This window comes from Cryptomeria japonica, chromosome 10 (assembly GCF_030272615.1).
Source record: "Cryptomeria japonica chromosome 10, Sugi_1.0, whole genome shotgun sequence".
NCBI classification, from domain to species: Eukaryota; Viridiplantae; Streptophyta; class Pinopsida; order Cupressales; family Cupressaceae; genus Cryptomeria; species Cryptomeria japonica.
The window spans coordinates 708726078-708870256 of record NC_081414.1 but is presented as its reverse complement, the minus strand read 5'-3'; the positions used below and the strand labels follow the sequence as shown (position 1 = coordinate 708870256).

The 144179-nt window shown below is 35.8% G+C and overlaps 1 protein-coding gene, 1 long non-coding RNA gene and 1 pseudogene across 6 annotated transcripts; 1 reads left to right on the top strand and 2 right to left on the bottom strand.

Moving 5' to 3' along the window:
* Positions 1-68653: 68653 nt before the first annotated feature.
* On the bottom strand, positions 68654-77186 carry LOC131029304 (uncharacterized). The gene is made up of 4 exons (XR_009102748.2): positions 76689-77186; positions 76408-76509; positions 69144-69666; positions 68654-69047 (listed from the first exon to the last, which is right to left on the bottom strand). It is a non-coding gene; the product is annotated as an uncharacterized LOC131029304 (long non-coding RNA).
* On the top strand, positions 71293-71465 carry LOC131029321 (U2 spliceosomal RNA; annotated as a pseudogene).
* A 23130-nt stretch (positions 77187-100316) lies between the features above and the next one.
* On the bottom strand, positions 100317-129615 carry LOC131029302 (ADP-ribosylation factor GTPase-activating protein AGD12). Of its 5 annotated transcripts, XR_009102745.2 has the most exons (11): positions 129374-129615; positions 129263-129282; positions 128996-129108; positions 121341-121425; positions 116232-116307; positions 102544-102707; positions 102222-102465; positions 101920-102036; positions 101670-101765; positions 101105-101436; positions 100317-100972 (listed from the first exon to the last, which is right to left on the bottom strand). XR_009102745.2 is itself a non-coding variant. In XM_057959739.2 (9 exons), the coding sequence occupies exons 2-9, from the start codon at positions 129045-129047 to the stop codon at positions 101155-101157; spliced, it is 1116 nt and encodes a 371-aa protein (XP_057815722.1). In that variant the 5' UTR covers positions 129048-129108; positions 129374-129614; the 3' UTR covers positions 100317-101154. The 5 variants fall into 5 exon arrangements, 1 of the variants encoding a protein (XP_057815722.1); XR_009102744.2 differs by lacking the exon at positions 129263-129282 and having other exon boundaries at positions 129374-129614; XR_009102746.2 differs by lacking the exon at positions 129263-129282 and having other exon boundaries at positions 121341-121419; positions 129374-129614.
* Between the last annotated feature and the right edge of the window lie 14564 nt (positions 129616-144179).

Sequence of the window (144179 nt, the reverse complement as noted above, 5' to 3'; positions counted from 1 at the left end):
ATTATTAATTAATATATATTTTTAAATATATTTTAATTGTTGTTAATTTGTGAATTTACTAATTAAGGTATATATAGTTAGAGATATATATACTAATTAATATCTTAGATTTGTATATTTGTTTAAATATATGCAAGGAAATATTTTGTTAATTTGGGAAATGTTTATTTATTTTTGGTTTCTTTAAATGTATATTTCCTTTATCCGAAAAGTGTAACTTAGTTCTCAAAAAGATAAGTTTAGAGAAATTGTTTTCAAATCAATACAAAATGATGTTTTATTTTGAAAATTGAATATCGTATTTTTAGTTGGTTAATGCTTATTTAATTATATTCATGTGAATTTGGTTTGAAAACTCATGATGACGTGTTTATGTTATTTTATGATGCAAAACGAACTTTAGTGAGTTAGTAAACCATGAGCGACATGTACCTAGACAAGATAGACAAACTGCAATCTAATTTGACCTATTAGAAAACTGGATCAATTGTAGTGTGAAAACAATATGGAAGAAGATTGTCTTTTCCGATTTATGTCTATGCATGTTTAATTTTTTGTATTTGCATTTGCTTAAGAAGTGGCAAGTCCTTGATTGTGATTGTTGGGTATTGTCGTATGTTGATTTGGGTACCTACTTATGTCCTTGATCTCGAGTATTTACTGTCTTCATGTGATGGTTTTGTATCCGGTCATGTCCTTTATGTGAGTTTTGAAATGTTGGTATGTGGTTGACCATAGTTGGTCATGTCCCTAGTCAGGGAACCGTTAGTAAGTGCACCTCATATGAAGACTTATTAGACCGAGTGGGTATTCCTACCGTATTGAACTCTGTAATCTTGTCTTGGTGTAAGCCTTGGTTTAGAAGTTTCGTATGTTTATGGTCTAGTGTCATATGGGAAAGTGGCTTTTGAGTGGGGGTCGCACCCAAAGTGGTTGTTGGGTAACCCATCGAAAGTGTGTCTAAATAAGTGATAACCTAATAGTATATTAGAGAGTTTAGTAATGAAAACACTAAGTAAAATTGTGCCTCATGCATGGGATGAGTGCTAGTATAGGCTCAACATGCAGTTAGAAGGCCTGAAATGGCAAACCAATAATCTTGTCTTCACGAAAGGATGTGTTAGGTCCAGATGAGGCTTGGATGGGCCAAAGGTTCAGGATAGGTTACCAGGGTAACCCAGTAGATGGGGTCGGAACCTATGGAGACCTGCCATGGTAACCATATCAATTTATGCGATGACACTTGTCCCTTATGTTCACTAGTGTGCAGTTGGTGTTGTCTTTGATAGGAGCACTGTTGTGGAGTCATCCTGTTGTTTATGCCCTTGTGAGAACCTGATATTCATGTTAGACCATGGTTTGCTTATGATGGGTTGTGAAGACTTAGTTTCGCAGGTGCTCCAATTGATCTTTGTATTTGATTCTTATTATGTTCAATTGGATCCTTTTCCTATTCAGGGATCATTCATGTATTTATTGGACCGATATGGTCGTATGTATTATTGGTTATGTATGCCTTGATGGCAAGATGTAAATGATGTGAACCTTATGTATTCTTCACCCTATTATTTTATCAAAGGGGTCTTGCAGTTGAGCAGACCCAGGGATGTAGCCCACTAGGGGTGAACTCCGATATCATTTCGGTGTTATGTGGTGTTTATGTTCTTATGTTTCCTCTTTAATTTAGCATGTATGGATGGCATTATGGTTAAAATGTATAATGTGGATTAGATGAAGATAATATTAAATGCATGTATGTAGTCATCTTATTAAATGCAGTAATTTGGATCATGAAGAATGTAAATTTGAATAATGGAATGTATTCAGTTGTTGATCATGCAATTAAAGTATGCATGGAAAGTATTCATAAGTTTATTATGCAATTTAAGTATGTAATTAAATTAGATGCATGACGTATGTTTTAATGAAATATTGAATGTAATGTATGGTTAAATTGTAATGGATGAACTAAATCTCGTTATCTTTATTTTTAACCTTAATGGATGAACTTATCATGTTATCTACAATTTTAATTTTACTGAACAAATTTATCCTTGTTTAAAGTATTATCATGTCATTAAGTTAAATTAACTTAATTGGATTGATTAGCGTGAGTTGAGTTAAGTGTTGAATTAAGTAATCACATTCGGAAACTCTTTAGGTGTTATTTTAATCTTTCAATGTGTTATTTGAGCTTATGATATCTCATTGTATCATTATGATATGTTTAACTTTATAAAAAAAAAAAATTGCACTCTATGCTTGTGTTTTAGTTTTATCCCTTCGGGGTTTCCTGGCAGGGCACTACAGGCTACACCAAGCAACAAAGACAATAGCTAACAAACAAAAACAAGAAGAATATGAGAAACAACAGGAAGAACTTGCAATCAAAAGAGAAGAAGAATCTTGTAAACAAGTTCAAGGAATACAAGCAAGTGTTGAACCTGATCAAGATATTCTAGAAGCAGTGAAACAACAGATGGCCAAAATCAAAGAACTTTTCTCACCATATAACATTCATGTTAGATATAGTGGTGTGATTATAGATAATGGTTCAGAAACAGATTCAAATGAATATGAATAGGGTCCAGATCTATCATCTGGTGTATCAAGTAAAGAAAAGGATGAAGAACAGGTAACTATTACAAATGAAGATCCATCTCTCACAAAACAAAGAATAGAATTGGAAGGAAGACAAGAAGAAATCAGATTTCAAAGGAAAGAGGCATATGCAAAACAACAAAGGAAAGAGGATGAAAAAGAACAAGAAGTAAGACAACAAGAAACACAATCATTTATTGATCAATCATCAGAAGATCAACAAAATATCGGATCTCTATCAAATGTTGAGCAAGAAATACCAAAGTATGGAAGAACCATAGAAGAACTAATAGATAGTCAAGCAGGTTTGACTATTAGTCTAGAAGAAGCTGAGTTTAAGAGAAGACAAAAGATAAAAAAAGAATCCTCTATGTCATGTGCACAAGTATGCCAACTTCAAGATACAAATTAATCTATTGAAAATAATCAAGAAGGAACCTTTAGTATCAAAGATGTATGTGTTTATATAATCCATTCGTTTGAGGGATAAACATCAGATGATGAGTCTCTTGATTGTGAATCACAAAATACCAATCCTGATTTCGTTAGAGCTGATTGGAGAGCACTTGGGAGAGACTATCCTCAAGAGAGTCTAACTATGACATTACCTACTCTACGCCAAACTATGACTATTACGTCATGAACCTTGAAACACCCAACAATGACTATGACTATGACTTACCCCTGCTTCATCTATAACTGATTGATTGGGATAACTTAGAAAACCCTGATTTGGATGTCTTTTCCACTGATCATGATTTAGCCGTATATCTTAATGTTGTCGAACCCATAACACCTAAGATATCATCCATCATGGAATCGAGTAACGCTTCTTGTAGTTAGGAGAATGCTAAACTTTCTAGTCACAAAATTGAAATAAAACAAGGACAAAGACCTAGTGCTGAAAACCATCTCATGACAACACTAGATCAATCAAGAGGAAAAATAAGGACGTATTTGATGGTGAAAACCTCTTTGGGGAGCCAGAAGATGGAAAGTTTGACACCCTCCCTACATATTTTCAGAAGAGATCTGCTATTTTAATAGAGCCAACAAAAGCAATAAATATTGGCACAACAAAGGATCCCAAGGCCCTTCATCCTGTTGCATCATTATCAGATGAAGAGAGGAAAGAATACATAGAATTCTTCAAACAAAGATAGATAAATTTTGCTTGGTCCTATGTAGACATGCCAGGACTTAATCCAGATCTTATCATGCATCATCTCAATGTGGATCCAAAAGCAAAACCAGTTAAATAAAAGCTAAGAAAAATGCATCCACACATCGCTCTTCTTGTAAAAGCTAAGTTAAAGAAGTTATTAGACATGGGTTTCATAAGACCTATTGCCTATCCAAAATGGGTCTCAAGCATTGTGCCAATTTCAAAGCCATATAAAAGCATAAGAGTCTGCACTGACTTCAGGGATTTGAACAAAACATGTCCCAAAGATGATTTCCCACTGCCCAACATTGATATAATTGTAGACTTATCGATAGGACATGAGATGTTTTCATTAATGGATGGATTCTCAGGGTACAATCAAATAAGAATCGCCCCTGAAGATTAAGAAAAGACAACATTCACTTGTGCATGGGGTACTTACTGTTGGAATGTTATGCCATTTGGGCTTAAGAATGCAGGAGCGACTTATTAGAGAGATATAAAAACAATTTTTCATGATATGATTCATACATTTATGGAAGATTATGTAGATGACATACTTGCAAAATCTCATACAAGGAAAGAATATTTGAACATCTTGGGCAAGATCTTTGACTGGCTTGAACAATATCAGTTAAGATTGAATCCAAAGAATGTGCATTTGTAGTAACCTCTGGAAAACTTCTTGGGTACATTATATCAGCTCGAGGAATTGAAGTAGATCCTAAAAAATTAAAAGCTATCATGGAAATGGAGTCACCCAGGACCATAAGTCAATTACATTCTCTACAAGGGAGATTGCAATCAATCAGAAGACTTGTCTCTCAATTAGCAAATAGATGTCATCCATTAACTCATATTTTACACAAGAATGTTCCATTCAAATGAGATCAGAAGTGTGAGGAAGCTTTTCTACAAATCAAAGAATATTTGGTAAACCTCCAGTACTTGTGTCACTAATCAAAGGAAAACCATTGTTACTTTACATCTCAGCAACAAATGTATCACTAGGAGCTCTCTTAGCACATGATGATGAAGAAGGGAAAGAAAGAGCAGTGTACTACATCAACAGAACACTTGTAGAATATGAATTAAAATATACATAAGTTGAGAAGACATGCCTAGCAATTGTGTTTGCAACTCAAAAATTGTGACATTATATGCTGACTCATTCTGTGAAACTGATAGCAAAAATAGATCGACTAAAGTATTTGTTGAGCAAGTCAACTTTGACAGGCAGACTGGCAAAATGGGTTATGGTACTAAGTGAGTTTGATATAGAATATGTTGATCGAAAAGCTATCAAAGGACAAGTCATTGCTGATCAATTGGCTGAAGCACCCTTACAAGACAACACACCATTGCACATCGAATTTTTGGATGCAGACATTCTGACAATAAGCACAAAATTTTGGGAGCTGTATTTTGATGGCTCCTATACACAATATGGATTAGGTGCTAGAATTTTGTTCATCACACCTCAGGGACACATAATTCCAAAATCATATAGACTGGGATTTCCATGCACAAATAATACTACAGAATATGAAGCATTGGTTATTGGGCTCAAAATGGCTATTGAATGGAACATTAAGGAATTGCATGTTTATGGCGATTCACAACTTATAATCAACCAAATAAATAATAATTATCAAACTAAGGATGACAAGCTCATGCCTTACAAATAGTTGGTTGAAGAGTTTAAAGAGCATTTTGAAGAAATATCATTCACTCAAATCCCAAAAAATGAGAACAAAGTAGCAGATGTAATGACTACAATAGCATCTCTTTTGCAGAATCAGGAGAATCAACAACGTTACGAATTCCTGGTGGAAAATATCTTAAATCCTACAATTGAATCCTAGAATACCCACATGATTTTCCATATATCTAGAACCTATCAATCTTTATATAGCCAAACCTATCGATACTTAGAAGAGAATATCCTTCCTCCTGACCTATCCCGCAATCAGAGAATAAATTTTATCCGTCAGTCATCCTGATATACTATTATTGTTGATACCTTATATAGGTGAGGTCTAGATAGCACTCTATTAAGATGTCTCGAACGAGAAGAATCTAAGAAAGTTCTTAATGAAGTCCACGCAGGTATTTGTGCCACGCACTCAAGTGGATTAACGCTGGCTAAGAAACTTATTCGTTTGGGTTACTATTGGCCTACCATAGAGAGAGATTCATTTACATGTGCTAAGAGATGCAAACAATGTCAGATCCATGGGAATCTCATCCACGCATTAGCACAAGAACTGCATCCTATGGTAGGTTCATGGTCATTCTCCCAATGGGGTCTTGATTTGGTAGGTAAGATAAACCATTCATCCTCTAATGAACACAAGTTCATTCTGACTGTTTTTGAGTATTTCACTAAGTGGATTGAAGTAGTGCCTTTGACAAAAGTGACAAGAAAGCAAATATCATCATTCATCCTGAATTATATAATCTATTGCTATGGATTCCTATGACCATTATCACTGATAATGGGAGGCCATTTAAGAATCAAGATGTGAAGGAACTATGTGAGAGATTTCATATTCAACATAGGTTCTCTACTCCATATTATCCATAGGGAAATGGTCAAGTTGAGGCATCAAATAAAACAATCTTGAAAATCTTGAAGAAAACAATCAATGAAGCTGGTAAAGACTGGCATATTCAGCTAAATCCTACTCTTTAGGCATATCGAACCAGCATTCACACACCAACGGGGGCAACTCCATATTGCTTAGTTTATGGATCAAAAGCCATATTACCAGTAGAAGTAGAGATACCTTCTCTACGAATATCGTTGAAAGGTCTTATACCAAAAGAAGAAGAACGAGTCTCTAGACTTCAAGAACTTGAACTGATTCAAGAACGTCGCCAAAATCCTACAAATCATTTGAATTCATATCAACAGAGAATGGTGAGAAGTTATAATCATAGAGTTAATCCATGCATTTTTCAAATTGGAGATCTAGTTCTAAGGGAGAATCCAAGAAATCAACAAGACCGAGAAAAGAAGGGAAAGTTTGAACCAAACTAGTTAGGTCCTTTTGTTATAGTAGTAGCATATGGCTCAAGAGCATACAAGTTATCTACCCCTGAAGGTGATTGGTTTGATGAGCCCATCAATTCCATCCATCTCAAGAAGTTCTATGCTTGAGATATAAAGTCCTGAAAAAAAAATGAGTAAAAAGCATATAAAGTCTCGAAAAAAATCAGCAAAAAGCATATAAAGTCCTAAAAAATATAGTAAAAAACATATAAAGTCCTGAAAAAATCAGTAAAACTCAGAAAAGTAGAAAATCCCTAAAAAGCATAAAACAACAAAAACAGAAAAAAAAAAAAATCAAATATGGAAAAAATGCAACAAATTTATATAGTGAAAACCTGGTAAACAGGCGCTATCTACAAGTGAGTTCTTCCATCTATGAGATCTCTTTGCACATCTATCTATCCAAACACATCTATCCATTTTATTGCATCTATTGCTTCCATCTATCCTAGCCTATCCATTTCATCTTTCGCATTCATTGCTCTAAACCATCTAGCAGGAGATATGTAGCTTAGCAACAATTATCAATCTTTGACATACTTAGCGTAGTCACTGTCTTGGATTTTATCAATCATATCTGCATTATATCCCGCCATGATTTAGATCTTGATCAATTTTTACATCTGAAATAAAGTTTGTTTCTGTTGGAGGCAAAATCCTAACTCCTTTTGCTAAGGTGATTTTTTAAATCTTTGAAAATCCAAAACATTTGGAAAACTTAGAAAAAAAACAAAACACCTAGGGTTTTGAAATAGATAACAAGCAACAAAGCAATGAAGATTAAGGCATTTTGTATCAACTGGATCATGAAACTCAGAAAACAATGATTCAACCAGCAAGTAATAAAGGATTATCAATGATTATTGATGCTCTGCGAAATGGACAAGGTTAGCAAATGACAAACAACACAAGACACAAGAAATCATTAGTGTTAGTTAATCAAAAATTAATCTAAACAGGCATATCAAAAGAGATACTAAAATCATGCTAATATATCTAACAAATGAAACAAAGATAATAAGGCATCTCCAAATGCCTCTTAGCATGTTGTTAGCTCTTTCTCCCTTGTTCCTCTCCTCTCCAAGTTCCAAAATAGTGTAGCTCTCAGCAGCTTTTTGCACTATGGATGCTTATGGAGGATTTAGATTTTAGTATTTAGCTCTAAATGTAAAATGAAAAGCTAAAATACTAGATGCTATAAAATGATTGATTTTAACCAAAATAACAAGATTTTAGTTTGCTATGCTAAATGCTCTCTAAAATGCCTATAGGTTAAATGCATACAAGTTTTCAGGATCTGGATTATGAAGAAATGGGCTCTATTTATAGGAAAAATGGAGCAATGGATGGTTGAGATTGAGTAATCTCAACAAGGGTCACGATTGAATGATTTGAGATCCATGTGAAGGCTTTCAACCCAATTCCATGTTGACAAGTGTCACCATGAGGAGGCTTGAGAGGAGAGATAAGGAGCATTAAATGCTTGAGGGGACATGATGGTTACCCTAGTCAAAGAAATAAATGCTTTGAAGAGACACATAGGTTACATGAGGGTTAACTTAGGGGTCAAAGTCCTTAACCATGGGTGCAAGGTGAGTTAACCATAAATGGTTATGTAAGAGCCTTTAATGGTTTGGAAGACTTTAGAGGTTAACCATTTTAAGACTTAAAGCCTTAAATGTCTTTCAAAGACTTTGAGGGCTTTGAGAAGTGACTCCAAGTTGCTTAGGAATGTGACAATATTTAGGGGATGGATTGGGCTAATTAGGAAGGGGTTAGAAGAATCTAGAAGGGGGTTAGGATTGCAAGTGGGAGGAATTTTGGGATTTTCAATTAAAATAAAATCATTTATTTCAATTAAATGGTGTAATTTGCATTTGGGTAAATATTCAAATAAATATTAATTTATTTAAATGAGAAAAAGGAAGATAAAGCATTAAATGCTTGAAGACTTTGAGGGAAACCATTAAAGGCTTAAGAAGACTCTAGAAGGAAGCCATTAAGTTTGAAGACTTTAAGGGAAACCATTAAAGGCTTAAAAAGACTATAGAAGGAAGCCATTGAGTTTGAAGACTTTAAGGAAAACCATTAAAGGCTTGAGAAGACTCTAGAAAGAAGCCATTGAGTTTGAAGACTTTAAGGAAAACCATTAAAGGCTTGAGAAGACTCTAGAAAGAAGCCATTAAGTTTGAAGACTTTAAAGGAAACCATTAAAGGTTTCAAGTGGGTGAGGATAAATAGGATTTTAAATAAAATAGTTGTGCAACTTGCATTTGTAGGAAAATACAAGTGGGTGGAGGATAAAGGTGATTTAAATAAATGATTTTTTTAAATGTGAGAGGTGAGATTTTGGGGGAATTTAAATAAATATTAATTTATTTAAATGTGAGAGAAGATTTAATTAAATAAATATGCTCTATTTATTTAATTAATAGTCTGAATTTGGTTAAGTGAATTAAATCAAATAAATTGAATAATTTATTTAATTAATAGGAGAAGAGGGTTAAGATGAATTAATTAAATATATTAATTTAATTAATTTATTGATTGATGGTTAAATAATCAAATAAATACTAAATATTCATTTAATTAAGTGGACAGATTTATGTGACTACATTTGCCCCTCTTTGAGACGGTGCGGTTTATCGCGTCGTTTCAAAGAAAGAAAAATAGGTGTGAAGAAATGCCCCATAAAATGTAAATTTAATGGGTGGTATGCCCCCTTGAGAGATGGGCCGAATTTTTTTGAAAAATCGGGCGATCTCTCGAAAAAGAATGAAAAGTGGAGGGGAGGTAGAATAGAAAAAATTAGAACTAATGATGAAAGAATGGGAGAAAATGGAGTGAATATGAAGAAACAACAAGCCAGCGAGTACCTTGAGGTCATGCAAGAGATACATAGCAAATGTAGTGTGGGGTTTGGATTGATGCTATACAATTGATCAAAATTGGTTGGACAATCTGGTGCAATCGGTTTAATTGCCCCGGTCAAGTCAAAGCGTGACAGTTGATGTCAATTGGTCGCTTGGACATGATAAAGTCTGAGTAAGTGAATCAAAGTGACCTGATATGACTTAGACAATTGATGTAATTGCTCGATGAAGTCAACGTATATGAAGCAAAAGACTCGTTGAGACGTAGACAATTGATGTAATTGTCCGTTGGATTGTGTTTGATTGGTTGATCTATTGATAGTGTGTGCGTGTGATGGATGGTTGTGGGGAATCATGGCAACCCCGTTGAGACTAGGTCATTATGATAAATGCCTGATGTAGTCTAGGATTACCATGATCGATTACCTGTTGAGACCCGAAGATACTTGATCAGAATATCTGTTGATAGTCTAGGTGTGTGGGAGTTGATGTATCTGTGTAGACAGAGTAACTGGCTTAATTTTGTGGATGAGTGAGGATGGGAAGTAATGAAGGGATTAGGATGATGTTGATGATCAAGATAGGGAGGGTGAGGGGGGATTCGATGTTAGATAGAAGATGTGGAGGACTAGGACCGAGTCCTATGGAAGAAGATGAGTAAAATAGAGTATGCATTATTATGACTATGTATGCGTGATATGCAGCTATTATGAATGTATGGATGGGTGGAATGCAACAAAATGCAATATATACATATGAGATGAGATGATGATCCATAGTGCTCTATTTTCATCATTGAGCTTTAAAATGTTGTAGGAAAATACAAGCAACTTGACATAAAGATTCAAGATGACCTGTGTATTCCTTACATGAATTTTGATATAGCAAGTTAATACAAGCAACTTGATATAATGGATCAAGTTGACCTGAGTATTGCTTGTGGAATAGACAAGGATTATCTCCTTTCATGCATGACTTGGATCATCCTCCTTGATCTTAGGCTGATCATATCTTGAGACAAGTGCATACCGTAATAAGAGATAAAACCTTTATCCAGTTTGGATGAGGTAGGAGGAACCAAAGAAAGAGCATTGTACCCACAAACAAACAGTATATACATAAAGAATAAAGAATATGGATCCTTGATAATGGTTCATGCTCATATGGTCGAGGTATACGCTATAGTCAGCAAGCCGTAGTGATCTATGACTGTTTTTTTGCCTATGATCACGTAGCTTAGTGAACTTCCCACGTAGACACCATTAGTACACGCCCCATAACTTCATCGAAAATAATGTGCAAACGATACAAAATAATGCTGAAAGATCCCGATACAGATAAATGAATGATTGTACTCACAAATCAACCAAGTATTTGATAGCTTAATCATAATTTTCTTGTCAAAGAAAACGTCACTTTTGTCTTGGTTTTGGTAAGGAAGGATGCATCCTTGTTAAAGACAATTTCTGATTTGTTGATGTTGATTGTGTGGTTTGAGTGATAAATGGTCATCGTGTGAGTATTATGTCAATGTTTGTTTTGTATTTGTGCGGATGAGTATGTACAAGGTGTTGCCATGTTTTTGTTTGATTTTCGATGGTTTTTCGTTGTTTTTGGATTTTGTATTGTTTTTGAATGTTTTTGGTATTTTGTGAGACGTTTTTGAATGTTTTACCTAATGAATCATTAGTAATGTAGAATCCACTTCCATCAACTAGATTGTAAGGGCATTGCCTCCAAGTTGGACATGATTATGAAAAAGCGGGATGCCAGACGCATGAAGTACTTTCTTTGATTACAGATCAAATAACAAGCCATGGTTTAGATGGATGGATGTGTGTATGCATTGAATGTGATCGCAATGAGCTTGAAAGATACTGGAGCCATTGTCTTTACGAGTGGTGCTTATTTGCCAGGTTTTCACCATTGCACTTACCTAAGGTGCCACTGGAGTGGTTGTTCACCGTTTGGATGCATGATTTTTCTATACTCTTTTTTTTTTTATGTTTTTGTATTTTCTTTAGGTCATTTTATCTGGATGTTTTTGGTATTTTCTGGTATGCAGGGGAGCCTGATTCTCTATACAGCTTAGGTATAAAACCGTTTGAGGTGCATGTTGTTGATTGGATCTGTGAGTGGTTCTCCTTCTGATGTAGCCAACTAATATGCCCCAGACCCGAATACAGCAATGACAACATATGGGCCCAGCCAGTTTGATTCAAACTTGCCCTGATGTTCTCTGTTTGGTTGGTTGCGAGGATTCTCTCAGAGAACAAGATCACCCACCTCAAATGTACAAGATCTAACTCGGTGATTGTAGCTTCTACTCATGCGTTGCTGATAGGTTTTGAGGTGATTGTATGCAGCTTGTCGTTTCTCATCAAGTAACTCTAAGTCCTGAAGATGGGATACTCTGTAGGTTTCGTCATCGATGAGATTGTGCAAGGAAACCCGTAATGATGGTATCTCGACCTCAATAGGAAAGATAGCTTCTGCACCATAGACCAATGAATAAGGAGTTGCACTTGTAGGGATTCGAATGCTAGTTCGATATGCCCATAGTGCTGGATTCAGTTGAACATGCCAATCACGGCCGGCATCATTGACTGTCTTCTTTAGGATCCTCAATATGTTTTTATTGGATGCTTCGGCCTGACCATTGCCTTGTGGGTAATAGGGAGTGGAAAAGCGGTGTTGGATGTGAAATTTCTCACAAAGTTCACGGACATCCTGATTTTTGAAAGGAAGACCATTATCTGTGATGATGGACATGGGTACACCATACCGGCAGATAATGTAATTGAGGATGAATGAGGCGATCTGCTTGCCGGTGACTTGGGTAAGTGGAACAACTTCGATCCACTTTGTGAAATATTCGGTGGCGGTAATAATGAATTTATGGCCATTCGATGAAGATGGATGAATCTTACCTACAACGTCAAGGCCCCATTGACAAAAAGGCCATGGTGTTGTGATTGGTTGTAGTTCCTATGCTGGTGCATGTATCAGGTCACCATGAACTTGACATTTCTTGCATTTTCTGACAAAGTAGTAGGAATATTTTTCCATAGATGGCCAATAGTATCCATTGCGCAGGAGTTTCTTGGCTAGTGACGGACCACTTGCATGGGTTCCACAAATTCCTTCATGGACCTCTTCCAAAGCCTTTGTTATCTCACCTTGTTCCAAACATCGAAGGAGAGTACCATCAAGACTGCGTCGGTATAGGGTTTCAACAATAATGGTATATCGAGCAATTTGGCAAATGAAGGTTTTACATTGGTTATTCGATTGGTTGGGAGGAAGGGTGTGATTGCGGAGATAGGTGTAGAATTCACCGTACCATGGGGATTCAGAACCGACAAGGCGACATATCATTTCGGATTTAGGGATATCATAAGTGGGAATCCAAATTTGTTCTACCAAGAACTCATAGCGTGTTGAATTCTATGGAAGATCTAGGAGAGATGCAATAGTAGCCATAGCGTCAGCAGCTCGATTCTGATCTCTTGGTATCTGCTCAAAGGTAATTGTGGTAAATGATGCCTTTAGATTTTCCACCATTTGCTTATATGGCATGAGTTTATCATCCTTGGTCTGATATTCATCTGTTGCTTGTGGAATGACTAGTTGGGAGTCACCATATACTTATAGTTCTTGTAATTTCCATTGTACGGCTAGCCTGAGTCCTGTGATCAAGGCCTCATACTCTTCTATGTTGTTGGTGCATGGAAATGTGAGCCTGTAAGACTTCGGGATGCTATCACCTTGAGGTGTGATAAACAGAATGCCTGCCCCCAAGCCATGCCTAGTGTATGAACCATCAAAGTATAGTTTCCATGGTTGTGTTGTTGTAATCATGAATATCTCTTCATCTGGAAAATTGGATATGAGAGGATGATCGCCTATGAGAGGTGCATCGACCAACTGATCCGCAATAACTTGACCTTTGATAGCTTTACGATCTACATACTCAATGTCAAATTCACTTAGAATCATCACCCATTTGGCCAAGCGACCTGTCAATGTTGCTTTGTTGGGTAAATACTTGAGTGGATCAATCTTTGCAATGAGTTGTACCTTATGTGTTAACAGATAGTGCCTCAGTTTAGTAGCTGCTAAGATTACTACTAGGCAAGCTCGCTCAATAGGTGTGTAATTGAGTTCATAGCCCACCAGTGTGCGAGAGATGTAGTAAATAGCACACTCTTTTCCTTCTGTATTATGTTGTGCCAGTAGTACACCCAATGTTGTACTTGTTGCTGAGATATAGAGTAACAATGGTCTACTTGGATCTGGTGGGATCAGCAATGGTGGATTCATGAGATAGTCTTTAAGTGTTTGAAATGCTTGCTGGCATCGGGCATCCCACTGAAAGCGGATATTCTTGTGTAGTAGGTGTGTGAATGGGTGACACTTATCAGCCAATTGTGCAATGAATCTTCGGATGGATTGAAGCCGCCCTTGTAATGTCCTTAGCTGACTAATATTCTTTGGTGGTGGCATGTCCATGATTGCTTTTACCTTTGCTGGGTCAACCTCAATACCTTTGCTTGAGATAATGTATCCTAGAAGCTTCCCGGAGGTTACTCCAAAGACAGATTTCTTTGGGTTGTGTCGAACATGGTATTGTTCCAGTCTATCAAAGATTTTATCTAAGATGTGGAGATGCCCTTCTCTGGTGAGTGATTTTGCTAGTAAGTCATCCACATAATCTTCCATCATAGTATGCATCATGTCATGGAAGATGGTGGTCATTTCTCTTTGATAGGTTGCTCCTGCATTCTTTAGACCGAAGGGCATTACATTCCAGCAATATGTGCCCCATGGACAGGTGAAGGCTATCTTATGTTGATCTTCTGGTGCGATCTTTATCTTATTGTATCCTAAAAAGCCATCAATGAGTGAAAGCATGGCATGTCCTGCTGTCAGATCCACTATGATGTCGATATTTGGTAGGGGGAAGTCATCCTTAGGACATGCCTTATTCAGATCTCTAAAGTCAATACAAATGTGGATGCCCCCTTTTGGTTTGCCGACAGGCACAATGTTGGAGATCCATTCTGCGTAATCAATTGGCCTAATGAAACCAACATCTAGGAGTTTCTTGAGTTCTGTTTTGACTAGTACTGCAATTTGAGGATGCATCTTACGAAGCTTCTGCTTGATAGGTTTGGCTCCTTTTGCTATGGTGAGGTGATGCATGACTAAATCAGGATCAAGCCCAGGCATGTCTGCATATGACCATGCAAAGTTGATATGACGCTTCTGGAAGAACTCAATAAATTCAGGTTGTTCCTCTGGAGTGAGAAGAGATGCCAGATATATGAGATGAGGATTTTTAGGAGTCCCCACATTGTATTCTTTGGTTTCCTCGATGAGAATCGTTGATCGTTCCTGTTGTGTGCTAGCGGGGAGGATGTCAAACCCTTCATCCTCAGGCGCCTCAGAGAGGTTTTCACCATTGGATACGCTCTTTCTTTTTACTTTTGTTGGATCAAACAGTGCCACAATGTAGTTTTCATTGGAAGATCCATGTTTTATTGTTATATTTTTGCAGCTGAAAGGTTTGGCATCCGCCCCGAAGTATGATACACTATTAAGTTCAATGGCAAATCCAGCTTTGTGATCCCTGCTTGGTAGGTTATCCCTTAATTCCAAAAAGTCAATGATGGCCTCATCATTTTGAAAGAAGTCAAGACATGGGGGATTTGGTTAGTTCCATTCGATGAGTTCAGGGTGGATAATGGGCATTACTTCATCGATTAGGTTAAGTGCGCTAGATGTATCAGTGAGGGTTAAGACGTTATGGTGAAGGTCGTTGATGGTACTCTCCCTATCAGAATCAAGCGTAGGATGAGACGTAGGGTCTGTGGAAGATGTTTCCAGTTCGGGAACCCGAGTGGTCTTTATCTGTGCTTCTCCATAAACAAGGATGTCTTTGCGTGGTGGAGGTAGTGATGTGTCTTCCTCATCTGAAGTGTTAAGCTATACATAATCAAATTCCCACTCATGTGAGTCGGTCTCTGAGTCACTTTCGAGCATCTGATTACTATACGATACTGGGATGTCTTTTGAGTTAAATACTGCAGGTATGATTGGTTGATGTACCTTTGCAGTGATCGGTGTTGCAGGAAGGTCGATGGGGATTAAAGAATCTGGTGCAAGGAGTATTGGTAGTATTGACTCAGTGGCTTCTGCTAGAACTGCTGGTGCCATAGATGCTGCTGCGGGTTCTGATACAGTTGTTGCTGCTAATGGTGCTACTGAAGGGATTACTGGTTTGTTTGGTGGGATGAGTGGCATTGGTGATGGTTGTGTTGGGATTCTGAGCCTCGGTGGGGCAGTTGTGATGGTGCTCGATGTTGCTTTGATAATGAAAGGTGTCTTTTTTGTTGTAGGCTGACATAATGGTATTTTGGGTTTTCCTTTGAATTTTAGTTTAGGAAAGATCTCTTTTTCAAAGCCTAGGCCTGTATTTCCTTTGGGCTTTAATTCCAGCAGCAGAGGTTCATGTCGTCCTTGTTTGCAATATCCCAAAGCACTCTGACCATCATACCCTATTCTTTTCATAATGAGGAGACCTTTGCCATACTGATCCGTAGGAAGTTTAACTTGCGGTATATCAGTGGTGATGGGATCTTTATAGATCCAGTCTGCTAAGTCCTCATCTTGGGTTTCTTCTTCTTAACTCGTTCCAAGGATGAAAGGTGTCAAAGCACATGCGGGCGTGATTAGTGGTTGCTAGAGTAACTGCTGTGGTTTACCATGTGTTCTAGGAGAAGTGGGCATTTACCCCACACAAAAGAGTTGACTCAAGTTGTATTCCCCAGGACCTTCCTCTACTATTTTCATTTTAAGCTTTTCTTGCTTTGGTATAGTGGTGTTCGAACTGGCAAGAGAGGCGAGACTTATATATGATGTGGAGGAAATGGCTTCTCTATTATTAGGAACAATAATCTCTAGTTGATGGTTGATATTATGGCAATACGCAAAGGGATTTGCATCGCCCAAGATTGTGATCTCTACACCGTTATGTGGGAACTTGATACATTGATGGTAGGTAGATGGAACGGCTTGCATGGCATGTATCCAAGGTCTTCCTAACAATAGATTATATGGCAGAGGAAGGTCCAGAACCTGACAGATAATGTGCTTTACCACGGGGCCTACTCGGATTGGTAGTACCACAGCTCCTTTGGATGAACGCTCTGCATTGTCATAGGCTTTGATTGTGATCTTCTTGCGAGGATCCACTGATTCTATGGCATATCCCAATGCTATGACCAACTCTAGTGTACAAATATTCAGGCCTACTCCATTATCGATCAAGACTCGCTTGATCCTATGCTGGTTGATAAAGCCTTCAATGTGTAGTGAAGCGTTATGAGGTTGTTGGAAGGAAGAGTTGTCACTTTCGGAAAAAGTGAGACAAGGTGATGACTTTAGACTTCCAACCATGGCTTGAAATTGGTTTGTATTCAGGTTTGCAAGGACTGACGCCTCTTGGAGTGCTTGATCCAAGATAGTTTTATGAGATGGCGATAGGCGCAATAGTTCTAAAATGGATATAAGTATAGGCGTTTTGTCTAATTGTTCCACAAGATTGTACTGCTTTGGGATGGAGGTGGTGCCTTGTGGAGCTGCCTTTATGGTGACGTTACCGCGACGCGTAACAACATTGCAATTTGAGTTGGGATTTTTGAAGGTTATAGTTGCAACTTGTTCACTGGCATCATACAAATGATTTATAGTGTAATTATACGCAGCTTGTGTATAATCGGTGGTATCAGTGCCTCGCCTAGAAGTGGAAGGACCCCTTTGATCTTGTGATGGAAGTGGATTTTTGAACATCAGATGATCATTATTTGTTGTTTTTGGGTCATGTCCTTCTATTTCAATTTCTCCTCAGTCAATAAGATCCTGAATAAGATCTTTCAATCAATGACAATTACTTATCTTGTGTCCTCTCCCTTGGTGGAAATCGCAGTGTTCAGTATCTCGCCACCATGCGGATTTGACCCGAGGTTCATAGTTTGATGTTTTAGGGAGAGTGACCAAATTTTGAGAAATGAGTTGTCGCAATACTGTTTCAATGGGTTCCCCTAAGGGAGTGTATGTGCGTTTTTGTTTTTGCTGACGAGGTCTTGGTTCATCGTGAGATGTGATGCGACCTTGATTGGTAGGAACATTTGTGTTATTCTGAGGTGGAGGATTCTATCCTACAAACCGAACCATAGGTTGTGCACTTTGTATAGTCCTGGCATCCACAACCCCATCGTTGACGATACTCTTGTTTTTGTTCCAGAAGCTTGGTTTATCACTATTGAAGTGTGGGCGAGGACTATCCTTTGGTTCATTATAGATTTTGATAAGTCCTTTCTTGATGAGTGCCCATTCACATTTCAAACCCTTGGTGATCATATCATTAAAAGAGTCTGTGTCTTTGACATCCAGGTGAAATTCCATTTCTTCGTTTAAGTTGGAAATGAATATTTCCACTAGTTCTCATTCAGGTAACTGAAGAGAATGTCTGGTAGACATTTGGCACCATCGTTGCAGGAATACTGAGAATAGTTCACCTGGTTTTTGTTTGGTGTTGCACAGATCAGCCATGGTGATGTCGCGTTCAATGTTATGAGAGTAATGAGCGAGGAATTTTTGGATAAGTTCCTAAAATGTTCTAATGCCACCTGATAGTCGGGAAAACCATGATGTGGTTTTTCCTCCCAAGCTTTGGGGAAAAAGGCGCATTAGGTATGTGTCTTCATATGCCACTTCGAGACAAGCGGAATGGAATTCTCTGACATGATCACGAGGATCTCCCTTTCCTCTATATTTTTCAAATTTGGGTGTTTCGAATCCTCATGGAAATGGTGGCATATAAAGAGTCCTATCAAAAGGATAGGGACATATGTCATTGAGTGAGAATTGGTTAGTCTTGACACCACTATGAAGCTGTTGGGTGAGATTCTCGACTTGTTGCCGCAACATCTTCATTTCATTTGGAGGAGGAGGTGGTGGGTTACCTCAAGGAATGTTATATCTGATGGGATCTCTACCTCTTTCCTCTTCATGGTGACTTTGTCTTTCTAATGCCTATCTTAATTGGGCAAGATCAAAGTCAGAGGGGAGTTTTGCTCCTTCTTGAGTGAGCTTTAAAAAGTGAGCATCCACATTACTCCTGAGTATTTCGTCAAACAGTCTGTTAAAGAGAGGGTTATGTTGAGCCCTTTCTATTGTTGCAGGAGTAGGAGTACTTGGGTTTTCATCATTCTCATTTCCTCCAAGTGCTTCTTGAAATTCATTGAGATTTTTCTCTTCTTCTTCTTCCATTTCTATTTCTTGTTGCCTTGACTATGATCGGGTTTGGGCCATTTTGCTTGCAAGCTTTTGTTGAAATTGTGTGAAAATGATGATGAGTTGTTGATGAAATGAGAGATTTGATGATTGGTGAGTTGTGTTGCATGTAGATCTCTAGCACTTTTAAGGAAGATGTAACCGAAATTCCTTCTTTGAATTGCTTGCTTGTTTGATAAGTTTTGATGTGATAAGGTGTAGAGAAATCTGAGATGTGTTACAGATTGAACTACCTAGTAATGAGAGGATTCACTCATGAACTAGTTTTAACCTACGTAGATGTGTCTCTTAGGATGAGCTTATCCTAGATGTAGAAACAATCTAAAAAGTGATGTGATGTGTTTGATTCAAGCAATATCTAAAAGAGAACTTGGGACAAGAACCTCTTAATGTTTTGAGAGTTGGAACGGATTGATGATGAAGTGATGATGTATGAGTGAGATAATGGATGAAATGTTTTAACTTCAATAAAAGCTTTGTGTCACGAATGGAACAAATTCTACCTCTTCCCTTTCGGCTGTTGGTGGTATTTCTCGAGCTACATTGTATGTGATACAGACATTTGGAAAAAAGTTGGGATTAATCTTACCTCCTTGATTTTTGTGATAACTCAAAGCTCTATATTGCATAAAAGCTCTGCGGTTCAATGATTCTGAATCAAATTCATTTGTTTTGCCTTGAAGGTAGAGACGCATGTGACGCAGAAAAACTCTATGGGAGACAAAGATTTGTCTATTTAGATAAAAGAATTTTCTCCTTTTGATCAAAGTCTTTGAGCTTTATGGTCTTTTTTTCAAGTTGATATTCTGATGACGCTTCTTTTTTCGCAAGATGTGAAGAATGGTCATAAATTTGACTCTTTGTTGTTTGCACTTTGTTTTTGATGTGTTTGGTTGTTTTGAGAAATGTTTGGTTGGATGAATACTTTGTTTTTGGAAGTGATTTTTTTTATTTTTCTTTGACAAGAAAACAAAGCAAGCTCACAAACACAAGAATGTTGCCTAAAAAAGGCACAAATGAGTATGGGTCTAGATCAACCCAATCCTTGGACTTGTATATGACCCTTCCTTTAGATGTATTTTAAGGTGTATTTCCAAAGCCTGAAGTCGGCTTAATTTGCACTTGGTCTTCACTAAAACGAACACACTTCAAACACTTTTTATCCCTAAGGTCAAATGGCCAGTTGTGATAAATTTAGCCCACATCTTGATATTTCTTCAACTTTGGTACTACATACCTTATGAATCCCGCCTTGGCAGGTAAGGATGTGATATACTAAGTCTTGCACGAGCATAACAAATAGATGATCCCTATGATGGGGGAGTCACCACTTTTATCAAGCCACAAGTGACTTTTCAAAAAGCTATGTTTCTACTCAAGGAAATATGTATGGTGAGTATCTTGGGAGCAAAACCATCTATGCACTTGCACTAAATTATATCGCAAATATCCTCAATCAATAGAATGGGTGGGCTACTATTTAAAGGTGTTTAGTCATGTTCGATGTTTTTGGACATAAGTTTATTCTGCAGTGACTCACTTAAGAGCCTTGTAACTAGTGGTGGGGCCCATTTGTCCTTTCGACCAGTTACACTGTAGGAATAGCTATACCCAAGGCTACAGCTTTCGCTCTCACCTGATTTCTATAGCGGCTCAAAGGATTTACCGTGCGAGGTCGTTCCCAAGAGTGATGTGTCTCTTGGCAGGCCTCTCTTAAAAAGATAAAATTTTTGAGTGTTACTAACACTTTTCTCTTGCACCTAGGACCATGAAAGCCAAGGGAGAGGATAGTGTGTGTTAGAAGTGGGACCACTCGACCGACTTTTTGCACAAGTGTGCCAAGCACGAAAAACACTTGTTCTTTTTAATCTACCATTGCAATGTAATCTAACTATTTTGGAGATGTTGCTCCAACAATCATGGTGTTCTTTTTATCCTTCAATGGTAAAATGTGTTGTAATCTAGAATTTGGAAATCCTGGTCAACTGAACTTGAAGCACGTATGCATGAAAAAAAATCATTTTTGCAAAAAGTTTTAAACAAGTTGATTGTGTATTTTATGTGCACCAAAATAGAAGTGTGGATTGTAAATTCTTTTGATGCAAGAAAAATAGAAGTGTTGATTTTAAGCCCCAAATGAAGTGTGTTTCCTAACTTGCAAGAAAACAAATGTTTGTTTTGTTCAGTTTTAATGCACCAAAGAAACAAATGACCGTAACTAGAAAGCAAGGAAAGTTTGTTTGTTCAAGTTTTAAAACACCAAAATAAAGTTTGTGATTTTAAAGGATGAGTTTTTAAACCTGCACAAACAACAACTAGTTAGTAAAATCCATGTTTAAGGGAGGCTTCCACAAGCCTAAAAACTTTCACTTTTTCGGTTACAAGGTCCTTTTTACAACGTTCTGTTACAATAGCGCTAGTTTGTGTTTGAACAGAAGCGCTATTTAACACAAATGAGCTAAAAGAAAAAGAAAGACAGAGAAGGCAAACGCGCTGAAACAGGGTTAATAGCACCAAAACAATGTCAAAAGCACCAAAACAGTGTCAAAAGCGCTAAACTTGATACAATAGCGCTATTGTAAGAACAATAGCGCTAGAACAACAAGTATCAATAGCGCTAAAACACGGTCAATAGCGCTAAAGCGCAACCTATGTGACAATTTCAACATTCAAACATGTTATTAGTTAAAAAAATGATTTTTTTGGTGTTTGGATTCACGTCGGGTTGACCAAATGATGCTCTGCGAAATGGACAAGGTTAGCAAATGACACACAACACAAGACACAAGAAATCATTAGTGTTAGTTAATCAAAAACTAATCTAAACAGGCATTTCAAAAGAGATACTAAAATCATGCTAATATATCTAACAAATGAAACAAAGATAATAAGATATCTCCAAATGCCTCTTAACATGCTCTTAGCTCCTTTTCCCTTGTTCCTCTCCTCTCCAAGTTCCAAAATAGTGTAGCTATCAGCAGCTTTTTGCACTATGGATGCTTATGGAGGATTGAGATTTTAGTATTTTGCTCTAAATGTAAAATGAAAAGCTAAATTACTAGATGCTATAAAATGATTGATTTAAACCAAAATAACAAGATTTTAATTTGCTATGCTAAATGCTCTCTAAAATGCCTATAGGTTAAATGCATACAAGTTTTCAGGATCTGGATTATGAAGAAATGGGCTCTATTTATAGGAAAAATGGAGCAATGGATGGTTGAGATTGAGTAATCTCAACAAGGGTCAGGATTGAATGATTTGAGATCCATGTGAAGGCTTTCAACCCAATCCCATGCTGACAAGTGTCACCATGAGGAGGCTTGAGAGGAGAGATAAGGAGCATTAAATGTTTGAGGGGACATGATGGTTACCCTAGTCAAAGAAATAAATGCTTTGAAGAGACACATGGGTTACATGAGGGTTAACTTAGGGGTCAAAGTCCTTAACCATGGGTGCAAGGTGAGTTAACCATAAATGGTTATGTAAGAGCCTTTAATGGTTTGGAAGACTTTAGAGGTTAACCATTTGAAGACTTAAAGCCTTAAATGCCTTTCAAAGACTTTGAGGGCTTTGAGAAGTGACTCCAAGTTGCTTAGGAATGTGACAATATTTAGGGGATGGATTAGGATAATTAGGAAGGGGTTAGAAGAATCTAGAAGGGGGTTAGGATTGCAAGTGGGAGGAATTTTGGGATTTTCAATTAAAATAAAATCATTTATTTCAATTAAATGGTGTAATTTGCATTTGGGTAAATATTCAAATAAATATTAATTTATTTAAATGAGAAAAAGGAAGATAAAGCATTAAATGCTTGAAGACTTTGAGGGAAACCATTAAAGGCTTAAGAAGACTCTAGAAGGAAGCCATTAAGTTTGAAGACTTTAAGGGAAACCATTAAAGGCTTAAGAAGACTATAGAAGGAAGCCATTGAGTTTGAAAACTTTAAGGAAAACCATTAAAGGCTTGAGAAGACTCTAGAAAGAAGCCATTGAGTTTGAAGACTTTAAAGAAAACCATTAAAGGCTTGAGAAGACTCTAGAAAGAAGCCATTAAGTTTGAAGACTTTAAGGGAAACCATTAAAGGTTTCAAGTGGGTGAGGATAAATAGGATTTTAAATAAATAATTTATTTAAAATAGTTGTGCAACTTGCATTTGTAGGAAAATACAAGTTGGTGGAGGATAAAGGTGATTTAAATAAATGATTTATTGAAATGTGAGAGGTGATATTTTGGGGGAATTTAAATAAATATTAATTTATTTAAATGTGAGAGAAGATTTAATTAAATAAATATGCTTTATTTATTTAATTAATGGTTTGAATTTGGTTAAGTGAATTAAATCAAATAAATTGAATAATTTATTTAATTAATAGGAGAAGAGGGTTAAGATGAATTAATTAAATATATTAATTTAATTAATTTATTGATTTAATTAATTTATTGATTGATGGTTAAATAATCAAATAAATACTAAATATTCATTTAATTAAGTGGACAGATTTATGCGACTACAATTATTGATCAAGATGATTATATCAGTTAATGATCATGAGAACATGTGAATGGCATACAAGATTCATTGTTTATATCTTGATTTATTGCTAATCATGTACTCTATGCAACTCAAGGATTTCCATGACTAGAGAAGCTATGATGGGGCATGATTATTTTCTTTGTTTGTTGTCTATGGTTTATCTCTTATTAAGGTATGAACTTTTCTAAGGATATGATCGAAAAAAGATCAAGGAGGACGTTCCGAGTCATGCTTGAAAGGAGATAATCCTTGTTTGTTCTGCAATAGAAACTCAAGTCATCTTGATTCATCATATCAAGTTGCTTGTATAAACTTGCTATATCAAAATCCATGTAAAAAATACTCAGGTCAGCTTGAATCAATATGTCAAGTTGCTTTTATTTTTTTACAATATTTTAAAAGCTCAATGATGAAATCAAGCATTGTTGGAAGATAGCATATGAAGAATGGAAGTATTATTTTAGTTAGATCATTTTTAGATTAGCTCATTATTCATCTGCATTATAAGCATTCATTGTCAGTTGCATTATAAGCATTTCATTTCATTCAGAGATCAACAGTCAAAATAAGGATTGAGTATACTTGGACAAAACAAAAACAATTTTCATTTGATAATATTAGGGTCATTTATCTTTAGGATCATTAGGTTTGCATATTAGTTATTATCATTTATTTCATTAGTTGTATTCAATCATAATCATTTGCATTACATTAGTTTGCATTAAATGTATTTCATTAATCGTTTGTATTATATCATTAATAGTTGCATTAGGTTCATTAACATTTTGCATTTAATTGCTCCATTTCATTCATTAAGGTAATTTTAATTGCATCTTTTGCACTTAGATTTATTTATCATATCATTATAGGCATCTCATTATGGTCATCTCATCACATATATAAACATCACAATGTCATCTCATTAATATAAGCATATTCATCATCATATAGGTACTCATCACATGAGTTTAATTAAGCACATCGGTTACTATCATTTTCATTTACATCAATAACCATCAGAGTGCATTCGAAATAAAAAAATTCAAATACATTTCATGTACATCATTTCATAGAATCATTTCATCATATGCATACACATCAAGAGTAAATAAATCAACATTCATACGTCATCATTAGAAGCATTTTCGTATAGATCATTGTATTTGCATCATTTAAGTAAAGCATTATAGAATCATTTTCATTTGCATCCATGATCATCAAAATTAAAAATCAAATGCATAATTTTCATTTCATAATCATCACATCATATAGATATGTATCATCAAGGCATATAGAACATCATCATCATGAAAATAAAGGAAAGAGAAGACCATCAAATATGCATCCATCTAATCACTGCATATATGAATCATGAAGTATATAGATCATCATCATCAAAGTAGCATGCATAATAAATCATGAATCATCATCATCATATAAAGTCCATGTCTGCATATAGATCATCATAAAATGATAAAAAATCCAAGTATACAATGATATCAATTCAATAATAAAATACAGTGCCTCATCAATATAAATCATGTTTATAAGTCAAGGTTGTCCTTTGCCACTACCACCTAACTCTGTCCGTCTTTGTGGCTATGAGTGAGAGGATCCTCTAGACGGTTGTCCCCCCCAATATCCACTCCTCTAAGGAGGTCCCATGACCCCACCACTACCGATAGCCATCCACACGGTAGTCTGATAGCTCCCTGATCTTTGACTCTCTAAGACTAAATCCTCATATAGTCGTTGCCAGTGTGATGTCTCCTTCCTAGCCTGAAATAATGCTCTAATGATATTAGCTGAGAGAGTGCCAGATCCAACCTGCTAAATGTGATCAAGTAGGGCCTGGGTATCCTGATGTCTCCTAACAACCCTGTCTCTCTTTGTCATAAGTGTATGCACCTGTGCCCTAAGCTGATCTATCTGTGCTTTGAGATCATCCAGGGTATCCTGATCTAGCACATCCTATTGCGGTGCATCATGCATCCCCTCATCTCTACCTCCCTCTCCACCTGTTGGAGTCTCAACTTGGGTAGTTCTCAAGATCCATCGCCAAATGAGAGTAACATGATCCTCTGATTCCTCCTCCCCCTCATCCCCTCTGCCGTGGGCTACAATAACCCCAAGATCTGGATGAATTTGACCAAAATCAATGCCTCTCCCTCAGCCCCTGTCCAATCCAGTACACATGCTTCCTCCTGGAGAGGGTGATCCTCTCACTACTCTCATCCCTGCTCTTCTTGTATCCCTCCCAATCCATCCTGCATCTCTCCCTCTCATGGGAAGTAGTCTCCCAGCCTTGCCAATCAGTCCAAAAGGTCCTCCGAAGACTCTCAATCGACCTCCTCTATGCCCAGGTCTCCTATCGCCTCCATCTCCTCCCTCATCCCCCTCATCCCCTTCGGCCTCTCAAGCAGCTCTAAGCTCTTGCCTCTGTCTCCGTCTCCTAATGATGGGATCATCAGAATCATCCTCCTCATCTCCTGAGCTGGGAGGAGGGTCTGTTGGATCAGTGATACGAGGAAATGGGTGTGCAAGCATGTACTGAGCATAATCTGTGGTGACCCGAGGATCCAAAATGTGTAATCTCAAATCATAAGCAACCATAGGAGCAACCAAAAACTTTGTGCGTGCTATCTCGAAAGACAAAGAAGGTCCCCAATCTCACCTATCCTTGTATCGTCATGCATACATGGCGACACCAGTAGGCATGTGCTGAATAATCCCAAATTGTCTCAAAACGCAACCAATCAATTGTCACTCAACAATGTATGGAGTGTGATCAATCAAATATCTACTCTACAAAATATATGGTAATGTTCGTGCATCATCCATCCATGGCTCACAGTCGATATAGGGTCTCCAAATGATGATATCCAATGAATCCAAAACCCAACGCCAATACTCCATCTTACCTAGCTTAGGCTGAGTAAGGATACCTATGTATAAATAGACATATGGCTGCCTATCACCACGAACTCTATGATGAATAGGTCGGGTAACAACAATGTGCTCCCAACACCAGATATGTAAAAGTGTGCACCTTGTAGACAGACTAGCACTGTCATCATAGACAACCTAATGAAGATCGTGATATAAATGAGCAAGCATACAAACACCCCAAGCATATCTAGTGCGATGCTGCGTCATGCTCTATAAGATCCCACCCCAACCAACAGCGAAACCTCGAGATCTCCTATCTGGACAGATGAATCCGCCAATCAATCCTGCAAAAATAACTGGGGAAGTCTCATAGTACATAATCATATCCTCCCATCGGATCTCTCCTCTGAAAATTCTCTCATCACCGAACATGGCTATGCAAGCCTCTGTCCCTCCCAAATCCTGAAAATCATACTGGACTAACTCGCCAGTCACGGGGATGTGTAGAATCCTGTAGACATCCTCGAGCGTAATATTGATCTCACCAGTTGGCAGGTGGAAAGTGTTATGCTCGCTATGCCATCTCTCTGCTAAGGCAGTAAACAAACCCCTATTATGGGTAATATTAGACATGTATAACAAATGGCATAATTTGCAAGCATATATGTGTCTAATCTCATCCTGTGTAATCTCTGGCACTAAATACCGCATGACTGAGAATTTGTCTCGACACTGGAGAACATCAAGTTTATCTTGTTTAACAAGAGAATTTGATCTCTATCAATCATCTATCTATCAAATCTAAGATCACTAATCTATCAATCTATCAAACAAACGATCAATCACATCAACAATCAGTAAATCTTTTCTACAAAGCAAATCAGGCTATCAAATCAACTTTTAAATCATCAATTATGGCTTTCTATCAATCACTAAGTTCACTTAACTCTATTAAGTTCTTTATCAGAGACCGACTCGATCTCTTAGAGCTAATCTATCAATCTATCAATCCACCGATCAAATCATCAATCAATCGTTTATCCTATCAATCAATTTTTTCAAAATCTCTATCAATCAGATATTAATTGAATACTTATCAATCAAATTCACACATCAAAATGTCTAAATCAAATCATCTGACTGAAATTTAACATAGTCAAAATCAAACAAATTCATCTTAACCAAAAGCACTATCCTAGTTAACAAATGCACTATTCTATTAAGCAAATGCGAGAAATCAAACAAAACGCTAACCTTTTTTATGAAAGCGCTAACAAACAAAACAAACGTGAGAAATTAAACAAAAGCGACAACCCTTTCAACAAAAGTGTGAACACACCAAACAAAAGCGATAAACTATTGTAAGCATTAACATTTGCAATGAAAGCATGAACATACAAGGTAAAAACGCTAAACTAGTATAAGCACTAACATACGATGCATATGCACAAAACTACGAGGCAAAAGTGCTCAAATGCAATGACGAAAATCATAAAAAAATCTAAAATAGCCTAACACGTGCTGAAAAATATGGAAATTTGTATGGAAAACTACAACCAAGCTTGGGATAAGGTACATACCGGTGGGCCATACTCAAGAGGTCATTGATATCGTCGTACACGCTCAAATCGATGGCTTAATTTAATTGAAACATTTTATTATTTAATTCGTTACATCATTTTCTTCTAATCAATTAATTAAATATCTAATATTTAATTATTGCCCTATCTACTATCCTATAGTCTCATTAATTAAACCATTTTTTAATTATTTAATCCATTTTCCAAATAACCTTTCATTCTCCACATCAGTTCTTATTTGCTAAACTCATCCATCATGTGGCTAAATTAATTCAACAAAATAAAATAAAATAAAACCATTTATTAGCCACTTATCTCCAACTTCCAAAATAAATGAAATATTGTGTACGTACACATATTTCCTAATTTTCATCTATATTTTCTCCAACATCCCTATATCTTAGGAGGACTTGAGTCTACTTGTCCTCTCATTCCTACATCTTCTCCAAATATCCTATATCCTCTCAAGTCTTCAACTTAGTCAAGGTGAGATGAGTGACACTTGTCTTCTCCTTCCCCCTTTCTCCCAACCTTCAACTTCTTGCTCATAGCTATCCAATTTGCAAGATTCGATCATGATTGTTGATCTCTGCCACCTAAGCTCATGCACTCAAAAAACTGTTAAAAGAGGTCTCCTAAGCCATTTTTAAACTAATAGTCTAATAGGTAATCATATATTCATTCTAGGATTCTTTATCTTGCATCTGTGAGTTTAAGTTTGAAGCAATTAGCAATTTTAGAATTCTTATCATTAGCTTAATATCATGTTAGCTTAAATCATTTACATATGCATATCATAGTATCAGTCAACTATCAGTCCATTCTTCATATGCCATCTTGGAAGCTACCAGTGCTTCTTTGAGAGAAAATCATCCGCAACCAGGAACAGTGGAGTTAGGACATAATGAGGTGTAAATCATGAAAGGTATAATCTTGTTTATTTCATTTACTTCATGTTACTTCATCGGTTGAAGTTAAGTTTACTGTAGCTTTCATTTTTATATTGTATGATGGACTAATAGGTTTCGGGACATTTCTTTGGAGTTCAACTTTAACCTCAACACTATGTCTTAGCTGACATTGTTTTCGTCTGCATGTAATATTGTAGCATGTGTGGTTATATCTTTGTAATATGTGATGTGTGTTGAGATGACCTTCAAAGATAGGTTGATCATATGTATAATAAATGTAATAATCATGTGAGAGGAGTGTCTATGTGTGCGAATAATGTTATGATCTTTTGGAAGTAGTGAAGTAGTGAGAAGAAGTGTGAATAAGTACAAAGGAGAAGATTATTTGTTTTGTGCTTAACCGGACCTATAACCAGGCATGAGGAGATACTATTCTATCAGTTCATGATCTTTTGAATGTAATCTAAATGTTTTTGTAAGACAGTGAGTCTTCCCTAGGTTGTAGCCCTTTATTGTTTTTGAGCAGTGAGCTCTAGGCAATGTGCATGAATGCATGTGCATTCTCCATTGTAATATTCATATACTTTTAACAGTGTATCATCATATTGTGGGTAGGTTCCCACTACGGTTTTTCCCTTGACCGAGTTTTCCATGTCAAAAATCTTGGTGTTGTGTGTGTTATTGATGTCATGTTGATTTATGCTTTCAATGTTTATTATCAGATCCGAATTATGCTTGACTTAAGTAAAGATTTTGAGAAAACCGATTCACTCCCCCCTCTCAGTTTTTTGCCTTGTTGCCAACAATTGGTATCAGAGCTAGTTCCTTCGAAGAAGCTTGATCACTTGAGGTGATCCGAGATGGCAACTTATAAGAAGGATAGTTTGAGATTTGATGGTTCAAACTATACTCTTTGAAAAGTCGGATGGAGTGTCACTTGAGATGCCTTGGTGAAGATTAGTGGAAGATTACTAAAAGTGTGTATCACATTCCTTCAAATGGTCGTACAACTATGGATGAGATTAAGAAAGCTAAATACAATATTAGAGCTAAGGAAGCATTTTTGAGTGCCTTGACTGATTCTAAAATGACAAATGTAATGGATTTGCAAATTGCTCATGAGATCTGGAAAAAGTTGGAAACTTTGTATGAAGGTGATAGTCATGTGAAGATTTCCAAGTTGTAGAGCTTGAAGGGAAAGTATGAGTTGTTGAAGATGGGTGAAGATGAGAACATTACTTCTTTTATGCAAAAAGTGAATGAGCTTGTGTGCAATATCAGATGTGCTGGTGGAGTATTGGAAGAATCAAAGATTGTTGCTAAAGTGTTGAGATACTTGCCTCCTACTTACAAGCATAAAGCTACTGCTATTGAGGACATCTGGGTCATGACTAATGTGACCAGATACATGCTAATTGGCAAGCTTGTTGCCTTTGAATTGAGTGAGTTTGTTGACTCTCTTCCTAAGACTGAATCTACATTCAAAGCTACTTTTATCGGGAAGTAGAGATATGATTCAAAAGAAATTTCTTCAAGATGGGTATCAAAATATGAGAAGGAGATGGAAGAAGAAGAGAGAGAGAGAGCTTGGGGAGCTTGAAGCCCTTATTGCCAGAAGATTGCTTAAAGGAGCTGGTAAGTATGAAGGAAAATTGCCTCTTAAATGCTTTCCATGTAATAAGATAGGACATTTTGCTTCAAGGTGTCCGAAAAGTGTCCCTAAGAAACCATATAAGCCTAAATATAAGAGTAAATGTTATTATGTTGCTGATGAAGGTGTGACAGATGATGAATCTAAGAAAGGAAATTCATGTAATGATGAATGAGTATTTATTGCTATCAAGGAAGATGATCTAGTGCTTACTGATTTTGCTAGCTACATTAATGAGGAGAAAGTTTTGGCTTCTAAAATTGAAGAGAAAGATGACTGGGTTATTGACAATGGTTGCTCTCATCATATGATAGGTGATAAGAGTAAGTTTGTGAATATCGAAAAGTATGATGGTGGTGTAGTAAGATTTGGAGATGACAAAGTTGGTATAATCCATGACAAAAGTTTCATTTCTTTTGATGGTAAGTGTAGACGTATAAATATGACCACCTTCTTAAATAAATATTTAATATTTATTTAAAACTCATCCCCCTATTAATTAAATCTTATTTAATTAATTTCTTCATTTTCATCTATTTGATTAAATGAATTACTCAATTTATTTAATTAAATTCATCTAAATCTTTTCTATCCTTTAATTAAATAAATCACTTTATTTAATTAATTCTCCTTTCTTCCTTTTAATTAAATTTACATTTAATTAAATTGACCCTTGCATATAAATAAATCTAATTTATTTATAAAAATCCCCCCACTTGTATTTATGCAAGTTGCATTTATTTTACTTGAAATAAAACATTTTATTTTAATTAAAATTCTTTTTCTCCCACTTGCCCTCTCCTACATTTATCAGTTGTCTACTAATCATTCTTCTAGAACCCATCTAATTCTAATCAATTATCTTTAATCCCTCTAATCATACCATTTCCCTAAATTTGAGGAGGTCACTTCTCAAATTTGGAAGAAAGTCTTCTAAATGCATTAAAGGCTTTATTTCTTCAACAAGCTAACTTGTTGAGTTCCCCCAAATTTGGAAGGACTCTTACAAATTTGTCCCCAAAGTCTTCCAAACCATTAATGGTTATTTCAAGATCCCTTCATGGTTAGAGACTTTCTCTCTAACTTAACCCTCATCTAACTCAAGGGTCTCATCAAACACTCATGGCTTTGACCCTAGTTGTCCTATCTAACCCTTGCACAAGAGTTTACCCCTTGGCTAAAATCTTTATCCAATGGATGACCCTAACATAACCATAATCTTACCTCCTTAGGTAACCTTCATGTCTCCTTAGGCATTTAATACCTCTTACATCTCCTCTCAAGCCACCTCTTGTTGACAATTGTCACCATTTCATTGGTGAAAATTGTAAACATGGATTGAGTAACTTTCAATCCTAACCATTGTTAAGATTATTCAATCTTAACTATCCATTGCCCTATTTTCCCTATAAATAGAGCTCACATTCCTCATTCTCCATATCCAAGTTTCATACATATACATTATAGTCTAATTTACTAAGCATTTTAGCCTCTCTTTGTTAAAATATCATCATAACATTTAGAAGCATTCCATTTCATATCATAGAATATTCATGCTAGTGTATCATGTTAGGATAATTTGTTAATCTCTTTATCATATCACTATCTCAATCTTAGCTTAAGCATCATAGTTTTTAACATATCATATAGATATTAGAATGCATTCATGCATATAGATCACAATATCACTCATTCTTGTAGTTGTCATTCCTAAGTCATTTGCTCAATAATCTGAGAGAAAAACATTAGCTTTAGGGATCCTATGAGATAGAGAACAATGGGACACACCTTGGGAATTGAAACTAGTTTAAATTAGTTTATACATGCACTAAGTCTCATTGGTATGTAGGTCATTTGATCTCAATTTGTTTGTTTTGATCACCACATTTTCCTGCATACAGTAAGCATAATACTCATAATGTCTTGTATGTTGAAGGTCTAAAGCATAATCTTTTGAGTGTTGGATAAATGGTTGACAAGGGATACGACTTAAAATTCAAGAATGGAAAATGTAGAATCTTAAGTAGTTTCGAAATTTAGATTGCATCTGGAACAAAGACTAAAGGTAATATCTTTCACTTGAATGTTGGTGGTAAAAGTTGTTTGATTGTTCAGATTGATGAAAGTTGGTTATGGCATAGAAGGATGTGGCCTGTGAATTTTGATTGCATGGTTAAGATAAGTTCTACTCAAGTTGTGAGAGATCTTCCTAAGTTGGTAAAGCCTACTAATTTGGTATGCAAGGAATGTCAGTTAGGGAAGCAGACAAGAGTTACTTTTAAAAGCAAACAATATTGTTCTAATGGATTATTTGATCTTGTTCATACTGATTTGTATGGTCCTTCTAGAGTTAGAAGCTTTCAAGGAGACATGTATTTCATTTTGTTGATTGATGATTATTCAAGGATGATGTGGGTAACTTTCTTAAGGGAGAAATCTGAGCCTTGGAGAAATTCAGGAATTTCAAAGCTATGGTTGAGACTGAGATGGGATTAAAGATGAAGTGTCTGAGATCTAACAAAGGTGGCGAATTCACTTCCGGTGAATTCAATGCATTTTGTGAAGAGCATGGAGTAAAGAGACAATTATTTGCACCTAGAATCCCTCTGCATAATGGTGTTGTGGAGAGGAAGAATAGAACAATTCAGGAAGCTGCTAGAACCATGATGTTAGAAAAAAATGTTCTACATATCTATTGGAGAGAAGTTGTGAGTATTGTTGTATACACTCTTAACCGGGTGCATATCAAAGGTGATACTGGTAAGACTCCTTATGAGTTATGGTTTGGTCATGTTCCTACAATTAGATATTTCAGAATTTTTGGAAGTAAATGCTATATCAAAAGAGATGAAGATCTAGGGAAGTTTGATGCTAGATGTGATTGTAGCGTCGTAAATTGTACACCATTGCTAGGGTGGTACAATTCTACGCTTAGTTTAGCACCTGCCTTAGTGTGTTTGCATCTTGCATTGTAATTTACCTTTAAGTATATAATTAATTAATTTAATTAAATCTAAAGTCATATTTCATCACTCCCCACATCATAAAATTGGACCCTTTACCCTAAGTGTGCCCTTTTTTATGCTTAGTTTAGCACCCGCCTTAGTGTGTTTGCATCTTGCATCTTGCATCTTGCATTATAAAGTTGGGCCCTTTATCCTAAGTGTGCCCCTTTTATTTTATTCCTCCAATAAATCATTATCATAAATCCTAATTATGTCTTATTTCAACCTTTAAGGCCCGAATTCGCATATCAAAACATCTCAAAATCAGTTGTAACTTTGGGATTCACTCTAATATCATCATATCTAACGACCCTAAAAATTTGGTGAAAAGTTCGTCGGACCAGGTGCAAAGTGCACCTGGTCCCTGACATTTTTCCTAAAATTTCAAGAGCATAATTATATGATATTATAATGCTTAACCCCAAGAAATTGGTGGGAAATTCAAATCCTAGGTCGGCCTAAAGACGAAATTAAGATCTAGGGTTTCATACATAAGAGCTCTCTTTCTTCATTTAAAGGCATCTACAAAAAGGAAGTTTTTGGCTAAGCAATCACAAGGAGCCTTCTATGTAGTGAAAGAGAAGCTTATGTGGAGTCTTCAACAACATTCATCATCAATTAGGAGCCTTGAAGACATTGAAGGATAATAGGAGATCAAGTGGCTTATATCTCTCCCTCGGGGATTGGTATGGTTTCATGTTATTTTCATGTCTTTGTATGAGCTTCTTTACACTCATTTTTGAATTTACATTCAATCTTTAGATCATTTAACACATTTGGTTTAGAGCATTCTCATTTACATTTACATGCATTTAGGGTTTACTCTCGAAAGCGTAGGGTAGCTCTAATTTCCCATCTAGCGTAGGGTAGCTCTAATTTCCCATCTTTCTCATTTTAGGATCTTGCACACATACAAGATTCCTGCACACACTATTTTACTATACAAATCGGCTATTTGTTGAGGTGGAAATCACCAAAACAGGGGTTTGACTAAGGCAAAACCCTATATAGCCACCCAAACCCTCTCTTTTCATTTGTAGATGCAAGTACAGGTACCCAATAAATTTTCAAGATCAGTAGAAGACACATGGACAATAGCAATCCTTAGATATGCCCTATAACCATTACGGAAAGGGGTGTGGTGCCCTGGTCCTACCCGGGACAAGTGCATGGCGTCGTGGTCCCTCACCTTTCAGGTGATTTTTAGCAGGGTGGTGTCTCAAAACCTTCAGATTGCAGCCTTTCAATTGTAGCTCTTTGTCAGACAGAATAGGACCAAAGCGTAGCACTCCTGTCTAGGTCATTTTGGCTCATTTTTCAAAATTGGGTACACATTTGAATTCCTCCCCCTTCTCTTCTTTCAGTATCTTAGTTTCAAATCTACAAGTTTCTACAATTTCAGTTCATATATGCTTCATTGTTCATCTCCTAGTCTAGTTGATCAATCATGCCCCATTTTTCACATCTTCCCTTCTTATACAACAAGAGGAATAGAAACCCTAAGAGATAATCCTTGTCTCTCTCTTTCTCACAAGAAGTAGCCAAAGTGAGCTATCTCCCAAGGCTCTTTCGTATTCCCAATGTGTTGCCAAAAGTGGGATTAGGTCCTGGTCACCCAGTCTCGCTTTTCCTCCTCCACATTTTGGTGAACCCGACGTGAATCCAGGCTTCTTTAATTTTGATTTATGTTCTCAGATTTATGTGGATTTTCTATTTCAAATTCAAATTTACATTTACAAGTTTCAATTCCTTGCAAATTTCAGAAAAATTTAGGGGTCAATTTTGTTAAAACCCTAATTTTTCAATTCAAAATTGAACGTGTGGATAGCTTAATTTGGATCATTAATTTCATATATGATTTAGGAACACATTTCACTCATAAATTTAATTTTCTAAATCAACATTTAGAGTGCTTTCATTGGTTAAAATTGAACATTTCCTTCTATTTTGCATATGTTATCATTCGAAAGAGTAAAATTGTTGTCATGATGCATTCATTTCATAAATGTGATAATGGGTTAGCTTCCATTGCTTCAATTTTTCCATCTCTTAAAGAACCTCCTCCTATCTATAACATTTAAGCTCCTAAAAGAGTTGTTACCAACCCTTTCAAAACTCTCCCATGCTCTGAGGATGAATATTTGAAGAGTGATCTTGACAATTCTCCTAAAATGTGCCCTTCCCATCTAGCAATCTTAGAGGAAGAGGATGATATCATAAACACTTTTCTTAGTGTTACTTTACCTTCTCTACATGATTCCTCTAAAAGTGAAAAGGTATTGATGGGCATTGACTTATCTTCTCCTAGATTTGGTCTTACCAATGGGGGCATGTTAGTGCAACAAGAGGTTATGAGCACTTCTTTCAAAGATCTCCTTCCTAAGCATGAATCTTTGGAGAAAGATGTTCATCTCTCTCCTAAAGAATACTCCCCTCATGAGGATCATTTTGTGCAAGAAGATGGTATTATCCCTACTTTTCCTAGTGATGGCATTTCCTTTTTTGACTTCAACAAAATTCCCACTAGAGATGATGCATTAATGACAAATGCTTCTCCTTGCCCCAAAGCTTGTATTACCCATAACGATGCCTTAAAAAAAGAAGATGAAATCATAATCAATTTCCTTAATTCTCTCTCCCATAAGGATCCTATTGAACACATTTTGAGGCAAGAGGATGATTTAAACACATGTAGTGATGCTCTCCCTCCTAAGGATGAAGAATTAATGAACAATGTTATCCCTTCTCCCAAAATTGGCAATAACAATAAGGACATATTTGTGCAAGACATTTCTAGCACTTTTCTAAAAGACCTCACTATTTGGGATGAACAATTAGAAGAAGGTGTTGATTATTCTCTACCCCATGAGAGAACCCTATACAAAGAGGATGAAACCATGATTGATAACTCTCTTGATAGCATCTCACCTTACATGAATCTCAATCATTCTCCCTATAAAAATAAAGCATCACCCTCTCCTCAACTTGGTTCTACTTGATAGTTCTGATACTTAATGTAAATTACAGATGCCAATAGCTAACAAGATGAGAGGGGGGGGTGAATCATACAAACTTAAAGTTCCATAAAATCAACAGATTCAACCCCGGTAACTTATACTTCAGCAACTTAACCAAAAACTGCTAAACATGCAAACCCATAAACACATAATCATCATAACACTCATAACACCAGATTTAACATGGAAACCCAAATAGGGAAAAATCACTGTGGGATTTCAAACCCACTAAGAAATATACTCTTCTAGAGTATGCTCGGTTAAAAGAAAATCCTGTTAAAGATTACAAACACATTGCTAGATGTGACCCGGTTAAGGGATTTCCCTCAGATCTATTAGGATCTTTACTTTGTTAGAAGTGACCTTGTCAAAGGATTTCAAACACTCATTTAGAATGTTACCTTGCTAGAGGGTTTACAAATAAGACTATTAAGTCCACTCGGTTAAGAGATTTTCTGTCACTTACAAAATAACAGTAATAAAAATTTGTCTGCAACTTCACATCTAAAATGCTAAAGCATATTCTTATTTGCTCAAAACAATCTAGTCATAGGACTTATCTTGTCCCTCTGCTGGGCTCTCTACTTTGTTATTCAAATAGGTCTTCAAGCTTCTATGCTTGGTAATCACTATGTAGCATCCATGTGCATACACTTGCCTGCATTCATTGTTTATTAACAATTGCTAACCGCTAAATCTCCTTGATCACATTTTCCATGATCAATCTTAGCCATCAAATCTTCAAACTTGACCAGGTTCAATGTATCCTTCCGATCTGAAAATGTTTTACCTTACCTAGGGACTTGCATTCCCTTCTTGGAACTTGCATAAGGTTATTGCGGTTCAATCTGCGTTGTAGATCTTCCTGCCGATTTTCCTTTTCCATAGATCCTTAACAAACTTCATGCATGACATACCAATCATTTATACATCTCTAGCTAATCATTGTCCTTCATTAAATAATGCTTTTATCCATCCAATGCGCACTATCATAACTCGGTTGCAACTCGGTAAATACTAAACTTTACTCGGTAGACATTTCACCTTCATTAACTGATATCGATAACCTTAGAGTTTACCAACTAGGTTCCTTAGGGTTTACCGACTAGGTTCTTTACTCGGTGACATAGTATAGTATTAACCTTATAATCAACAAAATATGTAGGATATCAAAACAATCTAAACATCATGATCTCATCATTGTCTAACTCGGTAATAGTTGTCCATTGAATAACTTATTCCTCCCCTTATTCATCACATTCTTTCTGTGTCTTTTACCGACATCTTAATTCTCTTCTAATCAATCTTCTCAAGATATGGCAACATCATACTGAATCAGATAATCAATCTTTTGACATCAATGACAAAATAATGTTATAAAGATAGTTATCATCCTTCTTCAGTTATATCAATAATCTTCAACAACCTTCTCAATATCCTTATTGAATATCAACAATCTTTTGATATTGAAATGCCAAAAATATTTCTTACTGTAATGCCAACACTACTCATAAGGATACCCTAGTTCAAGGTAAGATTGTTGACATCTCTTTCAAAGGTCTCCCTCTCAAAGGTGAGACTTTAGAGAGTAATGTTGATCCTTCTCCTAGAGAGTCTATTCCCCATGTATATCCTTTGATGAAAGAGGATGATATGACCTTTCCTACTAATAATCTTCCTTCTAAAACATCAATGCCTACTCCTAGTCTACCTCCTAAAATTGATCTTATCCATGATAACATTTTAGTGCAAGAAGAGACTATCAACAATTCTTCCAACAATCTTGTCCATTCTTCTTCTAAAATTCATAAGGACACCTTTGATATTCCTAAACCATCTTCAACCAATTTGATACATGTGAACAAAACACCTAATAAACCCCTCTTCACAGTTCAAGGTGCTTGTCCTTCTCAAATTTCTCAACGTAAACCTATCTTAGTGGTTCAAGGTGGTTATGCTAATGATTCTTTCTGCACTCCTAAGAAATCTGTTATTACTGTGAAAGGAGGTTATCCTACTAAGAACCCTTATGAGTATGCTAAGAAAATCACTAAAGAGAGTTCTCATGTGGTTTCTCATACCTACAATACAAGAAACAATAGGCAACCTAATCCTCTTCTAGTTACCCCAACTTCACTTCCTCCCTCTCAACCTACTCTTCCACAAGTACCTCATATATCACAGACTCTTAGTAAGGAGTATGATCTCATTGAACAACTTAAAGCTACTCCTGCCAAGATTTATATTTGGTATTTGGTTCAAACTTCACCTGCTTATCATGGGATGTTACAAGATGCTTTGAAAAACTTAGATGTCCCACCTGCAGTGACACCTAATAACATGGATTCTTTGATTGATCTGACAAACAAACCCAAAGCTCAAATTGTATTCACACAAGATGAGTTACCTTCTCATGAAATCCAACATCAATATGATCCTCTTATGATTGTGGTTATTATCAACAATAATGCTATAATACAAACCCTTGTGGACAATGGATCCGACCTTAATGTTTGCAGTGTGGACTTATTGGATAAGATTAATGTGGATCGTTCTCTCATCGAACCCGCTTCTATTTCTATTCAAGGATTTGATAATGTTGATAAACAATCTTTAGGTATCATAACCTTTCCTATTAAGGTAGGTCTTGTTACTTTATCTACACCTATTCATGTCATGCCTAGTAATTTGACATATAACCTTCTATTAGGGAGACCGTGGATTCATAGCATGCAAGTTGTCCCCTCAACTTTGCATAGGCAAGTCAAAATCTTTTACAAAAATAAGACATACACCTTGTTAGTTGATACCAATCTTCAATCTCCATTAAAATCTAGATCTTCTTGTTCAACTACTTCCCATTCTTCTCCCAATCCTCCTACTTCTTCAAATACATTTATTTCCTTTAATGATCATGTTCCTTCTAGTACTCCTGATTCTTCTACTCAATCAGAATCTCCTCCCAAAGATAATTTTTATCCCAAAGGAGTACTCTCAAATGATGATTGGGGATCCCTAGACTTTAACCCTACTTTTATAGGAGAGTATAGAGTATCTTGGAAAAAATCTAAGACTAAGAAGGAGAAATCTAAGGAGGAACCTAAAGAGCAACCCACTTTGTCTAAACAACTAAGTAACCACTTTGTGGCTGCTTCTAATTCAAATAATTCTTCAAATCCTTCCTCTAATTCATATAGCACTAAGACCTATTAGGCACATCCATCTCTTTTTTATTTGACATCCCTTTATGGTCCCAGTTTTTACATTTTAGCTAAGAGTGGCTATAATGGCAATGGTTGTGGCGCAAATGAACAAGGAATTAAAGTTTCTTTAGAACATAACACACATGAAGCTTCATTTCGACTTGGATATAATCCTTCTAAGCCCACCAAAGCATCTAAAAGACCATCTCTCAATGTGAATGTTGTATTTAGTCACATCAATTAAATCATCTCCTACTTATTTCAACACTCATCCCCCTCATAACAAAATGTTGGTGATGATCAAATCTCTTTATGAATCTCCTCAAGAGATTTATAATCCCACTTATGAGACTTTATCTTCTACTCATTCTAAAATCCCTTCGTCTAGGAATAAGGCAATGAATTACACTTATCCAGGCTCTCCTAAGATTTCTTTTGTGCAAGAGAAGTATGACTTAGTGGCCTATACTTCTCCTATAAACTTATCTCTTTCTAAAGACTTTCTAGCATTAATTATCTTATACATATTTTTAATCTCACTTATAGTAGAGCATTTAACATGTCATATTCAAATACCTCATTCAATCTATCATGTCTTTAAATAACATTAATGGGTATTATGTTGCTCATCATTATGTGACATTGGTAGCTCACTTACTGGGGGCTCATTGTCATTCATTATGGTACAATTTCACGTGCAATCATACGTTTGAAAGAAACATAATAGCCTATTTTTATCTCATATCTTCTCCCTATATATGGGCGGGCAAGAGTGATTTCAAACATCTCTCCTTCTTAAGATCAAAATTTCCCCTTTATGAAGTAGTGCCTTCTATAAGGATTTCTTATTGATTGTAGAGGTGTATTCATATTTGAATTCCTTCTCTCATATTGGAAAAAGAATCCCTAATGGGGATCTTAAGTACATATCCTTAATTGGGACCTCCTCCTTGGTGTTGGAAGTCTTTGATCATTCATCAATTTCTTTTCTTCCTTGAGTAGTATCTGTAGACACCCAAAATTGTCATGTCTAATTAAATAAATATTTTATTTATTTAATTATCTAAGCTTAATTATTCTATTAATTAAATAAATCTTTATTTATTTAATTAATTCATTTATCCTCTTCTAGCCTTATTTCTCATTTAAATAAATACATTTATTTATTTAAATTATCCTTTTCCTAAATTAAATAAATATCTTATTTATTTAATTGATCTCACTCCTTCTATTAATTAAATAAATCTTTATTTATTTAATTAATTTATTAACCTTTTCTACCCATGACACATGTCATTCATCTCTTAATTCCTACACTACCTACCCCTTTCATTATTTTATTATTTCTTTTACCTACCCTCTAATCATAGCCGACCTCCTTTTACACCTCTCAATCTTATCCCTCCATTTCATATAGTGTCTTCTATATAAGGAGATGCTTCCTCATCAACCAAACCTGAGTATGACCTTGTAGAACAGTTAGGGAAGACACCCATGCTCATCTCCATCCTTGAGCTCTTACGCATATCCCCCGCACATAAAGCCATTCTTGACAAATTCTTGAGAGAAACTGTCGTTCCTACTGATCTGAACGTGGACCAGTTTCAAGCCATGGTGGGATACCTTTCCATTCCACACTCTCTTACATTCACATTGAAGCCTTCATACACAAACATTGAATAAAATGAGTCCTGATAGATGGAGGAGCAGGTCTAAACATTTGTACATTGAGCACTATTAAACAATTGGGATATTCGGATAAAGTTGTGAATGCTGCAAACAAAATTACCATCAAAGCATATGATGATGAAAAGCGTTCATCCAAGGGCACAGTCATTTTACCTCTCAGAGTTGGGCCAGTTACAAAAGATGTGGCTTGTCAAGTCCTAGACCTGGATCTCACATACAACATATTGCTAGGGCATCCTTGGATTCATGAAATGAGGGCAGTCCCATCTACATATCACCAATGCATTAAGTTTCCTCACAATGGAGTGGAGGTAACAGTTAATGGTGATCTTAATCCGTTCATATACTGCAATAACCTAAGATCAAAAACTGAGACCATCATTCCCAGTAATCGCAAAGCTGTTCCTTCTTCGGGATACATTGATCCTCAGTCATTAAAACCTTCGACATCAAAACAAGGTGAGCTTAAAGGCAAATTTCAGGACAAGGGCATGGGGGAATACACTTTAAATCAGACCATGTACTTATGACAAGTCATGAGCTCACCAAAAGAATATGGAAGACCACATCCTAACAAGCAAGTATCCATCATGGTACTCAAATGGGACCCTACGACCTTTCAAAGATGGGGCGAACTAGAAGAGGAAGACTTATACAAAATGCTTAACAAAGACATTGAAGATGATACACAAGATCACATCAGTCTACCATGTGAGAAATATGGTAAAGGTTTCAAGATCCTACAAAAATTCGGGTATGATGGAAAAATCCCTCTTGGGTTACGAAAGGAAGGCATCATTGAACCTTTACAACCTGAATTGACTTTCAAAAAGGAATGCTCGAAAGGACTTGGTTTCTTGACTTCCAAGATCCACACTCAAAAGACAGAAGAAGCCTTACAAATCAAAGCTGCCACAATTCAACAAGAAGGTCGCTATTCCACAGACTCCAACGAATGGGAATGGGGTTCAGACAAGTCTTCCAGTGACTACGAGCTCACTGAGACATTCAGAGAGCCAGATGAACCCACAGAAGAGGCGGAATTTTATAAAAGGTTCAAAGTTGGTCAAGAAACAACCCATGAGGATTCCACACATTCCTTGTCTTAAGGTTCTGGGTTGAAATCACATAGGATGAGAACACCTGTCCTAGAATGTGCTAATAGTGATGATAATTTGGATTCGTTCACGATCGAGACTGATGAGGAGAGTGTCATCGATGACCTCGATAATTACCTTGACATACTCGAATATAACTGCATCTTCACTCTTAGTCCCGCTAACTTTGAAGACATTAAAAGCCTTCCCCTTGTTCACCACTAACTCATTGACTAGGATCATGAAGGACCTGCATAGTTTGACACATTCCAAAATGATGAAGCTTTTATTGACTATCTTGGCATACGAGATGATCTTCCTCCTAGGGACCATAAAGCGGGATACACTATAGAACTCAATAGTGTGGCATATTTTGGTGAGGGTGTCAGACCTTCCAGTCGCAAAAATGTGAAGATAAGAACAAACCAAGGGTCTTATGGCGAAAACCACACTGTGGCGCTGTCTGACCCCAAAAAAGTAAAAAGAAAGGACGTATCTGAGGGCGAAAACCTCTCTGAGGCACCCGAAGATGAAAGGCTCGACATTCTCCCAGCATCATATGAGGAAAAGTCATCCATGTTGGTAGAGGAGACTATCAAAACAAACATTGGTACAGAAGAGGTTCCACAAAACATATTCCTGGCTCAATCGTTGACGGAGTCAGAAAGGTCAAAATTCATAAGTTTCTTCACAGAACGACAAATCAACTTTTCCTAGTCATACGCTGATATGTCTGGATTAGATCCGGATTTGGCAATGCATCATTTGACAATTAAACCGGGGGCAAAACCAGTGAAACAGAAATTAAGAAAGATGCATCCACAAGTGGCATTACTAGTCAAAGCAGAACTTGAGAAATTATTGGATGTCGGATTCATACGCCCAATTGATTATCCTGAATGGATCTCCAACTTAGTGCCTGTCAGTAAATTAGATCGCAACATCAAAATATGTACAGATTTCAGAGACATCAACAAAGCTTGTCCAAAGGATGACTTCCCATTACCAAATATTGACTTGATTGTTGATCTCACAGTAGGTCATGAAATGTTATCGTTGATGGATGGATTCTCTGGTTATAATCAAATAAAGATCGCACCTGAGGATCAACACAAAACATCATTCACTTGTCCTTGGGGAATTTTCTGTTGGAATGTCATGCCCTTCGGGCTAAAAAATGCAGGTGCTACATATCAAAGAGTCATGACTACTATCTTTCATGATCTCATGCATGTAACTGTGGAAGATTATGTCGACGACCTCTTGGAAAAATCAATAGACAGAAATACACATTTGGACATACTTTCAGTCATCTTTGATCGGTTGGAAAAATACAAAGTAAGATTAAACCCCAAGAAATGTGTTTTTGGAGTAACCTCCAGAAAGCTCCTAGGATTCATTGTATCCAAAAGAGGAATCGAAGCTGATCCAGCAAAAGTCAAGGCCATCCTGGAGATGCAACCACCAAGAAATATCAGTCAACTTCGGTCTTTACAAGGGAGACTCCAATCCATACGAAGATTCATAGCGCAACTTGCAGATAAGTGTAATCCTTTTCAGCACCTGCTACATAAAAACATCAAATTCAAATGGGATGATAACTGTCAACAGGCTTTCCAGACACTCAAAGATTACCTTCTGAATCTGCCAGTTCTAATGCCACCAGTTCCAGATCAGCCTCTGTTACTATACATATCAGCTACTCCAACAGCACTGGGGGCACTCTTAGCACAACAAATTGCTAAGGGCAAGGAAAAAGCAGTATACTATATCAGTCGCACATTGGTGGGATATGAGCTAAACTACACACCAATTCAACGTGCATGTCTCGTTGTGGTCTTTGCTTCGCAGACATTACGACATTACATGCTCACTCATAAGACTAAGTTGGTTGCAAGAATCGATCCATTGAAATACCTTCTCAATAAAGCAACACTTACTGGGCGACTAGCCAAATGAGTCATGATCCTAAGTGAATTCGACGTCGAGTATGTGGATAGAAAAGCAATAAAAGGACAAGTCATCACAGATCAATTAGCAGATGCCCCCATGATAGATGATGTTCCTCTAAGTTCAGAATTTCCAGATGAATCCATTTTAACAATGTCACATGCAACGCCATGGCAACTATACTTCGATGGCTCATACACACAGCATGGGGCAGGAGCTGGCATCCTCTTTATAACTCCTCAAGGGGATTCTATACCAAAGTCATACCGCTTATCATTTCCTTGCACTAGCAATATAGCGGAATATGAGGCATTAACAATTGGATTACGGATTGCAGTTCAGTGGAAGATCTAGGAACTTCGTGTTTTTGGGGACTCTCAACTTGTAATCCGTCAAGCAACTGATGATTACCAAACAAAAGATGAAAAATTAATGCCTTACAAACTAATGGTGGATGACCTAAAACAACACTTCACAAAGATAGATTTTGAGCAGATACCAAGAGAGCAGAATCAAGCCGCAGATGCCATGGCTACAATTGCTTCACTGATCGATCTACCTCCAAATGAGACCCGCTATGAGTTCTTGGTGGATAACCTTTTGGTTCCTTCATATGAAATCGTTCCTACTGAGATGATATGTGTCGTTGGTCCTGAGTCCCAGTTATATGGTTCCATTTTCACATACCTTCGTGACAATACCCTACCTCCTGATTTATCCAATAACCAACATCGCACTTTCATTCACCAATCCTCTCGATATGTCATTTTAGCTGATATCCTATACCGGTGAGGTCTAAATGGAACTCTTCTTAGATGTTTAGAAAGTGACGAAGCTCAGATTGCGTTACGTGAAGTACATGAAGGGATATGTGGTCCACATGCTAGTGGTCCTACCTTAGCCAAGAAACTCATCAGGACTGGATATTACTGGCCCAAAATGGAAAAGGACTCATATCAGTTTGTCAAGAAATGTAAGAAATTTCAAATTCATGGAGACCTCATACATGCGCCAGCGCAAGAACTTCAACCAATTGCGTCTCCTTGGCCCTTTTGTCAGTGGGGACTCAATCTCATAGGCAAGATTCACCCTCCTTCTTCCAATGGTCATAAATTCATTATCACTGCCACAGAATATTTCACAAAATGGATTGAATTCGTGCCTCTCACACAAGTCACTGGAAAACAGATTGCTACGTTCATCCTCAACCATATCATTTGCCGATACGGTATTCTTGTTTCCATTATCACTGATAACGGGCGCCCCTTCAAAAATCAGGATGTTCATGAACTTTGTGACCGCTTCCATATTTCTCATCATTTCTCCACGCCATATTACCCCCAAGGTAACAGTCAAGCTGAGGCGTCTAATAAGACAATCCTTAAAATCCTAAAAAAGACAGTCGACGACGCTAGCCGTAATTGGCATATCCAACTTAATCCTACACTTTGGGCCTACTGCACAAGTGTTCGCACACCCACAGGAGCCACACCCTATTCACTTGTCTACGGCGCTGAAGCCATCTTGCCTATTGAGGTCAAGCTACCCTCTTTATGAGTCTCTTTGCAAAACATTATCAGTGATGAAGACTATAGGGTCCCCCGCTTACAAGAACTTGAACTACTGGATGAACGAAGACAAACTGCTTTTAATCATCTTAAGGCTTATCAACAACGAATGAGTCGCAGTTACAATCACAAGGTCAAGCCTCGCACATTTGAGGTAGGTGATTTGGTTCTCAGAGAAAATCCCAAAAATCAGCAAGATAGAGAGAAGAAGGGCAAGTTCGAACCAAATTGGCTTGGTCCTTACATCATTACAGCAGCATATAGATTTGGGGCATATCAGCTCTCAACTACAGAATGTGAACCTTTGGAGGATCCTATCAACAACATGCACCTTCGCAAGTTTTACACATAGCTCTTCAGAGTATCCTAATTCAAAAATACAAAAAAAAATAAAAAAATTCAAAAATACAAAAAGTCAAAACATTCAAAAATACAAAAAAATTATAAAACAAAAAAAATCGTTACTTGGTGAAAACCTGGCAAACAGGCACCTTGTGACACAAAAAAAACATTGAAAAATTGAAAAAAGTAAAGAGAAATAATTTCATCCAACGGTGAAAACCACTTCGGTGGCGCCCTGGGCAAGTACCATGGTGAAAACTGGGTCACCAGCGCCATGCGTAGAGACATTGCTCCTCCCTCCTTCAGGATTCAATTTCACCCTTCACTTTGCACACACTCACAACCTATCCATCCATAATAAACTTACCCATTCTCATCATGGCTTGTTATTGATCTACCCAAGATTGGTTAGCCATTCATAATAAACCTCCCTTTTCACCTCCCTTTCCATCCATAATAAATCAGATCCTATATGTGGCTAAGGCAAATCCTATGTCTAGTGATGGGTGTGGAACTGAGAGCATCACATGTTTCGAGGAGTACAGTTTCTTCCAGCTTCCTTCAGTCTATCTGTGCACAATCCACAATAAAGCAACATTTGCATCACAAATCCGCAATAAAGTTTCATCTTCTCCGCAATAAAGTATCAGTTTCATGGATTCAGTCAGTTTCAGATGAGACAGCAGCAACAATGGGCTTCAACAAATCAAATCTTTCAATAGACTCAGACAACATATGGTTCAGTGCTATCTATCCTTTTTGTGAAAGTAAACATTGTGACCACAATCAAATAAGACTTATACAAGTGACAAGAGACACTAAACTTGAGGACTACAGTGGATGTTGGTGTCGAGTCTTGGTTTTCTTTTGATTTTATCTTTTGGTGACATGTCTTTTATCTTTTTCAGGATGTCTCTAACTAGAGATTTTATCTCCAGGATGTCTTTGACTAGAAAGGCGAGGATGGGGTATCGTCACCTATTTGTATTTGTTGTCTATGGATTGTCTCTTAGTAATGCTATGACTTGTCCAAGGATATGAGGACATTGTGAGTCTAGTATGAACTGGGGAATTCCTTGTTTGTGACTGTCTTATCTCCATGCAAACAGGTACAATGACTTTTTGGGTCAAACATATGCCTCGATTGTCATAACCTACTTGCCATAATAAAGCTCAATGATGATAACGCACAAGAAGCTCTTTCACTTTCATATCTTCTATCTTTCATCCCCCTTTCTTGATTGACTTCCATCATCCTTCTCGAGTCCGCGTAGCCTGCTATCACATGACTGAGTATGATGACACACTAAAAACATTTGCATTTCATGTAGTTGCACCTGCATTACCACATATTAAGCATTTCATACATACATATAGATATCACAATTGCATCACATCCTGCACACAACACATGTTAGCACATTTTATATTCTCATCATGTAAATAATTATTTGCATTATCATATTCATTGGCATTTCATACATTCACATTTGCATTTGCATAACATATTAAAAACATAAAAGAATAAAAATATATTGCATTGCATCATATACATATTTGCATCCATATCATAAGCATCACATAAGAACATCTCATCACATAGGTACACATGCATATAGCTGTCGCAAAGATGAATCATCTCATATATATATATATATATATATATATATATATATATATATATATATATATAAAGTGTCATGATACAATGATGTCAAAATCATATGGCTACAATCACCCACAGGTGTCTACATCATCATACAAAAATGGTACAATACTGATACATAGGGAGCCCTCTACGACTATGATGAATTCCCTCCCTTAGAGCCGGCTAGCCTCGATGGAGTTTGAGCCCTGGAAGGACCCGCCCCAAGATCATCTCTCCTCGCCCCTGTGTCCTCTGCAACCACCCCTCTTGTCGCCCTATCCGGACAGAGGAACCCACTGATAACTCCTGCCAACACTATTAGTAGTGCTAATCTTGTCCATGTCATGGTATCCCATGCCACGTGTCCCACCCTCATCTCCAGTCCCGGATCCTAGAACACTCATCTAAGGGCATCCCTATCTCCATCTCGATCGTACGGAATCAACTCCCCATCAATCAGTATCCGCATAATCCTGTATACATCCTCCAGGGTGACTGTCGTCTCCCCCATCGGCAAATGAAATGTGCATGTCTCAGAGTGCCATCTCTCAGCCAGCATAGTCAGCAATCCCATGTTCGCCCGAAACTCAGGCACATACAGAATATGTCTCAATCACATAGCCTCAATCGCAGCTCGGTCATCGGCTGTCAACTTAGGTCGCAATCTCTGAGTCGATGGGAATCTCTCCCATGACTCCAGCATAGGCAAATACTCCTGCAATCACACAAATCAATCATCTCAGTCCTAGTGACACTCACTGTTCATCACAAAGTGTTGCTTCTATCCTAGTGGTACTCCCTGTTCATCACAAAGTACTACGTGTTTGGTACTCCCTGTTCATCACAAAGTGCTGCTCAAATTTGCACTCACTGTTCATCACAAAGTGCTGCTCATATTTTAGTACTCCTTGTTCATCACAAAGTACTATATCTTGGTACTCACTGTTCATCACAAAGTGCCTTGATCTATACTATCCTAGGGCCTCTACTTGAGTGAATCCTCTTGATTAGTTTCCTAATTGGCAACGTATGTTCTATCACAAAATTGTCAATCCTAGCCCTATTTGTTATCCTAGTCTTCCCTAGAGGACTTGCTTGAGTGTATCCTCTCAGTAGCTTATCCAATCGATAGCGTATGTTCATCACAGAACTGCCAATTTGACCTAGAAGACACAAATTCACATTTTTGGACACAAACGTGCTTTCCTGACATAAACATGCATTTATTACATTACCTAGTATGCATTAATGACAACATTTATTGCGACAAAGTACAGGGAGGTTTTGTGGTACTTACTGGCTCTCCTGCATCTACTGGCTTTGAAATCGGTGAACGCAGTCAAATCTGTGAACCAAAGCCATCGCCACTGACTGTTGCTGCTCTTTTCTCTCTCTGCACTCTAATCTCTTGGAGGTGTAGATGACAATGAGGATGTATTTCCCTCGTGGTCTATCTTATAGACTGCCCTAGCCCTCGTTTCTCGAGTCAGTCTTAATTATCCCGTGACTCTGTCACTTTATCCGGTCAGTCCATTCTATCCCTTCTTTCTTATCGAGAGATTGTCTGCAACCTTTCCAAACATTTTCCTCCAATCTCTCGAGGGGGCATATCATTCCCATCTTGGGGCAACTCTGTATCAGTTCATATTATCTTCTTCGAAACAACGCGACAAGCCGCATTGTCTCAAAGAGGGGCAAAATGTAGACACCCAAAATTGTCATGTCTAATTAAATAAATATTTTATTTATTTAATTATCTAAGCTTAATTATTCTATTAATTAAATAAATCTTTATTTATTTACTTAATTCATTTATCCTCTTCTAGCCTTATTTCTCATTTAAATAAATACATTTATTTATTTAAATTATCATTTTCCTAAATTAAATAAATATCTTATTTATTTAATTGATCTCACTCCTTCTATTAATTAAATAAATCTTTATTTATTTAATTAATTCATTAACCTTTTCTACCCATGACACATGTCATTCATCTCTTAATTCCTACACTACCTACCCCTTTCATTATTTTATTATTTCTTTTACCTACCCTCTAATCATAGCCGACCTCCTTTTACACCTCTCAATCTTATCCCTCCATTTCATATAGTGGCTTCTATATAAGGAGATGCTTCCTTCATTATCAAACCCTAACTAACTACTTGATCAATTGACTACTTGGCATATGCGATCCTACTTGCAACCACATGTCGTTCTTTGTTAAGCTCTTGTGCACATAAAATCTGAGAGCAAATATATCAAACAAGATCAATAGAGATAGGAAGAATAGAGATCCAAACCCTATTGGACATGTGATGGTATAATTTTTGTGATTTCATTTGATTTGTATTGTCTTAGGTAATCTTCATATGTTATGGTGGATCTTTGTTGTTGTTAGGCTAGGGTTTTGTGGTTGAATTCATTTAGCCTTTCAATATCGTTATTATTGTTATCCATTTTCACCATATACAATATCTTTTATGATAAACCCTTCTATTTTGTGAACATGCATGTCTCTAATGCGGATATCTTGCCTTCTTTTAGAAGAGTGTTGTTATAAATAATCTCTCTTTGATGTCATTTCAATCCTCCATTCTTTTCAAATTTTCCTTTATGGAGTTGCATTCTTTGGTGGATTATATCTCTTGATCTTAAACATTCATTTGTTCTAGAAGATGTTATATTTGTCTAAGATAACTCCTTTGGAGTTAGATGTCTTTTCAGCTAAGATCTCTTCTCCTCCAAGGATCACCTTTACACTTATAGCAAGATATCTCTTTTCAACTATCTTATCCTTGCTTGAAGAAGTATTCCCTCTCTTGCTTGGATTTATGACATTTTTGCATGATGTATATCTTCTTGGTGCTGAAGGTAGGTATCCTTGTTCTACTTTCCTTAAGATATCAACATTAAACTACATTGACTTCTTAAGGGGGGGGGCACCCACTGCTCCTTTTGTACTATATTTCTATTGCACATTGTATTTCTTATACAGTGGGTCATTCTCAGAACGAGATGTCACCACTTTCCTCTTATACAGTGGGTCATTCTTCGAATGAGATGTCGCCACTTTTCTCTTATACAGTGGGTCAATCTTGGAACCAGAGGGCAGCCTCTTAGAGCGAGATGTCGCCAATTTATTGAAATTTGTACTATACAGGTTGTAGCATACTTGGGCATAGACACGCACACACACGCACGAGGTTGAGTGGAACTAACGGTGTTCTCACTCTCCTCCCTTACATGGATCACCTAGATAGAATCTAGGGGCTAGTTATCCATGTCCTTTTTTTTCCATGCATCACCTAGTTCTAGGGGTGAGATGTCCATGGTTCCTTTCATTTTCCTTTCTTCTCATGGATCACCAAAGTGTGTATTCATGCTTTTTATCTCTTCTTCATTTTCTTCTGTTTGCATTTGTTTCTATCTAAATCTTTCATCTTGTGTTAGAGAACTCTCAAATCCTCACTCTTTGTTGTGTTGGAATTGAGGTTTAGTCCTCTTTCTTACCAAATGATTTTCCATTAGTTTTTGATCTTGTATCAAATCTTCTTGTGAGCATTTGTCATCAATCTTCTTTCACAATTCGGTGTGGTCAACATGATACCCTGTTTCAACTCACTAAATTAGCAAGCCAAAACAAGGGGGGCATATAGCTACCCTCGAATTTTCATCACCTTCCTTAGAAAGCATTTAGGTGATTTTGTGATTTTATCTAACATGTGGTTTTGTAGGGTGCGGTTCCTAACTATGTACTGCAGATACCGCTGGGGGTTTCGTTCGACATATTGTGGATATATCCTTTTTCACAAATGTTTACTTTTCTTTACTTTAGCTTGCATATGCACATAGTGTCATATGACCGCTAAAGTGGGGGCTAAATGTAGCGTCGTAAATTGTACACCATTTCTAGGGTGGTACAGTTTTAAGCTTAATTTAGCACCCGCCTTAGTGTGTTTACATCTTGCATTGTAATTTCCCTTTAAGAATTTAATTAAATCTAAAGTCATATTTCATCACTCCCCACATCATAAAATTAGGCCATTTACCCTAAGTGTGCCCCTTTTTATGCTTAGTTTAGCACCCGCCTTAGTGTGTTTGCATCTTGCATTATAATTTCCCTTTAAGCATTTAATTAATTAATTTAATTAAATCTAAATTCACATTTCATCACTTCATACATTATAAAGTTGGGTCCTTTACCCTAAGTGTGGCCCTTTTATTTTATTCCTCCAATAAATCATTAAATCATAAACCCTAATTATGTCTTATTTCGACCTTTAAGGGCCAATTTCGCATATCATAACATCTTGAAATCAGCTGTAACTTTGGGATTCACTCTAATATCATCATATCTAACGGCCCTAAAAATTTGGTGAAAAGTTGGTCGGACCAGGAGCAAAGTGCACCTGGTCCCTAACATTTTTCCCAAAATTTCAAGACCATAATTCTATGATATTATAATGCTTAACCCCAAGAAATTGGTGGGAAATTCAAATCCTAGGTCATGCTAAAGACGAAATTAAGATCTAGGGTTTCATACATAAGAGCTCTCTATCTTCATTTGAAGGCATCTACGAAAAGGAAGTTTTTGGCTAAGTGATCACAAGGAGCCTTCTATGTAGTGAAAGAGAGGCTTATGTGGAGCCTTCAACAACATTCATCAAGAATTAATCAAATATTCATCAAGTATTCATCATCAATTAGGAGCCTTGAAAACATTGAAGGATAATAGGATAATAGGAAATCAACTGGCTTATATCTCTCCCTTGGGGATTGGTATGGTTTCATGTTATTTTCATGTCTTTATATGAGCTTCTTTACACTCATTTTCACATTTGCATTCATGCTTTAGATCATTTAACACATTTGGTTTAGAGCATTCACATTTACATTTACATGCATTTAGGGTTTACTCTCCAAAGCGTAGGGTAGCTCTAGTTTCCTATCTTTCTCATTTTAGGATCTTGCACACACACAAGATTCCTGAACACGCTATTTTACTATATAAATTGACTATTTGTTGAGGTGGAAATCACCAAAACAGGGGTTTGACTAAGGCAAAACCCTATATAGCCACCCAAACCCTCTCTTTTCAGTTGCAAGTGTAGGTACAAGTACCCGAGAGACTTTCAGGATCAACACAAGACACGGGGACAATAGCAAGCCTCAGATCTACCCTAAAACCATTAGGGGCAGGGGCATGGCACCTTGGTCCCTCCACTTTCAGGTGATTTTCAGCAGGGTGGTGTCTTAGAACATTCAGATTGCAGCTCTCTATGAGACAAAACAGGACCAGAGCGTAGCACTCCTGTCTAGGTCAGTTTGGCTCATTTTTCAACACCAGGTACACATTTGAATTCCTCCCCCTTCTCTGCTTTCAGTATCTCAGTTCCAGATCTACAACTTTCTACAATTTCAGTTCATATATGCTTCATTGTTCATCTCCTAGTCTAGTTAATCAATCATGCCCTATTTTTCACATCTTCCCTTCATATACAGTAAGAGGAATAGAAACCCTAAGAGATAATCCTTGGCTCTCTCTTTCTCACAAGAAGTAGCCAAAGTGAGTTATCTCCCTAGGCTCTTTCGTATCCCCAATGTGTTGGCAAAAGTGGGATTAGGTCCTAGTCACCCGGTCTCGCTTTTTTCCCTCCATAGTGATGAAGGAATTTTTCTTGGTTATTCTACTAAGAGCAAGGCCTACCAATGTTATAATAAGAGACTGAGAAAGATAGTTGAAAGTGATAATGTGAAAGTTGATGAAGGCAATCTGAGATAGATAAGATCTTGTAGATATGATTCTAATTATCAGAATGATTGCTCTGATAAAGGAAAGCAAGTGCAAACCCAGAATCAAGTTAAGATTGTTATGGAGAAGCTAGAAAATCAGGGAGAGACTAGTGCTAGTGCAGATGAAAGAACTTAAGAATCTGAAAATAAAAAAAATCCGAAGACTCCCAGGTATGCAAGGTTGAATTATTCAAAAAATCATATCATAGGAGATAAGAATAAAGGTGTGATGACTAGAAGAAGAATTGTTGAAGAATATTGCTTGATTTCTAAGATTGAACTTAAAGATGTTAATGAATCATGCAAAGATGAAAATTGGGTTAAAGCAATGGAAGAATAATTGAACTAGATTGAAAAGAATAATACATGGATTCTTGTTCCCAGACCTAAGGATAAATATGTAATTGGAACTAAATGGGTCTTCTGAAACAAATTGGATGAAAAAGGTGAAGTTGTTAGGAATAAAACAAGACTTGTTTGTAAGGGATATTATCAGATGGAAGGAATTGACTTTGAGGAGATTCTTGCTCCGGTGACTAGAATTGAAGCTGTTAGATTATTTCTTGCTTATGTTTCTTACAAATATTTGAAAGTTTATCAGATGGATGTCAAGTTAGCCTTTCTTAATGGTGAATTGGAAGAGGATGTTTATATTAAGCAACCAGATGGATTTTAGTTGACAGATTAGGAAGATATGGTTTTTTAGATTGAAGAAAGCACTGTATGGATTGAAGCAAGCCCCCAGAGCTTGGTATGCTAGATTGGATAGGTAATTGATGAAGCTTGAATTCAATAAAGGTATTGTTGATAGTAATCTGTATTTCAAGATTGATCATGATAACATTTTGATTGTTGAAGTTTTTGTTGATGACATTATTTTTGGAGGGAATGATAGTTTGTGTAAGAAGTTTACTGATGAAATGAAAAATGAGTTTGAGATGTTTATGATTGGTGAGATGAAATTATTTTGGGGATTGCAAGTTACCCAGTTAGATAAAGGCATTTTTATATCTCAATCCAAGCATGTGAAGGAGTTGTTGAAGAAGTTTGGTTTAAATGATTCAAAGCTAGTTGGTACTCCTATGGTGACCGGATGTTAGTTGACAAAGGATGATGAATCGACCCCTAAAGAAAATCAGACTAGATACAGATCTATGATTCGTGGATTGCTATATTTAACTCAGACTAGACTAGATATTATGAATTTTGTATGTCTTGTTGCTAGATTTGAAGCTAGTGCTAAGGAATCTCATGTTGTTGTTGTTAAAAGAATTTTTCAAATATTTAAAGGGAACTGTTGATTTTGGTTTGTGGTATCCTAAAGATGATGATTTTACTTTGAGTGCTTTTACAGATGTTGATTGGGCAGGTGATGTTAATGACCGGAAGAGTACTGGTGGTGGTGCATTTTTCTTGGGAAAGAGATTGGTTTCCTGGATGAGTAAGATGCGGAATGCTATTTCTTTATCTACTGCAGAGGAAAAATATATTGTTGCTGCTAGCAATTGTACTCAGGTGGTCTGGATGAAGCAGATGTTGAAGGATATTAGAGTTGATTATGATGAACAACTACTATATATTGTGATAATTCAAGTGATATCAACATTTCTAAGAATCCAATGTTGCATTCCAAGACTAAGCATATATCAATCAAGTTTCATTTCTTGAGAGAAAAGGTTAATGAGAAGGAAGTCAGATTGGTGTATGTATCCACAAAGGAACAAATTGCAGATATCTTCATGAAGCCTTTGCCTAAGGATACTTTGTAGTATATCAGAGAGAAGTTAGGGGTAATTGCCCCTCCTGATAACAACTAAGATGCATGGATTTGCATCAATCTGGTGGATTTCATAGTCATATCTTATGATCCAGATTGATGAGTGGTGACTGCTACTCAGGGGGAGTAGTCAGTGTTGTGGTTCAGTTGTTCAGATTTGGGAGAGAGATGTTTGGTTTAGTCAATTTTGTGGTTTGCAAATATGTGTCTTTAGCATTGTTGTCAAAGGGGGAGAGAATCATGTGAAAAATTGTCATATCTTATGCTACATCCTAGGGGAAGATTGTTGAGAGTTGTTTCTTTCTTTGTCATTGATTTTTTTTCACATCATATGTTACCATCAATGCCAAAGGGGGAGATTGTTAGGATAATGTGCAAATATGTGTTTGGATTGCCTGAGTGATGTGTTGTCATTGATGTCAACATATGACTCTGTGTGTTCTAGTGTTGCAGTCAGATTGAGTGAGTTGGTTTGGTCAGTATGTTGCAAATAAGTTGTTGTGGATTAAAGGGTTTTGAGATAAGTATCTCTAGTTGATTCAGCTAAAGTTTCAGTCATTTGCATGGTGGTTTGATCGAGTTGTGAGATCCAGTATTGTGGTTGGTTTTTCAATTGTTTGATGTTGATCAGTGTTATGGATTTTTCTCCACGTTGCAATATTGGTTTGCGGATTTGGCAAAGTGTTTGGGACATTCTGGTGTATTCTCAATTCAGATAGTTTGTGATTTGAAGGTCTGCAAGTGTATTTTTCAATTTGACAATTAGTTCAGTTAGTGTTCTTAAAGTTTGGTATAATGATAATGATTCTAGTATGTGGTGTTGTTGCGGTTGTTGATGTGGTAATTCATGATGCTTGTGGATGTTTCTAGATCGTGTTTTATTTATGTTGGTGGTTTGCATTGACCGTTGTGCTCATTGTTGATGATTTTACTTGATCTGGTGGTGTTCTTCATGTTCTTGGCCGACATGATGATTGTAGCGTGTTGCAAATGTTCGAGGCATAATTCTTGGAGGTGTTTCATGTTCAAGGTGTTGATTTGGGTCCATACTATGTCTTAGCCGACATTGTTTTGGTCTACATGTAATATTGTAACGTGTGTGGTTATATCTTTGTAATTTGTGATGTGTGTTGAGCCGACCTTGAAAGATAGGTTGATGATATGCATAAATAAATGTAATAATCATGTGAGAGGAGTTTTTGTGTGTGCGAATAATGTTTTGATCTTTTGGAAGCAGTGAAGTAGTGGAAAGAAGTGCAAAGGAGCAAATTATCTATTTTCTGCTTAATCAGAGCTGTCACCAAGCATGAGGAGATGCTATTCTGTTTGTTCATTATCTTCCAAATGTAATCCAAATGTTTTTGTAAGACAATGAGTCTTCCCTAGGTTGTAGCCCTTTATTGTTTTTGAGTAGTGAGTTCTAGGTAGTGTGTCTAAATGCATGTGCATTCCCCGTTGTAATATTTCATATACTTTTAACAGGGTATCATCATATTTTGGGTAGGTTCCTACCATGGTTTTTTCCTTGACCGAGTTTTCCACGTCAAAAATCTTGGTGTTGTGTATGTTATTGATGTGGTGTTGATTTATACTTTCACTGTTTAATATTAGATCTGAATTGTGTTTGAGTTAAGTAAATATTTTGAGAAAACTGATTCACCCTCCCCTCTCAGTTTTCTGCCTTGTTGCCAACAGGGAGAAGGGTTATGAGAAGGGGAAGACCATTGGGCCCACAAGTTAGTCATAGAAGAGGGGAAGGCCCAACACAAGTTCCAAAGACCAAATATATGATACCAAACTTCCCACACAAAGGATCAACACAAAACGAGATGATAAGAACTTTCTAAGACTTGAAAACAAAGGGAACATCAATTGGCCAAGGAAAAATTGTGTTTACAAAGGTTATCTAGGGTAAGCACTTCATTTTGAACAACCAAAAAAAATATTGAACTTTGGGATCAAATTGGGATTCCACACCAAACCCAAAAACAAGGAGGGGAAATGGATCAAACAAGAAGAGAAAAAGAAAAAGTAGCCAAAAAATTTCTAGAAGAAGAGGGAGACGAAACAACTAAATCAGGGGAAGGAAAAATAGGAATATGTGTTCAATTCGGAACCCGATTCACAAAAGAAAGATCCCTCCATTTACCATTGTTAATATAGTCAACCACACTTCCTCCAAGAGACAAAGATTAGGAAACTTAATAAGGGGGCAATGACCAAGTCAATAGCCATCCCAAAATTGTATTTGCCTACCATTCAAAAGGGACCATTTGAGACCTTAGAGATAACAAATTTGGGTTTAAGCATGAAATTCCACAAAGTTGAGCCAACTAAATGAGATTGGGAATCAAAAAATTGACTGAAGCAAGGAGGGCTCCAAAAATATTTACTAATCAAAATCTTATTCCATTTTTCTATTTTCAAAGAAGAGCCTCCAAATTTGTTTAGATAAAAGAGCCATATTAAACTCCCTTAATCTTCTAATACCAAGGCCACCAAATTTTTTAATCTTACATAAATGATCCAATGCAAGGAGATGTAATCTATTTTTCTCTTCAGTACCAAATTATAAAAAACACTTTTGAATGTTCTCAATTTTCTCCATAAATTTTGAGGGAATTTTATATAAACTCATTGCATAAATTAACAAATTCTCATGAATAGAATTGATGAGTTGAACTAAACCAGTTTGGTTAAGAAGGGCCCCTTTCCACCTTGCAAGTTTCGCCTAAAATTTATCAATCCATCCCAACCTAGAAAGAATTAGGGACCGAGTTACCACAAAGGGGGAGGCCAAGATAAGTAGCAAGAATATACTCAACTTTACAACCTACAATGTTTTAAATTCTTCTTTGTTTGGACTTTGGAGTATTCAGGAAAAAGATAGAACATTTTGGATAGCTAATCCTTTGACCAAAAGCAACTTCATACTTGGAGAGAAACAATTTTAAAGACCTGGCCTCCTTTATTGAAGATTCCCACATAATTAACGTATCATTGACAACTTGTTGATGAGAACATACTAGATTATTCGAAGAGGGGGAGAGGCCCGTCAAAGTACTTTCCTCCACCATTTTTTGAAGAAATTTGCCCAATGCTTCAGTCATCATTATAAAAAAGGAATGACGATATAGGATCCCCTTGCCTAATATCACAAGAACTATTAAAAAATACCAAGGGTAATCCATTGATGATCTAAAATAATTTAGGTGTTGAGATGAACTGCCAAAAAATCTCGAGAGCGTCGAAACCAAAGGACTTAAGCACCGTAAATAGGAACTATCAATGACATGATCATAGTGTAGACACCTAAATTTGATTAATTTAATTAATAGAATTTAGTTATCCTGAATGCCTTTAATTAAATAATTATGCATTATTTAATTATTTAGTGTTCCCTTAGCTAATTAATTTTGTTAATTATGCTATAGTCCCCTTTTAATTAATTATTTAACAATTATAAATCAATTAATTAATTTAATTTAATTTCTTCCTCTATTAAATAAATCAAATACATAATTTGACTATTTAATTCATTTTGTCCTTTCCTTTTTATATCCCTTATTGAATTAATTAATTAAATTAAATTAATTATATTACTCCCACATGTCTCCTAACTCTAACCCTCATCTAACCCTTCCTCTAACTTAACCCATTAATTAACCATAAGTTTTAGTCAACCTTATCCTCTTTCCCTCCCCATATGTGTGCACATTTCAAAATATCATATATATCCTAATTTTTTGGGAAATATCTTGATATTTGGAAATATCTTCATATTTGGAAATGAGTCTAATTTTAATTAATTATTTGACAATCATAAATCATTTAATTAATTAAATTCACCTCCTTCTTCTATTAAATAAATCAAATTCATAATTTGACTGTTTAATTCATCTTTTGTCCCTTTCCTCATTTTTCCCATTTTGGAATTAATTAATTTAATTAATTCTATTTCCTCACATGTCTTCTAACTTTAACCCTCCTCTAACCGTCATCGAACCCTTCCTCTAAACCTAACCCACCTAGCTAGCCATACTTTTTAGTCAACCTTATCCTCTTTCCCTCCCCATATGTGTGCACATTCCCAAATATTTTAAATTTCCTAATATTTGAGAAAATTTCGTAAAATTTGCGGAAATATCTTAAACATCCCAATATTTGGAAATATCTTCATATTTGGAATGGAACCTGCCTATTTGGGTGTCTCTCTCCCAAATAGGCATGTGTCCTCAAGGACACATGTTATTCCATCGGCTCCAAGTTTTGCAAGTCCTCTTTTGTATCTTGTGTCATGAGCAGTTAGCCTTGGTTTGCAAGTCTGGAGTAGTGAGCTCTTTTCTTTATGATCTAATATACATAGTGGATATAATTTTGGGGGCAGGCACTCACTATGGTTTTTCACTGTTTAGGTTTTCCATGTAAAAAATATTGGTGTTCATGTGTTGATGTTTAATTGTTTATGTGTTGCATTAATTTTTGTTTAAATGCAGCACAACGCTTGGGTTTGTGACATGGCTTAACCGCCTCCTGTGGATTCTATAAGTCTATTGGTTATATCGAACATTAAAAGGTCGATCTTTTGGTGCAACGACAATCGTACTTCTAACAAGTGATCTCAAAGCCTGGGTCATAGGTTCAAACTCCCTTGCTTGCGTTGGAGGGGATTGTTGCAAGGTGTGTGTCCTTGGTCTCCTTGTGTTGTGTAGCGCAACGCTCGAGTTTGTGACACGGCTTAACCACCTCCTATGGATTCTATAAGTCTAGTGGTTGTATCGGGCATTAAAAGGTCAATCTTTTGGTGCAACAACCACCGTACTTCTAACATCTAGTGCTAATGTTGTTGGTCAAGATGTCACTTGGCCTGTGGTGGATTAATTTGATGTGTAATTGTTCTCATAATATCTTTTGATGACAAACTTGAATGCTTTCCCTAATAAAGGTAAAGGATTAAGACTTTTGTTGTAGATAAGTTTCTCAAAACTACATGGAAAAAGACGTTAGGGAGAAAGAAGAAAGATTACCTTGAAGAATTTAACCCCACTTTGGACCATCATCAAAAGACCTCTTTAGAGGTCAATATCCCTTGGAGATCAAAGATTCTCACTATCTAGTTAAAAACTAACTTGAATCATCTTTGTTGTGAAATGGGTAGGTGAGAAAGATCAAAAGAGATTTGAGAAGAGAAGATATGTGTCGTTTGCACACTAGAAGCAATGGATATTAAAAAAATCTGATTCTAAGTACATAAATAATTAGCAACAATTTATTGAATAACAACAGATAGTATCTATTGTCGATAGACTATCTTTGACCTCATCAATGTTAAAAATCTTCCGTTTTATTCTATTGTACTGAAATATCCTATGCATATGACAGATGTATATTGCTTTTAACTGTTGCAGTCTCTCCTTCTGCCACAGCGAAGACCATTTTGCTCAGTTTCCTGATGTTTGTACATTACTTTCAAAAGTTTTCTGACCGACAATTAATGGCGGTGGCAATCTACAGCAGACCAACAATATGCAATGAAGTGAATTGAGGATGATTACGTGGTGGGTATTCTTATTCTTTGCCCATGTTTCTACATTTTGGTTGGCCCATCTATTTTTACCTTGTTTCTCAAGTTATCATTGAGAAAAACACTTAATATTGACTTGTGAACAGACAAACTTGTATTCTCCATTGTTTTCTCTGTCGTCAGTGATGATTTTTCTGATTTGATCTCGTGCATTTGCAGTGCTCTCACCGACTTTAAGGTGGTCTTTGTTTTATATGCTTATAATCCAATCCAATTTCAATGTTTCCTTGTCTTCTCTATGACTAAACTTTACATCATAGGAAATGAGCAAGAAAGGTCCAAAAATTTAAAAAGACTTGCCTTTTTTCTTCCTTAATATCTCCGTGATCTATGCTTGTCATGAGATAAAGGGGCAAACAATTCTATAATAGTTAATGATGGCACCCAACTTATTCAAGTATTGGGATAGTTCTTCAAGCAATGTTAGTTTATTGAAATTTATGCTTGCTTGTGCACCTTAGCCCATTCACAAGCAACTAGATAAAATCAAGCTTAAAGTAAAGGAAATGCCAATCTTGCAAATTGGGATAAGGTTACTTTTTCTTAGTCAAATGATGGGATAGAATTAAGATCTCAATTTCAGATTGGGATATCATTCATAGCTAAACTTTTATATCAATGGTTTTGAGATTTTATCTTTTGATTTAGGAGGATATATGACTTTGATTTTCTCATGGTGTGATGACATTATTTGGAGGAATATATTATCTTCATAATTGACCTTCTCATGATACATTCTTTTCATTTATGCTATACAATTTCGATGGTGTAAGCAATGTAGTTTAGAAAATGAAAAAATAGAGGATATAAATCAATTAAAAATGAGTGGTTGTATTTATTATAATTTTTAAGATGTTCTTTTATTTTTATATTTATGTATTAGTTTAATAAGATTATTTTTTTCCAAATTAATTAACATAAGATAGATTAACATCATGTACATGATTTTTGCATAAAACAATTTTCTGATTTATAGTTCTAACACGTGGTTTCTTCTAGTTCTTGAATTTCTTTTATTTGAGAAAACTCTAAAACAAAACTTGTATTCAATCAAATTTGGTATTTTCTTCTATTCATAAAGGGTCTTTGTTTATTTAAGTGTGTTTTCTCTAAACATACAACTTCAAATCACTAGTATTAGAGTAATATTTCTTTCATATAATTTACTAGTGGTACTAAATTTCTCATCTATGTCCACTTCATTTTGCATTCACACTCACGCAAGGTTTGGGTATAATAAGCTTGATTTGAAAACTTGTGACCCTTTGCCATACCTTAACATGATGATAATAAAAGACGATGAAAAAATCTTCACTAGAGATGTCAACTTTAGAAATATTCAAGGGTCTTGGGTGATATTCCACCCCCACCCGAGTGGGTGGAAAGTAAGGAAGTGCATGCCCACCTACCCAATAGGCTTGAACCAACACCGCACACCCAAGTGTTAATATCCCTCTCCCCCCCTTACTTGGCAATAATATGAAAGAAGCCTCACCAACTAACATTTGTGAGGCTAGGTGGGGGGATAAAAGGCCTCCCACCCACATCTGATTATGGAATATTTCAATAGTACACGCTACTTCCCCATTTATCAATCAGGGGACACCTACTACTGAGATCGGTATGCCAACCATGGGTGCGAGAGTGTTGTCACTGATAAGACCAAAAAGGCTCTTGCTTCTCCCCCTCAAATGGAAATAGAGGATATGACTTCATGTAGGATGGCCTTCAAGTTGCTTCATTCATCCATGATCCTTCAATCTAGTGCCTTTTGAATTGGGATGGGCAAGTAGAAGATAGTAATGAATGCTTTGGAATATTATATTTAAGAGGGAAAATAGATAACTATCCTTTTGCTTAACTCTAATCAATCTCCTTCAAACATGTTGACCTCAATAATAAATAGATTGTTTGTATATCTATATTTTTTAAGGCAAATGTAATGCATCCAAATATTAGACAAGTAATATAGAATAATAATTTGATTTTGAGATGTAAATATTAATAGATTACTTATGTTTTTGATTAAGTGAGGTGATCTAACTTAATGATGTGGTATATAATTTTAATAATTAATCTTATGAATTTTATAGAACACTAGCATCAAAAGTAATCACACAATAATTACATGATTGTGATTTATGATTGTTTTTAATAAAAGGGGTAAAAAATAGGTTTTGAAGGTGTCATGAAACCCCTAACAAAAAGAAAGATGTCATCCAACTAACAAATAACTAACAAAAAAATAACATTTGAGAAGCAAGCAAGACAGGAAAATAAAACAATAGACAAAACAACATATTATATAATTTTCAAAGCATCAAGAGCTTCTAACTCTTGCAAGTAGAAGCTCTCATGAATATTGACAAAACCTTGTAGTCCATTCTTCTTCTCATCATAGCTCTTTCTTATGCTATACTCCTAGTCCTAGAGCTAGGACCCACTTTATCAACTTTACTAACCACCTTGAAAATGGGTTTTAAATCTTTATTTGTTCTCTTCAATTCATTACTTCAATTTTCTACCCTTAGACACTATTTCTAATTGTGCATATGTCGGCATTTATGATCAAATTTATATTTTCTTTTATAATGCATGTATCCAATTAAAGAGCCAACAATCTAGCATTATGATTCTCCTACCATTTTAAAATCGCATTCTCTATAATAACCTTCTCTTTCGAATTAGAATAATTTATGGAAAACTTTTTAACTAGAGGGATAGCCTGAATCCGATTCTAAAAATTATAGCATCATACATGGAAGAGACATTAATACCCCTCTTTTTGTTTCTTATCAATAATCTCCATCTTGGTGTAAGCCTATTAATCTCAACATATAACCACTTGATGAGATTATGCTAAGCTTTAAATTCATTTTGGAGGGTCTCGACATTTTGAAGAATAGAGATTAATATCTCCATTAACTCCTACATGGAAGCAAGGTTAGATTGATAAAATGTCGAATTACTTAGGGAGCGGGTCTTGTATTCCAAGGAAGGATTTATTGATAGATGCTTCTAAAAAGGCCTTAGCATCTCCAATTCCCTTCATCTTCCACAAGGATATCATTTATCTTAGTGTTTTATTGAGGGCCACTCATCCCTCTCAACAAATCATTTCTTCCTATATTACCAAGACTGGTTTGGATATTTTGCTTGTGAACTTTCACCCTTTTCCTATTACTCTCCCTACTATCTCTAGTACCTTTTATCACTTCTTTCCAAATTACCTTCTTATTGAGGCTTCTCTTTATTTAGAAACAACGAGGCAGTAGCGTCATAACACAATCACTTTCATCACACACTCTTCCAAAATATCATCCATATTATTCTTAGAATGCCCTACTAGAATCTAAATAGTCAACCACCATTTTTCCTTTAGCATCTCACTTTTTATGAATTTGAGAAACTACAACTAGATTTTTTTGTCTCAAAATGTTAAAAATCAACTTAGATAACCCCCAATGGAGGACCATACATGACAAAGGTTTCTTGCATTCTTTTAAGGAATGTCCAAAGAAGACAAGAAGTAAAAAGAAAATGAAATTGGTATCTTATGCCTAGAATGATTTAGAAAAATAAATTTGAATCTTCCTTCTAATGTGCAATACCTCATAATGCAAAGGCCAAGCTCATCCCATGAAGTCTTCAATGAGTTCCTTACATGACCAAAGTGCAATTTTCTTAGCTCTTCTCCCAAGTTTAAGAAATTTGATATAACATAATCACCCATACATTTGTATTTAACTAAATAATAATATGCATATTGTGACTTGTTTCTATGAATCATTGCTTTCAATGATTTGATTATATAATGTGTTCATTCAAGTCTATTATTATTTTGTATGATTATCATGTTTATATTGTTTGTATGGAAGATGAAAGGCTAACCTATGTCAGGACTCAATTATAAAACAAATTGAAAAAGGTAAAATTTAAATCATTTAATAATTATAAACAAGTGAATCTCTTGATCAATTTAATCATTTTTATCTTAATATCATCATATATATATTCTTGGTACAAGACAATAGTAGTGTAACCTTTGTGTGTATGTGAAAAAAGGTAAAAACACCAATTCATTGTATTTGACATTTTATGTAGTAATAATTGATTTAAACTAGAAATACTATTATTAATATGATATTCATTGAAATATCTAAATTGGGAATCCATATAAGAGTTTTGTGATTGTGGTATTTTACTAATTAGTTATTTTGTAAGTTCATTTATTAAAAATTATCACATGTTCAATTAGTATTTTAAATTTTTGATTAGCATTTGTGGTTGATGATTGATATTTCTATAACTAGTGATTTATTTTCCTTTGGTAAAATACATGTATTAGTTGTGACCATGAATGAGAGTGGGCATTGCTATTAGTCAAGGGATAATAGATTGATATTTATTTTAGTTATCATCCAATTAACAACATGCTGATTACTCTTGAAATTTTATTATAAGACATTTTTTTTACTATTTAAAGATTTTAGAGAATGTTTGGTTCATACTTGACCTTATATAACTCATAAAGAAGCATAATGTTGTCTGACAAGTGAGACAACAAAGAAAAACATGAATAGTAATCTATTTAAAAATGGATAAAAATTCATTTGAATCCCTTTAGTCCAAACCCCTTCAACATGTGTGATGTCAAATTTTGGGGGAGGAGTTTTGATCTAAATGGGTTCTCAATAAAACAAATTTTGATTGAATTCCCAGCTTTTAAGATCAGATTGATACCCTTATATAAAAGAGAAGCCACTAACAATATTTCACACTTTTGGAGAAATCTTTATTTGAATGACTCTAATCAAACCTACTAATGCACCAACCACATCCGATTGACTTCCTAGTTGCCTCCTTATTGGTATATTTATTATTTTTTTTATTTTTTTTAATTAATAGATTAAATAAATATAATAATTTAAAAAATTAACTATAAAATGAAAAAAAATAAAAAATATATATTACTTAGTTATGATATAATTTAAAATTAGTTATAAATTACATTAATTTGATTTCAAATTTTAATTTTAATTTAGTTTATAGTTGACTTTAAAAACTAACTATAGAATTATAAACTTAAATATACAAAATGAATCACATGAATTTAGATTGTTCCCACTCCTATTGCAAGGCTATTGACATGACTTCCTAGCAACAATTTGCCCTTCCATGCCATCTAATCATTGATTTCCCTCTTCTTGATGATATCACCTCCACTACTCAAGTGTCCCTTTAGACCAAATGTTTGTGCTCCCTTCAAACCTTGTGATGGTTCTTTTCTAAGCTTGTTGTGCACACCCCCTCTTGTAAAGTTTGAGTTGATTCTTATTTATCAATATTTGTTGTCTTCTTGTTTCCTTTAGAGGACGATATTATCAATTTCTTTCCCCTCCCAGGGAGCCTCCTATTGAGAAGTTTGTTGTTCTCTCCTCCACCATCCTCTTTACTAATGGATGAGAGTGACAGTTATTCATGAATAGTTGTACAAAAGAAAAGGAAAGTTCCTCCTAAAGTTATACCTTGCTTCTACAATCTTAGGTGAGAAGGTAAAAGCAATTTATACTTGGTTTGGTTGCTATCTAATCTTCCATCCCTTAATTTTCCTATCTAGCTAATTGTTGTTGATGTTAGGGAGTCTTTGGGATGCTCCTTTTTGTTTTGTTGTTATTATTCTATAAGATTCATTGATCTATTTTTATTGCCATTTAAATGATTATTAGTGCCCTTTCAAAATCACTACATTTTATCCTTGTGAAAAAAATTAATTTATAATTTATTTATGTGCAATTTGAAATGGTCATTAGTTTCTCATGCTTTAACACTTCTGCCAAGGTTTCAATGACACTTTGTTAATATTTTCCCTCAAGTGTTCCTTAGAAGTGACAACTCGCAAATGTAGCCAATCATGGCCTTATTGTGATAATTGGCTACCCAAGGGATTGGTGTTACACACTTCAGCTCTAAACCCTCACTTTAGGTTTCACCTTGTACTAAGGTCATAAATGGTTCTAATTTTTCTCTACTACTTTGATCTTGAGAGCTATAAACGAATATAAATATTTATAAGACATTAAAGGTCTCGTGATTTTTTAGCCTTCTTGTGGTTTTCCATCTTTTTCCACCCAAATCATTCAATGGTGCTCTACATAAAAAAAATTACAATCCTTTTTTAGAGAATGGTGATTGCATTGAAAGAGATATGGATAACTCAAAGCACACCTCTTTGAATTTGGATTCAAAGAGAAAATTTAAGATTTTAGAAGGGAAGTTTGTAGTTTGTAAATAGAGCATAATAGGTTCCAATATTAGTTTTGGACAACGAGAAAATAACTTATTTCTAGCTAGATGTGTTAATAGGAATATTTAATGGTTCTTGGCTTTACTTGTATATGATTGGATGACAAATTTTTAGAACCCCAAATGAAAGAAGAATGATATTTTTCCATGTGCACAAGGATTTTTTTGTTGTGCAAGAGAGGATTCTTAGTGCTATCTCATAACTCTAGAAGAAAAACATTTTAATCCTCAAACCCTTGTACCTCTCTTTTGATCTATTATGTGTTCCTCTATACCTATTTGTGTATGCCTCCCTTATTTTCATTTATAATACTAGGTTCTTCGACCTATAGCAGTCTACCCCAATTGTATTGCATTCTAACATTCAGCCTACCTTTAACTTTTTTCACACCAAAGGAATGAGAAGCTAACAGACCAAATAGTAAGACTTCCACAAATCTGTATAACACTAGATATCGTGCCTAAACCCTTTCATCATTGTATAATCTTGACAAAGGACGATTCTTGATGATGCCAAACTCTCTCTACAATATTCTAACTCCACATCATCCTTAAAAAGTATGCAATGGTTACCTTCATCAAATTCCCAAATTTAAAATTTAAAATAAACAAATCTTAAACCTGACCAAGACTTGGTCATTAATTAAATACCAAGCATTTACCAACGATAAGTTCGATGCCAAAACATCATTTCTGCAATTTAAACCAGAAGTAGAAAAAACTAACATGGCTCTGATTATAATATTAACTTAAAAATGATCATAGCATTATATATCTGGTAGTAAGGAGGGGGCAAGGGATGTGTCAAATTTGCATCCATAATGCCTAGGTAATAACATTTACAAAATTTGTGGGTTTAATTTGTTGTGCAATTAATTGCAATCTATGCTGACAGACACAAGAATTCAAATTTGCATCCATAATGCCTCGGTGATAACATTTACAAAATTTATGGGTTTAATCTGTTGTGAAATTGCATGCAATCTATGCTGACGGACCCAAGAATTCAAACATCTGAACTTTATATTAGTACATCCACATTTACACGTGGTTTTGTTTTCATTACTTTTAAATTCATTAACCAACTTTGAATTTTGCTAACCACGTAGCATTATTAACAGGTGAAAAAATATGAAAATATGTTTGAATAATGCCGAAGTTCATATCCTAAAAGATAATATCCTCAACTACAACTAGACAATTTGTACAAACCATTGTTAACAGATTTCTTCTCTAAACTCCCCATAAGATGACGGAATGGTTAATAAAATTGAATGGAGAAACAAACCACACTTTGAACTTCAAAAGATTAAAAGACTATCCTAGAACGAAAGACTATACTGGAAAACCAAAATGCATCATTACCCTAATACGCATCATTGAGTGTCCTCTAGAGCTTTGTTCCAAGCCATTCGTAAAGGTCATACTTTAGAATTACCTGCGGGCTGCAGGCAATACAAAATTAATACTCATGCCATCTTGAAAAAGCAAGAAAGTGAAAAAAATGCTTATGATTCTTTGAAATTTGCACTTAGTAGAACCTTATCAAGTTTAGTAGACTGTAAAACACGCTAACTCAGATTGCATATCAATTCACTGATCTTCTCCTTCGGAAAAGAGGCTGCAGACATACCCAAAACTGGTCATAGAGAACTTAAACTTAGAACAACCCTTGCATTTTCCTTCACATGTGTTAAAGCTGACTTCATAATTATAGTAACAGTAATGCTGGAGCTATGGAGGTAAAAAAAAGCTGCAAGCATCGTCAAAAGCAGGGCCATTCACTCCAATGGCTCAGCATACCCAAGCATACATATTCTATGGTAGAACAACAATTTGACAATAAACCAAGAAACCAAGATGTATGCAATCCAATGCAATAGCTAGTCCAATTTTCTTCAAAAGATAAGTTCCGGGTTATAATTTCCTTCAGAAGTTGAAGGAATCTCCAAAATATGAGAGTGCAAGGTTCAATCCACCATGGGGGCAATCCAATACAGAAATTGGACCAATTTTCTCAAATGGTTAGGTACCTAGGCCAATTTGCCTTACAGGTAAAGTAACCTGCAAAATATGATAGCATGATGAGGGTATTAGGCTCGCTTTGACAGTGTCCAAACAAAAGCTTTCTTTCAGAAAACCATTCAATGCCCAATTCAAATAAAGTATTCAAATTCTTGAGAGAAACAAACTTTTAAGAAGGAATGGCATAGAGAACCAGACAATCATCTTGTATAGATATTTCAACAGATTTTCTATCAATGATCAATGAACATCAATCTGAATAGATCTCGGTAAGTTAGCAGACAAACACCTACCTCAAACATTATGCAGTAGGAAACTACAGGGAAATTCAAACCCCATCCATACAATCTAAACTTAAAAGAAAACTTATCACATTTTGAAGTATCATTAAGTGAGAATTTCTGCATAAGTTTTTCTTTACTGAATTTTGGGCATAAGTTATTACTTATTTAACTCTTATTGTGAAGGTTGTGCTGATCAGGAGTACCAATGGCTGATCGCTGCTGGGTGAGAGTCGGTTCATGCACCAAATACTAAGCGTTACAGAAATGCAGAGCATGCAATTTTTTTGCTTTTAATCTTTTTCTAATAAAATTTGTTCTTTGGATGCTAAGGAAAACCATGATTGAAGAAGAAAACATCATACATTAGATATATTGGATGCGTCTATTCTGGTTCCAAAACAATAGTATGGATTGACTAACACGCGTGTTTGTCGCGCGTTTTACACCGTCAATTTTGCAATTAACGGCTGAGATTGACTAACATGTCGCTAACACGCCGTACAAAAGAACCATTTTGGAACCAGACTAGACGCAGCCAGATATATTTACAGATTTAATACTTTAGAACATTTTAAAATCTGCCAAAAATCTCTCTATACATGTGATACAGTCTTCCAAAAGAAATTATTGTATTTTAGGGCAAAAATGCATAAATACAACAGCCATCAATTTTAGCCAACATATCTATATATACAAGAATACTTAGCATGTGTATCCATGCACATTCATTCATGCTGAAGTATAGGACACAAAGATGTGCATGTAGCCACAATCAGAGACACATATTTACACCCCTGTGCATCAGCTATGCATGGGCTTTAATTTTTGAAGCATTAAACCCTAAACCCTAAACCTTACATCAAATGATGAGAATTTTTGGCATAATCAAATTCTAAATGATTATAACTAGTATATCTATATTTAAAAAATATAGGTAAATTATGTCAAGAGATATCTTATAATAGAAGGAAATCTGACAATTGCTACAATATTAGTAGCATACAAGAGTTTCAAAAATATGGATAATAATAGAGTTGCTTAAGTATGTACCAGCATTATCTAAGATGACAGCATGAACCTGGAATTTAGAATCATCAGATACTCACAATGCCACTTGATTTTATTGATTGTTCCATTTTAAATATTATGCCACTCTTCCACAATCATTTGAATGTAATGGTTTCATATAGTTGGAGACAAGTGGCGAGGGTTGTGTTTTATTTGGAGTATTAAAATAACATCTCCACAAAAACCAAAAGATGGCATATTTCATGCATTTACCCATCATTTGCATGTCAAATTGTTTCAATATTGAATTTTTGTGTACGGACATTTTGATGTCATTGTAGATGCCTCTCGACATAATAAATATGTATTTAGGATACCTTTCTCGGCCTTTTGGTTAAGATCAAATGTCGTATCTGTCCTTATCAGTTTAATATCTGATACGTGGTTCGATGGACCACACTTCTTAAAAATAAATAAATAGGTATTTAGTCTTTAATGCTGCTTCTTTACTCACAAATTCTCTCGGTGTGTGTATATATATGTATATACATGTACATATATATACATATAAATGTATATACTTACATGTACATGTACATCTACATGTATGTACATATACATTTATACATGTATGTATATACTTATATGTACATATACATGTACATGTACATGTAAATATACATTTATACATATACAATGTGCATGCACAGACATATATATACACCGTCGATTCTGCAATAAACAGTTGCGATTGACTAACACATCGCTATCACGCTGTACGAAAGGTCTGTTTTGAAGCCAGAATAGCTTCGGCCTATATATACACCTGCTGCAGGGCATTTGTGTTAATAACAAAGTCCATGTTGTAGGCACCTAGATGGTGCTGAGTTCAAATCTTCTATAATACAATATATATATTTTGTAGGAAAAGAGTGCCAGTTACCACCCATGTTCCAATTACCGTTCACTCCTTGCTCACCCAACCCCCCAACTACTAACTTTAAAGAAACCAAAAAAAATGATAACTAAAAGTCCATTAATAAATTTCACATGTACCAATAGCCGCCCACTTGCAACCCCAATAGTTAGAATTTGTAGACATTAATTGAAGTTGTGCAACTTAAATGGTACCCATACCGCACGACTGCTGGGGCATTTGTGCATAAGTATTGGCAATTTCTGAGGCGGTTGTAGTGCACAGTTATTGGAGCATCTTTTAAGTAGGTATTGGGCAACACTTTGAAATGACCACTTTTTACCCCTGCGTGCATAACAGATCCCACAACACGCATTGTTATTACCCAAAAGCCTAAACAATAGCTATAAACAGTTAAGTTACATTCAGAGACAACAAAAAAAAATGTCAAAATCCGATGTACCGCTTAGGATCTGTGGGTGCACAAAGTTAGCTATAACAGCTACTGGTATGCTTCCCTTATATACACCCACAAATTTTCTCCATTGATATACATATGTGTATATGTATAGACATATATGCACATACACCAATTACCAGGCAATATATGGGATGTATATTCATTCTAGACAGCTTGGGGTATATGTATAGATATATAATATATACATATACATATACAAATATACATACACACATATACATATACAAATATACATACGCAGTATTGTTTAGGATCTGTGGGTGCGCAAAGTTAGCTATAACGACTACTGGTACACTTCCCCTATAAACACTCACAAATTATCTCCTTATATATACATATGTGTATATGTATAGACATATATGCACACATACACCAATTACCAGGCAATATATAGGATGTATATTCATTCTAGACAGCTTGGAGTGTATGTATAAATATATTATATACATAAATATACGCATATACGTATACAAATATGTATACACATACATATACATATACACATATACACTCACAAATTCTCTCTTTATATGTGTATATGTATAGATACATATGCACACATATACACCCACAAAACCCTCTCTTTACATATGTATATGTATAAATATATATGCACATATACACCCACAAATTCTTTCTTTATATGTGTATATGTATAGATATATATTAACACATATACACCAATTACCAAGCAATATATAGGTTGTATGTTCACTTTAGACAGCTTGCGGTAGATGTATACATATACATACACCTGTGTTGCACCAATTACCAGTCAATATACAATATAAATTCATTCTAGACAGCTTGGAGTGCATGGATACCTAGACGGCTTTTTTCAGATGTTGTCATTGCAACTGCCCTAGTAGACATGTACACAAAATAGGGAAGCATAGACAAGGCGCATGAACTGATTGCCAGAATGCCTCAAAAGAGATGCCATCTCATGGAATGCAATGATTGCACAATATGCACAAAGTACATTCATTAATAAGGCTTTAGAAACTTTCAAGCAAATGCAATTGGTAGGTGTAAAGTCAAATTCTACAACTTTTTTTAGCATCTTTCTGCTTGTGTCAAAATGAGAGTTTTTGAACGGTCGGTCTTAAACTACACACATCAAGCAACATATTAAGTCTAGAGAATGTTAGTCAATTCTGAGTGTTTAACACTTTTAGTCTAGAAGTGTATTCTTAGTATGACCACACACCTTAAGCAACATATTAAGTCTAGAAAATGTTAGTCAACTCTGAGTGTTTAACACTTTTAAGCATAGAAGTGTAAGCTTACTGTCTGATTTTAAGTCATTCCCTTTGAAACAGGACATGAACATCCATCAAAAGCATAAAGTATGCAAGTGCCCTGATAGACATGCATGCAAAATGTGGAAAGCATAGACAAGGTATGTGAACTATTTGGTAAAATGCCTCACAGAAATGTGGTCTCAAGAAATGCCATCATTGTAGAATATGTTCAAAATGAATTTGTTGAAAAAGCCTTTGGAAAATTTTAAGCAAATGCATCTGGAAAGTGTAAGGCCCGACTCAACCTTCACCTGCATCCTCCCTACCTGTACTCAAAATTGGAGCTTTGGAAGAGGGTTTGAACATCCATCAAAGCATGATTGAAAGGGGATCCTTGTCAGAAATTGTAGTTGCAAGTGTCACTTCCGATCACCACAGCCTTCACAAATACTTATGTACGAAATTCAATAAAGAAGAATTTACGCACAAATTCTCCCTTGAATGCTTTCAAATTGTGATTAATTTTCTTTGGATAAAATTTGAAGAACCTTGGAATTTTCCATGGCGTTCATTAAAGTGGTTCGTATTTCTAAACACGTAAGGTGCAGATTCATTTATGATAGCTTGGAGTGTATGTATGTCATCTCATACAATATGTTTGAAAAGAAATTTGGGCAACTTTAAGAAATTCTTATAAACATATATGCATATGTATATCTACATACATTGACATACATACATTTTTAAATATATATATATATAAATACTTTGAATATGTACATGTGTATACATGCATATTTAAGAATTAAAATATTTTGTCAAACATATGTATAGGGCAGTGTACATGCACTCAAGTTCTTTGAAATGAATCTGCACCTTATATGTTCTGAATTTGGAGCCACTTTAGCAAGCACCTTTGCAATTCAGTTTTGTATCCATTTTGAGGGAATGTTTTGATTAGCCAATAGGCTATAGAGGAAGAGCACCAATAGATAGCATAGTTCCAATAACCTTCACCTTATTGTCATGTTGACCTCCCAATAGCCGTCATAGTGAAAACACCATTAATAAATTTATTTTGTACCAATAACCGATCATTTTTTGTAATTTTTTTGTTCATAATTGGCCCATTTGTGCACCACTATTGGGACATTTGTCAACAAGAACTAGCGATTTTGAGTTGACGGTTACTAGAACATCTTTAGTTAGGTATCAGGCAACACTTTGAAATGTGTACCTTTTGACCTTTGTGCGCATAACTAATTCCACAGCATGCATCGTTACTACCCAGAAGCCAGACCAATAGCTATAAGCAGTTAAGTCGCATACGAAGACAACTAAAAAAATTTAAAAAAATCCAATATACCGTTTAGGATCTATGGGTGCACGAAGTTAGCTATGATGGCTACGGGTGCTCTTCCCCTACTTTGAAGCAGCTTTCACCAAGAAAGTTGTCTCATACTGAAAAAAACTTCCAAACAGTTGAAACATTCCTTGCCTCATGCCTGAAAACAAATTTCAACTCGACAGCCAATATTCTCATTTAAAAAGCAGTAGTAGCTCTAAAACCACAATATTTTTAGATCTACTTTTCATTTATTGTAAAAAGATTGATGCAGCAGCTTAGGGAGACTGATTTTGGTTTGTCTCATTTTTTAGCAAATTCTGTTTTGGTAGGGTTTCATAATATTTTTTCTGCAAATTGTGTCCATTTTTTCTCATCGACATCGTTGACAACACGACACAATTTTGTGCAGAATCTTGAAATAAATCATTTGCCATGATTTCAGTGAAATTTTTTGGGAATCTGTGCACAGCCAGATCACATTTTGTTGTGTTTTATTTCATTCCAAAACACATGTCTGATACTTCAACAAAAACAGGGGTGGCACATTTGAGAGATCATCTTCCCACAGATGAATAGAATTAACATCTCTGCTTTTACATCAATTTGCAATAATTTAACATCCTTCTAGAAGTAATTCTATCCTTAAAGTATCAGATTTCTGAAAGTGCAAAGAAGAATTCTCTCTAAACTGCAAAGAAGGTTTCTGTGGCATTTGTCTCGTGGTCTCCAATCATCCAGATTTCTTCTAGTATTGTTTTCCATTCCAAGGCACACAAAGAGTCTCCTATAATATGCTTTTATGCACCCCTAAAAGGTTTAATCTGATTTCCCTAGAAACATCTTAAGCCTGCAGATGATGAAGGAAGAGTGAAAGGAGGAAAAAGGTGTTGTAGGCGATTTCAGGACGAAACATTCAAGCTATAGAAGCAGAGGATAGAGAAGTCGAAAGTCGATGCTACAAATAGAAAAAAGAGGGGAGAAGTAAGTGAGACATTTAAGCTGTAGGCATACAAGCTGTAGGAACACAGGTAACAAAATTTAAGTCAAGCGGCATCCCAACTGGAAAAGCATCTCATAAGAAGCAGTAACCCTACTAGCCGTAAGAGTTGAGGCCCTTCACCAACCAGGATAACATAATCTAAGAGAATAACAGGTTACATAATCTAAAAGTCACTTGTAAACGACAAAGCAGCGAGGAAGCAACCCAGGGGGAGACTGGCGATGCCTAAGTTTACAAAGGTATTTTAATTTAAATTGAATAGATTTAAGAATGCCTGCTAACTACAAGAAATACTATTTACTCCGGTATTAATGTGCTTTAACTTATTCTGAAATCAAATGCATAAACAGAATGCAATCCTCATTTCAGTCATGAGATATATTGAGAATATATATAATGATACACGCACGGCATGAATGGTGAACGGAATAGAAAACGAATTTGTTAAGACACTGACAAGATTCATAGCCTAAGCAAGGATTTTTATAAAAATCTTTACCTGTCACTCATGTACGCTGAACCAGTTCTGCTCTTTACAGTAACACCATAGCGTTAACAACACCGAAAAATGTCACAATTGTGACTCTTTCTATGATGGGTTCTGTTAAAAAAAAATAATTAAAATTAAATAAAGCCAAATTTAATTTTCGCTTAAAGCAGAAAAATTCCCAATATTGGAAAAAAAAAAAACAATGGTGAGACAAAACAATTTAACATCTCTGCGATAGGCATTATACTTCAAAAATAAAATTACAAAAAAGTAGGCCTGTTAGAAAATACCTTGGAAGGCGACATTTACTGCAAAATTTCCCCGACACCGATGGTAAAAGGAATGGTGGTTTAACATCCATTGCCTTGAAATGAAAGGGTTTGCATTGCAATAGGTAGGGCACGGTGTAACAGCTTGAAACTGGTAGTACCAATTGCTCGAAGGCTCGCCCCTTCTTAGTTAACACAATGCCACTGGTAAAAGCCATTAAGAGTCACCAGCCATTGAGTAACAATTAAAGGGTTTTAATTAAACTAGCTCACAAAGCATAAAAAAAGAAATTGTCTTCACACTTCTGATATTTCCTTGCTCTTCTTCCATTAACGCCATTGCCAATTCCTTCAGAAGAAACCGGCTTGAAAAAGCAAAGAAAATAGGGCGCACACACAGACGCTAGCTATTTTACCTTGCAGCCAAAATCCCTAAAGTAAAGGTAAAATTAATTGTGTACAGGCTGTAATTGGTACGGTTTTTATTGTTATGAATGATCAACCCCTAATTGAGTTAATTATGAGGCTACCGACCCAATGGATCTGGCTGCTTTTAAGGTTCACATAATTAAACGGTATTCCATATACAACGATTAGAGGGCTTAAAAATTAAAAAAAATAAAAAACAAAAAAAATCTCTATTTGATTGGGCTGTAGCTATTCTAGGTCCAAAACAGCATGTCATGTCATGATGTGGTTCCAAAATTGCATGCTCTTGCATGATACCATGAGATCCATGTTTGGGACCCACCATCGAGCCTCTGATGACGTAGAGTAATATTGTCATTTTGCGGTTGACAGAAACCATTTGCAAGCGGCTAACATTTTTTGGCCGCTCTCACAATCATGACAAGCTGGAACAACAGATAACAGTGTGAGAATTCCTGATTTAAATTCCTTTCCCGCTCAACCTATTTCAAAAATATTTTGCCGCTCAACCTATTTCAAAAATATTTCTCCCATTTGTGATGCAAGTCGCAGCGGTGAAAGGAAAGCCCTGAGAGAAAGGAAAACCAGTATACAAAGATGCAACTTTACTGTTGCCAATCGAGTGCCTCAGATTCAAGTATTATCTCATCATTCTTCAACGTATCACATTTTCTAAAGAGGTTCGAAATGATAACCATTGGGGAATTTTATGTTTGTAGAGAAAATGGGTGATGTGCAGAACAAAGTGTCCTTCCTCGGAATTTGCGAGGGATGCAGCTGTTGTTGCCAATACACAAATCGACTGGAAAGGGACTTTCAATGCTCATATTTTCAAGGCTGATCTACCAGCTAGCGATTTCGTTAGGAGATTTTCCTCGATCTTTATTTTCAGTCTTATATTTTGGTCGTTGCACTTGCATTTGTGTTGATAGGGTTTAACTTTTTTATTAATTATCAAGTCTAAAGAAAGAGTAGGTAAAAATAGAGGTGGAAGACGGAAGATTTTTGTAGATAAGCGGAGAATGCAGTAAAGAAGAGGACCAAAATAAAACTGATTTATAATAGTATTACTCCCAAGACTCGAAACTTATTCTACATTTATTCTACCGGCGAAAGTGGGGTGAAATCTCATCCATTCAATTTTCCACAACTTCTTTGAATTTGTAGCGCTTAATGAAGTTATGTAAACGTGTGATGTTTATTAAAGTTCTGTAAATTTTCGTTCTTGTTCAAAATCTATTGGATAGTACAATGAATATGATTTATTAAATTTCTCCAAATTCCCGCACTTGTTCAAAGTCTATCAGATAATACAATGAATATCATTTAATGAAGTTATGCAAATTTGTGGTGTTTATTAAAGTTCTACAATTTTCCGCACTTGTTCAAAGTCTATCGGATAATACCATGAATAACATTTGTTTTACGGCTTTGCTCGTTTTTACTGACCCAGAAAATCACAAGTCCTTTTCCACGACTCATTCACTTAGAATTAGAGGGAAAAAGTATTGGCTTCTCAAATCACTAGTTTTTTATAATTATCTTATCTTTAATGTTTGTTTGCTTTGTCAGTTTTCCTTCCCATAAAATTGCGACACCCTTTTATTCGCCTTCTCTTCTTGCCATTTCAGTTTAAATAATTTATTGTCAGTATAATAAATTCAAATCACTACAAATTTCTGATGAAAATGGTTGTTTTAATGAAATATAAAGTATTTAAATTATTTAAATTATAGGCCTTAAAAATATATGAAAATCTCGATGTATATTAGTTGTTATATTCTATGAAATATGTATATAAGATTAGGGAATTAGGTTTTTTTAATAATAATTTAGCTGTTAGTTATGATTTTAGCATAAATGTTATTAAAAAAATTACATAATAAGTATATCATATAGAAATTTGAAGAGGCTTTCTTTTTAAAGATAGTGATAGCATCTTTGATAATATGTTTTATATATTTATCTTAAATTTTGTGATTTATTTTTCTATTGAATGTTTGCAAAAATGTTACAACAATTGTTATGCAATTAAACAACTTACTTCATTTTATAAATAGCTTTTATTATATATATATATATATATATTTGTGAAAGTTTGAAATTAGATTAAAGAAATTTGAGTGTTTTACTAAAATTTAAATATTTATAACAACTAGAATATATTTTAAAAACTTTATAACAAATAAAATATATTTTGTATGAGGAAATTTAGAGAAAGATTAATTTGAATTAAAAAATAAAATGATTTTATTTGATGTCTTTACTAAAATTATATTGTATAAATGTTACAACTAATATGATTTAATTAATATAATTTAAAATTGTATCAAATTTTCTCTTAAATGTTTTTTGTGTTGAAATGATCTTTAAATTGTAGAAAATAAACTTTGACCTCTAAACAAATATGTAGATGATGGGTGGAATAAGGTGTGATTGTCTTGAGCTTAACCTTGATGTCCTCTTATACTTGACTTAAACACAATTAAAATGCTTCAACATGACAAATGATGAATGGTGATTAATTAGAAGGTGATTGACTTGAGATTCAGGAGAAACTATATTGTTTTAACAAGAGGGCCAAATACATGCCAAGTCATTTTGGTGCTAAAAAATTCAACTTAAAATTGTGAACTAATATTAGGAAGTTAAAGAATGACTAAAGAAGGGTGTAACACCCCTTTGATCCCTAGTTTGTATTAAAAAAAGATAAACATTGAGAATTATAATATGTCCTTGTATCTAGGCATAGTGAAGAAAATTAGTCTCTTCTATGGCAGTTTAACTTCTTGCTACATGCTCAACAAATAAAGTATTACCCAACAATATGCTTTATCTCCTATTTAAAGACTTATAATTGAAAATATCAACTTATACAATATTTCAATTTTTGTGGGACACTAGTGTGCTACACATGTGTCAATTAAGTCACACATTTTTATGGGATGCTAGTGTGCCACATAGACATAACCACACGGTGCTTTCATCTAGGAAAATGAAACTCAAAAGCTACATATTGAGAATATTTTTCTACAAAATTATAATTTTCATGTTATCATAGCATAAATGCAATATTATTGTTTTTTCAAGCTAAATAGGAGATTTTGTGTCATGTGAAATTGTAGGGGTGTGTAATTTTGACACTACATTTTACCCACACTTTAGTGAGCATATGCATCTTACTGGATATTTCAGCTAAAGTAAACTAACTTGACATTTAAAATTTTGTCTAAGGATATTGTAGAGGGACAAAATGTTCCTATCCATGTGGAGATGTCCCTAGGGAGAAGATCTACAAAATAGCTAAGATATTATGCATAAACTGATATTTTATGCTATGAATTTCACTAGAAACATGTTAATTGTAGATAAACATGTTAGGAAGAGATAGCGTGGAGTAAGTAGGTGTGAAAAAAGATTAAAGATTAAAAGATGATTTTTGATAAGGTAGGTATGGTAAGCAAGTTGTGTTATATGCTAGAGATCATATAATTATTTTGATTAGACCATGATTGTTGCAAGTTGTGTTGTAGGACAATAATGGAGAATGTATGAAAACCAATAGTCTAGTAAGCTACCCTCTGCTAGGTGGTTTATATGTTATCAAATAGCTAAAAAGAAATTAAAATATTTTTGAAATAAATGTGATTGTGCATTTTTTATTTAATGGTAAAACGAGTTTTGAAGGGACTTGAAACCCTTTTTACAAAATGCTACCAAAAGAAAAGGAACAACCAAACAGTAACTGAACTATAGAAAACAAAAAGAGACTAAATAACCTAAGAAAAAACAAACAAGAAGCCCTACTACATTTCTTGAAGATTTCTACTCTAATTCCTATTGGTAAGTTTTTTTAGGAATATTTGCCAAGCCTAATTGCTCATTTTTCTCCTCATCAAAATTCTTCTTCTTGCGGCCTCTAGTCTAAGAACTTGACCCTTTTTGTTTAGTCTATTGCACTTGTTCTTAATGTTATGATCCTCATTATTTTTCTAGCAAGGGTGGACTCCACAACATGCTCCTCCTATAGTTCCTTAAGTTTTCTGATCAATGTCTATATGCCTTCTACACTATTTTGAATCATGCAATGACTGATTTTTACCACAATCTTATTCTATTCACTTTTGAAGCTCACCATATACTACTCAAAATAAACATCTAAACCTACTTGGAAAGATAGTATACCATCCTAATAATGTGGGATTATGTTATTCATTTTCCTCACTAATATCTTACAAAGCTAGCTAGAAACATGGTGTTCCTTGCATACACACCCCATATTTTAAAAAAGAACGATGAATCCCAAGTTTGTTTAAGATTTTGGGCTGAATTTATAGAAGTCAAAAAAAAAATTATACATAAAACAATCTTGTACTTCTAATCAATTATTTAATTGTTATCTCCTATACTATAGGAAAATAGATGAGTTTTTTTTTAAATCATAATACAAGAAAGCACTCCTCAAAAAATATTTTTATGACAAACCAAGAAACCAATGGAAATGGTGTGATATTCCCAATACCTCCCTTATTAAATCATTCTCCAATGGGGATAAGTGGACTAACAATACTTGATGAACACTCATTAGCTCATAAAAAATACACTACTCCTGACAAGCAATAGTGGATCTACCCTCACTACGCTTTCTTAATAGGATTGACCTTATTGGACTTCATCCAAAGATAGGGAAGAACACGTATACTCATATAACCAAGCATAGGGATAAACACATCTATTTGAGGTCATACACAAATTTTGGATGAGAGCAAACACTTCTATCTATCATTACTTTTGAATAGGACACACTTTTATTCATAATAATTATGATTGACACAAACACATCCAATCATAATCAACAAATATGATTAAGAATAAATATATCCAATCATTATCACCCAACAAATGTGATTAGGGAAAAGCACATCCAATTGTAATTAGGGACAAACACAACTAAAAACAACATTGAAAATTTACCTAATTCCAAAATTATTATAGCATTATTAAAGTCTTCAAATTATTGAATATAACAAAGATCCATAGGATAGTGGTTTCAGTTAAGGCTAGTATAATTTACCTCAAAGAGTTTTTATAATACTTTCTTTGATGATTTATAAATGGGGTTTTCATAGTTAAATCTTAATAAATTTTTGCCTATTAGGCCTATAATTTATTGGTAACTTAAGAGTGACCTTGAACACCCATCAAGAAGGTTTTGAATAGGGAATGTTTCTAATACAACCTTGTACTTGATAATACATTGAGGCACATTTTATATATTTTATATACTTTTACAAGTACAAGTCTTATTCACAAAGGGTATGTGCACCAAGTTGTAGTACCAAAAGGGGGTCTTAAGATGCCACTTTTTTTTTCAAATCAGCAAAGTTTGAACTTCAACGGCAAATTGAACATAGTTACACTCCAAATTTGAAGATGCAACAAGAACAAGAGTCAAAGTGTTTCGAGCCTACTTTCTAAACTACTATTTTCTTTTGGAAATGTGGAGATTAAGGGTTTCAAAAAGGGGGCCACAAAAAGTGGTCATGTTTTTATGCAAAAAACATAACATAGCGTCTGTTGTGGCCCCCCTAAATTGTTAAACTTTTTTTTTGAATTTTAAAAAATGCTTAAGTGAGAAATTAGATAACACCTTGTAGTTTATGCCGGATTTTTTGACTAATTTTTTAACGAGTGTATGATTTTTTACTAATTTTCGAAGTGGACACATCCTGAAAAACAAAAATTTGAGCATGCTCCCCCCTAAAATCATTGAAAACTAATCCAAAATAATAAAAAAATTTAAAAAATTGTGTAGAATGGATTCTAGTTTCTAAAAATGTAAGTTTCTTCAAAATCCAATGAACTTGTAAAAAACTATACTCAAAATAGTGTATGTTGGTTTTTGATAAAAAACGATCACACTAACAAAATAAATTATAGATGAAAGCCTTAACGAAATCAAAATGCGAAAAGAATTACATGCTTGGATAGCTAAGAGAGAGCTCGAGTTTGCTATGGTGTTTTTTTTAGTTTCATTGAAACACGTGCAAACCCACCTCTCTCTCCCCCTCTACGTTTCTCACTTATCTAATTGTCCACCCTCTAGTTCTCTCCCTCCCTCTCCACTTTTCTCTCCCTTTCCCTTACCCCTATCTATATATGAACTCTCTCCCTCTCTTCTCTCTCCCCAAACCTAGATCTATCTCCTTATTCTTTAGGTCTCTCACTCCCCCCATTTCTACCTCTCCATCCATCCCCTCTTACTCATCTCTTTGTTCTTCTATCTCTTCTCTTCTCCCCCCCTCCCCTCTCTAGGTCTCTCCCTTCCTTTATTCCCCTATCCATCTCTATCTCCCTCCCCCAGTGTCTCATCACCTCTCTTCCTCTCTTATTCTCTATATTCATTGTCTAGGTCATACTCCCTCAATCCCCTCACACTCCTCTCTCTCTTTATTCTTTCATCTCTCCTCTTATCCCTCCCTCTCATTTCTAGGTATCACCCTTATTTTCTTCCTCTCTCCCTCTCTATCCCCCTCTCCCCCCTTATCCCCATCTCTCTCCCCCTACCCTACTAATTCTTATTCTCTTTACCATCAACATCATCAACTTTCCATCACACCCTCTCTACCCCTCTCTAGGTTTCTCCCACTTTCTCTCTCCGCCTCTCTACATATCCATCCATATCTCATTACCAACATCTCTCTATCATCCTCCATCTATCTCAACCCTCTCTCTCCCCCCCTATCTAGGTCTATCGTATCTCTCTCCCCCTCTAGGTATCTTATTCCTCTATATAACCCATCTCTAGTTCACTCCCTTCCTTTTCACCTCTCTCTCTCTCTCTCTCTCTCTCTCTCTCTCTCTCTCTCTCTCTCTCTCTCTCTCTCTCTCTCTCTCTCTCTCTCTCTCTCTCTCTCTCTCTCTCTCTCTCTCTCTCTCTCTCTCTCTCTCTCTCTTCTTGAACTTCTCTATAATTTCCTTATCTTTTTCCCTCACCTATCTACCTCTCTATGTCTCTCAATCCATGTATACCTCTCCCTCTCCCCCTCCTTAGCCCTCTCTTTCTCTTTGCTCTCTCTCCCTCCTCTTCTCTCTCATTCTCCTAATTCATCAACTCTCCTCTTCTATCCCCCTTTATATATCTCACCCCTCTCTTCCCATATAGATATCTAACCTCTCTTTATGCCCCTGTATGTATGTCTCCCCTCTCTCTCCCATCTAGGTATAGGGTATAGGATACAAGATTTATGGAACATTGTTTAGGGAAGATAGGGTTGAGGATAGCACAGTGGTATTTAGTTTGATTGGCTATAATTATATTTTCAAGTACTGGGTCTTACTCGGCAAACAAAACACTTTTCATGAAGCCTCACCAATCAATAAAAAACACACCATGATCCTAATATAATTTGTAAATGACACAACTTATAGCTATTGATACAAATATGAAGAACAGATAATATGTGTTGACGTATTCAGAGAACTTCTTTGCGAAATACTGTATATGTGGAAAAAAAGTAGAAATCAATATTCAATGACAACTTGATCAAGTAAATGATAAAATCAATAAAAATGAATGATACGTTTATGCCCAAATTTAAAAATGGTTTGGAGTAAAGTCCAATTCATGTACGAAAAACTGCAGACTTAATTTCTTAGACTGAATGATACATTTATGCCCAAGATAATCGAATATCAGTATTAGATCAAAACAACATAAAGAAATTATTTTCATGATGAAATTAAGTACAAATGGAGATTTTGTTAACTCTTCTAGATTCACGTTCTTTGAAGTGCAAGCTTCTCATCATGTGCAATCATATGGAGTTGGTTTGTCATAGATAAATATACTTAAGATACAACTTTAGAATAAGGCAATTTATTTGAAGAAACATTTGTTTAAGTTAGAGATGCTTCTTATGCCATCTCACTTAATTGAAACGTTGTACGCACATGAAAACAAAATGGAAATAATGTTGCATCTATTGTATTGAATAAGATGTCTTTTACTTTTTAACTTTCAAATCCACAGCTTGCACGTTTGCCATGTATGAAAGAACAAAATTTGATTGGTGCCTTCAGTTTTTTTTTTTCATAAATAGTAACAATATCAGTGGCCTTTTCAGATATTGTATTATCTCTTAAAGGAGTTTTTGCTCAAACGCACGAATAAGTTTTTGCAACTAACAGTTTAACATCAAATATCATTGAATTTGTTTAGATGGCGAGCTATAAGTGTAAATTCAGTGTGGATACCTATATTATTCAACCTTATTCTCTATCTATTTGTGGCTTTGATCATGTTGTTAGATAATATCTAGGTACAATAACCTTGCCTATTAAGGTAGGTCTCAATATTTTACTTACCCCTATCCATGTCCCCTATACCCTCACATATAATCTTCTCCTACGAAGACCTTGGATTCATCCTATGCACACAACTAATAGAAAACTTAATTTCATTAAGTTGATTGTGATATCAACTAACACAACGCATTGTGCGCTTTCACAATTTCGTGCATGACCTCTTCAATGCATTCTCTACTATCGTGAAGCAGCGATGAAGACTAACACAACATGTAATATGCTTTCACAATTTCACGACTTCATGGGTCAATGCCATCTGTTGACCCGTGAGACAATGATTGTGACTAACATATCGTGTTAGGTGATTTTGCACTTTCATGCATGACTTGTTAAACACATTCTCTATTACTGTGAAGCAGTGATTGCGACTAACACGATGTGTGTGCGCTTTTGGAATTTCGCTACTTCACGGGTCAATACCATTTGTTGACCCACGAGATGGCGATGGCGACTAATGCGTCATGTTGTCCTCATTCACAGTTTCGTGCATGACCGTTTAAACACACTCTCTACTACACCAAAATGATAATTGCGACTAACACGACATGTTAGGCGCTTTCACAATTTTGCAACTTCATGGGTCAATACCATTTGTTGAACCGCGAGACGACGTTATTGAATAACACGACGTGTTAGGTTCTCTTGGACTTTCGTGCGTGACCTTTTAAATGCAATCTCTACCACTGCGAAAATGACAATTGCGACTAACATGGTGTGTCAAGCGCTTTCGCAATTGCGCAACTTCACAGGTCTATATCATCTGTTGACCCGCGAGATGGCGATATCGACTGACACGACATGTTAGGTGCTTTCGAAGTTTCGTGTCTGGCCTATTAAACACATTCTCTACTACCACAAAACAAAGATTGCGACAAACATGGGTTGTTATGCGCTTTCGCAATTTCGCGACTTCGCGACTTCATGGGTCAACCCATTTGTTCAACCGCTGGATGGCGAATGTGACTAACACGCAGTTTTAAGCACTTTCGCAGTTTCGTGTGAATAGACACAGCTGGTTACGACTTTTGTCGTTTCGCTACTTCACGGGTTAAGCCCAATCTGTTAACCTGTGAAATGACAATTATAACTAACGCAACCTATTTTTCGCGACTTCTAACAGTAACGCGACCAATCAAAAATCTAACGCTAATGCAACTTCTAACCCAATCTCAGCCATCCAATCGAAAATCTACAGTTACTAACACACCTATTCACCATTGTGACTAACATGCAATTTTAAGCACTTACACAGTTTCGCGTGAATAGACACAGTCGGTTACAACTTTCATCGTTTCGCTACTTTGCGAAGTAAGCCCAACATGTTAACCCGCAAAACAATGATTATAACTAACACAACCTGTTTTCGTAGCTTCTAACCCTAACATGACCAATCAAAAATCTAACGCGACTTCTAACACTAACGTGACTTCTAACCCTAGCACAATCTCAACCATCCAATCGAAAATCTATGGTTCAAAAGGTGGGACTAACATCATGTGTTAGTCGCGTCGTAATTTTTTTGGAGCCATAATAGATGTGTCTCACGACGTGTCTAACCCTAATGCGACCTGTGTGTGTATAGATCCTAGACGACATGTCTAACCCTAACACGACCTTTGTGTGTATAGTCGTATTATATAAACCGACATGTGTGTGTATAGCTCCAAGCCGTATTACATCAAGCAATATAAACTAATTGTAATAGCTTCAAACTAAAAATGCAAACCGTAGTGATTTTAAAAACAAAATCCAAACCATATCACACATATGATAAACTAACCTCAATGCAACTTTTCCCACGTTAGGTACATCAAATTGCGCCATGTTAGTCTTTTCTTTGACGAACGTACCAATTTTTGGAGCCCGCGCCCTCTTTTTCCTGTCGAGATGTCGTATGAATGTGATTTCTTCATTCACTTGCTTTTAATGTGCATGTTATGTACAATAAACCACCAGTAACTATGAAGCCAGCCACGACCGTCCTCCAGCATGTGCACGTAATTTCGCGTGGGCCTTGAGGAGTGAAACTAGCAACTTGACGAACTCCACAGGCAACTCCACGTCACATATTGTGGGTTCGAGCATTGCAGAAAATTGGCATGGTATGCATGTCTCATACATGTATGTCGATGCATGTCATTGGTACGACAGGTCCATTTTGGAGCCATAATAGATGTGTCCATTTGATTGAAAGGTATCTATTCTAGGCACAATTTTACACTCATCCCTTTTACATCTCACAACCTTGCACTAGCAAGACTTTTTGTTGGGCTCATTAAGAACCTTTCAACTTCACCAATAGATCAAGGACTCATTGACAATGTATTAATATTTTCACTCTCTTCCTACCAATTAATTTAACTTTCAGATGTCACTTATTCTATGGTTTTTAGAAATTTCACTATTAAAGTTTGATGATTATTGCTACTTTTTGGCTGGTTGATGGGATCTTTCTATGTGGTTGTTTCCTTTTCCACTCAATAAAAATTATTTTGACGACTAAGAAAATTAAAGGTGAACATTTCCCAATCTTTCTAGTTGTGGACATGTCTTCTACACGTAGTGGGAGGGTTTTTGGTGACATCATGCAGAGTAGTTAACATGTCTTTTCTCTGATATCACATTGTGTATACTCATTTTCTGCCCATTCTACGCTCAATTTTTTAGCTCATTGTGTCATTGTTTTGCTAAAGTTTTTCCCCCTGTTGATGCCATATTTTTCGTCTGAAGCTATTCTGGCTCCAAAACAAACCTTTCGTACAGCGTGATAGTGACATGTTAGTCAATCACTGTCATTTATTACAAAATCGACGATGTAAAACGCATGACTAACACACGTGTTAGTCAATCTGTACTGTCGTTTTGGAGCCAGAATAGACGCGTCCATATTTTTCACCTATGTTGATGTGGGACATAACAAAATTTTGAAACCCTAATACTGTAAGTTTCATGTTATTCTTGATGTTTTTTTAGAAATATATTTCTTTAGATGCATTTTCCAGAGATTAATGTTGAAATCAAATATATTTCAATGAGAAAACTTTTTATATATTTTGTTGGAAACTTTGTGCTTCTGAAATGAGTTTTTAGCTATATCTTTTATTCTATGCAAGCCTTCTATTATGTCGAATATTTTGTTACTTATAAAAGGGGTTTCTTGCTATAGCTTCATTTCTTCAAATGGCTTTGATAAGTCCTAAAATCATATTCTTGTAGGTATCTATATCCAGTGAAAACCCTACCTATTTGAAGGCCTTGTATCATGCTTGCAAACATGTATATGCATCCTAAGTATAATTATGATCTATAATCTTGTTACAACAAATTGATCTCAACTACATATATTTATCCTCAATATTTAATTAGACGCCACCTAAAAGCAAAGAAACAATAAAGACCTTAATCCTTGAAGTTAGCCTCAAGTGTCTGTATCTTCCCCAATATTTAAAGCAAAAATAAAGAACTACTTCCCTTACATTGGCCCCAATTGCCCCTGACTTTAGTTCAAAGAAACAACAACACAATAATGACAAAGTCCTCCTCTATTAACCCCAATTGCCTCCCACAATATTTACCCAAAAGTTCGCTGAAAACAAAGCAACAATTACGGAAGTCTTTTTCGTGACTCAAATTGACCCTAATTGTAGCTTAGTGTTTAATTAGGCATAAATTGAAAGCAAATTAGCAAGATTTCTATTTTGTGAATATTTATTTGATTTCATAACTATTAATCATAAATATGTAGTCATGATATCATTACCAATTGGGGAGTTTTGTATAGTCAAATCATTCCTAGGCCACATTAGATTTTACAACTACACTATAATTTTATTTTTATTGATTATGGGTTGTAAATATTTCCACTTTCTTGCACTCAATGATAGTTTTCTATTTCTAGTGCTCAAAGTTATGGATTCCCAAATCCCTAAAAATGGACTATGTTGGCATTGAAGTTGTCATTGATGTCAACAGTTGAGTTGATAGAGCAGAGAACATATTGGTTAGTTATGCAAAGGCATGTAGAGTTGATTGATGTCAATAGTTGGAGTACTGGATGGATATGTAGAGAGATGCAAAGGCATGCAAAGAAATCAGATTGGATAAATATGCAGGTTGATGTGTGCCTCAGATGAAGATCGGATTGATAGAGTTGGTGTTGTCCCGGGTTGGCAAAGGTGTTGTTGCAGCATAGCATAACACATTGTGTTAGTCTCACAAGGGAATAAAGAAGGAAAGCATGTAGTGTGTCATTGGGACATGAAAATGGACAAGGAAGACACGGGCAATTGAGTTGGAATGACATTGTGCAATCTGGTCTGACTCGGAAAAAGTAAATTTGTAGTTGTGTATAACACGCTATGTTAGTTGCATGCAGACAAAATGGATTGCAAATATGCACTAGAGTTCATGGATTGTAGAGGTGATCATGTGTGGAATTCATGTCATCTAGGATTGGAATCTTGTTCTACAATGGTCTCTCAATGTGTTTTGTCCATCGGGTTCCATCTATGTGAGTTGCAGATTGAAAATGTTGAAATTCCATGTGATTGGCAGTTTTCGACAAGACCCTTCTTCTGTCTTAGTGACATCTTTGCATTTCAGTGTGAGAGGGTCTATGGACATGACCCCTTTTATCTCTTATCATCTTATTATACTTACACAAACAACTTTCCCTTTCCAGTGTGAACAAAGACTCGTCTTGGCGACATACATTGCTTTTCGATGTGAGTTAGTCCTTCGACAAGATTTTTTGTGGCGGCCTTTAAGAGCTACAACGACATGGTCTTCCCTTTGGTCCCAAGCCCACTTCAATTATGTTCGCAGGTATACAGATGGCAGTTTTTCTTTGGCCCATTCATGTTGAGTTGGTTTCATGTGGGCCTCTTCACTTATGTGCTCGGTAATACCATGTGGCGGTTGCGGGTTGGATCTCCCAGTATAACTTTGGTGAAATGATTCTTTGATGTGACTTTGTGCTTCTCTTGGAAACATTGGCTTTTTTTTGTGAGACCTCCTTGTTCGGCAAGATCTATTTTGGCTTGTGTTGACCCCCATAGATATATTAATATGTCATTTTTGGTGGGGCATTCAATGTCTCATCGACATGTCCCTTGTCAATGAGACCTTTCCCTTCAACAAGACTCAAACCATCTCGGGCTGAACCTTTGAGCTATACCAAAATACCTTTCTGGTGTGACGGTTTTTTTCTCTTGCCGAAATATGCTTCCCCCTTGGCAATGATCCTTCTTGGAGTTCCAGGCCCGCCTTGCCCACGTGCTTTGTAGGTATTCAGATGGTGACCACTTATTGGTCCACTTGGTCCACCTTGGCAGTGAGTTGTTTGTGTGGGGACCGCCTGCCTTTTTCGGCATGACATTGCCTTTCGATATGACTCATTTTTCTTCCTTTTGAACTCTTATGTTGTAGCAATATACCTCTCTTTGGTGTGACGAACTTGATGTCTTGTTGATACCAACATGTTTTTTGGTGTAACATGGCACTTTGCCATGACACCAAAGTGGCCCTTGCAGACCGTGGAAGCTATAGCGATAAAAAAGTTATTTCGTTGTGATGAAGACAGAGTTTGGGCGAAATATTCCCAAATCCGGAAATTGACCAAAATGATAGACTCTCTCCTCACATGTGGATGCCGATATGAAAGATGATCCATATGGCTATTGACCAAGCTTGACCAACCGATCTAGAGGTCAAACATGAGGACAAGTGGCTTTCGGGTGGTTGAATATGAAATTTGATATGTTAAAGTTAGTGATCGAAGAGATTGTGCATTCAAACAAGACAATGGTCAATCCAATCAAAGCAGGAGGTTGGTGAATGCAGATAGGTGTGCAGCTTGAGAGGATTTTCAGGAAGATCTTCTGGAAGGATATCAAATTTGACAGGCAGATATATTGCTAAAAATAGCAATTCAAATATAGAATTAAATGTTGACAACTATGGATAGAGAAATGAGATCCGATCTATATGTAGCTATGATCGGCTAGAATTATTTTTGGAGGGAAAATAAGATGACCGAATGGGAGGTGATTGATAAGTCTAGATAGCTGCAATAAGGTAGTATAGAGGATTGAATCAGGTGTAGATATAATTTCTTAGGAGCTCGAGAAGAACGATTTCAAAAATTCTATTTTGAAGGGAAAATCTTATGCATACCATGAATGATGAGATTTGTCAAGGGTGGGTGTGATTGTTGAATAGACAAAAGGTAAATCTTGTTGTACAGTCATAGTGTAGTTGATTGAAGAAAGAGTGAGTTGCAGGCGTGAAGTGAAGAAACTCTGCAAAAAAGGAGGTTTGCAGGTGCACATAACACGATGCCAGAGAAGACATAACACTGCTGAAAAGGATTGCATGCACAGAATGATCAGATGATGAAAAGGAGATAAGTGGGAGCTGAAAGAAAAAGTAGAGATAGCAGATTGGAGCTGTGAAGAGTAGATACTAGCAAACAAAAGGTGCAGAGCCAAGGTAGATACACAGTATGTTATATGCATTGTGAAAGGAAGAGAAGAAGAAGTGTTCAATGCAAAAGACGAAGTGCAAAGATCAAAGAACATGAGCAGAGAAAAGAAAAGAGCAGACAATGAATATTGAAGCCTAAGATCAAAGTGTAAAAAGGAGTCAAGTCAATCTCAAGGATAGAACATTTGTGAGTAACAAAAACTCATTTGTAACATGGTGCTTGTTGTCGGGTAATTAAGCATTAAGGTAAATTGTGTTAGCGTCGGCATTTAACCCGTTGGTTGTCGGCAGTTGGCACCGAGTAACAGACCAGACTCCTTTATATTGTATTTGTTTCTAGTCTTTGGACATGCTATTGTAGTCGAACATATTGCTATCATTGGATGTACTACATGGCACACAGATAATGGGACAACCATTACCAAAAGGAACGAGTGACGATGGGAGTCCTTCCTGGGGTGGCCATTCCAACATTTAGGCAAAGGCATCCTTGTCCTATAATGCAGACACCTGCAGTGACCACCACTCCTTGTATTCCAATGCGCTCACTTGTCACATAACGAGAAATAGGGACGGAAGGCATGGGATAGGCAAAGGATAGTGGGGAAGCAGTGGAGGACACAGACACATGGTTGGGCCGGTATGCCGCCACACCCATAGTTCCGGTAGGGCCACCACCTGCTACACCTCGCCATCCTACACGGGCTGAGGTAATTGATTTGGGGGAGCATCCTACGCAAGTAGAGGTAGTCGAGCTAGTGGAGCATCCTGCAGAGCTGGTTTTGCCCACTAGTGGCAAGGAGGAGATACCTTCACAGATGGGCCTTCAAGACAGAGGTGTAGGGAGGACCCAGCCTACTACCGTAGCACAATTTTTTGTTGAGATGGAGGGGGCAGTTCAGCTGTTGGTAGCCTCCACAGTTGAGGAATCCATTATTTAGTTAGCCTTGGAGAGCCTACGTAAGTTTGCTACTATGGGGGTAGGAGAGGCATTCCAGAGGTGCTTTTCGGTACAGGGATGGCCAACCATAGACCTACCTGAGATGAGAGCAGAGAGGCAGTTTCAGGAGGTGGCTGAAGAGATTCGAGTGAAGAATTTGGTGAGACAGATTGAGCAAGCTGTACAGGATGGCTATTACCGACTCCGGGAGGCTTAGATCGAGGCAGATAGAGCTGCGGAGTTGGTCGCTCGCATCTCGTCGTTGGAGATGGAGTTGGCCCAGTAGCAGGCCCGAGCCAACCGTGCAAGGGAGGTTTTGGACACGGTGCAGAGAGAATTGAGCTCTGTGAGAGTAGCACTGGCGGCTGAGTCAGAGATGAGGACCACAACAGAGACTCGCATTACCAGCCTTGTGACAGAGTTGGAGGCGAGGCAAAAGGAGCTCATGGAGGCTGTATTCAGGGTGAAGCGGTCACAGGAGCACCAGTTGGTGGTCGAGCGAGACCTTGCTTATCGAACTGATCAAGTGATGCAGTTGCGAGCGCAGTTGGCTTCGACATCAGCGACCCCTTCTTCTTCAAGGACGCCCTCTTGCCCTCCCCAGTAATTTGTTGTTTTGGGTTTCAGTTTTGCTTGTACATCATTCCCATTTTGGTTGTTTGTCGTCCAGAGATGACATTTCTTTTTTGGGGGGATGATGTTGTCGGGTAATTAAGCATTAAGGTAAATTGTGTTAGTGTCGGTAGTTAACCCGTCTGTTGTCGGCAGTTGGCACCAAGTAACTGACCAGACTCCTTTATATTACATCTGTTTCCAGTCTTTGGACATGCTATTGTAGTCGAACATATTTCTATCATTGTATGTACTGGCTTATTATGAATCAATAGAATACTTGTGAGTTCCATATATTTTGTGTACTTATGTCATTTATGCAATGTCTTAACCTGACATCCTACGGGGAAAACAATGCTAAATTGTTATTATATATTTTAATCATTGTAAATCTCTGAGTGGGTGCTCAGAACAAGGGTAGGTGCTCCTTTGAGTAGGTGCTCATAAAGCTAGGGGTTGGTGCTCCTTTGGGTTGGTGCCCATAAAAGCTAGGGGTTGGTGCTCCTTTGGGTTGGTGCCCATAAACTTCAGGGGTTGGTGCTCCTTGGGTTGGAGCCCTAAACATATTGTAATCAGTGATTTTATTGTGAGGCTAGATTGGAGCAGTAGACTCCAATAGATATTCTCACTGAGGTTTTTCCCACATTGAGTTTTCCTCATACATCTTGTGTTATGGGCTTGCATTTTATGTGTGTGTGTTAATGTGGTTGAACATCTCTGCTGACACATTCATAATATTGATTGTTAATGTTTTAATCATCTAGTTAGTTCAAGTTTTTTATTATCACCGATTCACCCCCTCTCAATGATCCATTTGTGTTCATCAGACTATACCTAAGTGTTAGGGGTGTTAAACTTGGCACATATAGCTTACAACTTCTGGTCAAGCTAAAACATTGGACCACTTAATAAGGATGGGTAACTCCTACTTTGAGCTCTACTTAGCCTAAGGGGTGTTTTTCATAAGATAACTAAAGACACATGACGATAAGGCAAATCTTGAGATAAACCATACTCCATGCATATGAAACTCCCTACTTGTATGTTGGTTTATCAAAAGCAAGGATTTCACACCTTTATAAGAAGATGTATGGACCCTGTATAGACTAAGTATGCTATCTTCTTCACCCCTTTCAAAGTTAGTTTTCATTTCATACATGGATGTAGCAAAAAATGTAATGCATATCTTATTGTGAAAGATGTTTGTGAAAAACAGAAGCATTTACACTACAAAAATAATAAGGTATTCAATATGAAAGAACCCACTAGTATTATATTAAGGATTGGTCTATTATGTTTAAATTTGGTGGAATGACATTGGGTTGAACATGTAGCAAATAAGTGCTTTTATCATGTATGGGTGGCAAAACCAAGATTCCAAGACCAAAGAGCATTACAAGAGTAAACCAAGAGACAACGCCTTAAAGATGACACCAAGAACTATACTTCACAACATTACACATAAGCTAGGCTATATGCATGCAAATTGCAAGTAGATGATATTGTAGAGTAACTAGATGAACAATTATTGATAATCCATAAACAAACTTGTAAATTTCCTATGTAGCTTTGATAGGATACCCTAACAAAATCCTTTGTAAGGAGTGTTAAAACCTTCTAGTTGACAAACCAATCAAAAATAGCATTTAGATCAACAAATGTGACCCAAAGGATTTGTGAAAGCATCAATAGAATACAAAATATTCATGAAGACATTTAAAGAGATATTATCTACACAGTAATTTCATTGGTTCATGAAACTCCTCGACAATAAACCACTGGATAATGGAAACTAAATGCATACAACCAATATTATTTGAATCATATTACAAGACCATAAGGTAAGCATCTACAAAATTCTCTTCTCTTTATTTTGGAACCATGCCAACAACCAACCATTTTCCTCTCCAAACAACAAAACTATACTCCTCAACTATCATAGATCTTGGAGGGAGATCCAATTATTTTTCAAATTGTGATCAAGTCATTCACAAGGCCATACAATGACCTATTAGGAGATTTATGTCCTAAAGAGAAGAAATCCACCTAGAATCGCACACAATTTACATTGTGATGACAAATTCCCTCACAACTATGAACAAGTGGGTACAACCAACAACACACAAGAATCTTGAATTTTTGTGCAAAACCACCAAGGATACAACCAACAATCAAATCTAACCTTCATTGAACCAACAGGTCAAGGGAGAACAAAATGAGTAAAGAAATATTTTCACGATCATGCACAAGGCATAAGGAAAACCATCTGGTCAAATAACATCATTGGAAATCTTCATAACAACCTTCAAGAATGTCATTATTGAGAAAATCCCCAACCACCTACAATGCCAACCATAAAGCCCAAATTTCCGAATGTAACTTGGGAACTACAAGAAAACCCAATAGGTGTGATGAACAATGTTTAATGGGTAGGAAAGCTTTTTGAAATGTATTTGGATATGCTCGTCCATGTGGAAGTAGGGTAGATTAGACAATGAATAGTATGTACAAGACATCTCATACACACAAAAAGATAAGATGATGCAATGATCATGGGAATATAAAAGTTTAACCATTGAAACCATCACCAACACACCATCACAAGGATATACCAATGTAATACAAAAGCATGCATTATCATAGTAGTACATGTGGCCACAACATAAGATACCAAACACCACACTAACCATCATACTTTCATTAAAACATGAACAACTAGGGAATGATAACCACATGCAAGGAATGCATTACTAAGGTAAATAAACATTGTCGTGCACAACAACTCCACTACAAGAGAAACATCCCACCACAAATTGAACATGTACAACCACTACAAAAGGGGCAAAAATCACCACAATCAATATAAATAGACCATCTAATGTCATATACACACACAATGGAGCATATTCACAAAAAAGTATCACAAGTGAGATTCCAAAAACATGGCCATTGCAACATCATCAAAAACCCAAGCCATATCAACTCCATTGTTGTTACAAAGACCATGAGAACAATAAGAGGTTGTTGAGGCATAAAACATACTCATAACAATGCATGTGACCACCACAAACTAGGAGGTTGCCACAAATAGACAAATCCAATACAATATGGTGAAAATAACATGAAAAACACGTGGTTTTAGCAACAAGTGAGAACAATGGACAAAGAGTCACCACAAGGCAAAAGGGGGTACCATAACATAAATATGACATCACAACATCATGAAAGTAAGTTGGGATAGTAGACAATTCACAAGGTGCCACCACAAGTGAAAGATAACACATTTAGATAATTTGTGAGCAAACACAATATTTATGACCTACCAAAAACATTTGAGCAACTAAAAAGACATTGCAACAAATACAAAAACCACATTTAACCTTAATAGTGGGTGCAAGTCATTAGCTAGATTTTTTTCACAAAGCATCATGCTAAAGATATTTCTTTTATGATTAATGTTGCATGATTGCTTCACGATCAAAAAGCCATTAATTTAATCATCCCACAATGCATGATCTATCCATATGCAATGGTGGGAAATGCCCACAATATACAAATGGGTCTCACAAATCATAAGATAATAGTCAACCTCTTTCCTTTTCATGTATAATCAATCGCAAGTAACATGAACCCTTGTCAAGGCTATTTGTTGTCTATCATTTATCATAGGCAAATGACCATTAGATGGGAATTCTTATATCTTATCTTTTCAATTTCTTTTCTTTAAGCACTCCTACAAATATAGGTTTTAGAAACAAGCTATCTATATAAGGTAGAAATTTAGAAGGTTTCAGAAACAAGCTATCTATATAAGGTAGAAATTTAGAAGGTTTTTAAACTTACTATCAATTTATGCTTCTACCTTTTAAAAGTAATGGCATAAGCCTTTCCTTATATCAACTATTTATCGCATCCATTCAATCTCACCATAATAATTTTATTAGTTCATTTCTTTTTGTTTTTGGTTTTAATATGTTTTTTTGTTTCTCACTCAAGGCTCTTCGATGTAGTAGCATCCATGGTGTATATGAGTTTTTAATTTAAAATTGACATTTTCAAGCACCAAATATAGAATATTACCTCTTGGGTGTGGTAAATGAGAATTACAACTTAAGTCAAAGATACTTTCCATAATATTAAAAATTCAAAAATGGGCGCCCCAAGCCCAGAGGGTGGAGTGTGTGAGTTTTGTTGCATGTGTACATACAATTAAATGCAAGAAAAACTTTTTGAAGGGTTTGAAGAATTGAGGTTTCTATGGTTGTAAACAAATTGTCAAGGAGGTAGTTTACAATAATATTTGTGAATGTTGTAAGAGGATGTTTGTAAATAGATCACTGAATGTGAGGCAATTTACATGTGTTGTAAGAGGGTTTTGTAAATAAATTGCCAAATGTGAGGCAACTTACACAAATAAAACCTGAGGGTTTTCAAAAATTTGTGTTGCAGAGAGGCTGTGCAAGGCCTTGAAAATGTTTTAGTCGTCCATGGTAGATAGGAATTTTTAATTTGAAATTGGCACTTTCAAGCACCAAATATGGAATATTCCCTATTGGGCATGGAAAATGGGAATTACAACTTGTCTCAAGTCAAAGATACTTTCCATAATGCTAAAAATTTCAAAAATGGACACCCAAGAATGAGTTATTGGGCAATTTTTATTTTGGGCTCTTGTTGAGTGGAGTTGATGGCAGAGTGGACTAATATTCCTAGAAGGTTTGGAGGTGGAGTTGACAAAGCAACTTTGAAGGCAATTTCTAAATTGAGAAGATGCCTTCCCATTGTTTGAGTATGAGTTTTGGGAAGGCTACCAAATAGGATTTTTCGTAAGTATGGTGATTAAAAGGCAAGTTTCAACATTCATTTCAAGATCCCCATTTTTAGATTTTTGGGAAATTTGAGGGAAAGAAGAAATTTGTCTTTCAAGGAATTGCAAGTCATGAAGACTTTGTAATTTTCATATATTATATGTGAAGCCAGTAGGCTCAAAGAATGTAAACATTTTTTTGTTTTTTTGGTTTTCAATCAATATTCTATGTTTCGTCTTTGCATATTTGTAATCCGATTTTTGTGAGTTTGCTTATTTATTTTAATCAAGGTTTGAAAAAAGAGAAACCTCATTGCATCACTCGTGTTTTGTGCTCCTCTCCCTTTTCTCCTTTTAAAAGACTAGTTATGCAATTTATCTCAAATTTTTCAATCTAGTTTTAACTATGTGATCGATTTTTTTTTTCATCAAGGTTTTGAATCATGCCCCACAATCCATCATCGGGATGAGAAAGCTGTGTACATTCAATTCATATTTTTTTAACCAATGACATTCAAATTCTTTCAACTATTTTTTGGTTAAAAAAATATCTTCCACCCAAAATATTAGTTAACTAGAAAAGAAAACTAGAGCATTCTAATAAGAAAGGTAATGATATGTACCTACTAGTCCAATTCTATAAGTTTACTATCAAATCCACATACATTTATCAAGTTAAAACATATTAGGGAAGACCACCAATAGTGGATCACTTTCCAATAACCAATCACTCCTTGTGCACCCAACCCCCCAATTATTAATTTTAAAGGATCCAGAAAAATGACAATGAAAAGCTCATTAATAAGTTTCACATGTACCAATAGCTGATCACTTTTTAGCTTTTTTTATCCATAATTGGTCCATTTGTGCACCACTATTGTGACATTTATGCACAACTACCAGGGCATTTGTCCACAAGTACTGACAATTTTGAGTGGACGGTTATTGGAACATATTTAAGTAGGTATAAGGTGACACTTTGAAATGTGTCCTTTTTGAACCTTGTGTGCATAACTGATCCCACGTGTGTTGTTACTACCCAAAAGCCAGAACCTTAGCTATAAGCAATTAAGTTGCATATGAAGACAACAACAAAAAAAACATCAAAATCCAATGTACCATTTAGAATCTGTATGTACACAAAGTTAGCAATAACCATTAATGATATGTCTCCCGTAACAACCTATTTTAAAACAAATGATGAGTACATAATCTACCTTTTATACAATTTAAATCTTAAAAAAATTAGAATCCCGTGTTTATCACGACAAGCAAGGGTAAGGGTAGTGGGGAAGCCAATCAAATTAAGTTACACGAGTAAATATATAACGAGGCAGCTATAGTATGTATAATGTAGTCGTAAAAATTATGGGTGTAAGGGCAAGGCTGCAGTCAAGTTTCCATAACGGAGTTTCCTTGTGAACTAATGCATAGAATATTTAGTCCCAATCTACAGAGAAGAAAACGTATCATATTGATTTAACCTGGATAATTTTTTCTTTGCCTTATAAATCATCTTCATTTCTTTAGAATTTAGATTGCTTTGTGGCCAATGGAATTTTAAAAGAATAATGTGTATTAAGTTTAATAATATACTTACCGAGTAGGGTTGACATTTTACAATCAGCCTTGCCATCAATCTAAATTGCCATTGACATCATATGTCTATTCTCTCTTTTGGACTGTGATTATACATAGGAAAACCATTGCAAGTAACATTAAATTATTTATACACCATGAAATTCAAAAAAAATTAATATCTTGTATATTTCAGCCAGTGGAAGATCCAGTTGTCTGATTGTAGACCATAAACTGTATACAACGAAATATAAGGAGCACCTACTTTGACAAAGCCTTTCCAAAGATCCTATGATTAACTTATTTTACAAATACAATCTCAGTAAGAGATAATTATTCTTATTATTTAATTTAATCTTACTAGCATGTTTATAATGATCACGTCCTCATTTGATGTTCTAGAAACTAAACATTTATGCAGACCTTGTAGATATAAAATATGCAAACAACTTAAAACTTCCCAATTAGAGAACAAAGATACCATCAACTGACGTTGTCTCTTCCCAGAAAGCTTATGAAATCTTGATTAATATCATAGCTTTCATTGCTTATGAAGGTTTAAGAAAGCAGCCCACAGGACTAGAATTTTAGCTTTGCACTGAATAAATTATGGATGTAATAATGTTACAGAGATGTGTCCAGGCTCTTCTAGGAATCAATACTTGACAGCTTTAGAAGAACCTCACTGGTTTTAATCTGCACTCCACTGCCCGGTCCTAATGTTCATTGAATGGCTTGCATGGAAAAGGAAAATATCCAGGTTTATCTTTCTGAGTGATAATTACCTGAATAAGCTTAAACACTTTCATCAGTCTCACAATATGTGCATCTTCTTGTATATATTCATCACTGATTATATGACAAGAACATTGATTTACTAGAATTTTCGTAATTGATTTCTAATTCCATTTATTTGAAAAGTTTACTTCATCTGTTCCCTTCCAGAAATTATGTAGCTTGATAGCCTTCATATACTATGCTCAAGCATCGATAGAAGTGAAGTTCTTCTTCTTACAGATCTTTGTGACCCAGTATTAACAAAGCTGGATGACTTCAATTATTCCAGTCATGTATGTTACAAAAGAATGCCTGTTACAGAACAATTCAATTTACACATTAAAGTTACTTGGCAGCAGTTCATCAACTCAAATATATGAGCATGACCCAATGGCTTTAAATAATCCCTCAGTTTATACAGCAAACTAGTTTCAAATAACATACCCAGACGTGCATGGTATTTTATAGTACACTTCCATCAAAAATAAATGAAGTTACTGGCTGAGGGGAACACACTCAAGCTCCAGATCTAATATTCCAGACTCCACATTTTGCAGTTTCAAGATTATATCCTGCCTTACATGTCCATCGACAAGCTTGATTATGCTATCAGTTACAAGTGCATTGTCACTTGTAGCTAGCCATTTTCCAATCTGCATGGTTCCAAAGCCACCCACATTTATGTATGCATTTGCAGCTGAAACCAATGGTTGAATATCCACTTCAGCCTCCCCCATGCTGTCATCTGATGAGAAGGTGTCTTTGTCAAATACTTGCTGCAGGTAATAGCAACCGATATGTTACAAACTATACATCACACTTCCAAATTGAACATGACAATAGTAACAAGTTCGAGTCACAGTCTGAGAAACTTGTTATTAAAGACTTATTTGTAATTCGGTGACAATATAATCATAAAAAAGCTTGTAGTAAAATACATAAATGACAAAGCAGTATTTCCAACGCACTTCACTTCAAGGTACAAGCATTGTAGGTTCTAGCTGCTTACAACTTTCAGAGGTGGCATTGGATTCGGGACAGAGAGCATGTGTTCTTCGTTCCATATTGGGTTTAGATTGCTCTTAATGACTTTAGTCTTTGCTGTCTGCAGAACAGTAATAGGAAAAACATAAAATTGTTTCATTGCTCTCTTCCCCTGTCAGTCTTAAAGATAAATGAAATAGTTTTTAATAAAAATAAAATTAATATTATTTTCGTGGCTCTATTGAATATCATTAAAGTATCAAAAGACAACTGACTTGGTGCCCAACTGTCAGAATAACATAGGGATCACTAGACACAATGTCCCGCACAGCAAGGTTTGTGCCTTTGACAACTTTGATCTTTAGCAAACCTACAAACTCCACCATACCTAGCTGTCATACCAAAACAGACATTTGAAGCATCAGAATAATGCCATAAAGAAATTGATTAAGAGATAAACCCACCTAAATTATACAGAATACTAATGTTGTTTCTTGTCTTATATATATATATATATATATAGAGAGAGAGAGAGAGAGAGAGAGAGAGAGAGAGAGAGAGAGATTTGTGATATTACCAGCGAATGGTTTCTTTTTGTCTCCTTACTATCAGAATCTCTTTTTCTCCAGCTCTTCCGCAAAGCATGTCCAAGTCCAGAAAGGCGAGAGGCATGACTCATCTTCCCTATTGGCTTTTCCTCCACAGTATGCCCCAGGCCATTACTGGAAGACATATTTTGCAATGATGAGCTGAGGCTCAAAGAAGCAGATGAGGCAATTCGTAGGCTAGGTTTGACAAATTCTTGTAGCTCATATTTCTGCCTGCATACAGGAACATCTCAAATACTTCTGATCATAAAATTGGGAAACTGTAAGAAACAAGCACATAGAGCATCTTACCTAATGAAAGTGGAACGCTCTTCAGAGGATGCTTCTGGTCCAGGTTTTTGAATATTTTCAGGGAGAAAAGCCTCATATATTGCATTTGCAGATGCATTTCCACCCACATCAACCATAGCATCAACTTGGGAATCAGTCCACTCATCCAGTGTCACTGATAAAACCTTACACAGAAGAAATAAAACATAAATTTTATGAATACCCAGAAACCCAAAGAAACATGAATATGCTTATAAAGTAAAAAATACCAATCTACTTTAAAAAAAATCCAAATCTATGCCTAAAACTCACCCATGTTATTTTATACTCTTTTAAGAACCAGCTCCTTTAACTGAACACTTATTTTAGTTTGTGGTTCCGACCTCTTGCATCCATGGGTGTAGCTCACCTAGTGTTTTCATGGCCTTAGTCTATTTAAGAGGAAATGTTAATTAAGACTGCTAAATATTATTATAAAAAGTTAATCAACACCATGACCAACATAATAAACCTCATCATTTGCTCAATCATAATTTTTGACTTCATTTAAAAAAAGTGATTCTCAAGGCTTCATTGATCATACCTCTTTGTTACAGTCCTTACAACATCACAATGCAGGTTAGGAACGAAATTTGATTCTGACCTTCTGCCTTGACTTGATCGTCATCCTATTATTGCTTCTTGACCTTCTTTGTCCTACTTTTCATCTCTACTAGAGCAATCCATCCATCCAATGGATTAAGAATTCCAAAGATTAAGTATCCAGCTGAATGATGATCCACTTTTTAAGCTTTTGGCTCAACCTCAATAGATTATTGAGAACAAGCTATAAAGCATGCTTCATAACAAGAGAAAGGCCCTTCCCTTGTTATGTGTTGCCAAAGCCGACCAGTTGCCAAAGCAAACAAGTTGTTCTGAAATGAACTAATTGATAAGAAGCTCCCTTGCTTGTGGCAAATGACACGATGGCAAATGCTGCTTCCCAAAGAAAGACAAATGATCAAGACTCTATCCCAATGGCACCGAACTCATTCTTAAGTCATTTTGAGACTAAACTTTGCCTTTGGCACCAATTCAAGTGCAAATATCAACTTTTGTGCAAACAACCACTTTTGTATAAGTTGTCAACCTTAACAGTAGTGCCAAATTCCCACCAATCTCAGCAATTATGCCACCAAACTTGACATTGGCACTAGGGCCTTTACTGTGCTTCAGCTCAAATTTTCAACACATTGCCTTAGTTGGCACCAAAGTACAGCACATTTGCAAACTAAACATTACTTGTAAATTTATTGTTTGTAAAATATGAATTCTGAACCATTCAAATTTTCCATTTGCACCACCATCCTAGACTATATAATATGTGGTAATTTTTTATTTCGTAAATTGTCCTCTTGTTAGGTAACCCCTGGCATAAATGCAATGAACAAGAGGTATCCCTTCTATCAAATTCACCAGGGATTCACACCCAGCCTAACCAACAAGAGTATGCCACACCCAGTGAGTTGGATGCAGTATTTTACTCAATTTCAATAATTTATCATGTCTTCTAGGATTTGAACCTGTACCTCAAGTATGAAAGCCCTTGTGGTTTTTCCACCCAAAGCTAATCCCACTCAACTACCATATGTAGCGTTCAATATCAATGTACCTCATTTATTCAGATTATTCTTCCCTCTCTACACGTAGGCTCCTCAACAAACATTCTAACTCTCACACAGAGCACCTATGCACATCTTATCAAAGGTCTTATGAAAAAACAATTTTAGTTTTAATGAAATATAGTTCTTAAAAGACCTACCATTGTTTACCTCTTTATTGTGCACTCTATTTTGATTATTAGGCATATATGTGTTGCATAAATTTCATAACATAGGAGAGTTCTCATTCACTATGCTGTCTTTTGGATATCTGTTGAGATCCAAATCAAAGAGAGACATAAATTATATCAATACAATACAGTGGTCCTTGTAAGTTAAATCTTTGTTAGATCTTGCACCTTATATTCCATCAAGAAACAACATAAGTCTGTAAATGAATATGAACTGTGGCAGATTCAATCCTCCTCATTATGATGAATGTAAGATTTCTCTATCATTGAGAATTGTATATTATGTCGCACAAGAATTGAATCTTTTAAATTTTGATGTCTACAAGAACAGTTTATAGCAACAAGATCAGAAGAGGTTGGATGACGTGGGGATATCTGAATGAGTTGAACACAATGATTGTGTATGTCAGGTATCTGCCAATAAGCTTACAGGTAATTTATGCTAAGATGCATGCAATGCACAAATGGTCAAAATTAAGATGTCACTAAATATCACATTCAACACTTGTCATCCCAAAAACTTATCCTAGTTCTTCCACGTGAATCTGCATGTTAACAGTGTTTGAAAAGAGATTGCATGCCTCCTTTATGAATGATTTGTCCATGGTCACATCAAGCAGAGGAGAGCCGAATCTGTTCGTATTGCTGCTGGAGAAGATAGAATCTCTACTTCTACCTTGATGAATTTCCCTTCTTAGAGTAGCAAAGAGTTGACCAAAACTTTAAAGGACACTACAACAATGCTCAAGATTGAAGAACAATTCCAACATTGCCTAAAGACTAACTTCCATTTTGATTTCATCAAAAATGCAATCTCATGAATCCATTATCTTCATTAAAGAATCTCTCTTCTACTCCACAATCCCAACATCTAGAGGAAATCCTGACGCATATAGACCATATTTTATGAACAAAGACAAAAGTAATCCCTAAGCAAGTTGAAGGTTGTCCAAGCTGTACCATCTTAACATTGTTCCTTAGGTAGTCCATTCACTCACTGAGTTCATCATGGCTTTCACTAGATGTTGGAGGCATTTCCATGACAATAGGATCTTGAATACTCACCCTAGATGCACAATCTTTGTCAATATATGTAACCAAGGCTCCTTTATTGACTTCGAGATGAGATACTTCTTCAAATAGCTTTCTAAAGTGTGCATTACCAAATTCCACTCTCTAGCTGACCATGTCAAGCATGTCTTATTGATCAACTTGTGAAAAAGCATGGTGATGAACTACAAAATCTTCAACCCACACCTTATCCAACTTGCTAAAGGCACAATTGTACCAATCACCATTTGCCTCATAGATCGGCAAGCCTAATTTGCATTATGGGATTTGCCTTGGGTGATTCATACTCATAGCTTGAATGTATTACATCGAAGAAAATCAGATTGAACTTAGAGAATCACCTCCTTTGCAATGCAATCTAAAGAAACAATATCCCTTCAAGGAGTGGCAAAGATAACTAGACTATCTTTGGAATGGGTGCATCTAATTCATTGGATTGATTCCCATCAAGAGCAACCTCCTCCTTATCTTGCCTTTTATTTGGATTTAGGTCATCATCGTTGTTGTCATCTCCTACTCCTTACCACCCTTGATGGGTAGTTTCTATAAGATTATGCAATTGGACCGATAAGAAGCTTCTTGGTCAACTTCTTGTTTGATGACTCTTGACATGCATCCACAACTACTTCCACATTTCTTTTGTAATGTAAACTCCAATCAACCCTTGGTGGTGGGATGAAATCAAGTGCCTTGAGGGAAGAGATAGATTCAAAATCTTTCTTGTGTAATGTTGGATTAATGACCCCTTTTAATATTATGATGTCATGAGAATCTAGGATTCTCACATTGCCTCTATCATCCCTTCAACTAATGGAGCTAGTCATAGCAATGTTGCCATGTGATTGCATGGGTGCCAACATTTTGTAGGTGCTCATCATAATTGCTATTCTCTCATAAGTCTTCATCATCGTGAACGAGTTGGAAACTCCCTCATAGGAATTGGGACACTATCTCATTCATCTTTTCCCTTGGATCAAAATGACAAATTGTATTCTCCATGAGAAATCCAAAGTGAAGACTCGAAGAGATCCATTTTCAAATTCGTTGTCATTGCCTTGTTCCTAGATTCAAAATGATTAATTCTAATAAGATACCTGATAGACAATGTGTTGTGACATTTTCACAAATTGCCTCATTGCAAATGGGGAACCTGTTGACGTGTATTTTGTACACTATCAAACACAGAATAAAATACCTAAAGGTACCTTATCCTCTCTTGAGTAAAGCCTCTGATTGCTGAAGATATCGTGAAAAAGGATCAATCAGGATGACTCCAAGGTTCTTGTATGTAGGGTCTCTACGTGTGGATAAGCTTACATTTGATGATTGAACGTCTGATCTGCTTTGAATATTGCTGGAACACAGGCTCTTACTAGCTTTGATTTGAAAAAAGGAAAAAAGACGAGGGCGAAGAGAGGATCTAATCCTAATACTAAGAATGTAGGAGCAATGAATGATCTTTGATGAAATTCTAACTAGGTCTTGTTTTGACATCGCAGGATCATCTCCACAAGGCTAGTGCGATCTTCGAAGGAAAGCTTTATGATGTTCAAATCATCACTGCAGGCATAGACACCATCAAGCTGATGCATATCAATGAAGAAGCGACAATTGAAGTTAAGCTTAAGCTGAATAATTCCAGTTGACTACGCAAGGCAAGTCTGCAATCAACAAACTACTAGTAGTATGGATATACGAATTTCATCATCAATCAAGCACATTTCTTCCACTCATCTAATAACATGAAATCAAATATGAGAAGTATAGAGACCATGCAAATTGTCGAATCGACCCATAAATTTCACCATTTCTTCAATGAAGTTTTACAAGTCTCTTACAACAACATCTTGGCAACAATCTTTGCCTTCTCTCTCTACTCTACTCTAATTGCTATTCTATCAACTTCTAACTACTCTCTATCTACTAACTGCTTCCAACTATTTCCAACTCTCTAACTATTGCCTTTACAAAATGAAATGCCAGGGCTTATATAGTGCCCTCAATACAATTCGATGGCTTAGATCAATTCGAGATCAATGTCCAAGATTCAACAATGAAAACCCTAATTAGGGTTTGTTACAACCATTACATAACATTTAATGCTTGACCAATGATAAAATTGTATTGCTTGGACACATGTCCTCTCTAGAAAATTCCACCAATGGATAGCTAGGGTAGGTACATCGGAGTTTGTGCCACCTTCCATGAGTTAGGTACATTGAATCTGGAAATGCTGAGGTGGACCACACTGACTGGATGAGCGATGACTAGGATGCCACCTCGTCCGACACTTGTAGCTTGGTAAATATTCAACTTGATGTTGTTGAGAAGCTAGCTTTAATTAATTCATCTGGTACTATCTGCTTCTTCAACGAACCCTTGTTCTAACTTCTTGTGTCCTTGATGTGCAGGATGATTGATATACCTCGCCATGGAATACTGGATTGGAAGAGGTCGCCCTTGATGACGTTAGTCCAAAGAAGGCCGTCCTTGTCGATGCTTGATCGTCTTGGAGGAGACCGTCCTTGTCCTTGCTTGATCGTCCTTGATCTAGCTTGATTTTCCTTGAGGAGAGTCTTCCAACTTGTAGATCTTTCGAGCTTGGAGTTGCCATCTTGATACCTACACAACATTTCAAAATTAGTAATATATCTTGAAATCTAAAAATTAAACTTTAAAAGGAAGATTCAAGATTTTAATTAGGAAACTTCATGATAAAACTTGAGTTATCATTTCCTAATTTAGGATTTTCAAAGCAAAATTTAAATCTTCAAAAATGGTGCCAAGGTGATTACGCCATACCTCCACTTGGGAATTAATTCTAAAAAATGATGCAAAAATAGGAGAATTCGCTAGGCAAAATGTAGATCAAGACTCCCTTTAGCAAAATGCGCCCCCTTTAGCTTGGAAAAGAACTCCATCTTCCACTAGCCTCTTCAAGATCTGGAAATTCGCCTTCAAATGTCTTCAAAAATCTGGAAATTATCCTCCAATCTAGCAAGAAATACGCCTCTCCAATGGCCTTCAAGATGAATTTCGCCTTCCTTAGTCTCCACACTTGGTAGAAATTCGCTCCACACAAGCTAGATTTCACACCTCCTTCCTTGCTCCTCCAAATCGCATTTGAAATGATGAGTGAATGATGGATTAAAATCGCTCAACACACCTCTCTTATATAGGCACTCACCATTTCATTATCCATAGGCCGACTTGGTAAAATAGAACCAAAAATAAACAAAATTAATAAAAGGGGAAGGCCGACTTTATAAAAACATTAAATAATACCTCAAGCGCCCCAATTTTATTTTTAAATTAATAATAATTAATTTTAAATGCCTTTATAATTAAAATTTCGATTTTTTTAAAGGCATAAATTTATTATTATATGTTATGTGCCATTTTTAAATGCCAATTTAATTAAATATTTCAAAGTTTTTATCGAATTTAGCATTTAATGTATTTCAAAAAATTATTGGCGCCTAGGCATGGGAGGAATTTGGGACTTTAATCAAATTCGCTTTGGTCCCTTGGAGAGGGACAGGAGCACCTTTTCATCTTAGCCTTACAATTTCTTGTTTTTCACGTTCAACACTTCATCCTGGACGCCCAAAATGGGATTTTCATTCGTAACTTTGAGTTTGATCAATTCAATCTTTGGAATGAATGCCTTTTAAACCATTTTCGCCCTGGTCCCTTGGTGAGGGACAGGAGCGATTTTTGCTTTTCCTCCTTGGCCCTTGTCTTTTAAATCGTCAAATCAGCTTGTGAGGGCAATTGATGATCCTTGTTTGTTCTACGCATGCCAAACTTGTCTCTCCAAGACCAAATGAGCCCTCCTAAGGATTTTTCGCCCTGGTCCTTGACTGAAGGACAGGAGCAAATTTTGCATTTGAGCTCAAAATTGTTGATTCTTGAGGTTAATTCCACGTTCATCGTCCTTCGAAAGTCATTTTTGACCTTGCGTAACCTTGCCTTGACGTAACTTTTGAAAGGAATGGTTGATTCTGTAGAAATCGCCCTGGTCCTCCAGTGAAGGACAGGAGCGATTTTGCATTTATGGCACAAATCCTTAATCATGTTAACATCGAATTTTCTTCAAGGCGTAAAACATTGTTTCTTACTCCATCTTGAACATTTGAAACGAAAGAGGCATTTAAAAATTAGGCATACTTGACTATTTCGCTCTGGTCCCTTGGTGAGGGACAAGAGCGATTTTTCATTTATAGGCTCACTTGTGTTTTGCTAGCTTCGAAAATTATCTTCAACGGATCGATTGCGTCTTCCTTCACCCACTTCAAACGCGAAACTTGCCTTCCTTTTGCCAAAAACTTGTCTTGAGGGAAAATCGCTCTGGTCCCTGGGAGAGGGACAGGAGCGCTGAGCTCATTTATGCCTTGTTAATTTTCAAAACTATCTTCAATGGTTTGATTACGTCCTCCTTCATGCCTTTGATGTCTCAATTTGTCCAAACAAGATCAAGAATGACTCCACTAAGCTTTTTCGCTCTGGACCCTTGGTGAGGGACATGAGCGATTCGCCTTGGACCCTTGGAGAGGGACAGGAGCGAAATTCGCTCTGGATCCTCAGTGAAGGACAGGAGCGAAATTTGACTTTTCGAACTCTCTATCAGGATAATTTTTAACATTTCCTTCTATGTTTCTTCTTTCTTATACTTTAAGTTATATTCCATATATACTTTCAGGATGTTTGAGAGTGGTTTCAGACCTCCAGGAGTTATATTGCAAAATCTAGTTTTTGGAGGTTTTTCAGTTTCCAGACTTAGTCAAATTTCAGGATCAGGACATTCCAGACTTAGCCAAATTTCAGGATCAGGACTTCACTCCAGCAGGACCTGCTATCCTATTGATCTCCCCGACAGCACTCAAAATGCAAAAGCCAACCGACAAAACCCTAAAAGACCTAGAAAACAAACCCTAAAAAGCAAAAAACATGGGTCCCCATTTGCAATGGGGCGATGTGTGAAAACGTCACAACAGAACCCCCACTTTTTGCCTTGCTGCTTAGGGCCTCTAGTTAGATGTCAGTCCTTAGTCCTTAACCTTTCAGTGAGAGGAGGTTAGCTCAGGTTGTCAACATTGCCTTCTAATGCTGAATGACATCCAAGTAACGAAGAATGAATGCGATGAACTTATGAAGGCTTAAAACAATTTTTTTTGTCTAAGTCATAACTTTGCTGAACTCATGGTCCAAGCACTAGCTTACTCATCAAGCGGTGTTTGTGAAAATGGACCCTTGAAATGCACCTAAGCAAGGGATAATTTGAGGGAAAGAAACGTCAAAATGGTCATCTTAATGGATGATTTTTCTAAGGCAAAGGAGAAAAGTTAAGTCTAAACTTGTGCAAATTAACCTCACTTCCCAAGTTGTGCATATGAGGGTGAAAAATGTGCCTTGGTTGTGCAATTGAACCTAGAAAAGCCACCCTAGCAGACAACTTTGTGCAAATAGACCTTGAAAAGCCCCTCAACCAAGAAACTTGTACATATTAAGGCATAAAATCTGCTCAATCAAGAGATCTTGTGCAAATGAACCATCATTTTGTGCCCGCCTTCAAGTTTGTGCAAATGAGCATTGAAAGTGCGCCCTAGTTGTGCAAACACAAGATGAAAAGGCACCTAAGCAAGAGAAAAGTTGTGCAAATGCATGCCAAGAAGCCGCCCTAGCAACTCATTTGTGCAAATGAACATGAGATATGAGCCCTCATTTGTGCAATCAAGCATGCAATTTGCGCCTTAGTCTGTGCAAAATGGAAATTAAAAATCCACCCTAGCAAGAAGTGTACAAACAAGTATGAGATTTGAACCCTAGGTTGTGCAAATGAGAGGGCAAAATGTGCCCTAGATTGTGCAAACAAAGGGTTAAAATGTGCCCAATAATCAAACTTGTGACATCACCATGTTCAAGTTTTGGAAGCATGATAATTGTAGTATTAGTGTTATCTCATGTATAAGTTGAATTATATTTCATTACTCTTGATCTCAAATATATTCTTTTCCGATTTGATGCATAGGTGAAGCAAGGAGGCAATTACATAGAGCATGGGGCTAAGGACCTCACCACTTGAGAGAAAAACCAAGCTTTCAATGAGCTGGATGGAGGAATTCAACAATCATTGCAACTTCAAAGTAAAACATGGAGATGGATACCATCAAATGAGGGAGGCAAGTCAGCATTGTGAAGAGTGCATCACATTCAAGGCTTCATCATATCATCCCTATCATTAGGACTTCAAGTTATCAAGGATCAACATCAAGGGTCAAGAGGGAGGCGAACAACATTAGGATGAAGGACTTAAGCAAGGCTGCAACCACCACATGAAGATAAGCTCTACAACAATATGACATCCAAGGCTAGCATTACAACATGAGGAGCAAAAATGCATTCCAAGCTTTATTTCATCATGGCGAAATGAGGAAGTCAAGACTTCATGGAATAGGAAGGATATCAAAATGTACAAGCAAGATAGGGAAAGGCAATGTTGCTTTGGTACTCAAGGCATGGTAAAGACATAGCAATAAAATGAAGATAAGTTTGACATATCTTAAATTTCCCTTGAAAATCCAAGACTAAGTGCCAGTACCACATGAAGGTACCCTCACACATCAAAGCAAGTTCTTCAAAGGAAAGTGCAGGCCTCGAGGAAGATAATCAAAGATAGTAATAAAGGACTTCAAAGAGAAAAGATTCATGATCAAACATCATCAAGAAGTCAGCTAGCAGGACGACAAGTTGATCAGGGCAAGATAGGCAAGCAAGGGTAAAGGGTTGACTTGATAGGATGATGCTTCCCATCATCATCACACTAAGCTTAGAGGTGTTAAGTATCAAGAGATATTGCTCAACTAAATACGCATGTGATGAGGTATCAAGTCTACAAGAGAGATAAGATGGCATCCTTGTCATCACCGATCAATCAAAGGATTCCACGTCAGCACATCCAAGTCCATTGAACTTGACTCATCCTACGGAAACACAAAATTTGAGAAACCTAACCTCGGTTTCTATTGGTTCACATTCAATGTAGGACATGTGTCCAATCTAAATGTAATTTTCTCATTGGCCAGAATGGAGTTTGTTGTTACAAACCCTAATTAGAGTTTTATTGTAAAATCTCGGCCATTGACCTCAAATTGATCTGATATTTTGAATTGTAATGAGCTCTCTATATAAGGCTCAATCCTCTCATTTGAAAGGTTAATAGAGGATCAATAGACATTAGATAGCAAGTAGTAAAAGTGAAAGTTAGAATTGGAGGAGAAGGCAAAGATTGTTGCCAAGATCTTGTTGTAAGAGACATGTTTTCATTGAAGTTATGGTGAATTCCGTATGTTAATTCAACATGTTGCATGGTCTTTACTTCTCATTTGCTTTAAAGTTGGTTAGATGAATGGAAGATATCATTGTTGATGAATGGTGTACCTAATGTCCGTACTATTTGTAATTTGTTGATTGCAAATTGCAATGCGTAGTCAACTGAACTTGTGTGAAAGCTTAACTTCTATTACTTCATGCTCATTGTTCATATGGTTGATGTGCATTAGTGATATGAAAATCATTTGTTTATCCTTCAGAGATTGCACCTGTTTTGTGTAGTTGTTCCTTGATGGCGAAACAAAGCTTGGTTTGGTCACACCTAGTCGACAATTAGTTCCTATAATCTTAGGATTAGATTAGACTCCCTAAACCCTATCTTTTTTGCCCTTTTATTTTCCAAGCAAGTAGTTAGAATCTAAGTTCCAGCAGCATTCAAACATTCAAATATCAACGTAAGTCCCCTTGTGATTCCAGCAAATCACATCATAAAACGAGTCTATCCAAGAGCACATCAAGACCTGACATTCAGAACCTTGGAGTCATCCCATTTCATCACATAGTTTAGCACTTGGGAGGATTTTGTTCAAGAGAGGATAGAATACTTAGTATTTTATTTTGTGTTGCATAGTGCATAAAAAACACATCAACACAACGGTCTCTTTGACAACACGTTGAAAAACATTTTGCACCTCCAACGTTTGTCAAGAAAACACAAAAAGTTGGATGAATTCAACTTCCTTTAAATTCTAAAACCAAATTCTTAGATGTATGTGTATGATTCATTTTTTATATACTAGTTATCTCATCATCTAATGCACTTCAAGCCTTCTAGAGAGAAGAAAATTTGGGTTCCCATGCAACTCTAAAGATGACCTAAAAGATGAAGCCATCATTTATCATCCTAAAAGCTTTCTACTTGATCAATTCTTTGATGCAAGGAGCTATCATTCTACTCATTGTAGGCAAAAGTGCATACACCAAATATGAGGTCATGTACACGGACTTTTTCTTTATGAACTTTTATCAACTATTGACAAAATGCATCATTAATTACTTATACCCACCTAAACCTTTTGTGCTGGAAGAAGTTAGCATTCAATTCTACAACAATCTACTAATGAGCAAGATGGTGTGTTTATACTAATCTTTGAGTTTTGTACACCTAGAGAGTTCGATTTTGGAATAGTTCTTGTAAATTGAGATCTATGTTTTATTTATGAACCAAAGATTGCCACTAGTTTTGGCATTGGAAGTGAACATCAAGTCTTAAAGACTCACCTCAACTATTGCTTTTAGATTGTCAATATGGCTTTGAAGAACTAGAGATTGAGATTTGCAATATCATGCCCATTGATGGTTCTAATAATGCATGATCAAGGATGGTAGTGCCTAGCACACTCTAACACAAAATCTAGAGACATGATTGTGGTCAAGAACCCAAAAACAACAATTCACCTAAACATGATGAGAGGATATTTGCATCCCATTTGAGCAATTCTTCTAGCCAAGCTTTTGTATCAACATGCCCAAAGTCCATATATGACTTTCCTCAGTTTCATTGATCATGTGAAATGGTTTTTGGTTTTGTCTTCTTGTACTTCATCATGAACATTGTGACCTTTTTGCACAATAGGATGACCTTCCAAGTATAAAAAAGTTAATTTGAAATTAGGTCTGGTCTAACTTGATGTGGCATTCAGCCTCTAGTGGTTAGTTTACTCACCATTCACCACTAGCTGTTAGGACTACCACTTGCGAGTTCCAACATAAAAACATTGATCTGTTTCAAAATGTTAATTTGTTAACTGATTGACATAGTTCACCATGCATTATATTAACTACTACCAATTTAATAGCCACTAAATTAACCATCGGAGAATGTTTACTATCAATTCACCATTCATTGACCATCAACAAAATAATAATAAAGTAGTAGTATTAGTTACTAACCTTCAAGCTAACCTCTAGTAGTTAGTTGACCTCCAAGGCAAGCAAACTACAACTCATGTCTCAAAGAACAAACTTTAGCCCTCCTCACTTTAATTTTAAAACTCATTCTTTTCTTGTGTATAGTATAATATGTGGGTTTTGACTTCTACATGCCATCACTTGGTAAAGTTTACTCTGCCAGCTTCCTTAGCTTTATGTTCATTGTTTTTACATTTTTAGCCGTTGCTTGCATCTCTACTCGAATAATCTTTTTCTCTGCATGACACTTAAAGGTTTTTTAGACTATGTTTTGGATTGGCACTACTTCTAGTATCGATTTCCACCCTTGCTCCAACCTTTTCTCGCACTTGGTCAAACTTATTTTTATTTTTTTTACTTTTTCTTTTTTTCCTTGGCTCTCTTCCAAACACTACTTGGAAATCTCAACTTCGCTTGGATGCGAATCTCTTTCTAAACCACCTTTTAGACTCCTCTACTACCAACTATGCTTTCGGTAATTGGAGGGTCAAATGTTGCATGAGAAAAACATTGTAAATCCCTTCAAACAAAAAACAAAATCTTTCTCTTGCAGTATTTAAAGTTAACAAATGATCACATTAATGGTAGCTATTTGGCTTAATACTATTTGAGTTCATCAAAAAGATCGTAGCAAGAAAACTCTTCACTATAAAGGGCTGGAAAAAGAGCTTGTGCCCTTTAGAGAGCTTACAAAGGGGTATTGGTGCAGCCATATTAGCTACCATGCAAGCAACTAAATTTAGTTGCATGCCAATATTATTTGCATTCGTTCCATTTAATTATGCTTGACTGGAAGCAAAGATCAAGGTATTCATATTTTTAATATCTTCAAATCAACTTGTACATTCTAGCTAGGGGTCAAATTTGGATGTTGTATGATCATATTGAAGCTTCTTAATCATAAAATAAAATCAACAATTTCTTGAAGAATCAAACAAATTATGATGGAGTTCGGGTAAACAGTCAAAAATAATAGAGTATTGTTAGTGGTGTGTGTGTGTGTGTTTGGTGTTTCCTAATCCAACCATGAACCATTATGGCATGTGAAAGACAATGTTGAAAAAATAACTTTCATTAAAAATAATTACCCAATGACTATCAACTTTATCCCATGATGCAAGAATGCCTTGGGTTGTAATGGGCAAATGAAAAAATTGACTATTAACAACCCTAAATAATCTTCCTTCAACTTGAACACCAAAATGCTCATGGTAGTATTTGAACAGTCCTACACTATGTAAACACTTGAACAAAAACTGAATCATTCTTGTAAAGTTTATGATTAATTATTCTCTAAAAGCTATGAGTATGAATGATAACTAACATAAGATATGATTGGAAACCAATACATGACTATAGAAATATGAAAAAGAGGATGACTATTTGTGTAATAATGTCTCAAGAGATTTTTTCATAGGCTCAATATTTTACTCACAAAACAAAGATGAAAACTATTATTTTAGAGAGAGAGAGAGAGAGAGAGAGAGAGAGAGTACAGGGATACCTTAGATACATGGACACCAAGGCTTCTATGCACACCAGAGCACTTTATGCAAATAAAAACGCCAATATTTGTTGACCTATCCTTCAACAAAATGCAAAATGACTTAGAATAACCTGCCTTCCCATGATTATGCTAGCAAAACAATCTACATTTTCAAGCATGAAAAATTATAAAAAAGATCACAAATCCACCTTTTAGGGTTTTCCTACATTACAAGACCTGAAAGTTGAAGATAATAAAAAGATATTATTATCCCATCCAATATATCAAAAAATGAAAACTTTAGGTTTCTAATATTGCAACAAATCATTTGAGGAAGGTGATAAAAAACACTATCATAGGATTTAACCTAGATTTTAAGCCATTGATCGTGTGAAAATAAACATAATATAAAAATGTCATCATGAAATCATCTTATCATAAACATCATAAGTATAATCATCACTGAATCTACATGCATAACCGTCTATAATCATCAATAGAAATATCCACACGATCAAGATAATATAACTATAATGAAGATGCACCACATGGATGCTAATACAAAAGAATAGTCATATGCACAATCCAAATGTATCATATACAGTATCGATATCAGATCAAAATGAAAGTAGCAGAATACAAACGCGGGAAGCATTATAGTATCATAACTCTTCACTCTTTTTAGCATCATAAATACTTCCTAAAGATGGATTCCAAAGCTGGACTAGAAAAACCAATGTCAATGCAACTAAATGCAAAAATCTCAAAAGGTATTGATTCTAATGATCAAGAACATAGTTTGAAGACTCTCTGAGTACTCTACAGGACTCTACAAACTCCTAACTCCCTGAGTTGCCCAAGCCAAGTTGACCAAACACCTGCATCAAGTTTGGCCAAGTCTTGGAGAGTAATCAACCGAGTCCAACTCTGAGGCTTACTAAGTCTCAAGCTTGGATTCCCAATTCTTGAGCTCAAACTCTTTTGTTTGGCGCTAGGACATCATAGACGTACTTTTTAAGTAAATTTCAAATTTTTGGTCATTTTTTGCTCCTATTTGCCCATTTCACTAAATGAACCGTCAATATAACAAGATGATTTGAGAAGAGAATTTGGAAGGATTCAAAGCTGATCAGATCATCAACACAAGCAGCAAAATTAAATGCAATGGAAGAAAATGAAGGTACTTTTGTAGAAACAATCTATCATCATTTTGATACCAACTTACCTTGTAGTTCAAGACTTGAAAAATTAAGTTACACTAGGAGGGGAAGATGAAGATGTAGACTGTATTTGGTTGTTTTTTCATTTTGAAATATTATTATATGTAATCAATTATAATGTTGTTATAAATTCATTATTTATAATTTTGTTCTATTACAATTTATTGTTCAACTTTTAAATTGAAAAAAAAATCAAATTTTGAGATTTTGAGGATCATATGACAGGTAATGTTTGAATTGTGACAAATTGATAGTCAAATTGGACTTCTATGTTCTCTAAATGCACTAAATTCTTTTTTTGTGTAATTATGAGGTTTTGTTTTTAGCCAAGTCTGTGCTGAGTTTTTTGTCGTGTTTGTGCCAAGTCTTGAGTCTAAGTCAAGATTTTGGGCTACCAAGTCAAACCCGAGTCTGAGTCTTCAAACTATGATCAAGAGCATTAATATAATTACTATGCTCTTATACTGTCACTCCCAAATCTTTATCAACACAAAATCTTTATAATTTTGTTCTATTACAATTTATTGTTCAACTTTTAAATTGAAAAAAAAATCAAATTTTGAGATTTTGAGGATCATATGACAGGTAATGTTTGAATTGTGACAAATTGATAGTCAAATTGGACTTCTATGTTCTCTAAATGCACTAAATTCTTTTTTTGTGTAATTATGAGGTTTTGTTTTTAGCCAAGTCTGTGCTGAGTTTTTTGTCGTGTTTATGCCAAGTCTTGAGTCTAAGTCAAGATTTTGGGCTACCAAGTCAAACCCGAGTCTGAGTCTTCAAACTATGATCAAGAGCATTAATATAACTACTATGCTCTTATACTGTCACTCCCAAATCTTTATCAACACAAAATCTTTATAATTTTGTTCTATTACAATTTATTGTTCAACTTTTAAATTGAAAAAAAAATCAAATTTTGAGATTTTGAGGATCATATGACAGGTAATGTTTGAATTGTGACAAATTGATAGTCAAATTGGACTTCGATGTTCTCTAAATGCACTAATTTCTTTTTTTGTGTAATTATGAGGTTTTGTTTTTAGCCAAGTCTGTGCTGAGTTTTTTGTCGTGTTTGTGCCAAGTCTTGAGTCTAAGTCAAGATTTTGGGCTACCAAGTCAAACCCGAGTCTGAGTCTTCAAACTATGATCAAGAGTATTAATATAACTACTATGCTCTTATACTGTCACTCCCAAATCTTTATCAACACAAAGCAAACTCAAGATTTCCTTTCCTATATAGAAAAAGGTTTATGTAATCCTAACTCTAAGAAGCAAGTTAGAAAATTAAGATTTCAACAATGCCTTGGATTTATTAATCCTCTTACTTGAAAAAGTCATTTTTTTCTAATTAAATAACAACACTTTTCTTAGCACCGAACAAAATCAGTTCCACCTATCTATACTGTGTAATAGAAAGAACAATTAATTCATTGAAATCAAAAGTACATATAATAGAAGAAATGAGGAACACCTAAAGTCTCTCTTGTTAACAATAGAGTTCACTCAAACAAATGTAAACCCTAAGAACAAAATATCAAAGCCAAATGCATACAATCCTCATAACTCCATAAGTAACCACAAAACAAAGAATGGTTAGTGTGTTGGCACCCCATTTTGTTGTGTCTCATGTTGAGTTGTTTTGCTCTAATAATCTTCTCTACACCTTTGATTGTCTATTACTCATAACCAATCTGAGAAGTTTCTATATGGGTCATCATTAGTATTGTGTTGTTTGATGTGTCTACCCTTTCTATGTCTTCTACTTGTTCACTAAATCAAAATCAGAATTGAAAACTAGCTAGGTTAAAAGGAAGGTGGCTGGTGGTGGTTCATAATGTATTAGGAACATTAGGGACCCATCATGGGTTTCTAGTTCCTATTCCATCTCCAACACACAAGCAGCAAAGGTGGTGGAAGGCAGAGGCATGTGTTGGGCCTGAGGCCTGATGCTTAATTAGTGTAGCAGATGGCGAAGGCATGAGTTTTGGATCAGACCCAACACTTGCCAAAGAGATTTGGTAGGGATGCAAATATTTTAATGTTTAGCTCGGTTGGGCACAAAGTAGGCAAAATGCTCAACCCCTGACAACTCGCGAACAATAGAAGTAAACCTGAAAGAAATGCAATAGGCAGCTAGGTTTGAGAATGGCATGCAAGTGGGAAAACTATGGGCATCACTAAAAGGCACAATTTCATCTACCTGACTCTTTTGCAATGCCATAAACACACTGCCACCACTACACCAACCAGATTTTTATTCATAGAGCTCAAGGTCCAGTTTTTAATGTGTTTTAGCATCAGTCCATACTTGATTTATGATTTGCCAAACCTTTTTTTATCATGTAGCACTTCCAGAACATGTTCTGCAATGGATTTCGTGGGGCATTTTTTCATTTCCTTCATCAAATTTATTAATGTGTTGTATTTCCTATCAATCAAATTGGGTTTGCAAAGGACACTTGTCTGCTTTGTGTTGGTGGTCATGTTTAGGGTTTCCCATGTGGCATGGCCCTCTGACAATTCAAGCACCTCCCTATAGAGGGTATATCTACCTTGGTTGCCATACTTTGAAGAGGAGGATAACATTTTGGTGTCTGAGAGAGGAGCATAGCAGAAAAACTTGACATTGTAGACCAGAGAGCTCATAACTCCCACTTTGGGTGTTGATATTTTGGCATTGTAATGATCAATGTTTATCCCAAATGTGTAATAATGCATGTAACTACTGTAAAAAGGATAATTAACGGTAGACTCGACCTTGATTGAGTGACTTCAAGTGCATAGTGTATGTTTCTAGGTGTGTTTCTGATCATTTAGCCAGCCTGATGAATGTAAAATCCTTATAACTTATAAAGCTTTTGCAAAATATCTTTTCAGGGTAATAAAGGAGATGTATGGGTATGTGCATGGATTACCAAGTAGACTCATTTAATAGTCAGCAACTATCCATGGTTTCTGTGAATGTATGCGTAGAGCTCAAGTTGCTTGTGCATTCTGGAGAGCCTAATCTTTTCTGATGTGTTGATTAGTGCATTGCCTTAGTTGCTATTATTAAATGTTTGATTAAATTTGGAGACTTTGTTGCCCAACTGGATGATGGCACTGATTTGTTACTTGTTTTCTCTCCCCCACAGTCCTCAACACACTCAAAATCAATCAATTTAAACATATTTCACTTTCTTTAATTTGTGTGTTTTACTATCATGTCTGAATGTGCATAACAATACAAGAGGTTTTCATAAAGCATACTTTCAGATGGTTTTATGGCAGGTTATCTGTTTAATAGGTGCTCATCCTTATATGTCCAAAGTCCAAACTAACACATAGGTATATTATGACACCAATAATGGGATACAATGTGCAGCAGGTATAGTTTGTCATATGGAAGTGTTCGATTTTGTAATCATTAATCTAGTAACTCGAGGAAACCCCCTTGGTCTTGCAGAACCAAAAGTGAAAGTCTTACCACCTCAACCATTGATCCTTAGTTGCCCAACCTGAAAACAGGTTTGTGGTGATCTTCCCAGGTTTGACACCCCGGGCACTTAGAAGATTACTAGGCCTTAAGGATTTGGGGCCTACAACTCAAATCACCAACAGAATGTAGAACACTCAATCCTTGTCAACATCAAACATCAGAAAAAAAGTTATCATTATGCCCATCATTTAGTTTCCTTGACAATGAATTTTAGTCATCTAGAGAGTAACTAGGAAGCGGAGATTACAGACCTATCACATTAAAGTAATGCTCTATAAATTCCTATATCAAATAAATTCATTTAAACAATCATTTTAGTTTCATCCACATGCATGTTCATTTCCTTGAAACAAAATAGTAAACGTGAGTTCTAAATAAGAAATTGCTAAAAGAATTAAAAATACAATGATAAAATAAAATACATACGCCCATTTTGGATACGGAGAATTGCAATCTGCACAAATTTGATTATCCGGTTGAGCTAGCAGCTCTTGCAACCTTCTTACTGTTCCTACCAAAATAAAATAGATATGATTATTAAGACAGAATAGCACATGCATTGCATATAATCAAAAGAAAAAAAGAAAAAAAACATTTCCTGCAAATAAAATGCAACAAAACATGTTGATTTCCAACAACAGACAGCCAAGTAGCATGAGCATCAAGATAATCAACCACTCACTGATTGATAATACATATTGAAATGTGAATTAAGTGGATCCATATGCAGTTGCAAAGAGTTATGTTCTTTTTGAGAAAGGGAAGACTATTTCTATGATGACTTTATGTCTTGTTATATCATAATATGTGCATATGTGAATTTTTGACATGTTATTCTGATATGATAGCACCAGTAGCAGAATGAATGGCATTAGACATTAAATGCCAGATTATGGCTATTAGTTATAGTACGAGATTGGTGTGTATAATATTAGATTTTCTTAACTATTTTGGCTAGGAATAAACCTTATTTACGATCATCTCTCCTTGTGGATAGAACCCTTTAATAAGAATGAAGGTTAGTGGGGTTAGACATGCAGCCAAGATGATGCGTGATGGTTCTTGTTGGTGCCTTTCAGGCCCATTACCAATGTGAAGAATATATTAGCAAATTCATGTCAAACTGGCACAAACTTGACCAACACATTTTGCTTAAATTTGCCACTATCCACACTGATTTGATAGGATCTTAGAATCTATTGTGCTGCAACAACCAATTTTTTTTTAAAATGATGTGTGCCAACAAAAATTGACTCCGTAGATCAACAACCAGCTATGGGCATTCTTTGGCATTGGACAGTGATTGTTCAAGCGAAGACCAAGACACATATCCCATGAATTATGGGAAAAAAGCATAGCCCTCAAGACCAAAAAATAGAAAACACAAAATACATATCATGTAACCATCCAGCTTCCTCTTCCTCTCATATACTTGTACATATGTGTAATATATCCATTCAATAAGGTTGGGCCACCAATTTTGTATGAAGCCTCCAGTCTTGGTAGTTCATAAATCCTACCGGTCGTTTTTTGTTAAAAAATTGTAGATTAAATGAATTGATACAACTCAACACTACAATTCTCATATTGCTTAGCAATTTCTTTCATGAGTATGTGTGTTCATTCACTTCATCATGGAATTCTTGTTATTGTTCACAAGATATTATATAAACAATTTCCACTTATAACCCAATGAAATCCTTGTTACAATATGTCATCCCAAAAACATCCCTAGACTTTGGATCAGTGGTAACAACGCAAAAATCTCTTGTCCCATCATTCCTAGTTACTCTTTATCTTTGTACACAGTCATAGGAGATGTAGTTTTAAGAAGCTTGTACTTGAAGCCTGTGATCCTTCATTTCACCTCCATTTTTGTTTTTCCTGGCCCCAATAAATGGCACAAAATCAACAATGAAGATGCTAGACCCAAAATGGTACTAGAAGACCATATCGGATGCTTTGTGATGACCAAGGGACAATTGGAAAACAGTTTAAATAGGACAAGGCAAAATAACTTAGCACAGTTCCTGCAACAAGTGCGATCCTCTCCACATACACCTCTATCTACATCATCGAAGACGACATATGAAGACCAAACACTGTATATGGTAGAAGTGAACTTACTCGTTAATGGGTTGAAAGATGATTGGAAAAAAAAGGAGATATAAATCAATAGTCTCTGAAAGTGGATTTGAAGCTAAATTTTGATGGAGCTTCCAAGGGGAATCCAAGTATAGCAGGAGCAAGTTACTTATTGTGGGATGGCAAAGGTAGATTCTTGTGTGGTGGCTCCAAGATGCTAGGATTGAAATAAAATAATGAAGAGGAGTAGAAGGCGCTTATTGCAGGTCTCGTACGAGCACATAAGGAGAGATTTTAAGAAGTCAAAATATAAGGCTATTCACTAGTTGTCATAACAGCATTAAAGAAAAGTCACAGCCCTGATTGGAGGATGAGATCATACCTTGAGGACGCAAATCTATGGATGCACAAGTTTAGAGTGCTCAAATGTATGCATTGTTATAGAGAACAAAACTTTGCTGCTTAACTACTCACTAACAAGGATATTAATAATTCAATTCTATCAGCCATAGAGAGAAAGGAAACTCAAGAATGGGAGGGTCTTAATAATTTGTTGGCATGAGACAATATGCCCTCTCAATAATATCCACACATGTACATTGATAGCTATTGAACTCTATCATGGTGGCAGCTCAATGTGTATTAATGATAACTTTTAATGGGGAGTGCTCTGCATGAATCATTTTGTGTGAAGAGTGAATGCTTTCTATCATCCGTAATGTGTAGAACACATTTAATGTGAAAGAGATGGCAGCCTTTCATGTTATTCTGATGATTTTATGCTGCTTTGTGGGGTCTTGTCTTGTCAACTTCTGGTTAGGAGGATTCTTGTTCTGCATAGCATCTTATTTCAAGGTGGCTACTTGATTTCAGTTTCCGAGGGATCCCTTGCACAAAGGGGAAGGTGTCCAATTTTCAATTGAAGAAAATATTTTACTGTCAAAATGTTCATGTGGTTAACCTAATTAAAGCCATGATGGATCCAAAAAGAAGAAGAGGATATTGGAAATTTCAAGATGTGAGCTGCTATATAAAAAAAAAAATAAACTTTCATAACAAGATAGAGGATGAAATGAACCATGCGGTGGTGCATAAATGCATTCTAGATATGTTCTCCTTTAATGCAGAAGCCAATGAGGAATATGAGGATGTGCAATCTTTGGTTCCTGATTCAAATATTTTTGTTCCTGAATCATTTTGTGTGAAGAGCAAAAGCTTTCTATCATCCATAACGGGTAGAGCACATTTAATGTGATAGAGATGGCAACTTTCATGTTATTCTGATGGTTTTATGCTGCTTTGTGGGATCTTGTCAACTACTGGTTAGGAGGATTCTTGTTCTGCATAGCATCCTATTTCAAGGTGGCTACTTGATTTCAGTTTCCTAGGGATCCCTTGCACAAAGGGCAGGTGTCCAATTTTCAATTGAAGAAAATATTTGACTGTCAAAATGTTCATGCAGTTAACCTAGTTAAAGCCATGATGGCCCAAAAAGAAGAGGATATTGGAAATTTCAAGATGTGAGCTGCTATATAAAAATAAAAATAAACTTTCATAACAAGATAGAGGCTGAAACGAACCATGTGGTGGTGCATAAATGCATTCTAGATATGTTCTCCTTTAGTGTAGAAGCCAATGAGGAATATGAGGATGTGCAATCTTTGGTTCCTGATTCAAATATTTTTGTTCCAGTGGAGGCTAACAATGAGGCTTTTGTAGCTGAATTGGATACACTCAGTCAGGATGTAGGTTTTTCATGGACCTATTTCAAGATTGAAGATCAGCAGGAAAACAAATGGCAACTCTAACCATAATGGGATTCTAGAGGTCACTAGTGGTTTCTTGCTTCCATAATACACAAATGATAAGCTGACAGGACTGGCTTGAAGAGTTGGGTTAATTTATGGCATTTAGTTGGCAAGCTTGTGAATGTCTCCTCCCCGATAATGGCGGAGGTGGTTCCTGTATTCGGCAAAGGCATGGATTCTAGAGAAGGTGACCACTGGCATTCTTTTCCTGGAACTGCAGGAGTACCTCAGTGGGGAGTGCCCAATTGCTAATGGCTCTTTATGTTGATCCGCTGTTCTTCTTCTTCACAGTGTATTTTTCTCTTTATTGTTCTGAAGGACTTTTGTATGGCCAATTTCCTTTTTTTGCTTGTATGTATTCTATGAATGATAGTAGTTGTAGGCTCTTAGCAATATAGTAAGTGTGTATATAAATGTATCTTACATATAACTGGATCTCTAGGTTTTTTCAGTCATGGTATATGTATGTATCTGTCTTCTGACTGTCTCCCAGCATCAGGATTGCACGGGTTTTGATCTTTGTAAAGCTTATATTTCTGTTTGTATTGCCAGAGATGAGGCCCCTTCATAGAACCTCATACAATAATAATAAGGCAGACATAAACTTGGATATAACTATTTTTGAAGAAAAGATAAATATTGATACTCTTAATAATTGGCTTAGTCAGGTACGGATCAAGATAATAATAATAATTGGCTTAGTCAAGTGAATACCTACTTTGATTTCAATTTTTTCTCTGGTTCAGAAAAGATTATATTTGCCCTCTTGGAATTTTCCTTGTTTGTGAGAAACAATTGAGGAAGCTATTGCAATATCCATATGTATGATAACATTCAAGTAGGATGTGGTCTAGACTAGTCAATGCCTTTAAAGATTTATATTATCCTATTGGCAATCATGAGGACCAATATTTAATAGTTTAACTGTCAGGTTATGTACACCAAGCAATATGAAGGATTAAAGATTGAAAAATAATACTTATAGTCTATGAATGAATCAAGTTACTATCTCCAATCTGAGACAGATTTCCTCCAAATCACTTCCTTAGGAGATGCCTAGAAGAATGCATATAATCTTGAAGTAAAGCTCAAAAATAAGTCCAAAGATGATAGTTCCAACTTCCAAGTCATTTCACAATAATGCAGATAAGTTACTATATCCAATCTGAAACAAATTTCCTCCATATCACTTCATTAGGAGATGCCTACACTAATGCATATGATCTTGAAGCAAAGCTCAAAAATAAGTCCAAAAATGATAGTTCCAAGTCATTTCACAAAAATGCGGACAAGTCTCAAAACACAAATTTCAAATCTGGCCAAGGAAGTACACTGGAGAATTTTGATAGACCTTTGTAGAAAACTACTTTGACCGACAAGGTGGCCCATTAAGAGCCTATTTATAGCAAATGTTTCACTTTTGTTTTCTTTTCTTTACATAAGAAATGATTACATTGTACAAAATTCCATTTACCAATATAAAGGTACAACAAACTGACAGACATAAAATCTATGAACATAGCAAATGCATGAGCATCGAAACTCTTTATCAGTTATCACTCACACAAATACAAATAATTAAAATTGAAGGAGTTTATCATACAGTATCCCAGAGTTCCCCCTTCCTTGAATTAGCTTCCCCTGAAGCACTTGTCACATGAAATGTAATTATTTCTCTTTATTACACTAGTGAATGACAAAAATCTAATGAAATATTGAAGAGAAGCAGCAACCCACACAATGAAAGCACGACAGCGTAACAGGTCTATCAAAGTCCTCCAGTGTACTTTATTGGCCAAAGTTGGTGATGGTTCTCCAGTGTACTGCATGGACTGATATTTCAATTGCATTACAGTGTTGTTTCTTTTCTACTTTAACTATTAAATTATTCATTAAACTTTTTCTTTTGCAAATATCCAATATTGAAAATATAAATAATAAATTAATTAGTGGACATTCAGAACATAGATCTCTGTTTGATTGGTTAAGATTCAGAAATGTTTTTCAGACCTAAGGTTTCTGCTATAAGTTTTACAGTAATAACAGGAGAATTATCATTGAGTTCATAATAAATCAAACATTGACCACTTTTCCACAAAATTGCACTCATTAACTATTTTAGGTGACGAGTTAATAACAATGAGTTCCAATGTTATCATTGGCATCAAGATTGAATACTTTAACAATTAATCAGTGAAACCTACATGTCACGGAATGACTGTAAATCCTACTGCCCTTCAAATTAGAGAGTATGACTAAGCATTTAGATAAAAATGTTTAGGCCTGAATATCCATTATTTATTAATGCTTGCTGGAGCATGATGCTAAATTTAAATTGGATGCAAATGGACCATATTGAGAAATGTCCTTCTTAAAAATAATCAACCCTGGTCATCATTGGCTAGCATAATTTGACAAATTTCAAAGGAAATGTTTTCCTATTATCCATGATGCAATATCTGCAGTCTATATGTTAGAAAATTCGAAAACACAAAAGATAAATGTTCCCTGACACTACTTTGAAATATGACTGTTATAAGTTGTCTCACTGGAACGAGTATAAGTCATTCCAAATGAATTTAACATGAAAGCACACTGCATCGTTGGATGTAGTTCCATATTGGACATAGATGGGCTATGATAGCCTACGAATTTAACGTAAGCTACTCTTAGAGTAGTCTCTGTTATAAACTACTCTGAAATGGATTTAAAAAAAATCAAATCTTGATTCTATGAGAAAAGACGATAAGTTGAAACTGTAATCTTAATCTGGCACCCAAAAATAGGCCATTTTACTAATTATTTAGACACAAAAAATAGGAGAAATTGCAAAGCTAGTTAATTGAAAAATATTGTTCCATTTGAAAGCGTCTTGCTTTGTTCCATATTGGACACTGATGGCCATGATATCCTATGAATTTAACGTATGCTACTCTTAGAGTAGTCTCTATTATAAACTGCTATGAAATAGGCCATTGTACTAGCCATTTAGACACAATAAATAGGAAAAATGGCAAAGCTAGTTAATTAAAAAATATTGTTCCATTTGAAAGCGTCTTGCTTTGTTCCATATTGGACACTGATGGCCATGATATCCTATGAATTTAATGTATGCTACTCTTAGAGTAGTCTCTATTATAAACTGCTATGAAATAGGCCATTGTGCTAGCCATTTAGACACAATAAATAGGAAAAATGGCAAAGCTAGTTAATTAAAAAATATTGTTCCATTTGAAAGCGTCTTGCTTTGTTCTATATTGGACACTGATGGCCATGATATCCTATGAATTTAACGTATGCTACTCTTAGAATAGTCTCTATTATCAACTGCTCTGAAATGGATCAAAAACATTCTATTATTCATTCTATGAGAAAAGGCAATCAGTTCAAATTGCAACCTTATTCTGGCACCCAAACATAGGCCATTTTACTAATTATTTAGACAAAATAAATAGGAAAAAAAGCAAAGCTAGTTAATTAAAAAAAATAGCTCAGACACAATAAGTTGGAGAAATAAGAAAACTAGTTGACTGATCAAATATGGATTCCAGCGGGAAACTATGTTACACTATTGAGTCACTGAAATATGGTTAAGCCCAAGCCAAAGGAAACATAGTCCAAATTTCCAGCATGGATGAAATCAATTTTGGCCTCAAATAACCAATATAATTGTCCAAGAGGATAGGGCCAATGGTAAAGTCAGTCTACTGATGCCCCAGGTTTAAATCCATGGAAACAATGGTGAAAAAGACAGATTGTACGCTTGTTTCTCCCTCCGCCCTTTAACAGAATACGTTTCTTCAAAAACAAACCCCAAAAAAGATCTCATTTAATAGACATTCTGATATTTCATCGTGTAGCTAACAGGGGAAAAATAAATAAATAAATCCATAAAAACAACTGACCATCAGAAAGAATACTAGAACTAATAAATTGCAATTAATCGTAATATTGTAAACGGATGCTTCTAAATCCAGAGACATCCATTTACAAATGAATCAAATCTAGAAACGTCCGTTTACAAATGGCAATTTCATCATGAAGACAACAAAGGAGAAAGAATATAACAACTAATAACATTACAACTCACAATAAATTACAATTAACACGGGATTTAGAAAACAGAGACGCAGACGAAGAAGAATGTTAAAATCGAATACGTAGTTTCAATGAGTAGTGCGTACACACCTGACTCTCCATTGCCATGGACCATTAGTTGATTAAGACTCGTCACCTCCATTCCCAGGAATCGAACCCTGGGCCTTACACCACAAATTGAAATAACTTCTAAAGAACTGAACCTGCGACGATATTCCAATCATAAAAAGTCACAACATCTTGCAATTCAACAAAAACAATTCCTAGACAAACAGCGTGTAAACAAAGCAAAGCTATTTTAGTACTTCGTTTACTAAAACATTACCGATAGCGTAAACAAACAAATGAAAAACTGACCAGCCAATTATCGACCCCCGCTGAGTCCAAACATTGAACAAAACACGAATTAAAAATTCAAAGCCAAACAATCTCCTATAAAACCTTGCAGAGAAAAAATTAATTAAATACCTCTGTAAATTCAAATCGAAGACACCTGCATCAGCAACAAAATAGCATGAAGACAATCTAGTCTTACGGGCTAAATAAAAAATCGATCTTTGAAGACGTTTTCTGAATGCAAATATCCAGTCGCCATAGGCAAGGGTTTGAAGCTCGGCATATTTAACAGCAGCGAATTCAATTCAGCACAGTGATTATTGGTGGACATTTCTTATTATATAGGCACTCTGTTGACTCTACCGTTGATAGGCTGAATTTAGTTCTTCCAAGCTAAATATTTTTTTTATTTTAATAATTGAGTGATTATTATCATCCTGTATAATTAATGTCAGCGTCTTGGTAGTTGAAAACGTGTCTGTTGATGATGGTCTGGGTGGCTATTAACGTGCCCTGTCATTTTTAAAACTATATTTTTTTTGTCTTGTTATACTCGACTATGGTTACATTCGATTAACTCTAAAAGGTCGCTTTGTTTTATTGAAAAGGGAATGGGCCCAAAACCGATGCACCCAAAAAAAGGGTCTTCTATTGGTTTATAGACGTTGGAAAATGCATGGGGTGACATGGATACCAATTCTACCGACATTCTCTAGTGACTCGCTTTTTGTTTTTTTTTGGGTCTGCTTTTTGAACTTTATAAAATTGGACGAAGAAGTGTATGAACACTAAGTAGATACACTTTTGTTTTCTTTTGGTTTGCTTTTTAACTTTTAAAATTGGATGAGGGAGTGTATGGACACTAAGTAGATACACTTTCTTCCCAAGTACGAGATATATTTATATCTTACATTTTAGGTTGGTGGGATTTTTATTTTGTTTTTTTTATGAATTGGTGAGAAATATTTGAAAAATTTATGTAGGGTCTTTGAGTTTTGTTTTAAAAAAATTATTGGTTTATTATATTGTTATTAGAATTCAGTTGTGTAGTTTTTGAGTCAAATTCATTGACCCATGTGGTTCACAAGAACCCATCTGTCATTTGCATCTAGGTGGTGCTCACAGAGGTGAAGAATTAGGACTTCCCAGGAGGTCACCCATCTCAATACTATTCCAACTCAAGCATACTTAACTATGAAGTTTCCCCCAAGATTAAATCTATTGGAGTTGAGAAAATACAACACCACAGGAGCCCAAATGATCTCTGCAAGCTGAAAAACCCGTTACAAGGAGAAGTAAGGATGCAAATCACAGAAGAAACAAATACACAGAAAATATGCTCAAAAGGAGAGAGCTCAATATTCACAAAAAGTGTAATGTAATAATCTTTCTTCTTACAATGAAAAGAAAGAACTCAACCTTTAATAGGTCAAGAAACCCTAAAAAGAAAAACCTAGGTTTGCACATAATAATTAATAAAAGTATTAATTATTATGCACCTAAAGTTAGCTTAAGTGTAAAAAAGATAAAGGGAACTTAAATAATTAAACAAATATTGTTTAATTAATCAAGTAAATACTTGAATACTCTAACATCCCCCCTTAAGCTAGACTTAGGGAGAAGCTAAAACCTAGAACAACTACTAAAAGCAAAAAAGATGGGTCCCGACAACAAGGTCTGATCAGGTACCCAAATACAATGAAATCTCTATGAACTGGAGAAATAGAGAAAACCATATGAGAAAAAACTCTACTCCAAAAAGAGATGGAAAAGAACACCACTGAAGCATGAAGAACCTGCAAACACTATCGAAGAAAAACTGCTGATCTGAAGAACCTCCACTGAAATAGAACACATGACCGGGTAGAGAAGACTGTAATCTGTATGAGTGCCCTCAAATGACACTACTCGAATCAGAAGGCAAACAAGGCAAACAACTGAAATTGAAGATACAGATGGCATGGAAACACCAAAGCCTAAAGAGCTGATCAATCGAACCACGGAAGCATTAGAACCAACAGGACAAACCTCCCCATAATGCTGAAAAAGGAGAGGGACAGAAACACTGAAAAGAATGGCCAAGAAGAACTGGATGACGAAGAACTAGGAACATCAAAGGTGCTGAGAAAAGTACATGGTGTTGTGGAAGGAACACTCACTTGACAAAGGTGGATGGCAAACGAGGCAAACATCAACCCCCTCATGGCACTTTATAAGTAGTGCATGTACAATAAGGCACAAGATATGCAAGATCTCAAGTAAACAATGCATGATGGCACTTTATCTCAGTACATTTGCATAAATACAATGCTACAATGATAAGAAGACTGGAAATGGAAAGGAGAACCAAAATAGAGACTTCATACTCAGAGAAGAGATCCCAGGACCTGAAACAACCAAGATATCCACTAGAGTGCTGAAAAGAAAAAAACTAAATAAAATATGCATGGAGAAGAATCTGGAAATAAAACTCATATGGCTGGAAAGTACACAGCACACGCTTTCCAAAAATATAAATTATTCAAAAAATGGAGTTTGGATGCTCATTCTACGGCTCCCGGAGTGCAAAAAAGAGACCCCACTTTGACTGGAAAAAAACACAATCACATAGAAAAATAGGAAAAAAAATTCAACATCACGAGGTCTTTCTCGGAACCAGCTTTCCGATGCCTATTCATTTTCAAAAAAATGACTCTGTATGCCCAAGATATGGCCAAAAAACCAAACCCCCCTTCAAAACAAGAGGAAGGGGTAGTCTGGTGGCAGGGGCGGACAGAGGTGGCCAGTGGGCGGTGCTCCGGTGGTGGCAAGATGGAGACTGAGCAGCGGTCGGGTGGAGGGTTTCCGACGGGCAGCGAGGCTATCTTTGGCGGCCAGCGGGCGAGGTGCAGCAGCGGAGGCCAGCGGGCAGGGTGGTGCGGCGGCAAAGGCCGGGGAGCTGCGGGGGCCGAAGTCAGGGAGCTACGGGTGGCGTAGAGCAGAGGCGACAGCGGCAGAGGCCGAGGAGCTGTGGGGGCCGGGGCCGGGAAGCTGCGGCGATCGAAAACTAGGAACCCAAAGGATGGCAGCGCGAGGCTCGAAGCTAGGGCAGGACTACAGCAACATCAGGGTCAGGGGGCCCCACGGTACCCTGCGTACCGTGGGGAACCCCCCAAAAACCATGAGTTTTGATTTTTTTGAAAAATCTATCGATTTAAATAATTTTTTTTTAATCAAAAAATCATTCAGCCTGCATGCCGTAAAAAGGCTTCTTTTTTTTTCTCGAACTGTGTGTCAGGGTCATACACCCTGGATCTGGAGAAAAAATACTCCCAGAGGCTCAGGAGCCAAAACTAGGCAAGTTTTATATGACTATAGGGGTTTTGGGGCCTTTTGAGCACGATGGAGAGGTCTGTTTAGGCCCAAAGTGCTCAAAAAAAGACATATCCCTAAGTACATAAAAAAAACTTCCTGAAACCCCATATATGCTTCCAATGCAAAATTCTCAAACACAGGAATAGATCGTTGCAGATCTGAAGCTCTTATACCATATTGGAGTTGAGAAAATACAACACCACAGGAGCCCAAATGATCTTTGCAAGCTGAAAAACCTATTACAAGGAGAAACAAGGAAGCAAATCACAGAAGAAACAAATACACATAAAATATGCTCAAAAAGAGAGAGCTCAATATTCACAAAACGTGTAATGTAATAATCCTTCTTCTTACAATGAAGAGAAAGAACTCAACCTTTAATAGGTCAAGAAACCCTAAAAAGGAAAACCTAGGTTTGCACATAATAATTAATAAAAGAATTAATTATTATGCACCTAAAGTTAGCTTAAGTGTAAAAGAGATAATGGGAACTTAAATAATTAAACAAATATTATTTAATTAATCAAGTAAATACCCAAATACTCTAACAAAACCCACTTGGCTTGCAACCTCATTTGCAAAACCTTCAACAAGTGGTGTGCCTTATGAACCATTCATTATAGAGCCCCTTTAGCCCATCAATTGATAAGTAGGAGATATTTTCCACAACAAGTCAAGTTATTATATTGCTATTAAGATTCAACTATGTTTTTTTTTTAGTCAAACGTATTGACCCATGTTTCATGAGCAGTGGTTCACAAGAACCCATCTCTCATGAGAATGAATGGTCCAATTAGCACTCATGCATCTAGGTGATGCTCACATAAGTGAAGCATTGAGCCTTCCTGGAAGGTCGCCCATCCCAGTACTACTCCAACTCAAGCGCACTTAACTACGAAGTTTCCTCCAAGGTTAAACCCACTTGGCTTGCAACCCCATGTGCAAAACCTTCAACAAGTGGTGTGCCTTATGAGCCATTTATTGTAGAGCCCCTTTAGCTCATCAATTGATAAGGAGGAAAAAATTCCATAACAAGTCAAATTATGATATTGCTATTAGGATTCAACTATGGAGTTTTCAATTCACAATCATTGATCCATGTTTCATGAGTAGTGGTTCACAAGAACCATTCTCTCATGAGAATGAATGGTCCAATTAGCACTCATGCATCTAGGTGATGCTCATAGAAGTGAAGCATTGAGCCTTCCCGGGAGGTCACCCATCCTAGTACTACTCCAACTCAAGCGCACTTAATTGTACGAAGTTTCCTCCAAGGTTAAACCCACTTGGCTTGCAACCCCATTTGAAAAACCTTCAACAAGTGGTGTGCCTTATGAACCATTTATTATAGAGCCCCTTTAACTCATCAATTGATAAGGATGAAAAAATTTCCATAACAAGTCAAATTATGATATTGCTATTAGGATTCAACTATGTAGTTTTCAATTCACAATCATTGACCCATGTTTCGTGAGTAGTGGTTCACAAGAACCCATCTCTCATGAGAATGAATGGTTCAGTTAGCACTCATTGCATCTAGGTGATGCTCACAGAGGTGAAGCATTAGACCATTCATTCTCATGAGAGATGGGTTCTTGTGAACCAATACTCATGAAACATGAGTCAATGAGTTTGACTCAAAAACTACACAATTGAATCCTAATAGCAATATCATAATTTGACTTGTTGTGGAATATATCTCCTACTTATCAAATTTGTTGGCTATCAGATTGTAGGTTGATGAACTTGAGTTGTGAAATTTTTAGATAGATTGCAACGAGAGTTTGGATGTTTGGTGGGACTGTAATTTGATGAGTTGGATTGAATGTCTAAAATGAATTTGTAATGTCCATTGTGTGTAGATTTGTAGAATGATGCAAGAAGGTTGTGTCTTGGTTCTTAGTGTAGTTTGATAAGGGGACGTTAATATTTTGGATATGAGTGGGACTCATGTGTTAGGTAGAAGAGACTCAAGTTGTGTTGAGGAGTGAAATGGTTATACATCAAATAATTTGTGTAATATTGGATATTTGAAGTTATCTTGGGGGCATGCTTGTAAAGAGGATTGTTGGATCAACATATATTCAACCATCGTCATTGGATCTTACATAAGAACTTGGACAAGTTGGGGGTTATGAATTGGATTGTTAAACCTATATAAGGTGAGATATTTCATTGTTTGATTAAGTTGGTTATGTCTTTGTTACACAAACATCGCAAAGAGTTGTATTGTGTGCACAATTAGATTCTGCAGCATCATAGGAGTGAGATTTGAAGCTACTATTTTGGTGTGAAGGGATGAATTCTAGAATTGAATTAAGGACTATTGTGTGGAGAGTTAAAGGGTCCATAAGGTGGTATTGTTTCTTTGTAAAGTGATCTAGACATTTTTTTTAGAGCCTAATCAAATTTATTGGGTTTATGGAATATCATTCAAGTGTAGATTAGACTGTTGTAATTGTTCAAGGGCTTAATGATAGGAATCATAAATAATATGTTCATTCTTGAAAGTGAATATGTGATTTTCATTACTATGTGTTCATGTTTTGGAACTCAAGTATTATTCTAGGTGGGAAAATATGAAGGGCTAACTAGTGAGGTGCAATCCATTTTAGCAAACAAGTTTAGTCCTCTGACACAAGTGAAATGTAGGAAAATAGGATCTAGCTCAAGAATGCAAACTAGGAACCATTTCCAAATTCTTTCATTGGAGAAGAACCAATTAGGCTCAACTTTAGTCCTATAGGAGAGATGAGCACTGTGACTGATTGTTACCTTTAAATTTTGACCTAATTAGATATGATGAAGACGATAAATGATGCAAGAACTAGGTAGAATGCTAGGAAATTGTCAATATTCAACATAAACAAAAAGATGCATAATTGTAAATTAGAATGTAAACTCAAATCTAGAAATGAGATATAGAAAGGAACTTGTCATTGAAATCTAGGCCTAAAATAATCATATTATGGAGCTAGGTGTCATGGTACTGACAAGTGTCTGAGTGTAGATAGGTGTCAGATCTAGTATCAAGAACATCCAAATTGCAAAACCTCAAAAATTCAGGTCAAATTGGTGGGACTATGGCACTAATTGACATAGTTTGGGGGTTTTGACTATTCAAAATCTAGAACTATGTGTCTTAGTCTGCTTTCTACAATTATGCAATGCTTTATTGACATATCGATAACTAGCACACAAAAAGGAGGGGAAAATGTTGTATTGCATAGGGGCTTGCTTAAGTCAAATCCTTGGTAGGAATTAACCTCCACCATAACTATGATAATTAGAAAATAGAGCTTACCCTAGTAGGATAAAGGCTAAATTTGAAGTAAAATGCTAAATTGACAAGATTATACCTCGAGATCAATAATGATTACGATGCAATGCTCTTGAGGTAAGTCCTCCAAGTGAAGTGCTAAGAATGTTGCTATCAAAATAAATTTTGAATTATGTCTTTATATAGGGATCACAAGGTACTTCCTATTTTAGGATAACTTCCAAAAGTCATTAAAATATTTGGATTAGATAACAAATGGCAAGAATTGACAGTCTTAACATATTTGATTTTGGACCATTTTGGGAGGTATTATGATGCTAGGCACCCTAGCCAACTCAAAAAAGGGTGAAATCAAGGCAGGTGCAGAGTAGAAGGTCCCAACACATAGGATGTGGTCACCAAATAAGCACATGATGACAATTTGGTTGTGACAAGGCCATAAATATGCTTGAAATGAACTATGCGAGGGCATACTAAAGCAAGGGCCCAAAAAGGGGTGTGAAATTGTAAAGGGTTACAATTTACGACACTACAGTAAGTCAAGTGTTCATAAGGTTGATGTCTCACAAGGTCAAACTTTAGCCTCATGACAATTGGTATCAAAGTCGTGTTTATGGGTCCTACCATTTTATCCATTATTGTTGGGCATTCCTTTGTCTTGATGAAGAAGTCATGGCCCACAAAACCATGCCAAGAGTATGTAATCTTCTATATCAAATTAGGAACACTTTAAGACTATACACACTAAATGAGAATTCCACTGAGATCATCCCCAAATTTTTCAATAGATTGAAGAATTGGATAACCAAGAGAAAAAACTTGAGGTATATGATTTTATTAGAGATCAGCATGTTGGAAATTGAGATATAAGATTTCAATGTTATAATCAACATGGGTACTCAAGGAGAAAATTGTTGCAAGGAGTTTTGGCTTAATTTGTCAAGTCACTACTCATCAAAGGAGGTTTATTACATTAGGAAAGGTGTCTCAACCTTTCTCACATTGATAAAATTATAAAAAGTGTGATTTTGATGTTATAAAATAGAAAAAACTCAAATTTGAAGCTATAGAGTTGGTTATTGGTCAAAACAAATATTCTAAGTTATTTGGTATTTTAAAAAGGTGGCTTGTTGTTCTCTATAAGCTCTATAATTATTATTATTTTAGTCCAATCACCCTCTAGATCAAAAGTTACGATCCTTTGAAGCTTACATGGAAAATTAAATTATTGGATATAAAAGAGTTACAAGGGAGAGTTACATACACTTGTTGACCAACTTATGATGGTGTTACAACACATAAAAAGGTATATTTGATTAGATATAATGGAACACCCAATTTGGTGAGTGGATTATCATGAGATTATGATAGGTGGAAAAAATATGTTATTTTTAGCTTGTGGACTCGTCTTGAGATTTGGAATTCTAGTGTCACTTTTTAGGTGGTTTTAGTTCATGGTTTTCTAATTATTTGATAGTTTCATGTATTGTATCACCTAGATATATTAAATGATTGAGATAAAGTTTGCGTATAGAGCTATGTAAATATTGTTATGTTAGCAAATTCTTTAAGAGTTTTGGTTGGTGATACTTCTCTAAAGGTTTGATGTGCAAGCGAATTATAACTGTGTGTTTTCATTGAATAATGCATTGGGTTGTAATGAGAGTTTAGATGTATGTTGCGGGGATTGTAATTTGATCTTGTTGGATTGGATGTTTCAAATGAATTTGTATTGGATTGTGTGTAGATTTATGGAATGATGTAAAGAGGTAGTGTCTTTGTTCTTGTTGTATATAATAATGCGGTATTTCATATTTTGGACATGAGTTAGACTCGTATATCAAGGTAGAAGAGATTCAAGTTGCACTGAGGATTGAAATGGATATGCGTTAAATAATTTAAGTAACATTAGATATTTGAAGTTATCTTGGGGCATGCATTTAAAGAGGAATGTTGGATCTATATATTCAACCATCATGATTGGACCTTACATAAGAACTTGGACAAGTCAGGGCTTGTGAATTAGATTGTCAGGCCTATATAACATGAGATATTTTATTATTAATAACTTGGTTACATTTTTGTTGCACAAGAACATTGTAAAGCATCGCATTGTGTGAACCATTAGATTTTGTAAGAAATCATAGGAGTGAGGTTTGAAGATACTATCTTGGTGTGAGGGTCAATTTTTTTAATTAAATTAAGGAATAATATATGGAGAGCAAAAGGGTCCCTAGGGTGGTATTATTATAATGAGGTTATGTTAGGTGAGTTGATTAGTTTAATTACCTAAGGTTAATAATAGAACTACATGTTTCATTTATTAATGAATCAAAATTACCAGCTAGTATACTCTGTAGAAAATAGAATGCACAATAGGTTTGGAAACTCAAATATGTATAAGAATGTCATAATAGAGGTGTAGTAGAGACACACATATATGCATGTATGTGCAAGTGATGCACTATGTTGGTTGAAAATTTTGTAAACTGGGGAAGTTCACAAAATTGTGGTTTTAGCCACAGTGTGTGAGATTGAATCTCTCCTAATTATAAGGAAAGGCATTGATTGGAAAGTGAAGGAGAGTTGGTGTTGGTATTGATGTCAACTAGGTCAAGTGCATTGTCAAATGGGGAGTTGGATGCTAATAAGGGTGGTCAGCATATTGACCACGTTAGTGTGTCATATTAATATTGTTAGTGTGTATGGTTGGTATAGGGATGACAAGGTGCAAAGTAGTGGGTTCATCATCAAAGAGAGTAATGGAGAGATATGATTTGGTGAGTTAGTAGAAGTCATTATGCCAATATGGCAGTAGAGGTGTTGTCTAACAAAGGTTGCTTGTGTGGTGGCATGAAAAAATGACATGGTGTGTTCTTGAAGGAAAGACAAGTTGAATTGAAAAGTGGTCAGAAATAGTTAGTTGATGGATCTCAAAGTGCATTCCTTGTGTTATTGGTTTGTTTTCTTGAAGACTTAATGCAGAAAAGATGGTCAAAGTTTGATGCTTGAAATTTTACTATGCAAATATTTAATCTTGTCATTTTGGTGACAAGAACAGAATCCATAGCGACAAGAACTTAGATCTACAATGAAAGTATTTTATTTTATTAAGTTTAAGACAAGTGCAGAACAAGCATCGACATGAATCTTAAATGTTGAGATAAACATTAGTACAACAATTGTTAATCTTATTGATCATACACATGTTTATTTTTAGTGTCATGACTAAGAGAAGTTGGAACAACTTTATGTTTTGTGTGATGAGGTTGATTGATTACTAATGATATGTGAAAGGTCACGATGAATATAACTATTGGCAACTAGTTATGATGTGGGGTAATGAAAAGAAAATCATTAGTGATTAAAGAGGTATTCATGCTGGTAGAAAGTATGTGATAGCTATAGAGAGACAGTTGGAATCTGTTTCTTGGATAACAGTTTTTGATAAAGATGTATTAATTCATTTTCATGTTCTTGTGTAAGGTTGTTGTTCATATGTGTATTTACACAGATGTACTAACAAGAGTTTAAACAAGATACTGTGTGAAGTAAAAGACAAGATTTGTAATGTTGAAGTGTGTAGATTGAAAAGTTGAAATGGTGGATGCAATGGAGATATTACTGTATAATGTTATGGAATGTGTTTTGATGATGAGAGGAGTGGTGCAAGAGATGTTATGAGGCTATAAGATATGGTTTAAGTGGAAAGAAGGCTTCAGAATAAAGCAAGAGAAGATTGGAAATTCTTTGTATGAGGTGAATTGAAGACTACATCATTGTGTAAGGAAGGTAACTATTCTAAGTTATCGGAATTGTATCAGGATGCAGGGTGTTATGTTTGCATTAAGTGGTTTATAGTGAAATAGAGTATCCCTCCGCACATGTTGTGATTTCTTGTAAATGGATTGGTGCTCCTAAACTTGTAAGGGGTTAGTGCTTCTAGAGTTGGTGCTCTAAATGTAACGAGTGAGGTTGCCAGTGAAGCTTATCTTCAAAGTGGTTTTTTACCCTTCAAGGGTTTTCCACTCATGTGTGTGTGTGTGTGTGTGTGTTATGTGATGTGCATATATTGTTCTATTTTCTTATAGTTTAGTTTATGCTTTTATAATATCAATATTTTAGCTATCATTGGATGGTTGGATCTTTGAATGGTTGCCAATGATGTCTTGGTGTGTTTGATATCACCAATTTGTTGATATTACTTTGGATTACAAGTGATTATCATGTGATAAGATTGTATTAATATATATGTTATCTGCATAAGAGTTAATGGTTATCAATATGCATTGGATACATCATTGTTATGATAATCTTGAGGTGCTAATGTAGAAAAGTAAATTGAAGTTTTTTTTTAGACCACTAATTCACCCCCCCCACCACTCTCAGTGGTCTGGGGTAATCCAACAATTGATATCAAAACCAGTGCCTTCGAAGAATAGATTAAAGAAATAAAATGGGAAAGAAGAATAGAAATAAAGATAATAGCACCAAAAAGAATGTTGTTAACAAAGTACCTAGTATAAGTGTTGAAGAAATAAACAAAAAAAACACTTAGATGAGATTGAAAGTCTTAGGGAAAGGAACAAAAAACTACAATTGCATCTTCAAAAGATTGTTGAAGCTAATAATGTATTAATCCAAAGTCTTGATGAATCTGGAAAAATAATTGATTTTCTAGAAACTCAAGTTGTGGAAAGGAAAACGGTTGAAGTAGAAGTAAGAACACAATTGAAAGTTAAGGAAGAGAAATTTGAGAGATTAGTAGTAAGATTGATTACCTAAAAAGGAATTTAGAGGAAACTACTGACAAGTTAAATACTAGTCTCAAGATTGAGAAGAGCTCAAAATTTCTAAGTTATACCATTGATTGCCAAAGACCATCTACTAACAAGACAAAATTAGGTTGTGAAGAAGCTAAGCTAAGAAGTCTTGCTAATTTAGAAGAATGTAGTCAAGCAAAAGAAAAATCTGTTAAAAATATTGACAATAAGAAGGATCAATGTACAAAAACATCAAACACGTCTTTAAAAACATCCAGAAAAATCTTTCATTCAAGGCAAACACATACATTTTGTGGATATTGTTAGTCATGTAATCACTTTGGTCACAAGGTAAGAGAATGCAAACCACAAAGTGAAAACCTTAATAGAAGGAGAAGAAGGAACCATAACGTTGTTTGTTATAAGTGCAAAAACTATGGACACATAGTTCAACGTTGCAGATGTGTCTTGGTAAAAACTAGTAAAGAATAAAAGACAAAGGAAACCAAAAACAAACAAAGACCTACAATGGTTTGGAGAAGAAATTACAACAATGATGAGAAAAGGAGTGAAAAGGCTGAATTCATGATAACACATTGCACTGCATGTACATGTGACATCTTCTAGTTCTTAAGGAGAAGCAAAGTTTCAGGGAGAGTTAAACATGACAATATCTTTTACCCCAATGGAGAAAAGAATGAGTTGTGTAGGTCAATTTGGTGTCTCGTAGATAGAATAAAAGATGTGGAATTGAAAATTGTTGGGAAAATAGGTGTTGTACACATTGCATAGTAATGTTTGTAATTGTAATATTTATTTATTATGTGAGTTTTTCATGGACATGTAATGTAATATTTATTTAATTGATGTTGCACATGGACCTGTAACATGTAGAGATTCCTTGGGAATATTCTCAGGACCACTTGATGAGTTGTATTGTAACATTGGGATATTATATTGTATTATTTAATATTGGGGAAAGTAATTTAATAAAGTACCCAATATTAGAAGTGGGGTCAAGGGGGTAGGTAGCCCATGGTATTTGCACATGGTTTTGTAGCACATGGTTTGATGTAATACCACTTGGTGGTTTTGTGGGAGCTTGTGTTTATAAAAGCAACCACAAGGGTAGTTGTTTGGGTAGGTCGGTTAGCAAGGTTAGGGTTTGCGGAGGTTGCAAGCATGACATGGGATGTGTGGTTACATGTTTTTTCGCATGGATTGCTTGTTCATGGCTTGTTGATGGATGGGTTTCAGAAGCTTTCACAATTGTATTGTAATGGTTGCATCGTTGAATAATACATGGTGATGGATGCTTTTGGAGGTTAGGTTTTTCCCTTATAAAGGTTTTCCTAGGATATATCTTGTGTCATCTTTCATGGGTATGTTATCGATTTTTTGCATGTGGATTCTATGTGTTGATTTGAATGAAATATAAATTGGGCTATGTGGAAATTATCATAAAGTTGAGTACAAGCTTCCTTACAAGTGGTATCAGAGCTATGGTTTATATGGTGCTATAACCTTAGGTATTGAATCCATGAATGTATGTAAAGAATGTTTAGTCAATGCAAGATATGAGGGTTTTGTAGGATATTTATTGTAGATTTGAGGCTTTTGGGTTTGTTGTTATGATGGGTTGTTGGCAAATTTGGGGTTAGAAAAATGTTGGGTTGAATGGGTTTTCTTGGTTGTGATTTTATGTGAGGGTTTTGGGGGTGATCTTTCACAAATGGCCTCGTGGGACAAAACATACCTCATGGTTGGATTAAAGTTTGTCGAGAGACAAAAAATAATATATAATTTCACCTATTTTAGTGACAGTTTAAAAAAGGCAATTTTTTTTTTTGTTTAGACAACCCCGACAACCGTTAAATTACTGGTCCCGGTATGTAGCAATTAAATTATAAAAAAATTTCCCATCGGATTTTATTTTTCTATAAAATCGAAATTAAAAAAATATATTCTGCGGAGGGGCTGATTGAAATTTTAAAAAAAAAATTTATATAAAATGTTTTTGAGGAGGGCGGGGTCACCACCCCCCGAATCCCACTCCCCTGCCGCTTGTACCACTACCAGCGGTACCACTATTGGTAGAGGTACCAGTGACAGGGGTGCCACTGCTAGATGGTGGCCCATGTGGGGTGTGGGTTGGGCCCCCACACTGAGGGATATTATTAAAAACAACAAACAAACAAAAATTTACGCCACAAAATTTTAAATTTTAAAATTTGTTTTTTTTAATAGTTTTTTATATAAAAACTTTTTACCGCCCAATCAAATGTTTTTTAATATGGCCAATGTGAATTATATGGTGGGGTATGTGCATTTTTGCCGATGTGGAATTTTTATTGAAAATATAATTTTATTGGCATATTGGGAGGAAAAATGAAAAATGATTTTGTGGCATATTAGTGATTTTTTGGAGTCCATTATTTGCGAATGTAGCCTAATACGCATTTTTCTTTCATGGGGCATAACTCGGTCAAATGGTCTCATATTTTTTACTTCTTATAGTCGTTGGAAAGGTGACTCTATGTACTTCATTTTGATACAATTCGTTTTTCCATATTTTATTTTTTGGGCAATGAAATTTCAACCGGAAGTGATAGTTACCTTTATGACTTTGAGAGATAATTACTTGAGCATGCAGAGTCAGATTTTGGACTTCAAATTATCGACGGAAAGCTCTTAGAGAGCACTATATTTTGGTTCATATTTGGAGCAGGTTTGACATGATTTATTTTCTGATATTTTGATCTAAGTTGTTTATGGGTTCTCTTGACTACGGTGACATTATGAGTTTATGACATGTTACAAATTGAAGATTTGGATTTGATGTCATTGGACACTCATTGTTGTATTTTGATTTCTCTCATTTTGACATGATTATCAATTTTGGTTTGAGTATGTTTGTTGCATCGTTGGGTCTACAAGTTGTGCAGTGTTGTAGGCGGTCTATACTTACAAGATTGCATATATGGCTTGGATACGGGTTGTCTATGCCCATAGAAATTTCATCGTTGATGCATATTCAAATTGGTAGCTTGGTTTAGTCACATGATTTGTTGATTTTGTTGTCATGTTGAGGAGGAGAGATGTTGTTATCAGGTACAGTCGTGGTGGAAGACCTATGGTGTTGACTATGTGATGCTTACAGGTTGGACACATTGAGAGCTAGATGCTTGTTTTGTGAATGTGATCATGATGCCATGGTTGTTCCTTGTGTTTAGGGACTTTGTCATGACATGATTAGATTTGCAGGTGCATTTATTGATGATGATTTGATTTGGATTCCTGATTGGTTGTGGAGGTGTATCTTATTGTGTTAAGGATCATGGTTACTTTGACTTTTGGGAGCTCATGATGTCGGCTTTGAGTTTTTTTTATTGTTAGATGGATTTGGTTGATTCACATGTTATAGGATGGTTTCATCATGATGTCATGGATAGCTTGTTTATACACTTTCAGTGGGAGCTTTTGACAGTGATGATGTGGTGGTGTAGGATTGATTGGTTCCTGATTGTTTGTTGGTGATTTT

What these genes read in the sequence shown, in the direction of transcription:
- LOC131029302 (XM_057959739.2), bottom strand. Translation starts at nt 129,047, where the DNA reads ATGGAGGTGACGAGTCTTAATCAACTAATGGTCCATGGCAATGGAGAG. An exon ending in TTCTGACAGTTGGGCACCAA is followed by an intron (nt 101,766 to 101,919) that starts GTCAGTTGTCTT and finishes ACTGTTCTGCAG; the next exon opens with ACAGCAAAGACTAAAGTCAT. An exon ending in CAATGCCACCTCTGAAAGTT is followed by an intron (nt 101,437 to 101,669) that starts GTAAGCAGCTAG and finishes TATTACCTGCAG; the next exon opens with CAAGTATTTGACAAAGACAC.